This window comes from Loxodonta africana, chromosome 20, assembly GCF_030014295.1.
Source record: "Loxodonta africana isolate mLoxAfr1 chromosome 20, mLoxAfr1.hap2, whole genome shotgun sequence".
In the NCBI taxonomy this organism is placed as follows: domain Eukaryota; kingdom Metazoa; phylum Chordata; class Mammalia; order Proboscidea; family Elephantidae; genus Loxodonta; species Loxodonta africana.
The window spans coordinates 37147481-37291659 of NC_087361.1; the positions used below are offsets into that span (position 1 = coordinate 37147481).

Here is a 144179-nt window from a genome sequence, read left to right on the forward strand (position 1 = left end):
CTGATTCAAATGCCTGGTATTGGTATCTCCCACTAATGATAAACTCTGCATCCCACTACAATGATTACATCTCCCGTGTTCTGCAAGAGTGAAAGAGGGACAGATGTTTGGCCGAGCAGCATGGGAGAAGAGATCTTGAAATCTACTTGCTTCATAGATAGACTTTAAACCAATCCTCCTATTTAGAGTTCACATTCACTTGTACTTTTACATGTAAGTGATCTTCTCTCACATCCCTCTTCAAAGGTTTTTGGAGGGGCTAGGGAGCAAATTGGAGCCCTGGTGGTGCTGTGGTTAGTCATTAGGCTGCTAACCAAAAGGTTGGCAGTTTGAATCTACCAGGTGCTCCTCGAAAACTCTATGGGGCAGTTCTACTCTGTGCTATAGGGTCACTATGAGTTGGAATCGACTCGATGGAAATGGGTTTGGTTGTTGGTTTGGCTTTGTTAAATTTCATTGTCATTCTGTTCCTACTTATTTTATATCTTATAGGAATTCATCCCTTTTCTGAGTTGTGATAGCAAACCAGTTGGCTTTCCAATGTATTTATGGATTTATTTTTTATCATTTTATTTCTTGCATCATTAGACAAGGGATTTGAAATATTAGGAAAGCTAAACTCGAGAGTGTTTGGTAAAGCCATCTTAAATTATTACAGGCACACTTTGTTTATTGTGCTTTGCTTTATTGTGCTTCGTGGATACTGCATTTTTTACAAATTGAAGTTTTGTGGCAATCGTGTGTTGGCAAGTCTATCGGTGCCATTTTCCAACAGCATGTGCTCATTTCGTGTCTCTGTGTCACATTTTGGTAATTCTCCCAATATTTCAAACTTTTTCATTATTATTATATCTGTTATGGTGATCTGCAATCAGTGATCTTTGATGTTACTGTTGTAATTGTTTTGGTGCAGCACAAACTGCACCCTTATAAGATGGCAAACTTAATCAATAAATATTGTGTGTGTTCTGACAGCTCCACCATCCACGCATTCCCCTATCTCTCTCCCTCTCTGCGTAACTTCCAATTCCCTAAGACGTGACAATATTGAAATTAGGCCAATCGATAGCCCTAGAGTGCCCTGCAAGTTTTCAAGCAAAAGAAGTGTCCCAGATCTCTCAATTTAAATCAAGAGTTAGAAATAATGAGGAAGACATGTTGAAAGCTGAGATAGGCTGAAAGCTAGGCCTTTTGTGCCAAACAGTAAGCCAAGTTGTGAATATAAAAAAAAAAAAAATGTAAAGGATAATTTCTTGAAGGAAATTAAAAGTGATACTCCAGTGAACACACAAATGATAAGAAAGCAAAACAGCCTTATTGCTGATATGGAGAAAATTTTAGTGGTCTGATTAGAAGATCAAACCAACCTCAACATTCCCTTAAGACGAGTCCAATCCAGAGCAAGGCCTTAACTCTCTTCAGTACTATGAAGGCTGAGAGAGATGAGGAAGCTGCAGAAGAAAGAAAAGCTTGCAGCTATCAGAGCCTGGTTCATGAGGTTTAAGAAGAGAAGCCACCTCGATAACTTAAAAGTGCAAGGTGAAGCAGCAAGGGCTGATGTAGACACTGCAGGAAGTTATCCAGACGATCAGGCTAAGATAATTGAGGAAGGTGGCTATACTAAACACCAGATTTTCAGTGTAGATGAGACAGACTTACACTGGAAAAAGATGCTGTCTCGGACTTTCATAGCTAGACAGGAGAAGTCAATGCCTGGCTTCAAAGCTTCAAAGAACAGGCTGAATCTCATATTAGGGGCTAATGCAGCTGGTAACTTTAAGGTGAAGCCAATGTTCATCTAATCCATCATCTGAAAATTCTAGAACCCTAAGAATTATGCTAAATCTACTCTGCCTGTGCTCTATAAATGGAACAACAAAGCCTGGATGACAGTACATTTGTTTGCAACATGGCACTGAATATTTGAAGCCCACTGTTGAGACCTACTACTCAGAAAAAAAGATTCCTTTCAAAATATTATTGCTCATTTATCATGAACCTGGTCACCCAAGAGCTTTGATGGAGAAATGCAAGGAAATTAATGTTGTATTCATGCCTGCTAACACAGCACTAATTCTGTAGCCCATGGATCAAGGACTTTCAAGTCTTATTTAAGGAATACATTGTTTAAGACTATAGCTGCCACAGATAGTGATTCCTCTGATGGATCTAGGCAAAGTAAATTGAAAACCTTCTGGAAATAGTTCACCATTCTACATGCTATTAAGAACATTTGGGATTCATGGGAGGAGGTCACAATATTAACATTAACAGGAGTTTGGAAGAAGTTGATTTCAACCCTCATGGATGACTTTGAGAGGTTCAAGGCTTCAGTGGAGGAAGTAACTGCAGATGTGGTGAAAATAGCAAGAGAAATAGAATTAGAAGTAGAGCCTGGAGATGTGACTGAGTTGCTACAATCTCATGATAAAACTTTAAAAAATGAGGAGTTGCTTCTTATGGATGGACAAAGAAAATGGTTTCTTCAGATGGAATCTACTCCTGGTGAAGATGCTGTGAACGTTGTTGAAATGACAACAAAAGATTTAGAATATTTCATAAATTTAGTTGTTAAAGCAGTGGCAAGGTTTGAGAGGATGGGCTCCAATTCTGAAGGAAGTTCTACTGCAGGTAAAAAGCTATCAAAAAGCATTACATGCTATAGAGAAATCTTTCATGAAAGGAAGAGTCAATTGATATGGCGAAGTTCATTATTGTCTTATTTTAAAGAAATTACCACAGCCACCCCAACCTTCCAGCAACCACCAGCCTGATCGGTCAGCATTTGTCAACATTGAGGCAAGACCCTCCACCAGCAAAAGGATTATGAGTCACTGAAGGCTCAGATGATTGACAGCTTTTTTTTTTTAAGCAATTAAGTATTTTTTAATTAAGATATGTACATTGTTTTTTAGACGTAATGCTATTTCACACTTAATAGACTACAGCATAGTGTAAATGTAACTTTTACATGCACTGGGAAACCAAAGAATTTGTGTGACTCACTTTACTGAGTTATTTGCTTTATTGTAGTGGCCTAGAACCAAATCCACAATATCTCCAATGTATGGTTGTGTAGATTTTTAAAGATAATTTTCCATTTTTCTTTCTTATTTTTCAAATCTGCTTTCTTTAAACTTGTAGAAAAATATTCTTGTGAAAAATCTACTGAATATTACAACAAACATGCATAACCAGAAAAACCAAACTGTTGCTGTCAAGTCAATTCCAACTCATAGTGACCTTATAGGAACTGCCCCATAAATTATCTAAGGAGCGCCTGTTAGATTCGAACTGCTGATCTTTTGTTTCTCTGCTTGCTTCTCTCTTTTATATCTCAAAAGAGACAGGCTTAAATTGTAGATTAATCTAGTAGATGGAGCCTACATAACTGCTGCTAATCCCATCTCATTAACATCATAGACATAAGATTTATAGCATATAGGAAAATCACATCGGATGACAAAATGGTGGAAAATCACACAATACTGGGAATCATGACCTAGCCAAGTTGACAGATATTTTGGGAGGACAAAATTCAATCCATGACACCATTATACCCCATACAGATGATTCAGCACAAGCTCTAAATTATGGTGTTTCTGTAAGAATAATATTAATATCTATTTGCATGGTACACAACAATTTTCAGAATACTCAAAACAAACTAGCTCATGTAGCCTCATGGCATCATAATGAATTACTCAAAAGGTAGTCTTAGACTTGTTGCAAAAAATGGAATAACTCATTCAAAAAAGTTGCCCTTTGCTATGTGTGAGACTGGAGATGGAACTGAAACCCAATGCTACTGACTGTTTGTACAGCTTTCTTTTACTGTACTTACTAGATTGGACCTTGAAAGCAGACAACTTCAGATAGATTCTTTCTGTTTTATTCCCTCACGGTCTACCTCAAAGGAATGTATGAGTTAATTATCTTTTAAAAGAGTCCTCTTAGAAAAATTTTCTTACTCACAGGTGAGATCAGGTGAGAACATGTCAGTTCCATCACAGTTGCAGGGAATATTTTGTTTTTTGCTATGTTATTTTTCAATGGCCTTCATATCACATTATAACCACTAATTGCTATGCTTATGTGTAGAGCTTGTTGATTAGAGGGAATCAGTCATCTACAATTTAATGCATTATTACTCTGAATTCTAGAAGTTTCCTGAACTCTGAAGTAACAAAAGCACAAAGCGCATGGCTAGAGAAGTGGAAAGAGGTCAGATATGGAGGGTTGCACTCTTGACATCCTGCCACGTGCATCCCTGACTTTTAAAACACCGTGATCCATTGTACACTTACTTTCAAGAACCTTGTAGGAGGTGGTACTATGGAGATTATAGAGAATACAGGCCCTACCTAGAGATGGGGTTGGCGTAGTGGTTAAGTGCCTGTGGCTGCTAACCAAGAAGTTGGCAGTTCGAAACCACCAGGTGTTCCTTGGAAACTCTATGGGGGAGTTCTACTCTGTCCTATAGGGTTGCTATGCGCTGGAATTGACTCGATGGCAGTGGGCAGTTGGTACCTAGGGATGAGATTGGAAATGCATAGGAGATGGGGGCAGGAGGGAGGTAGAAAAGGAAAGGAGGCAGGTAGGACCAATAATACTTTAAAAGACCTGAGTTTTGTACTCCCACAAACAGCTAGAGAATCCTCCCATTATTAAGAAGGCAAGGTTTTATTGTCCCTTTCTTTCTATTCCACATTCCTCTTTACTCAAGCTCCAGGTTGTTCCTTTGTGTTTTATTTCCCCTAAAGCTTTCCTTGATGCTCCTGTTACATTATTTTCATGTGGATGATATTTCTGCTCTGGTAGGATTTGTTCCAGGCTCTTCAGAAGTTTCTGAATTTAACCTCCATTTATGACCTTAGAAATCTCCAGAGGTGAGCTTAAAAGACAACTAGGCTATGGTTTAAGATGATCAAAACCAAGAGACGGCTGGTCAGGTACTGTGAAATTTTTGATTGGGTTTCTGTGTTTTTATTGTAGTTAACCTTCATCTAAAATTGTTTGGAAATCTTGATTTTATAAAAGAAAACTGCTCTTACATTTTTACAATGCTTTCTAAATTTTATAAACATGAAAGTCTTCTCAATGGAAATACAGTACAGTTTAAAACGTTCAGACTTAATGCCCATATGCTTCAGTCAGATTAATGGGATAATCAGAAAAATAGTCTACACACTAAGAAGGTATCTCACTCTAGAACGGTACCTGAACCTCACGTTATCTAAAGCATAATTTTTGCTGCTTTATTATGGAACATTTTTCCCAATCAACCTTTTTTTGCTCTGAAGGAGCCATTATAATTTTTGAGTAAACAATTGTTTAAACCAAAATGCAATGTTTGTTCTCAAATATGCATTGAGTCTTAAGTGGTTTTTTTTTTTTCAGTTTGATTAAAAGTGAATTTCTTATACTCTGTGCTAGATTAAGAAATGACTGTGTAACTCCTCCCCTCCCCAGCAACTCTTTTTTCTCCCACAATAAGGTGTGTGAAAGCAGTTAATTATTATTTGTAAATAGTGATCATGAAGACCGCAAACCTGAAAAATTCAAACTACTAGTCTTAGTTATCTAGTGCTGCTATAACAAAATAACAAAATACCACAATTGGGCGGCTTTAACAAGCAGAAATTTATTCTCTCATAGTCTAGGAGGCTAGAAATCCCAATTCGGGGCACCAGCTCCCAGGAAAGGCTTTCTTTCTCTGTCAGCTCTGAGGGAAGGTACTTGTCAACAATCTTCCCTTGGTCTGGGAGCTTCTCAGCTCAGGAACCCTGGGTCCAAGGAACACGCTCCACCCCTGGCTCTTCTTTCTTGGTGGAAATGAGGCCCCTCTCCTCTCTACTTACTTCTCTCTTTTATATCTCAAAAGAGATTGGCTCAAGATACAACCTAATCCTGTAGATTGTGTCCTGCCTCATTAACGTAACTGCCTCTAGTCCTGCCTCATTAACACCATAAAAAAAACACCATAGAGGTTAGGATTTACAATACATAGGGTAATCACATCAGATCATAGAAATGGTGGACAGCTACACAATACTGGGAATCATGGCCCAACCAAGTGAACACACATTTTGACAGGACACAGTTCAATCCATAATACAACTCAATCCATTTCCTATTACTTTAAGAACGAGCTTTATTTTGTATCATCTTTAGAGACTACAAAAGATACAAGAACTAAAGAAAAGGTTGTAACACAGAAGAAAACATACTCTGATGGTTAGGAGGGTGGGGAGGGAAGGAGAGGGGAATTCACCAGCTAAGATAGTAGACAATAATTATGTCAGGTGAAGGGAAGGAGGGTAAGGGGTATTCACTAACTAGATAGTTGATAAGAATCATTTTAGGCAAAGGGAAGGACAACACACACCACAGGAGAAGTCAGCAAAACTGGACTAAATCAAAAGCTAAGAATGCAGTTTCTTGATGGTGTCCTTTGCAACACAAAAGATTTAATTTTAATGAAGTCTAATTTATATATATATATTGTCATTTGTACTTTTCTTATCATACCTAAGAAATTATTTCTCAATTCAAAGTCAGGAAGACTTACTCCTATTTTCTGGGAAGAGTGTTATAGTTTTGGGTCTTACATTTTAGCCTATGATCCACTTTGAATTAATTTTTCTATGTGGTGTGTTATAGGGGCCAAATTCATTCTTTGCATATATATACCTAGTTGCCCTAACACCATAGGCTGAAAGTACTATTTTTTGCCCTTCGTAATGCCTTGACACCCTTGTTAAAAAATAATTGGTCATAAATATATGGGTTTATTTCTAGACTCTCACCTCTGTTCCATCAGTCTGTTTACTCTTATGTCAGTATCACACTGTCTTGATTATCATAGTTTTGCAGTAAGTTTTCAAATTGTGAAATGTGAGCCTTCCAAACTTGTTCTTTCTTTTCAAGATTATTTTGGCTATTCTGAGTCCTTTTCATTACCATATTAATTTTAGGATCATCCTGTCAATTTCTGAAAAAAATTGCATAAAGAATTTTGATGCGAACTGCATTGGATCTGTAGACCATTTTAATTGGAGTATTTAATCCATTTACATTTAATTTAATTGTGGCTAAGGTAGGATTTAAATTTCCATATGTTATTATCTTTTATATTCCTTTATTTCTCCACTATTGCCTTCTTTTGTATTATACAGATATTTTCAATTATAATTCCCTTGTTTCATATATATACATGTGCATATATATTAGTTATTTACTTAATGGTTACTATGGGGATTATAATTAGAATCTTAATTTAAAATATTTTAGTTCAGATTAATGTTAATTTAAATAATACACAAAAACTTATTCCAACATATCTCCATTCTCTCCCCACTGCTTTGTGCTATTATTGTCATACAAAGTACATCTTTACACAGTTTTATAATTATTGTTTTAGGTAATTGTCTTTTAAATCAGGTGGGAGAAAAAAAGAGTTAAAGGCAAAAACACATTTAAACTGTTTTTTTTGGGGCTTTTTGTTTGTTTGCTTCTTTTTTTTATTTACCTATGCAGGTACCTTTACTGGAGCTTTCTCCCAGGGTTCAGTTTAGCTCTTTTCTTCCTTATACACAAATTTCTCTTTTGACCTCTACTTTAGATTATGGGGGCCATCGCTAGTGACTTGGAGTTTGGATGAAGAGGATGGTCTTTGGGAAAGAAATGTGATCCTTGACAGATAAACTGTGTCTATAAAGAGACTTTCAATCGAACTTTATGACAAAAAGTTATTTTGGATTTATGAAAGGCAGTGTGCTGGAACATGCATGAAGTCTGAGCAAAATGAAATTAAATCCCAGCTGTACCACTTTATTGGTCTTAACTTTATGACCTTAACCAAATTATCTGAGGTATCTCAGCCTCACTTTCCTTATATGAATGATCATGCCAGTCCTTCAGTATTATTGTGAAGATTCATTGAGATAATGCCCAAACTTGTCACTTAAAAGGAATTCCAGTTCTGCCTCTTACATGCTGTGTGATGAAGGAAGAGTAAACCTCTTAGTATCTCAATTTTCTCATTTATAATATACAAGAGTTGGGTTATATACTGTCCATGCTCCCTTCCAGTTCTAACCAAATGTCCCACCAATATCTCTTTAGTTCATCACTAACCTTCATGTACTTGGTGAACTAGATAGATATTTGTAGTTGGCCTGTGTAAAATAGTTTCCATTAGTAAAAAGCATTCAGAATTCCAAATAATTGATTTATAAATAAACTTTGAAAAATGTGACTGATGAACTAGGTAGTGCTTTTAAACAGGCTTGTCTCAGGGTATGTAAGGGAGAGAGATCACCAAGGCATATTTTAGATCCTTTAGTAGTGAGCTTTGAGGAGAAGCATATCTAGCATGATATCAAGTTTCCAAAGATCAGGTCTGTGTGTTTGGAGGTCCCAGACTGATTGTTGCACCTGAAATATTTGTAAGTGTTTTTGATTGTTTACAACTACTAGTTTCGGGTAGTTAGGGAGACTTTCAAGCAGTAAGCCACACAATGAAGAAAGACAGGCTTGAATTCCAGATAGTATTCAGGGGAGGATTAAAGAGGGAAAGCAAGAGTGAGTCATTGGATGTAAGAGAAGTTGTAAGACCAACAGAGCATGAGACCAGGATTAGACTGGGGACTCAGAGACACAGGAAAAAGGGAAACTGGAGGCCAATTAAGGCTGAGCTCATCTGGAACAGGAAGAACAAAACAGAAATGATACACCTTTTCAGAGATCGATTAATTTTTTTCTGCCAGTACTATCAACTAGTTTTGTTAAATTCATTTATGTATTTTGGTAAATTTTGTGTGGAAAGAAAATGTCTGTCAGAAATTTAATCCCCCATTCAAGGATAAAAATTGAAGACTTGCTCATTTTTTATTACCATATTAATGCTTCAAAAGTTAAGGAAAATTATCTCCGTGATTTAAAAGAAGGTGAAATAACGAGGCAATGAGAATACTGAAAAACAATGCTGTATTCATTGTGATCATACTAAAAACCATTTTCTGCACAATTTCCAACACATAGTGTCTCAACTGTGGCCTTTCAGCCTGAGTTGTGAAAGAATTTCTACTTTGATTCTCTTCACACCACCTCCCCCAATTATGCCCCTAGGTGGTATGTAACATAACTTTATTTTTTAAATCAAAAAAGGTTTATCAATTTTCTTTTGGGGATGTCCCAATTCCACACAACTTCTTGAGATAACGAGGACTGTCCAGAGTGGGCAGGGAATCCCGTGTACATTGTCTGCTTTACTGGAGGCTTCGCAACCTCACTAAGATGTTTGCTCACATACACACTTTGGCAAGAGAAGATGACTGGCAGGCCGTTGGATGCCTCTTGGTCTCAGTGAGCTTGTTGGATGGTCCCATTGATCAAGGGGTGCTTTGTAGGCAGCTAGGCAACACTGCGAGTCTGGAGATCTTCCTCGGGAACCTACAAATGACACTACCATTATGAAAGATTTCTCCAAAGATTGATATTTTCAATTAGCTGAATTATTCTAACAGGGTATAGATCAAGAAGATTTAAAGCAGAGCTAGCTGCTGTGCCAGCCAAGAGGCCTGTTCTGCCAGTTGAAAGGCAAGCACATCCTTCCTTGCCAGCTTGCAATGAGATGGTTCTTGCAGTGACAGCAAATCTACCATGCGTGTTTGATTTAAGGCCTTCTATTACTTTTTTTTTTTTACCATACCTCTGTAATTATCATCAGGCGATGATGAGTCCTGGGGAGAGGCTGAGTCTTAAGTGGGGGGCTCCAGGAGCCTCATCAAAATGCAGTGTGTAAAATGAATCTTTCTTCCTGATGTTTCACCTCTTTTCAACCCATTGGTCTTGGTTTGAGGAAAGTTGTAGCACAATCCTTTGCAAAAATTTGTGATTCATTTTCCCTTTGCTAATCAAAGTGTTTCCTAAGGCTCTGGTGATGTTGAAGACACTTTATAGGAGATATGATTTTTCTCTAAGTTGGCTGCCTTAGCTCTCATATTTTACAGTAAGTCATGGGAAAGATTTATAAAGCCTCCTTTGACTCTTAAGTTCTCTAATTCTGGAACTGCATACTCATAGGATACTAAAATGCAAAGATTATATTACTAGTATTTTTTCTTTTGCTATTACTTAAGATCAATGATATCTAGATTACTGTGGTTCTACTTTTCTAAATAGGGGCACTATGTTATTCAAAAAACACATTTTAGAGGATTTGTAAGGACGAGAAAAGGTACTTTTCCTTGATGTGCCTTAATCTCATCCAGAACATTTGTTAAATATCCAACTCTGCCCAATGCCTTGTATTCCATCTATGGTGAAGCAGCATGGTATTAAAAAAAAAAAAAAAGCCTGAGCTTAATTCCAGGAGATCTCAGTGCAAATATGAACCCCTCTTCCTTGCAGATATTTGTGACTGTGGATAGATCTCTTCACCCCTCCAGGCCTTGAATCTCTCCTACAGTACGATGGCATTGGATTTGATCCTCTTTAGGTCCCCTCCATCTCTGACATCTGTGATTACATGAAGATCGGAGTCCCTCCTCTTGAGAAATTAGCCATCAGCATGTGAGCACTTAATGCACAATTTTGTGGAAATAATTATTTATAATACCCTAGTGACTGTTAGAAGCTTTTTTCTCCAAGGATTTTCCAGACAATGGAAACGTGGGATTGAAGGATATATCAGCATCATTCCCAGATTTATGGATTCAGAGTTAGAACGGGAAGGACTGGTTTTGGTTTGGAGAATATTATAACCACTGGACCATCTTTGTCATATGTCTACTTCACATTGATATTACACGTGGTCCTGACTTCTCAACTAGATGTCAAGTCCTTAAAGATGTAGGACCATATTTCTGGGCTCTAACAGCTAGCCACACAAATCATCACTTAATGTTAAAAAAGATTGATACATGTTTTAAAAAGAACTTATGGAAAAAATATATAGGCTAAAATGGCCTTTTAATCACTGAAAAGTAAACAATTTCCAAAAAAAAAAAAAAACTCAATGAAAAGAAAATGTAAAAATGAATCATATTGTCTACTGTAGTAAACTGAAATCCACTCTAGTATAATTAGTGGCTGTTTGATATTTAATTGATAATCTCATAAATCTTATTGTGTTCTTCTAAGTAGTTGACTCTTCACAAATAGCTTATCTACTATATATGATTTTATACTAAATGTCTCCACAATCAAAAAAAATTTTTTTTCCAATCTATCAATTGAGAACCAGAATATCTTAGCTCAGAAGGTGAATATCTCAATCAAATAACCTTTAGGGAGTCCTTTCTTCCCTGAAATCTACAGCTATTACTTTGTTCTGCTGATTTGACACTACAGATGTAATAGTGTGTTGGTATTACAGTTTTTTGGCATTTGTCTTGCTTCCCCAGCCAGATCGCAAATGTTTAGCGAGAAAAGGCTGTGTATCTTATGTCTCCTTATTCTCATTGTCTATTAGAATACTATTTACCAAGAAAGTACTCAATATTTGCTGAAATCCTACAGGTAAGGCAGTAGATACTGCCCATTGCAAGTTCACTATCAAATCAATGAATATAACTCTACTTAAGTCAACTTCCTAATTCACCAAACAACCTTAATGCAGAAATAGCTATTTTTCTTATACACTAAGCAAGCTATTCTAAATTTTGTTATTCTGTTTCCCTGATATCAAGAAATATATTTAGGCTTTTGAGACACTACCATAGAGTTTAGTGTGGTCTTCTTAACTATATAGGTGTAGAATATTTCAAGATTTTAAACTCCTTTAATTCATCAGGAGCCTCGGAGGCGCAGTAATTAATAACTCGGTTGCTAACCAAAACGTTGGCAGTTCGAATCCACCAGGCACTCCTTGGAAACCCTATGGGGCAGTTCTACTTTGCCCTGTAGGGTCATTATGAGTCAGAATTTACTTGAAGGGAACCCCAAAAACCAAACCCACTGCCATTGAGTCAATTCTAACTCATAGCGACCCTATAGAACAGAGTAGAACTGCCCCATAGAGTTTCCAAGGAACACCTGGTGGATTTGAACTGCCAACCTCTTGGTTAGCAGCCATAGCTCTTCACCACTACACTACCAGGGTTTCCTTGAAGGCAACAGGACCAGTTTATTTGTCCAGAACAACAAATTGTTAGATAGCTGATTTTTAAAGCAACATTGCAATACGCATTAGAATGTGAGGCAGCTTTGTAATTATTAAAAAACAGATAGTAGATGTTTATTTTTTATTTACATGAAGTATGGTATATATCTCAGCAGTGTACTTATAAAAAAAAATATACATAATCCTTAAAAGCACATCCTTCACTTAGGTTTGAGGAATTTTTGTGTTTTGATCAGGGGAAAACCATCCTAGACCTCTTAAAAAAGCATACTAAATAGAACATTTATAAAGATAATATCAAAGGGACACTATTTAGGATAATCTATATAAATCAGGGTCCCTGGAGTTCATTTTAAGATTCAGGCTGAGGAAGCAATTTCTCTAATTAAACTCTCTTGGTGTGAATATGATAGTTCAATACTTCATTAATGTTTAATGAATTGTTATTTCCTACAACTTAGGAGTGTTTGGACAACGGAAACTTTGCTTGGAATATGAGTGTATCTGGCTTTATGGAGAATGCCTGTGTGTGTGTTTTGAAAAAATCTGGACAAATAATTTCTAAGTTTTAGAAAGGGCAGGAAGGATGTTTAGTAAGATTTTTTTATGATAAAAATTTTATAGAGCATGGTAGAACTGCTTCGTCATCCCAAGATTGTCTTAATTCTCAAAGGTACTATTAATGGTAATAATATCGCAAATACCTAACTTGATAGAGGTATCAACTTGCAGAAATCATGCTAGGTGCCCAACTTGTTTAAGCATCACAACGATCCTACAATGCAGGCAATGTTGCCCCTTTTACAAGAGCTTAGATATTTAAGAACATGCAACCAATAAGTCCTGAAACTAAGTCTGCATCCAAATCTCTCTCATTCCAAAGTTTACTCCATTATGTTGATTCCCCTTGTTGAATAAAAGGTAATTTTTCTTTTTACTATCTAAACTGTGGGTAGTTCTTTGCACGTTGGTTCTGTCGCTGCCTCACACAGGTGCTTCCTATAACTGCCAGTCACATGGTGACAATTATGCTTGATTAAGCAGATCCAGTAAGCACTTGATCGACTTTTTCCCATAAATGCTGACATTCTGCAGCCAAGGGGAAAAGAACACTTGCCATTATTTTAAGCACTCTAGCCATCTCTGTTTGTCTCTCCCAATAATATCAACCCATGTATTTCCTAAGAACAAGCTTCCCAGATTCATAGACTCGGCCCTGATTCCAGAGTTTCGATGGAATACTTCCTAGGATGATTTGAATTTTCGAGATCTGTCAAATCCTACAAGCAGACGAGATAGGTGATTATTTGTGATATTTGAGGAGGGGCTCGGCAAAGTATCACTGTTGTTATTGATCATCCTACCATTGGCAATTCATTGCTACAGATTTTTAATTCTTCAAAATTCCTCTAAAAATACATAGGAAAGAGTGCTTTGAAAATTACAAGTTGCATGCTATTATGAGAATATAAACATTCCCATGAGATAATATTGGCTATTGGCTAGAACATTGGTTTATTGACTACAGAAAGGGCGACTTCAGCAATGTTGCCTAAAAGTACCCCAAGGATCATGTGTCTCATAATCATTCAGGGAGCTTGATATCTTGGGCGCTATCCCTTTGCCTTTGCCTTAGAGCCGTGGTAGAGCAGTGATTAAGCATTCACCTGCTAACCAAAAGGTTGGCAATTCAAATCCACCAGCAACTTCTTGGAAACCCTGTGGGGCAGTTTCACTCTGTCCCATAGGGTCACAGTGAGTTGGGTTTTTATTCTTCTCCTTCAGGTTTGCATACTCTTGGACATACGTTATTAGGATAATATAAGTGGCTTAACAAGATAACCTTTCGTTTTGTGTGGCACTCTCATGTAGATCAAGAGTATTCCTTCCACAGATGACTCAGGGATTTAGGCTCTTGCAGTAGTGGGCTCCACATCTCAGAGTTCATTACTTCTAGCCATGCATTAAAAAAAAAAAAAGGAGGCACAAGAAAGAGCAAGAAAAAACTAGCAAGGGGAGGAGGGCATGGATGTCAAAACAGATCTTACGGGCCAGGCCTTACCATTGGCCCAAATTAGTCACGTGGTCCCAAGTAAACATAAGAGTGCTGGGAATATGATCAGGAGGCAAATAAACAGGGTTTGGTGAACACATAGCATTTTCTCTGCTTCACAGGGTGTGTATGTAAGGCTGGCTAGAACAAAGAAATGCAAAATCAAATAAGCATGCCAAACTTTAATCGTAATAGAATTTCAATGGATACCCAACAATGCCTTTATAGTTAACATAAACATAGGCCTCTGCAAAGAATATATGACCATAATGTGGCTTTTCAACAAGTCAGTTTTGTTTTCATACATCTGGGGTATGGTCCTTGGGAAATCGAAATGGTGCTATTGAGAAAAAATAGTAGAAATGAGGGATGGCTCCATGGGTATGCAACCCGTGATGTCACAAATGTGCTGTTTGATGCTTGGCCATTTCCTTCTTGACAGTTTTAATAATTTTGAACAAAGGGCCCCACATTTTCACTTTGTACTGTGCTGTTATTCTAAGCACTCTGATCAGCTCCCATTGTGCAGCTGGTCCTCCCTGCAACTCACGGCTTAGCAGAGACTAAAACTGGGACCTCAATGATAAAGTGACAATACAATCTTTACGATGCAACTAGTGATAATTGACCTTTGAAAGTAGACAAGTCAATAGCAAAGCTCTGTGTATTTGTGTGTGTGTGTGCACGTGCACACATGTGCACCCACACAGGGATTTTTTTTTTCTAGGACACAATTTGTTTTAATTGATATTCATTGGACATCATTCCATTGTTTATTGTTAGCTACTCAAGTGAAGAGTTGGTTGATGTCGGTAGCACAAACATTTGTTTCAGATAAATGGGTGTTTCAGTTGAATAGGTTTTAATTAAGCAACCTTTATCACACAAGTAGTTGTTTTTGAAACCATGAGAAAACTACCCTAATTTTCTCATTCTGTTATACAGAATCTGAAGATGTTGAATCATGGCTACTATAACTTTGAATATGTTTTGGCTCAGAAATTCACAAATATTTGGCAACAAGAATAAGGAAGAAGAAACTTTTCCAAAATCATGTATGAAATTCTTCTCCTACTGCAAATGCCTGAGTCCAGTTAAACTCTTCTGAAGCTCATATATATAGAACTTGCTTGCTGAAACCAGCAAGCAAGATAGCCATAAATCTTGAATTTCCAGAATCTTTTGGTTCTGAAATAATTTATCTTTAAATTCTGCTTCCACACCACTTGCTTTTATTCCTACAACAGCATATCTCATTCCATAGGGACTTATTTATTTACATGTTTGCCAAAGGAGCACAGTGAACTCTTAACTCCCTGAGAGCAGTGTTATTGCCGCTCGACAGGCTTGTCCCAGAGACCAAGAGTTAACAGGCACCTAGCACATGCTCAGTAAATATTTGATGAAGGAAAGATATGATGAAAAAATCACTTTTCTTTCAGGGAGTTGCAAAATGTGCTTTTCCAGATCGTCAAGGAACCTTCTGCTCTCAATAAAGTGAAAATCGGGGGCTTTTATTTTGCAGGAACATTTTAAATTTGCAGTATGCTCTTTAGTCCTTTAACACTCCAGGTCAGGTGATAAAAAGCACAGTCTTACCAAGTAAAAATTTAAAATATCTGAAAAGTGAAATTGGATACTTAACTGCCATATTCATAAACTCGTTGTTTTACTGAAAGAGCTTTCTGTCCTTGTTATGGACTGAATTGCCCCCCTCAAAAATATGTGTTTTAAGTCATAACCTCAATACCTGTGGAAAAGAAGTCCCAGTGGCGCAATGGTTAAATGTTCGGCTGCTAACCGAGAGGTCAGCAGTTGGAACCCACCAGTGCGTCTGCAGGTGAAAATACCTGGTGGTCCGCTCCCATTAAAAGTACAGCCTAGGAAACCCTATAGGACAGTTCTACAGTGTCGTATAAAGTTGTTATGAGTCGGAATTGACTCGATGGCACACAACAAGAACAAGCTACGTTGATGTACTTGTACTTAAAAAAAAAAGCTTACTACTCATAAAATACATTTTTTTTCTATGGTTTACTAGTCATACCCATGAAACTGGGTCACTACTCTCATATGGGAATGGTTTACTTGATGTGTTAGTTTCCTATAGCTGCTGTAACAAATTACCATAAGCTTGGTGGCTTAAAAGAACAGAAATTTATTGTCACAATTCTGGAGGCCAGAAGTCCAAAATCAGTATTACTGGGCCAAAATCAAGGTGTTGGCAGGGCCACGCTTTCTTTGGAAGCTTAGAGGGAGAATCTGTTCCTTGACTCTTCTCGCTTCTGGTGGCTGCCTGCATTCCTTGGTTTATGGCCATATCACTGGAATCATCAAGGTGTCACTGTCATGAATTGAACTGTATCCCTCAAAAATATGTGTCAACCTGGCTAGGCCATGTTTCCTAGTACTGTGTGGTTGCCCTCCGTGTTGTGATCTGATGTGACCATTCTTCATTTTATGTGTTGTAAATCTTGACTTCTGTGTTAATGAGGCAGGATTAGGTTATGTTAATGAGCATTAGTTTATATTTGTTATGCTAATGAGGCAGGATAGGTTGGGATGCATCACCCTTACTTAAGTCTCCATGTTTACTCAGGTCACAGCTCTCATCTAATGTAAGGGGTGTTTCTTTTGGGTGTGACCTGCATCACCTTTTATCTTACAAGAGATAAAAGGAGAGAGAAGCAAGGAGAGAGGGGAGAGCTCAGTACCACCAAGAAAGAAGAGCCAGGAGTGGATCATGTCGGTCTTATTTATCTAGTGTTGCTATAACAGAAATACCTCAAGTGGATGGCTTTAATAAACAGAAATTTATTCTCTCCCAGTCTAGGGGGCTAGAAGCTGAATTCAGGGTACGAGCTGCAGGGGAAGGCTTTCTCTCTCTGTTGGCTCTGGGGAAGATCTTTGTTATCAGTTTTGCCCCTGGGTCTAGGAGTTTCTCAGCTCAGAGACCCTGGGTCCAAAGGACACACTCTGATCCTGGCTTTTCTTTCTTGGTGGTGGTAATGAGGCCCCTCTCCTCTCTACTCACTTCTCTCTTTTATATCTCAAAAGAGATTGACTCAAGATACAACCTAATCCTGTAGATTGTGTCCTGCCTCATTAACACAACTGCCTCTAATCCTACCTCATTAACATCATAGAAATTAGATTTTATAACACATAGGATAATTATATCAGATCACAAAATGAAGGAAAACCACATGATACTAGGAATCATGGCCTTGCCAAATTGACACACAATTTTGGGAACACAATTGAATCCATGATAGTGTCCTTTGGACCCAGGGTCCCAGTGCTGAGAACCTCCTAGACCGAGAGGAAGATTGATGCCAAGAAACATGGAGATCTCCAAAGGATGCTGTGGCCACTGATGTTGAAATGAGACGAGGACCTTCCTCCAAAGCTGACAGAGACAGAAAGCCTTCCCCTAGAGCTGGCACCCTGAATTTGGACTTCTTGCCTCCTAAAACGTGAGGGAAAAAAATTTATATTTGTTAAACCCATCCACTTGTGATATTTTGATTTTAGCAGCACTAAATAGTCATCAGCTTCTACAAATCCCTTGCTGCTCCATCTTCACATTGCCTTCTTCTGTTTGTGTATCAAATCTCCCTCTCCCGCTCTCTCATACGGACACTTGTGGTTGTATTTGGGGCCTATCCAGATAATCCAGGATAATCTCTCCACATCAAGATCATTAATGGTATGTGCAAGGACAGGCTCCAGGGGCTAGGGTTTGATGTTTTGGGAAAAGGAGTGAAGTTATTCTGTCCACACACTGCCCTGCCCACTATTTATCAATGTTACGTTATGGCATTCTGGATGATCTAGGATAGCATACTTTTCTCTACGCTACTGACATAGGAATAAGGCTACTGTGTGATATGTGAGTGTTGGAGAGCTATAAACTAAATAGCACCATAAAGGAAATGTGCCTAAAGAAGCAGGCTTTGGTAAGTAGGGCTCAGAGATGGAGCTCGTAACTTCGCGATAATACTTCCCATAAATTAATGTTAATTGCCTCCCCCAAAGCAAGACCATTTAGAAGCTTATTGCTCCCACCTTAAGAATTTATTTTGGTGTTTCCTTCAGTCCTACCTTCTCACTGGTATTTTACTTTTTACTCAGAGGGGACATAAACATGTCCCTGACAGTCATTTCCAGTATATTTCATCTCTAAGTATAACAAGTGGAGGAAATAAATGACCAAATAGGTCCTGATAAGCTCTGCAGCAATCAAGGACGAAAGGCTCTAGGAAGACATCAGTAGGTGGAGCTTCATTTTGAAATACAGCTTCTAACACATGGAAAGGATAAATGTGTCTGTATTTCCTGGTTATGAACAACTGAACTATCAGTGACCTTGGCACCGACCAGGGAGAGATTTCTGTTATTTCACTTTGCTGACTTAAGATATTCTAACCATGAAGGAAGGTGTTTCATTCCTTCAGTACATTCTTATTGATCTCCTACTATGTGCCAGACATTGTGTACAAAGTCCTGGGAAATATAATTGCTTTCTCTCTCTCTTTCTCTGTAATTTGCAAGTTACCCAAAACTTTGCAAGGTCCTGTGGTTGGCCATTTACAACTGAGCCAAGGTCACGAAAGGAAAGAGTGGCGAGGGGAGAGGGAGAAAAAAAACAGGAATCCTAAGAAGTTACATAAATGTCCTCTAGCATGCTCACTGTTCTTAGGGCTAATGTACTGTAGCAATTCATCAGTCATTCTAATAGTCTTTTAACTTCTGTCAGAAAGCCTACTAAATGCTAACATCTTAAATGTTTAATATTCTAAAACATATTTTCATTAATCATGCAAATTATCTGGGCATCCATATTTTACAATAACTTCTTTTGAGATTAAGAGGCCTAAGGCTTTGTGTATGAGAGAATCACGTTAGTGAGTGATATTGTAGTGCAAATATAGCTTAGAATAAATGAATTTTAGAAATGAAAAGTTGTTAGTACAATTCCAGTGTTCATATGCTATCACATTTATACGAAACAAAAAAAAATTGCTTCTAATGTCAAATATTTCTGATTAGGTAGCAAGCTGCTAAGATTTACATTTGCTTCATACTATTTTTTCTTTTTAATTTTGTTGTTGTTGAGAATATACACAGCAAAACATACACCAATTCAACAGTTTCTACATGTACAATTCAGTGACATTGATTACATTCTTCTAGTTGTGCAACCATTCTCACCCACCCTTTCTGAGTTGCTCCTCCCTCATTAGCATAAACTCACTGCCCCTTAAGATTCCTATATAATCTTTCAACTTGCTGTGTTCACTTTGATCCCATATCGATAGTTCTTAGAAGAATGTAATTCTCAAGACTGGCTTTTTTTTACTAGTTAAGTTAAACTATCATTTGGTTTTAAGATTTCAGGGAATATTTTTGCTTTAAGGTTTAAAGATTACCTCAGTGTAATAGTCTCAGGGGTTCATGATACTTGTGGTTGATACTTCCATGGCTCCAGAAAGTCTGGAGTGCATGAGAATTTGAAACTCTCTTTTGCATTTTCCTCCTTTTGATCAGAATTCTTCTATAGAATATTTGATCATAATATTCAGTAATGATAGCCCGGCATCATCCAGTTCTGGTCTCATGGCAAAGGAGGCAGTTGTTCATAGAGACAGTTAGCCACATATTCCATATCCTCCTTCTATTCCTGACTCTCCTTCTTCCTCTTCCTCCAGACAAATAGAGACCAATTGGCTCGCCTTGAATGACTGCTTGCAAGTTTTTAGGACCCCAGGCACTATGCAGTGAACTAGGAGTAGAACAGAAGCACTAAATACATTATTAGGCCAATTAAGTGGAGCATCCCATGAAACTGTGGCTCTAAACCTCCAAACCAAGGAATCGAATCCCATGAGGTGTCTGGTTGTACATAAGCAACCTTAGCAGCTACTCTTTTTTTGTTGTTGTTGTTATTGTTGTAAATATATCCATTGCACCACTTTTGCCAATGCAACTTTTTACAAGGTGCACAACTTATTGACAGCAATTGCAATAACAGCTGTGCAACCCTACCCTTAATAGATATGAATTGTTGGCAGATGGTATATTGTCCTTGTAGGAATGACCCTACATTTTGTAGCTGAGAGGGCTGTGGGCTTGGTTGTTAGTGAAGGGAAGAACAAGTGTTGCTTGCAGTTACATAGGCCTGAACGACACCATGAATACCTCCATTTATTTGCTGCCAGTCAACCCAACTCCAGGAATTCTAAGCTGCTTGGGAAAAGGAGAAATATGTGGGTAGGCCCCATGAGACAGATAGATAAGGAATTAAGGGGTAGAGGGCTTGAGTTTTGGTGGAGTTAGTAGAAATGCTTTAACCTGAAGCTCCTTGATTGTTGTTAGGGACAGAAGCTGTAGTGAAATAGAAGGAAATGGCCTGAGACCACATGATTGCAGTTATACTGCAGTCACAGAGCAGTGCTTATTGGACTCAAGAGTGTGACTTAAGCAACCGGAAGTCATGAGCCTCAGTGGATTGGTGTACCAGTCCGAGTCCAAACAGGAAACAGAAGCCACAATCAAATTAGTATAATTCAAGAAAGGCTTATTTATAAAAGATTAATTACAAAGGGGTGGGGAGGGTGGCATGTAGGGGAATCGTTAAAGGTTGTGCAGGTACTAAATGTAGGCTTTAAGAGATGATGGGAAGGAGCAGCTTCCGGAATATAAGTGAAAGAGAGTCATGCAGAAACTTGAGAAGAGCAATGACTTTTGATTAAGGGAGATAGCCAGGCCAAGGTGACTACTTGGAGAGAAAAAATAACCTCATTCCCCTCTCTCCTTCCAGCCTCCCAATGGGGCTTCCCATTCACTGAGCCCAAATGGCATCCCGAGAACATCGATCAGGGATGTAGACCATACAGATTAGCTTCCCTCCTGAGCAGAACCAGAATTTCACGTGTAGAGAGTGGATCTGTAGCAAGATATGGAGATATGATACACTGTGGCTCATGATTTTCAGTTGGATGAATCCCATTTCTTTGGCTATGAGACCAAAATTCACAGCAACCCTTGGAATGATTTTGTTATATTTCCTTTACCGTTTCCTGTATTTTCTTCTATGGTATATTTCCTGATGTCGTGTTCATTATCTGCTGCTCCCTCGGTACATATGCATGAACTACCCTTGACCTCAAGTAAACAGACGTTAGAAAAAAAAATCTTCCCTTAAAGTCTTTTTTCAGTATGACACTGTGCCTTTAAATATCTAGAGTCTGCCTGGCTAAAGAAACACTGAAGCCTTCACCTTTTCGCATGGTTTGCTTCCTAATTAGATTTCTCTGGTAAAATATTTAACCATTACTTTCTGAATCATGGATTCTAAGGTGCAATAAAAATCCAAAGAGAAATATAGAGAGACAGATTTTTTCCCAGACCATTTTTACTGGTTGCGTAAATGCGTAAAGGTTTAGTGAATGAATAGTTGCGCAAAACCAACTTTCTTTTGTACACAAATTCATGCAGTCCCTGTACAAGAACGTATCTCCTTGTGTTGAGTTCTCTATTTTTTAATGAATATGCATATTGGGGAAAAACTTCCATCTGCCCTCTTTTAGCTGATTCTATCACATTTTTGAGCTGTGCCTCATTATAGAGCTTCTGAGAAAGATAATCATTTACATTACATATGGGTATAAAGGAGCGAAGGACTTGATGAATTGCAAACAAGTGTAATTTATATGGACAAAGTGTGCCAGAAGTGCTTTTCACCCCATTTTACTCCGCAAATGGAATGATTCCTGCCCATTTACTTGGCCTGGTGCCCAAGAACTCAGAGAGGAAACTATCCCACTAGTCTTATGCATCAGGACTCACCCTTTCCCTATTAGGAAAAGGCACTCTACACTCAGGCCCACCAGGGACCCCAGAAGGTCAAAAGAGATGGCTGAACACCCTAATGTCATTTTTTAGATTCTGCCCTCATGGCTTCTTAATTTATAATAAAATATAGACATAATGAAACTCTGTCATAATTTAAATAGGAGAAGTTTGCAGGAAAGAGAAGGGAAGGGAAAGGGTAATGAAAAGCTCATGTTACATTTATTTGGTAGTGTCTCAGCTTCTCTGAGCGCTTGGGTCTCCCACGGCAGATGATTTGCCTAAATACCCATAGGTTTTGTAAATATGTAAATACCTATATTCAGGTCTCTTTCCTAAGGGCTTCTCTGTTGCCTATGGCATAATCAACTGTGACTCCATGATTTGTAAGAGTCCAAGGCCCAGTAATAACTAAATCTTTTATTCATTCATTAATGTAAGCATTCCTTTACACATTCAGTCATTCATTCTTCAAAAATGATTACCTCTGTAATGTCCAAGGGTGATGTATCAAAGCAAAGTACAAATAGCCTCTTAAACTGGTCATGAGTAAAATATTCTGTGTTGGCAAAATGGTCATTTATTTGAGAAGTTCTCTTATTCTCTCATTGCTTCTGGACCACACAGTTGTCCTTGCCCCCAGTTTGTGTCTTAAGAATTTCAAATCCCTACTTATCCAAGCCTGGATCCAAATAGCATGTGTGCTGCTTCCATTTTATCTTCAGACATCAGTGGATAAAGGGGAATTACTGGATATAATAATGATAGTGATTTCATCCACATACTACGTGTATTGTGCTGTATCTCACTTCATCCACACAGTAATATGAAAGATTAATGCTATTATTATTTACATTTTGTAGATAAAGAAACCTATGCTTGGAGGATAAGTGACTTGCCAAATGTCACACGTTTCTCAAACCAGATGGTTCAACTCCAGAACCCCCAGTCTATGGGTTTAGGTCAATGTTGGGTAGGATCAGATGAACTCAGTGGTAAAATAAGAGGCAGGTACTTCTTTCTTATTTCTATAACCAAAAATTCTAGTCAAATTTAGAAGCTGACCGTCTTTTACCTATATTTAGTCCCTATTCATTTTGCTCTTTACATAATTTTAGCATGACTTCCTACTTTATGAAGGAGCACTTGCTGATTAGTTACACAATTTTTTTTTTGTTGGTGGTGCAGAGATGGATGTGCCTGTGTGTGGGAGGAGTGATGGACTACCTAAAACTTCTTCATAATATTTTTCTCAGAACTTATGCTTGTAACGGAAGTTTCTCAACATGAAATGTCATCAATTTGGCCTCACTCAGGAAGTTGCAAGGCACTTGACTGTAACCTCAGTGAATTTTGGATGTCATCTAAAACCTAAGCATATTTAGCTGGCTGCCATTTCACAGGTTTTAAAAGTTATTTTATTTCTTAACTGACCCCCTTGATAATTTATTGATTTAAAAAAAAATACTTCTGATGAAAGACCTCAGGATGAAGATATAGTCATGTTTATGTCAGCAATTTAGTAAGGGGAAACCATGAATTAAAATGATCTTAGTTTTGTATTTTATCAAAAACAAAAAACTATTATGAGGATTTTATCCATTTATCTGTAATACAATTCCCTTAATCATACATACTGTCCCAACATACTTCAAATTGCAGATTTATAGAATTTCTGGCATCAGAATAACCATTTCACTCCAGAAAGGATTCACGACTGTGTATATACTACTCTGCTGATTTCAGCGGCATTTATGTTCTATGCCTAAATAGTGCTGAGTGAATAAGTAAATGATACGAGGAATTGTAGCTCATTCACACCAGCTTCCAAACTAGAAACGCAGAGGTGGTGTGATCATCCTATAAACATTCAAATGTCAGCCCTCTAGCAGCTCTCGTATTCACTCTTCACAGGCTCAGGGTTATATCTGTCTCCCAGCCAAAGGCAACAGGACATCCAAGTCCCTCATCTTTCTCACAACCTTGCTGAACTATTTCTTGCCATTCCATTCTTTTTTTCTCCAGCTTTTCATGGTAAAGAGAAAAAGCTTGTCTTTTTTCTGCTGATTTTCCCTTCCCCTCAGTTAGGAAAAGATGAGGTTAAAGCCACAGGGATCCAGCTGGTGAGGTCACTTAACACGGTTTATACTTTAGCTAGCTGCACATCCGTCCTTTTCAGTGCCGTGCTCCTGCCGTGGCCTCATCTGCCCTGCAACTTGTACTCATGATGTCTCCACTTCCGTCCCTCCTTCCCTCTTTGCAGGGAATCTCTCTTCTTCTGCTTCAATGCCCTCAAGGTCTCTGCAGCACTTCTTCTTAAAAGCATTTCCCCAAATCCTTGATAGGGTACCAGACCTTCATTTTGAAGGGACTGAGTCTGTGACTGAGTAAGCTTCACAGGTGATTTCTACCATTTTATAATCAAGTCCTTCCTTAGATTCTTCCCAACCTATGGTTTCCTGGAATCCCCTTAAAGAAGCTGTACTCTCTGGACCTCCCTGAGGAAACTAGTTGATTAAAGCTTAAAAATTATAGTCAGTCACTGTGCCATGTCCAAGGAGTTCCTAAAATAATCTGTTTGGAGTGGTAGCCATAGCAGGAGAGGGACAATGACGTGGGCAGCATTTTGGACTTTAGAGATTGAAAAGCCATTTTGCTGTTGGAGAAGGAAGAATAGAGGCAGGCATGCGCTTTATGCATGATGTAGGTTCTGCACATGGAATTACATGTCCTGGGTCTGGAAAAACATACTAGAAATCACCAGTGCAATGCTGACCCCCAGCATTGGAAATAACCCTTTTTATTTCCTGATTTTTCCTAAGGTAATACGTTTTATGTGTTTCAAAAAATTCTAGACAACTTTGGAAGATATTTATTTATAGGTTTGAGTAGACTGATTTAAATATATAGATGGAATCATTGTATACAAATAATCATTATTTTTAATGCACACTAGGAAACATTTCCTAAATGCCCACTGTGTGCCAGGAATTACATTAGGTACTGGGTAAAAAAACAATCTCAGTCACGGGGAGGTCACACTCTGTGGAAGGATAACTGTCATCTAAATAAAGCATAAAATGATAAGTGCTATGACCAACAGAGATGCTTACAAGGTGGTGTGGAAGCACAAAGAAGAGAACACCAAAGAGAATCATGAAAAGCTACACAGTGTAAGCAACTTTTGTGATGAATCTTAAGAGAGAGAGGAGAGGGAGACTGATGTTGTAGGAAACAGTGGGAGTAATTGCAGAAAATAAATAGCATATGAAAAGTTACAAAGTCCATAGTGGCTTCAGGGAATTGCAAGCAGAGTGTTATGACTGGGTTGTAGAGTGAGGGATGGGAGATGAAAGATACGACTCACAGGGTAGATAAAAAATGGTTGTGAAGGACCTTATACACCCTGGAAAAAAGATTAAATATTGCACCAATGACAATAAAGATCCACCAAAATATTTTAAGCAGAGAAGTACGTGATGTATTTGTGGTTTAGAAAGATTTTTCTGGAAGCTCTGTGGAGGATGGGTTAAAAGGTAAGGCACTGGGAGAACAGACGTAAGTTGGAAAGCAATTGCAATAGTCCAAACGTGAGACCATCAGGATCTAAATAAAGCAAGACAGTGACCGTGGGAATGTAGATAAACCAGGACTATGAAAGCTTTTCTAGAAGCAGAATCCATAGGACTTGCTCACTTATTGAATCTTTATGAGTAAGACAGCCGTGAGATAGAGTGAGAAATGATTTCATTCCTTGGGTGACTGGCTAGGTTAAAGAGAAAGGTTGGAAATAAAAAAGAAGAGATGAACTTGGAGAGAAAATCTAGGATTTCAGCATGCTGAGTTATTGCTTCCTGAGGGTATTCAGGAAGGTGGATACCACAGATCTGGGGTTTAGGAGACAGACTGAGGCTAAGACAATCAATGAGGGAATCACTAAAAAAAAATTAAAAACAAACAAACAAACACGAGGACTGAGCATAAAACCTTGTCGGGTACAAGATAGTTTAAAGATTTAATATTAAAGTACATTAAATAACACTAGTCTGGGAAATGTAATATGCACATAAACAAAAAAAAAAAAGAAATGTTGCCATCGATTCGATTCTGATTCATAATGACCCTACAGAACAGAGTAGAACTGCCCCATAAGATTTCTAAGGAGTGGCTGGTGGATTGAACTGCTGACCTTTTGGTTAACAGCCGTAGCTCTTAACCAGGGCTCCGATATGCACATAGACTTTTTAATTATCAAAATTAGGGTATTTCAAAATTAAAAATATTTATGCTTAAAGACAAAACATGTGTACAACTATTAAAATTAGTATTACTAAATCAGATTGACAATATATAGTTATCTGTATTTTATACCAGGGGATAGAGGAAGGAAATCAACCATAATAATTATAGAAACTCTACCGTGGATCAAGATAAAATGTCTCCAATACTAACTCACGCTTCAACAGTAAATAAAAAACGAACGTAGATATTGCTTGGGCAAATTGATTAAACAGAGATGTGCTCTATTTCCATTTATTCAATAAAAAACAGACACAAATTCAAAGCTGGAAGGTGCGATAAAGGTAGGAGGCTCTTTTTTTTTTTTTGCAGATTTTATCGTTTTGCACTTGTAAAATAATGTAAATAAAGCATGTCCCTCCTACAAAAACACTTACACTGTATCTTTTCTAATAAGGCAAGTGAGACATTTACACTAAGCATTTAAAATAATATACATGTTATTTACAATGAGTGGAAATGTGGGCAATATAAACTTTTATGTACAATCCTTCAGACTAAAGCACGTTGAGTTGTATTTACAAATATTCCTGTCTTACTTGATCTTTTAGCTCAAAAAGTTAAAAAGGATCTGTAGGTCTCTAGTGGAGAATGGGTATTCAGTCACTAGGCTCTGTGATTGTAATCTTCTGTACCATGTCAGGCAGATTTTCAGACTCCAGGTCTTCTTTGCCATTATCTGAGTTTTCTGATGAGATATAACAACCAGAGTCCCTTGGGCAGTCATCTAATTGTGACTTATTTAAGGAGATGTTTGGGCTTAAAGGTAAGGACACAGGTTCATTTTCTTGCTCTTGAATAGCTGTAAATGGAAAAGAGGGGAGGAATTAGACAAAGCTAAAACAAGTTTCATTCATGCACCCACTCATCTTCAAACACTATTCTATTTTTACTGTTCCAACCTTGGCTTCATTACAATTGAAACATCTGCAAGTGAAAAATATATTTGTTAGTTAAAAACAGATATTTACTCTCAAATATTCAAGCTACTGTTTATCAGAAGGCAGAGTTTACCCTTATTGCTCACTTACAGTTCCATGGAATTCATGGGAACTGCCTGCACAAGTGAAGGTCAATATGGGTTCTCATTTTGCATTAATAATAAGTTGCCAAAGAAAGCAGATTGTATCCACAGTATGACTGATGCCTTGTCCAAATACTCCTTAAAGTATCATTAGAAAAAGCCATTTGTAGTTTAAATGTACAATCCAAGTCAATACAGTGAGCTTTACGAACAATTCCAGAATATGGTAACATGGTTTAATGAATAAAAGATCACCCTGGGCAACAATGTACAGTAGAACTCCGATTACCTAGAATTTAACTAATGAGAATGTAAGCATCTAGAATTTTCCTATGTTTGCATTGATCAGAAAAAAAGGCATAAGAAATCAGGTTGATTTTAGAGAGTAAAACACCTAAACTTCCATTGAATCTACCTCATAGATATTTAGTTTGTCTTCCACAACTTTGTAGTTCTGAATAACAATTAATTATGTTCTGTGTCATCAAAGAAGTATTCTAGATTCAGCAAGCACTATCTTTTAGAAAAAAAAAAAATTAGAGAAGAAACAAAAGGTATTTCCAAAGAACCTAAAGCAGCCTTATAGTTAAGGCATTGCTCTTTTCAAGAATGTTTTAGCATCATCTTTCTCTGTGTGAATGTGACATTTCTTTCCAGGCCTTCCCTGACACCAATAGGTGGGTGTTTCTCTGCATCATGAACTGAGTTCCTCAAACAGAAGACTCTTAAGTCACCACCTTTCAGCCGTATTAGCTTTTAGCGTACCTTCCTCTTTCCCCTTCTAACCTTTGGACATCCCCACTTTTGACATTTGAAGAGCACCACATGGGAAGAACCCGGCAAGCACATTTCAAGGTGGGGCAAAACCTCTGCCTTCAGAGGCCATACACTGCATGCCATTTGGTGAGAAGAAAATAAATCCCAACTTGGAAGAAGGAATTGTATAATTTTTCTCCAAGTGTTACAATGCCAAGTAACTTATCTTTAAGAAATCCATCCGTTATGTTGCCTGTATGTATCCTGCTTTTTAAATGTGTTCTATAGGCTCCAGATATCTTGCCAACATTAGTTTATGGCCCACTGTGTATCCAATTGTTCTTATCCTACATGACAGGAGAGAATTAAGCTCTGGTACCCTAATTTTTTTTTTTTTTTTACCCTAATGCATCCCTGTATGTAATGACTTGGCGTCTCTTCAATGTAACTGGAATAGCACTAGTTATGTAGCATCCATGGGAGAATTGAGAAAATAGTAACTCAAATCATTTTCTGCATTCTGTTATTTAGATAAGGAATACTGCTTGAAAAAGGCTGGAAGAAAATGATAAAAATTGTTTATTCATCTTCAGAATGAATCAGAATAGTTCTTTTGACCTTTCCTCAAGGCTGATATTTACAATAATGAAACCATATTTATGTCATTCTTCTGAATCATTTCTGCCTTTGCCACAACTTAAATATGAATTCTAATCTCAGACCTAGCGATGTTATAACTAGTACTAGGTAACCAGTAATCAGTTACTGCTGAGTTGACCCTGATTCACGGCGAGCCCATGTGTGTCCAAGGAGAACTACGTTTCATAGGATTTTCAATGGCTGACTTTCAGAAGTAGCTCGCCAAGGTGCTTCTGGATGGCCTCGAAAACTTCAACCTTTTGGTGAGCAGCCAAGTGGGTTAACAGCTTGCACCACCCAAAGAGTTCAGTACTAGGTATAAAGAGCTTTACTTTTAATATGCAACTATTGTGATTGTTATTTTTAAATTTTAGCTATGAAGTGTTTTATGTTTAGCAGTCATAACCATCGTTAGGCTTGGAGAGGTTTACTTAATGAGCTTCTTTCACCTTTTTTTTTTTTTTTAATAATATTTTATTGTGTTTCAGGTGAAAGTCTACACTGTAAATTAGGTTCCCATTTAACACTTTTTATGCAAATTGTTCCATGACATTGGTTACAATTTTTACAATGTGTCAGCATACTCATTTTTTCAATTCTGTTTGTTCTGTTTCCATTGATTTAGCTTCCCTTCCCTTCTCTGCCTTCTCATCTTTGCTTTTGGTAACTGTTGACCATTTGGTCTCAAACAGTTAATTGTTTAAGGAAGCATATTACTCACAGGTGATATTGTTTGTTTTATAAGCCAATCTATTATTTGGTTGAAAGGTGACCTGCAGAAATAGCTTCAGTTCCAAGTTCAAAGGGTATCTTAGGGCGATGGTCTCGGGGGTTCTTCTAGCCTCTGGTCCTTTTTAGGAATTTCAGTTTTGTTCTACATTTTTCTCCCATTCTACCCAGGACTTTCTATTGTGTCCCTGGTCAGAAAGGTCGGTAGTGGTAGCCAGACATCATCTAGTTAGTTCTTCTGGTCTCGGATTAGAAGATGTTGTGGTTCTTGCAGGCTATTTGTTCTGAGAACTAGTTTCTTTTTTGAACCTTTGATTTCCTTCATTCTGTTTTGCTCCATATGAGTAAAGACCAGTAGTTGTATCTTAGCTGGTCACTCACAAGCTTTTAAGACCCCGGGTGCTACCTACCAAACTAGGATGTAGAACATCATTGTTGTGAACTCTGTTATGCCAATTGACTAAGTTGTCGCCTGAGACTAGAGTCCCAAGCTTTTGACCCAGTAAACCAATCCTGTGAGTTGTCTGGCTGTGTCTAGGCAGCCTCTTTAACTGTGCCGCCTATGTGGTTTGTTACATACGTGGATGTATATGCAGCACACACAAACGTGTAGTATACATATGCCTACAGAGACACCTATACATGCACACGCATTTACTCGCATGTGTCTTCCTGTACACATATACGCATCCATATCTACCTATGTAACCACACATACATTTTTTGGTTGCTTTCACTGTTGTTGCAAAATTGTATATGTTATAGCATTTACCGAAATAGTGCCTTTTCCTTGTGTACTTCTTAATGTCTTTATTTACCTTAGTCAAGTTGTGCTGACTTCACCCATATTTGGCATTCCCTTTCCCGTCACCAAAAGTAACAAGTGTCTACTATCTAGAAAGTGATTCCTCCTCCCTCTCCCTCTCATCCTTGGTAACTATGAAAAGTCATTCACTTTTTTTCTGAGCCCTTCTTTTATAAAAAGGCAGCACTGAAATGGGGCCTGATTCTCTGAGGAACTGCTTTCTCCCCTGTCTACTTTTCCATCTTCTTGCCACTGGAATGAAATGAGGAGTATTCTATTGTCTAAGTTACTTGAAAAGGCCAATAATTTAGTCCTTTGGTTCGGTTCTTGCCACATAATCAGTGGTCATCATATTTGGAGCGTGACTTTTAGTTCTACTGCTCATGGGGATAAGTCCATATCTCCTCCAGATTACTTATGGTCCTACCACCTCAACATGGAGTTAAAAGAATTGAGTTACTTCTTTTCAGACTGAATCCTAAACAGAACTAGACATAATACAAACTGCTTGCCTCAAACACCATGTTTAGATCAATTACTAATGGTGGAACTCTCTTCTAAATATAAATTTAGGCTTATAGATCTCTGATATCAAGTTTAGATCTTTTCCCTTCAAAAGATTAGTCAAACTTAGATCTTTTCCTTTCAAAAGATAAGTATGCAGGTTGTTATTTCACCCTCAGAGGCCTCCATACCTTCACCTCGAAGGGTACCAGAGTAAACAATAAATGAAAAACTGACTTTATCAGAGCATATGCCATCTTCTAATAGTACCAATAAAATGTACTTGTTTTTAATTCCACTCAAGAAATGGCATATCGCATTCTCTAAGTTCTAGGAATTGGTGGGTTTTAAATATAGGTTATTTATTGTGGAATCCTTTCCTCTACAATTTTTATGAAAAAGGAAATAGTTTCTCAGTATGAAAGTTATTCAGCACAGTAATTTACAGAAGAGCAGTAATTTGCTAAATGATTTCCTAGTGAAATGGAAACATGACTATGCCTCCCCAAATGCTTCCCACCAGGTTTGTAATAATTTCAGGCAGGTGATCAGCTGGAGCCCCTCAACTGCAACTATAAAAAGAAAAGCAGGTCATTATCTTACGTTATGGAAATGAAAGCTATACAGAATTCAGTTTTGGTATTTGGAGGGTCGAGATTTTCCTCCACCTTGTTTCTTTTCATCCTGACATTAATAACATAGGGATTGTGCTATGGGTGGTTCTTCCAGCAGAGGTGATGAATTCACACTAACGCATCCACATTGTAAGTCATTCATTCCTTTGTTGTGGCCATGAACTAGATTAAAGCTAACTGACCTACCCAATTTCTGGGAACCATGACCTTTATTAGTATTGTACCATGGTCCAATCATCCGAGCTAACCAGGCAAGTAACGCATTGGAATAAGAAACAGTTTCATTCTAAAACTACAGACCTGCCATAAAATATGAGTACATCTTTTTATATCAAAATATTTTTGATAACATGTTAAGTTAAAAAATCAGGATACATAATTTATGTGTTCTTTTATTGTTCTGTGCTATTGAGTCAATTCTGACTCACAGTGACCCCAGGTGACAGGGTAGAACTGCCTCGATAGGGTTTTCTAGGCGGTAATCTTTACAGGAGCAGATGAGCAGGTATTTCTCCTATGGAGCTGCTGGGTGGGTTTGAACTTCCAACCTTTTGGTTGGCAGCTGAGCCCTTAACCATTGTGCAACCAGGGTTCCTATTTTTTTTAAAATTATGTAAAAACATATACATCTATGCAAAAAATTCACAAATTAAAGTATTATAAATTTACGTATATTTTCTATATTTCTCAGATTATATGTGTTATATCATTTTAATGAAAAAAGACAAAAAATAAAATGTTATAATTTTTTCAATAAATTCTCCAAATGACTTACAAATATCCCCAAAGCTGTACAGTTACAAGTCTGATTATTTTGAATAATTATTACGTAATTTGCAAAAAGCTCTCTCTTATTCCTGCCAGCTAACAGCAAGCCTAAGAGGAAGTCTAGATAGCAGCCCGACACAATTCTATTTTGTAATAAAAATCATATATCAAGGAGAAAGTTATTTAGAAAATATTTTATTATGAAGAACTAATGTAACTATTAAATATATTTCCATTTATTTCTCACCCAAATTTTTTTGGAATTGGAATTATATAAAGCCCATCATTCAACATTTTAAGATAGTCATCGATTTAGAAAAGAGTGGCATGGTAATTAAAACAGAAGACAACTAATATAATTATTCATAAAATAATTATATTGGAGTTGTGACATTTAATTAATTAAGTATAGGCAATCTCAATTACACTTAAAGTGAAGACAGCTTTAAGGAAATCAAACTAGATTCTTATTCTGGGAAAAGTTCTCATACTTGAAGGAGAGGCATCTGCCCTACAGTCATAGATTGGAAAGTTAAGTACATCTTAAAAATGAAAAATACTAGTTTCTGCTGAACTTGCCCAGATTTCTTTGTAAAATCTTCCAGATTTTAACTTTCCTGCTTTATTTGACTTAGGTGTGAAGCCTATGAGCCAAGTACAATGAGACAATATAATCTAGAGGACATAGGAAAATGCCTGGCTGAAATAAGTGCTCACAAAATGATTTTTTTTTTTAAATAAAAGAACATAACATTTAAATTAACTAAAGAGAACAGAACTAAAGAAGGCCAGATACCGACAGAGACTGGAGAAACCCTGAGAGTATGGCTCCCGGACATGCTTTCAGTTGAATAATGAAGTCACTTCTGAGGTTCACCAAAGACTGGACAGGTCCATAAAACACAAAGAGACTAAAGGGGCACAACAGCCCAGGGACAAGGACTAGAAGGCAGGAGGGGACAGGACATCTGGTAATAGGGAACCCAAAGTTTAGAAGGGAGAGTGTTGACATGTTGTTGGGTTGTTAACCAGTGTCATACAACAATATGTGTACTAGCTTTTTAATGAGAAACTAGTTTGTTCTGTAAACCTTTATCTAAATTACAATAAATAAAAAAAAAAAAGAAATCCAGGTAAGGAATTTTGTTGACATTCAAATAAAGATACTACTTGGCTCTAAGAACTTTTTTCCTCTAGTCTGGTGTCATCTCCATAGTGAAAAAACCAGGCATACCCATCTTAGAATGTATCAAACCTCATCCTCATGTTGTCACCCTATTTAAATCACTCAGACCCAAGAGTGACCATTATCCAGGTATCTGCGGCTCTAGTTACTCGTCCAGAGGCAGCATTTTTTACGGGAATAAAGTTTACTAGACAGTACAGCATAACTATCAGTTATTTCTGATTTAATCTTCAGCAGGTCTTTTAATTACCTAAATACTTTAATTTTCTATTTAGAGTGGTATTTGGAATTCATTTACTTTGAATACTAACGCGCTGTTTGGAAACACAACAAAACAAAGACAGTAAGTAATTCCTTCATGGAAAAACGGCCAGTTTCTGTTGTTCTTCTGAGGCCATGAGAGAATATGGAGTGGAAATGGCTCTCCCTGTTTTCTCGCCATCTTAAAATCATTTGTATCCTAGTGTATTAGTCTACCCTCTAGTGAGCTGTGCAGTGGGGAGATAGATTCACTTATAGCCATGGCATCCTCCACTGCACTGTGCTGGCTGCAGAGGCATACTCAGTCAAGGTCACAATAAGTCAACACCAATATGAACAACACTACTAGCTACTTGGAAACCCTGGTGGCATAGTGGTTAAGAACTATGGCTGCTAACCAAAAAGTTGGCAGTTCAAATCCACCAGGCGCTCCTTGAAAACCGTATGGGACGGTTCTACTCCATCCTATAGGGTCGCTATGGGTTGGAATCGACTCAACAGCAATAGGTTTGTTTTTTTGGGTTTTATTAGCTACTACTCTGCATAATCCAAACATAAACCCTGGTGGAAGGCTTTGGTTTCAGGAAATATTTACCCTCATTTGAGTTATTGTCATATTTGGCTATTTTGATAATGACCAAATAAGGTTAAAAACTCTCATTATATATTGTTTAATTAGGAGTCTTAGCAAATCAATTTCATGTTTTTTACAGTTAAATTAATTCTGTCTACTTGACATGGTTAAAATGTAATCCAATTTCACTACTTTAAAAATGACTATTACTTGAAAAAAATAAGGATATCCTACATATTATTCGTCTACCATTTACTTTTACCATTTAATATGTTTTGGACAGTTTTCAGATCAGTACTCTTAGAGCTCTACTTCATTCTCTCAAGGTTCTAACATCTTTATTATGTATTAATTTATTTAGAAAATTAATTATATTGATGAAAGTGTACATGGCTTTTAGTTTTTAACTGTTAACTACTAGCCTTTTTATGCATTTGCTTGATAGACTTTCTGGGAAAAATTCCAAGAACTGGAACTTCTGGATATAAAAGTACTGTATACACATTTTAAACTTTGGTAGTTTTTGAGATTATTACTTTCTAAAAATGTTATATTCATATATACTTTTGTACATACCCATACACAGTTAGTATATGTATAAAATAAATATCTTGACAACACATGGCAATGCTCACTGGAATGTTATAAGAATTTGTTTGTGAGAGGTGGGATTGCAGGGACGTTTACTTTTTTTAATCAGAAAAACAAAAAGTGGTTATTCGCAATTTGCAAATCTCCTCATTCTTCACTCAACATTTAGTCATTCTACAAGCATTTGTTAACCATTCACTGGATGCCAAGCAAGGCACCCTGGTGGTGCAGTGTTAAAGTGCTCAGCTGCTAATCGAAAGGTCGGTGGTTTGAACCCACAAGCCATTCTGAGGGACAAAGATGTGGCAGTCTGCTTCTATAAAGGTTTATAGTCTTGGAAACCCTATGGGGTAGTTCTGACCTGTCCTACAGGGTCACTGTGAGTCGGAATTGACTCAGTGGTGATGGGTTTGGTTATTTATTTTGGATGGAAAACACAGGAGTCCCTGGTTGGTGCAAAAGATTAAGCGCTTGACTACTAACCAGAAGGTGGTGACTTGAACCCACCCAGAGGTGCCTCAGAAGAAAGACCTCACGATCTGTTTCTGAAAGGTCACAGCCAAGAAAACCCCATAAAGAGCAGCTCTACTCTACAACACATGATGTCTCTATGAGTTGAAATTGAATCCATGGCAACTGGCTTGGTTTTTTGTTTTGAATGTAAAACACTGGCCTAGGGCCTTTGAAAATGGACAATGGTAATAGAGAACGCAGCCTTGTCTGGCAGGGTGACCATTACAAAGCCATGCCTAGAGCACAATCACAGGGCAACACAAAAACAAGTACAGGAGAGCCCTGTGAATACAGGCATTACAAGGGCCTCAGGTGACTGAGCTGAAAAACCGATGAACTCTCTTCTCTAGTGATTGTGCTCTGGTAGAAGAGTAAAAATGCTTATCTTTCACTTCACTGTGTTTTGTATAATACAGAATATGGCCTCTATCATAAATAAAATCTTAGCGGGTAAAAGCAAAAGGAAATCTGAAGACATTCAATTGCATAAAGTCAAACATTAATGACTAGACATAGACATTAAATACATATTTATAAATACCTAAAAGCAAAATGCAACTGTGCCTTCTCAACTTAGCATGTGCAGACAGCATATCTTTCTTCAAAAGCTGTAAATTTCTTGAGTCTAAATTCAAATTATTTGGCAAGTGGGTTGGAAACCTCAGGTACACATGTCAGGGGCTAGGACACCAGCCTACCCTGGCACGCTGTCAGGCCAACTGCTGGACTGCTGCTTGGCAAAGCTACAGATCTCTCCTACTGGCAGCTCATGTTCCAGGCTCCTGGCTGCGCCCTGCCATTTGTCCTGTACCGTTTTGGGCAGGTAGGCAGTCAGAAAGGCACAACTGGGGATGGTTGAGCAATGAGGAGCCGCTGTGACCACAGCTGGTGCCAACAGCCTGGCACACAACACACCTTTTCCCCTTCCTCTTCATTTGACACTGTAACCAAAGGTTGTGAGTATCTAAAATATACTGTGTACAGACCCTAGTAAAGTTTGCTTATCCTGTTACAGAAGTTTTTTTTTTTTTCCAGTTTAAGTTTTATTTATCCATGTGCTATAGGGAAAATGAAATATTCCCATCATTCCTTTCCCCAAGAACAGTAGTGTACATTCTCATAAACACACTTTTAAGACACATCAAGGGGCTTCTAAATGTGAGAAAAGAGAAACAAGTGCAGAACAAAGAAAAATATTTGCTATAAACAGCAGTTGACTATCTTATTCTGCATTTCTAACTAAGCAAGGCAAAGGGGTTTTGAAGGTTTAGTTTATGGAACAACACGCACACACACACACACATACACACACACATCCCTTATTCTCTCTTTTACTTGCTGGGAACATTTATTCAAAGTAAACAAACCAATTTTAAATTCAGATAATAGAGAAACCCTAACGGTGCACAAAATAAACACATTCTGCTCTTTTGCTCCTTCAAGAGCTGAGGTTCACCCCAATTTTTCTTCTCCCTCTAACCTCATTTAGATTCCCAGTTGAGGGAGTCAGTGACCTAATTTTGCTCAGTTCTAATGCCACATGGGAGCAAATGCAGAATATCTCTGTGCTGGCCTTGCCAGATTGGAGAACCTCCTCCAGAGGTAATCCTGTGATCGGCTCTAACACCACTCGCCAGCCCTTCTATCAGCTTGTTGGAGAGGCATCTTTACCTCCTGTCAAGCAGTGACCTACAAAGTTTAATCCGGTTTACATTTCCAAGGTCAAAGTGAGGCGAATGCTATCTATTTGGGCCTAAGAGAAAAATAAAATTGATTGCTCTAAGTGCTAGATACCTTTTTCCCATCCCATCCCAGGTCCTCTTGATCCCTCTTGATGCGTTAAAAAACTCACACGAGCCTTGTGGTCTTTTCTACATTACGTCAAACTTCTAACTCTTATCCTCAGCACAGGTGCCTGCTCTGCACAATTTTTTGTGTTGAATAATCAGCAAAGCCAAGCTCTCCAAGTTCCCAGCCTAACAGGCAGCAAGGCTCTAAAGCGGGGAAATTCATTGACATTCCTCGAACAACTGACATTATTCAATGATCAAAATAAAATGCGTACACAGAATTATGGCTTCTTTGTATGCCTCATCCCCACCCCACCCCCCAAAAAAGCCCACTATTTTTAACCTATGACTGTGACATGCATTTGTTTTTAATAATGTGTTAGCTTTGTATAAGCATATATTCAAGGTACATGGAGGTTGTGCATTTAATCTTTGGTTGTAGACGATATGATTCACAGAGAAGAGAAGAGATAAAAATAAGCATGCAGCAGTACGGGGCCGAATCATCAGGACTCGCCATCTTATCACCAAATGGCAGTCATTCTTCTTTATTCTCCAGCAAAGCAGTTTCATGTAAGATAAATCGCTTTCAGTCAGAATAGCCTAACACGCAGTGCGCATCTTTTTGATGTGTGTATTCTAATACTACTTTAGACTGTGAGATTAAAATAAGAAAAATCTCAGGAAAGTGTATTGACAACAAACACTGGTCAAATCTGCATCATTTCCATTTTTCATCACCCAGAATCTGGCTCTGTGTGGGTATGTGTGTACACCACTGGCTATTATTAAGCAATCAACTTCTAGTGACCTTCAAGTACAATCTCCTGAAGTTTTATAAGGGGGAATAACATGCAGAGGTTGCGGGTGGGATTGTCCTTTTTTAATATCAACCACTGAAAGTCACTTCATGCTTTTGAGGTATTATGTTTTGTTTCAGAGAAAAGGGCATAGTAGAAAGTGTTTCTAATAGATTTAGGAGACTGGGTTCTAGATATACGACCTTGGGAGAGCCACTAGGATACTCTGGTTTTAGTTCCCCCATGTTGCAAAGGAAGAATTTGGGTCAGATGGTTTATAAAGTCACATCCAGGTCTAATACTATATGATCTACAAAACATTATTATTTTCTTAATAGAAAAAGTAGATAGGTGATGAGGGAGGTGGAATGAAGAGATGATGTGAACACAAGCATTTGGCACTGGACCAGTGGGTCCCTGCTTGCCACTGGTTTGTGGCTGAAAGCCCTGCTTGCAGAGGAGCCTTTCAGGCCTTTTCCACCCTGTTGCAAGGCAGTCACAATAGTCTACACTTCCCAGGGGCTCATACTGCTGCATTCTCACTTCAATATTAACTTCCATTTTCTGAGATGAAAACCGAAGTGCAGCCCTTCAGAAAATTGGCAAAGTGGAGCAAACCTCAATTTTCAAATATGCATTTTTGTTCCCATATTTACTAGTTTTCATATGTAGAAGAAAGAACTAGCAGACTGACTTTGATTCAAACCCCGGCTCTACTACTTATCTAGCTGTTTGACTTCTTTGCAATTTACCTCTGAAATAATTCCTCATCTGTAAAACGGGCAAAATTGGCTTGCTGACTTTGGACATATCATCAAGAAGGACTTATCACTAGAAAAGGACATCATGTTTGGTAAAATAGTTGTTGTTAGGTGCTGTCAAGTGGGCTCTGACTTATAGCGACCCTAGGTGCCACAGAATGGAACACTGTCTGGTCCTGCGCGGTGCTCGCAATTGTTATGCTTGAGCCCATTGTTGCAGCCGCTGTGTCAGTCCGTCTCATTGAGGGTCTTTCTCTTTTCCTCTGACCCTCCACTTTACAGAGCTGTTGTCCTTCTCCAGGGACTGATCCCTGTTTGGTAAAGTAGAGGGTCAGTGAAAAGAAGGGAAACCCTCAAAGATGGATCGGCACTATAGCCACAACAATGGAATCAAACAGAGCAACAATCACGAAGATGGCACAGAACAAGGCAAGGTCCCTTTCAGTTATATATAAGGTGGCCGTGGGTCAGAACCTGCTCGCTGGCAACTAACAACTACTACATGATGTTATAGTAGGAAAGCAATTATTTATAAGTGTTAAAAAAATGTTCCCTCTTCTCTCTCCTTCTACTTCAATCTGAAATTCTTTAGGAGAGTATTGGCAATGACACTGAACATCGTCCACCAAGGAGCTCCAAGAAACCCACAGAATCTATTTTTTGACTAAACAGTATATAGTGAGGAACCATGTCTTGGAGTGACAAGATGTGAAGGATACTGCCTCGTTTACCTGGAAAATATTGCCACATCAATTTACACTGATAACTTTTGTTTTGGATTGTACAGTTGAGCAAATTGTCTGCTTTCTCAAGTTTGACCTTTGTCTGCCTCTGTGATTCCAACTTCCTCTCTTCTTCATCTTCCAGCCTCTACAATGTCAAAGAATTCATTTAAAAACCTAGGCATAAGGGCGAAATCGGTTCTACTGGTGTAAATTTTTCACGCATGTGAAAAATTTATCCTTTGAAAAGGATAAAGTTCTATGTAAATGCAAGATGGCAAGTAAAAAGAAAGTAAGGAGCACCTTTTAAAAAATGGGTATTAATCCCCACTAGATAAAGGCCAGTATAGAATAAATATGTTCTATGCATCTATGCTCACTTTATGGAACTTAAGAGAGAGGGTATGGGGGAGCCCATGAACTGGCAGGCAGGAGTCTTCTTCGCTCCCACCTGGGCTGTGCTTGTGTTAGGAAGTAGAGCACAGTATCACAAAAACTGGATTGAAATCCAAGCTCTAGAGTTCACTAAGCATGAGAGCTTGTACAAGTTACTTATCTTGTAGGTTTTTCATCATAAAAAATGGGACAGCAATATCTATCTCACAGGGCCATGGTGAACAGTGAACAAGGTAATAAATATAAAGTACTTGGTCCAAAGTTTCATCCATAAAATGTGTTTGAAAAAGGTAGTTACTAGTTGTTATTACTACTACTTTTGAAAGAGGTTAGATTATGATGATCTAAATTCTTTTTCAACTTTAAAATTAGTCCATCCTCTTTTACTTTTTTCACATAAAATACTTTTTGCAGAGTTTGGCACCCCTTGAGCTGAGGGTTTTGGGGCCTGACCAGATTCTTTAAGAAGGGTGTTCTGGAAGTGCAATTGTAAAAATAAACACCATCCTGTCTTTACAAACCCAGTTGGCATAGCCAGTATTCTGCCATCAGTGAATCTGCACATATTATTCCATCTTCAGTTCATACTTACAGAGAACCATCTCAGATAATAAAAGTGAGTGCGAATATTTTTGCAAGCTATTCTAACATTTTTTTTTATTCTAACATTTTGAAAGAGTACTATAAACATGTAGAAGATGTGACTGTATGAGAATGAAATGAATTTTCCTGTGTGCAGTGAAGGCTCATTAGCTTAGAGTCATGCTCTGTATTGTTTTAAAGAAGCCATGTATGACATTTCTCACTAATGGCTCATACTGTCACTAAATACTTGTCTTTAACTCCCCCAGCCTTTGGGAATGCAGGCATCTTCTCGCATGTAAATTAATAGCTCTGCAGAGTCAAAATGAAATACCCAGAAAAGTCCTTTGATTTCCTAAGAGCCCAATACAGAGAAAAGGTTCCTCTTCTTAATTATAGATTTGACTAGAGTTAGTGTTTCAAAATTGATATGAAAATGCTTATTTTATGAGAAATAATGCTTTATATAATATTCAGTAAATAAAACTAGGGCCGTGTTTTTAAAGATATTACTATTTACTTCAAACTGTGATTATCACCTAGGGAGACAGGTGGGTACACAGACTTACTTTCTTCATCGAGGAGATTTTCAGCAGCTGATAGTAACCTCATCCTGTCTTCTGGGTTTTCGATTTTTAATTCAATGAGATGACTCTCTTTTATATCCTTTAAGTCTTCTAGAGTCTCATAACCATTGAGCAAGAGTGTTGAGGTATATTCCTATTGATGAAAAAAAAATATGTATAATATAATCTAGTCAGAGTCAAATATTTTAGTTTTCTTTAGATTTAAAGAAAGTGCACAAATGTATATGAAAACAAAAGTGCAGATAGACTTTTGATTAACTTTATTTGTACTGGTTTTTGACACATGAACTCTAAGCCATTTTAAAAAGGGGTATGTTACATGGTCTTTTCCTTTTGAAGGAGAAATATGAAGAAGAAATAATTACCTTTTGTTATACAATGCTAAATGATGGATCAATTAAATGGCTCACCATTCATCCCACTTGGCACGTTTTCACTTCTCAACTAGCTAAATTGACAGAGCTAGTTATTTTTAAGTCTATCAATAAAATGCCTCTAACAATAAAGCATATTATGGCAATATTTCTGAATCTATATCTCATCTTATTAACTTGATTGTAAAAACATCTATTCTCATTAACATTTTGGGGTATGTTTAAAAATGATTTTGAAGCAGATACAATTCTACATGGAAATTATTTTAAGCATTTTGGTCAAAAAAGACCAGGCTTACTGGCCTTATAGAGACTGGGGAAACTCTGAGAGTACGGCCCCCGGGCACCCTTTTAGCTCAGTACTGAATTCACCCCCGAGGTTCACCCATAAGCCGAAGATTAGACAGGCCCATAAAATAAAACAAAAAGAGACTAAGCGGGCACAACAGCCCAGGGACAAGACTAGAAGTCAGGAGGGGACGGGAAAGCTGGTAACAGAGAACCCAAGGTTGAAAAGGGAGAGTGTTGACATGTCATGGGGTTGTGAACCAATGTCAAAAAACAATATGTATACTGTTAAATGAGAAATTAGTCCTGTAAACCTTCACCTAAAGTACAATAAAAAAAAAAATGTAAAAAAAATTCTTAATTAAGCATTTTGGTTGAAAGACATTATATAAACCTAAGTAATCTCAGACTAATTAAAAGCTTTTATTAAGCACAAAAGCACTATAGTTGGGAAAAGTATTGTTTTCTTTTCTGATCATATATATTTTGGTCATCAATATATATTTGTTTAAAAAACATAGGCTTTGGATTTCGAAGTCTGCATGTTATTTTTTTATCCTCTGTTCTCTCTAACAGGATAAAAATGTAAAGTTGAACGCTTTTTCAGCTTCTTCAAAAATTCCTCCCACTTTACTTGATCACAATTTCAATATCCTTATTTTTGTTATTAAAATTGGAGAGGAGGAAGTCTAAAAGTTTTAAGCAATCAGGAAGAACTTATTACCAGACCCTCATTTTTTTTTTTTTTTTCACTAAAAATAACAACACAAAAACAGAAGATGTGGTGATTCTTTTAGAAATAATGTATTCTGAAAGGAACACTGACTTGGAAGAAAGAAAACCAAAATTGCCATCCATAAACATTTTATTGTGGGTTGTTGGGTAAGTCACTTAATTTCCTTCAACCCTGGTTTTATTACAGTTCACAGAATAAGCAGCAGAGGTAGGATTCAAATCTGTACTTCCACCAAGGAATGTCTCATTTCGGGGGCACTAGGGAAACCCTGGTGGCATAGTGGTTAAGTGCTACAGCTCCTAACTTAAAGGTCAGTAGTTCGAGCCCACCAGGCGCTCCTTGGAAACCATATGCGGCAGTTCTACTCTGTCTCATAGGGTTGCTATGAGTTGGAATCAACTTGATGGCAATCAGTATGTACCCGTACGTATGGGTAATAGTAAGACTAGGAGGCTTAGAGAGCGTCTGTAGGCAGAAACATAACTACATAATTTAGAAAAACAAAAAGTTTACTTGGCTTGATGAATTTTGAAAACTATCAAAGCACTTCCGAATTAATTTTAGAAATGAATTGGGATGTAGTAAATTAAGTGAGACTAAGTGTATTGCAGGTATACACCATTTAACAAGGTACGTATTTTCTCAAAAAAAATTACTAATATAGCGAGGAAGAAATATTTACATTATAAACAACACAGTTTTCTTATCACAATAATTTTGGGTCTTACGATCACTATTTTCCAACAATTACTTTTAAAACTATTATATTTAGTTATTTCCTCTCAACTTTTTGATCTCTGCCCTATAGAAAATACAGCTTGTTTTATTTTTTCCTCCTTTCACTTCACTGGACTTCTATCTTTACTCTTCATGCTCTTTTTATCATTCGCATTTACGCATATTCTTTGGGTCTTTTATCCTCCTAGGTATTTTTCATTTTTCACTGCACTTTCTCAACATTAATCTCCACTGTCACTGCTCAGAACCATTAGGGTTTAGTCCAAAGGATGTTATATCAAGACCTGTCCTTGCCTAATAAAGTAATAAAGGAGAAATAAGAACTGTTCTTAGAAAACCCATTTTCCTTTGCTGTAAGCCTTGTATTTTTTCACTCTAAAATAACTCAAATCCAGCGCCGTCGAGTCAATTCCGACTCATAGCAACCCTGTAGGACAGAGTAGAACTGCCCCATAGAGTTTCCAAGGAGCACCTGGCAGATTCGAACTGCCGACTCTGGTTAGCATCCGTAGCACTTAACCACTACGCCACCAGGGTTTCCACTTTTAACTACACTATACAAATACTGAATTAAATGAGAAACACAAACGTTAATTCAAATTACGTACCTGAAGCAATCTGCAGAAATTATGTTTTTTGTTATAAGTTAAAATTTTCATGATTCCATAATAATTGTGAAATTTGAAAAAAAATTGTAAAGCCAATAATAGTGCTACTTGCAGCTTGCCATAGTGACTAGGGCTGAACTACAAACTCCTATTTGATTAAAAAATTGCTCATAGATTCTCTCTCTTCTAAATTATGCCATCCACATGCAACCCAACTGAACAGACCAAACAGACCCTGGGTTTGCTTACCTGAAGGTGAATCCGCTCTAAGAACTCCTGCAGAGTCTTTGTTTTTTCCCTCTTACTCCTTCTGTGTGACTTTATTTTCTTGGGGACAACCTCCTCTTCTGAGATGACATCCACGTAAATAAATTTAAAATTTCCCACCTTGTTGTTCAACATTCCTGTCCACATTCCCATTGGTGTTTTGCAGATAATGTCTATAATGTCTCCTTTCTAAAGGAAAAGAAAGATCCAAATCCGATTTCAGAGAACCCTGGTGCTTTGACAATTGTTAGAATTTCTATGATTCCATTCATAGAAAGGAGCCCTGGTGGCAAAGTAGTTAAGAACGTGGCTGCTAACCAAAAGGCCAGCATTTCAAATCCACCAGCCATTCCTTTGAAACCCTATGAGTTCTACTTTGTCCTATAGGGTTGCTATGAGTTGGGATCGACTTGACAGGAACAGATTTATTCATAGAAAATTGGAATAATGAGGGGATTATACTAAAGAATTTCAGGGTTAAAAAAAATAAAACTAAGAAGAAACACTCTTAAATGGAAATAATTTACTACTAATGATGAAGAATTCAACATGCTTGAAGAAAAGCTCCTAAATATGCTTGATGACACATTTATGTTTGTGTCATCATATCAGCTTTTCAACTTATATTTATTTGTAGAGCACAATGTAATTTACAAAGCACTTTTGCATGTACTAGTTCATTTTATGCTTACGACAAACCTGTGACATTTATGCATATGTATATATATATATAATATATATATATATATGAGGCATCATGATTATTATTTTAAGTATTACAATAAAAGAAACATGAACATTAAATGACATCGCCAAAATTTACAGGAAGTTAATGGCAGAACCAAAGCTCAAGACCAACTCTTCTGAATAGAAACATGATGCTCTTTTCACCCATACTGTCTGAGCAATGGGAACCCTGGTGGCCTAGTGGTTAAGAGCTACGGCTGCTAACCAAAAGGTCTACAGTTCAAATCCACCAGGCTCTCCTTGGAAACTCTATGGGGCAGTTCTACTATGTCCTATAGGGTCGCTATGAGTCAGAATAGACTTGATGGCAATGGGTATGGTTTGGTTTTGTCTAAGCCATATATGTAGCAAAGCTGAAGACATCATTCCTTGAGGGGCTTCCTAATTGGGAAAAGGGAAGAGAGAGGAATCTATCACTCTGCTCATGCTTCTTTTTGATCTGAAAAAAATTAATCTACAATATAAATTAAATCCATCTAAAGTATTTCATTCATATAAAATAATGAAATTGTTCAGAACTCACCAAATGTGTAAGAAAAGCATGCGTGTACCAATTATGTTACATAGTTCTTATTCTAGAGAAGATAACATTTAAGTTGAGCTCTGCAGCCAAGTTTTAGTTGAAGTATGAATGGAGCACATTGGGATGAACAAATGGGATTGGTCTTTTTCTTTATTCATGTCAAGGACCCTAATCGGCTAATAACTGCTAGATATTGGCAAGAGTAGAAAACCACATTGGGGCAGTTCTTTGTAAAGAAAATTGATTTCTAAGCAAATACTCCTTTGAGTCTTATAACTTCCTGCCTCCAGAGATGACATTACAGAGTGTAGTGTTTTTGGCACTGCTAAGGGACTACTCTCAAACAAACAAAGCCATAAGTTTGCTATTAAGAATATATATTTTCCTGCTACTCCATAAATGTGTGTTCTTCAATCTAAAATACAAATTTTATTTGTAATATTAGAATTCAGTACGATTGAAAGATCTGGTCTTTCTGATGTATGATCATCTGCCTTTCTGGCCCTGTGAGCTGTTATTTTGAGTCTTACTGCCTTAAATTATAAGGAGTCAAATCCTATGCTAGATGGCTTCAGCTAGGCAGTGGGGAAAATCCCCTAAAAGATCTACAGGGAGTTTCTAGGCATGGCATCCCTTTGGTGCATTTTTCCTGTTATCTTTTAAGCTCATAAAAAGTACACATTCTAGGAAGGCCCACAGGTGGCCAAGCAAAGACAAAGACCCGGTTTTATTCTGGATAAGACCCTTGATAGAAACAGTAGTTTCAATCCTCAGTGGTAACTGCAGGATTCTTATTGTGTCCTATAATACCAGTAACCATTTGCTGTGGAGTAAATTCCGACTCATGGTAATTTCATGTATATTAGTGTAGAACTGTGCTGGAGCACATCGGGTTTTCAGTGGCTGATTTTTCAGAAGTAGACCACTGGGCCTTTCTTCTGAGGTACTTCTAGGTGGACTGGAACCTCCAACCTTTTGGTAAGAAGCTGAGTACATTAACTGCACCACTGAGAGACTCCTATAAAAAGCTCCACAAAAATCACCTGAGGCAGGACCAATGGTAGTGCACGGTATTGTAGGGAAGGTGGCAGGCTAACCTGTGTCAAATGTGTTTAGTGTGTACTTTTCTACTGCCCTTCCACCTGTGTTGGTTACTAGGCTATGAGAACACTTTCCCTAGGTCTTGAACTTGGACTTCAAATCATTTCATACAAACAAGTAAGGAGCTAAGTGAAGGGAACAAGTTCCTAATTCTCCGAGCTGAGCTTACTCTGATTTGATAGCATATTAGGGATAAATGGAAGAGTTGAGTGCCTTGAGTGTTAGGTAATAAAAACATCCATAACTTATTGTCGTTATTAGTTAACACAGGTTAACTAATTTTACAATTTATGTTCTTTTAAGTGTAGAATATTGTGATATTAAATGGAAAAAATTAACATCTACAATATATTTCTTCTATTGGTACTATTGTTGCCAGACCATCACAATCCTTTCAAGTTGCAACCCCTGAATGAAATTCTTTGATGTGCTGATCCTTTTGCCACTCAGATTGTATAGACAAATGAACATCTTAAGCCTCCTAAAAGGGCCCAAGGAGTCCTGGTGGCACAGTGGTTAAGAGATTGGCTGCTAACAAAAAAAGTCAGCCACAGCCACTCCTTGGAAACTCTATGGGACAGTTCTACTCTGACCTATAGGGTCACTATGACTTGGAATCGACTAGACGGCAATGGGTTTTAAAGGTCCAAAGATAGTGTAATTGCAGTGTATTAAATATAGTGTGTAAAGGTGTGAGAAATAACTAAAACTCTATAGAGATAAAGGAAAGTCTGACGTCCCTTAATGGGTTTCTTTGATTTTACTTTAAAAACTATTAGCATATATCCTCCTGTGCAGAGGAGGTGACAGAGAAGTACAAATATTTCTGAACCTCCTCCGTGACTATCCTCTGCTCAAATGTTTGGCCTACTGAGGACTTAGAAAATTTGGGTGGTACTAAATGGTCCAATGTTTCCAAAAGAAAGGATGACTCAGACTTGAGACCGCATTAAGTAAATTTATTGAAAGAAGCTCACATGAACCACATATGTGCCTGACCATTCCAGCAGACCTTTAGTGGGAATGGTATAGCTACTTCTAAATAGTGCTGGATTATAAGGCAGCATAAACCAAAACCAAAACCAAATCCCTTGCCATTGAGTCAATGCCAACTCATAGTGACTCTATAGGACATAATAGAAATGCCCCATAGGGTTTCTTAGGCTATAATGTTTATGCTAACCAAAATGTTGGCAGTTGGAATCCATCAGCTGCTTCTCAGAAACTTATGGGGCAGTTCCACTCTGTCCTATAGGGTCGCTGTGTGTTGGAATTGACTCAAATGCAATGAGTTTGGTTTTTGGTTTTGGAATCTTTACAGAAGCTGGCTGCTGCATCTTCCTCCCACAGAACAGCTGGTGGGTTCTAACTGATGATCTTTAGGTTTGCAACTGAGAGTTTAACCACTGTTCCCTCAGGGCTTCTTATAAAGCAGGATACCAAACCAAAAACTAAATCCATTGTCATCGAGTTGATTCCAACTCATTGTGACCTTGTAGGAAAGAGTAAAACTGCCCCATAGGGTTGCCAAGGCTGTAACTCTTCATGGAAGCAGACTGCCACATCTTTCTTCCACAGAATGGCTGGTGCATTCAAACTGCCCACCCTTCCATTAGCAGCCAACAGCTTAACCACTGCACCACCAGGGCTTTTCATAAAGCAGCATAAAACCCATTCCCATTGCCATCAAGTGGATTCCAACTCACAGTAACCCTATAGGACAGAATAGAGCTGCCCCATAGGGTTTCCAAGGAGTACCTGGTAGATTCGAACTGTTGATCTTTTGATTAACAGCCATAGCTCTTAACCACTGCGCCACCGGGGTTTCCATAAAGCAGCATACCACAATGTAATTCAAAGATAGGATTTGTAATTACAAATTCATCCCTTAGGAGATGGGGGATGGTGGGCAAGTGGCAAATACTCTGATCGTGTTTTCTTCTCTAGGAAGTGATGCTAACCTCATGCACCCCGTAGGCTTATGGTGCAAGCATTAAGTGAGATAACATAAAGAAACACACTCAGTGCAAAGTGGAGTTTGAATGTGTTGATTGAATCTGAATAGAAGGCAGAGAGCTTTCTCATATGAGAGGATTTCGTAGGCAGAACTCTAAGATGTCCCCCACCCCTCCCAGTTACTTATACTTGATGTGCACACCCTGTGTCATCCCATCCTTTTGAGTGTGGTGGGACTATGAATATGATGGATTTCACACTCATGATTATATGACCCAAGTTAGCTGATTTTCAGTTAATTAAAAGGGAAATTATTTGAGTGGGTTTGACTCAATCGATTGGAGCCCTTAAAAAGAAAAAGATTTGAGGCATCAGTGAGCTGGTCTTTTGCTAGCCTGAAAGAGTTAACTGCCATGTTGTGGAGAGGGTCATGACCTTGGGAACTGAGAGTGGTCCCCAGATGATGTCCAGCAACAGAGCAGGGACCTCAGTCCAACAACCACAAGGAACTGAATTCTGTCAACAAACAGTGAGCTTAGAAGAGGACCCTGAGCCTCATGGGAGTTCACAGCCATGGCTGGCACTTTGATGTCAGCCTGGTGAGACCTTTAGATAGAGAACCCAAATGAGCCATGCTGAGGCTTATGACCTACAGAACAGAGAGGTAATAATAAATTTGGGTTGTTTTAAGCCTCTGAGTTTGTAATAACCAAAAAAAGAAAAAACAAACCCATTGCCTTCGAGTAAAGTCTGACTCACAGCCACCCTACAGGACAGAGTAGAACTGCCCTATAGATTTTTCAAGAAGGGCTTGGTGGATTCAAACTGCCGACCTTTTGGTTAGCAGCTGTAGCACTTAACCACTACACCACTAGGGCAGTATAAAATTAATAGAGGGTAAAAGTAAGAAGAGGGGATTCAGGAGGGAATATCATTAGAAGAAAGATCTCTAGTTACCCCTGGCAACCAACTTAATAAGTGCTGGTTGAGCCCTGCCAACACTGGTTTCCAAAGACTTTGCTCTGCTGGCCTCTTGCCTGATATCTCCATCTTCTTTCTTTCCCTCTCTTTGGCTTCATTATCTGTACTTCAACAAGTACCAGGCACAGGTGGGCACCTCCAACAACCTATGAGACTCTTAGTTTTTGGAAAATTCCTTCCTCCCTAGCTAGGCTCTGAATCTACATTATCTAACAGCAACTAACAATCAAAGCCTGAAAAGAGTGACCCCCCCCCCCCATTTCCCCACCTCCGCTCTTGTCATAGTAAACCAGTTCTCAGTTCTACTGTTGGGAAAAACACACTCACACCTCCAGTTCCCACCGCCTATACTTCCTTAAACAGACCACACAACACAGTATTTGGCAAACCACATGGAAGGCAGATATGGTGGTCACTCACCTTGATTTTGAGGGAGTCGGTATCATAGGGGCTTGGTGTAAAATCTGTGTGCACTCTAGCACGACCACAGAATGGTCCTGTATAGGGAGCTTCATCATCAAGCCGAAAGCTGTCCCGGTTACTTGTACCATCTGAACAACTTGTTACTCCGCCTGATGAAAGCAGAGGTTAAGAGGTCGTCTTACAGAGAGCTCGTAATGCTTTGAACCATCATCTGGACACAAATGAGGAATGAGTATATTGAAGCATTGGATGGCTGCCTTCTCCAGGTTTTCTAATGCTTGATTCTTGTTTCTTGCCACTCTGCATTAGTGACCTCTCTCCTCTGAGCTATTTCTAACCTTTCTCCAGCCAATCTGGGTCCAACCACTAACCCAAATGTCCTCTCACTTCTGTCTCTGTGATTTGATCCAGGAGCGCAGTGTATTGGAACTTGCTAGAGAGGCAGGTGGTATAGGTTTAACCCTGTATAAGCCAGGCAATTAATTTTGGACATATAAACCAAGAAAGTGACTCTGTGTGATATCGATCGCAGAGGGGTCAAGGTGTGAGACTGCAAGGTTCACTATAACATATCACAAAAATATCCGCTAGACTTCCTACGATGTACCAAATGCCATTCCGAGGCAACATCTCTGCATGTAAAAGGTGGCACTTTTGCTCCTGAAGTGTGATGAGACGAGGAGGAAGTGGGCCTGGAAGTCTGTCCCCCTAAGTGGTTCAAACTTGTTCTAAACGGGGCTTTCTAAACTGGTCCAAATCCTTGTTCACTGGTTCTCTTTCTTTCTGATCTTTAGCCAGAAAGAAAGAGAAAAAGAGAGAGAGAGAAAGAAAGAAAGAAAGAAGATGCCAGCCTTTGCTGCCAGCCTAGGGGCAAGAAAGATTCTCAGTGGTGTTAACTTCCAGTTTCTTCACCATTCTCAGTCATCAGCTCACTTCCTCCTTCAGTCCGGCCCTTTGGTGTTCTGTTCATTGTGAGGACAGCTGCATTTCACTACCACACCTTATGTAAATAAGGTAAAGATTTTTCTAGATGCTCCAACTTGTATATGAACTGGTATGAAAGAAAGGGGAGTAATCTAATCACAGAAGTTACTTCATATATGATAAGAGTTAAACACGCTTCCACGGCTTCACATCCTCCCTTCCATGACTAGCTCAGATCCTGGCTTTTCACGGTACATTCTAGTTAATAAAATTCTCCCCACGTTCCAGACCACTGTCTAGAATTTTAAAACTTGCAGCAAGAATGAGTATTAATAAAATCTAAATTTCACACACACACAAATAGATTCCTCAAATGTTTCCGTACTAGTTATTTTCACAAAATAACCATTGTACAGCCGAAAGTGGAATGGGAATAAAATTCACAATATTTGAAACATCTGGCCTTTGTGATCCATCTTCAGTAACGGGAAAGAGTCGATTTAAATGGAAATGGAAAATAAACTTTGCAAAAACATTTAAAAGCCCTGAAAAGATTAGAGGGATATGCAACAGTTTGCACATAAAAAGCCCTAAGGCACCCTGCAGTATCAGTAGTTCTGTCTGAACATTGTAGCAGGATATGTGACTAAATCCTGAGTGCTTTCGCTTCTCAGAAAAATATCAATGTTCATTAAAAAAGCCTTGTTGGACATTTGCTAATGCCTTTTTGTCCCCGAATTGGTTACACTCAACCATTTAGTATTTATATATTGTTTTTACTTACTAATATAGGATCAAGACCTAAAAATTAAGTTAAGAATGGATGTGAATGTCCTGCACTTTTCAGAATGCTTCAGGAAAAAAGGAGAGAAAAAATAAATGAAAGAAAGGAAAGGAAGAAAAAAGAGAGACTGAAGGTGAGAAAGGAAAGGGAGAAAAGGAGAGAGAGAGGGAAGGACTGAGTAAAAGGGAGAATGAGCCAGGAAAAGGAAGAGGTAGAAGGGAGGGAGGAAGAGGAGAGAGAGCAGGAGGGGAAGGAAAAGGGCAGAAGAGACAAGGGAGATGAAGGGAAAAAGAAAAAAAAGGGGTTTCATTTATTTAAATTTAAACAATTAAAAAAAAAATTTGACACAACATACTTCACCTCTCCCCGGCATATATTTTTATTTGGGGGATGCCAATCTGATTACCCAACATAACCTTTTTGGAGCATCTCTCGATAGCCCTGCTGACTCTAGTGTTAAAAGTTTTAAAACAATACATAATTCTGTCTCATGTATTATGTATCCTTCTGGACAATAGCAACTCTATACAGATTCGATACACCCTACATTTTTACCATTTCTCTTATCAAGCACTGGAACCTTGGTTGCTAATTTGATAAACAAGAGCACACAGGAGCAAAGGAGTTGTTTTTAATTAACTTAAACTGGACCTCAGATCTAGAATCTTGTCACTTAGTCTGTAGCCTTACTTGATGAGCTCTGCCCACTGTAGAGACTATCCATGGAGTCACTGGCTTTGAGGGAGACCTTCTCAGTGTGGGTCCCAATTATGGGGTCACTGTTCCGACACGAGTGGGTATCCTCTCCATCTTCCTCATCCTTCGGTAAAACATAAAGTATCACAGGTTAAATGCAGAGAACAGACTTCCATGGAGATGTTCACTATGTGCATTGATTTAACAAACAAGACATATTTCAGCAGTAAAGTAGTTAGGAATATATCAGCACAAAATATGAGCATGATTAATCTTTAGTTGAGTTCCTAGCAAAACATTTTACAGTATACTCGGGAAAATTCTTTAGATAAAACCAGTGTGGAATTCAACTGAAATTATAATGCTTCATTGTTGCAAATTAGGATGAATAGCTTATCAAGACTTCTTAATCAGAGACAGTAGACTTATTGACATCTGTGCTTTATCTGTTATTCAACACAAGTTTATAGAATACCTTCTATGTACCAGGCACTTTTTTGGGCACTACAGATTCTCTCGTGGCACAGTGGTTAAGAGCTCGGCTGCTAACCAAAATGTCGGCAGTTCGAATCCAGCAGCCACTCCTTGGAAGCCTTATGGGTAGGTTATACTCTGTCCTATAGGGTTGCTATGAGCCTGAATCGGCTGGACAGCAATGGGTTTGGTATTTGGGTTTTACAGATGCCGTAGTAAACAAGACGACAGGCTCCCTGCTCTAATGAGGTACAACCTAAAATATTAGGCTATGTGTGTATGTGCGTGTTCATTTTGATACATATGCTATGAAAAATATAAAATTGGTGATGTGACACAAATTGGCTACTAGCATTAGGGTTGGGGAAGGCTGGCTGATTTAGATGGGGTAGCTTCCAAAGATCTCTTAAATAAGGTAATTGTTCTAACTTCTTCACGTGAATAATAAAAAACGTAATTTATGTAAAGATTTGATGGCAGAGTCATCCAAGCAAAAGGAACAGCAAGTAAAGAAGAATTAAATTTAGAATTAGCTTGAGTTGTACGGGCAAAAGCTACAATCCCAATGCCACTGGTGTTGTGTGGGAGAGAAGTGTTAGGATAGGAGTTCAGAAATGTAGATTGGAGCCAGATCACGAAGAGTGTTATAGACCACATGAGGTGGTCACGAACATGTGTCACAGAGATCTTTTGCTGCAGGGACTCTATGTGACTGACAACCACACCAAGTGCCTCTCTAGACTCACCACGGAATTTGCCCTAAGGCCATGCTCCCAGGCAATGACTGATACAGTCAGGATCCATTCAAGCCATTTTGGAAGGACCTGAGACTGGAGTAAATGAGAATTTTGGCTCAAGGGCTTTCCATCAACCCGGCCAAAGCTTTCTCAGAATGGTGTTGCAGCCTGAGACCCTCTTTTCCCAACCCTTCTTCCTTTCCCAACCCTTCTTCCTTTCCCATCTCTTTTCACAGACGTCAGACCTGAATTACAGCCTGAAAGCACTCCCTGTCCGTCTCTCTTCCTCCCTTTTATTTTTCACAGGAATTTTCCTCAATAAATCTTTATCTTGGGGTCTGCTTCTCAGAGGACCAGAACGAATGTATCATAGTAATGGAGTGCATTGTGAAAGCATTGCGAAGTTTTTAACAGGGCAGTGATGTTGTCTGATTTTCACTTTTCTAGGTCTCTCTAACTTCCATGTGGAGAATGGATTTTATGAGACTAAGAGTGGAAGACAGGAAACCAATTAGATTATTATGGCAATCCAGGCAAGAAAGGTTGGTGACTATGTATAAAGCAGGAGCAGTTTAAATGGAGAAGAGGCTTTAGATAAGCTTTGGAGTTAGAACCAATGTGATATGCTGACATGAATTGCCGTGAAAAGTAAGAGAACAAAATCATTTAGAATGGTTCTTAGGGTTTTTTTTCTTGTTTGTTTCAACATGTAGGATTATGATGGTCTTGTTTATTGTACTATATATATATATATATATATGCAGAAATGTAGAGAATCAAGGTTTCAGTTTGCAGTTTGGTATATATAGGTATTCCCTGACTTACAGTGGGGTTCTGTTCTGATGACACCGTCATAAGTCAGTTCTGATATAAGTCAAATATTTCTTTTTTTTTTTAGTTTTCGTTATTATTGCCGTTTATTATCAGTGTCTTTATAAATCCAATCTTTATTTGTCTTTGTGGGTTGGAAACATTATATATAAACTTACAGATATATTTCCACATGCAAAAGAATGAAGTTGGACTCAACACACACCGTATAAAAAAATTAACTCAAATGGACCATACACAAAATTTAAGCTAAAACTATAAAACTCTTAAAAGAAAAAAACATAGGAGTAAATCTGCATAACCTTAGGCTAGGCATTGATTTCTTAGGTAAGACACCAAAAGCACAAGCAACAACAACAAAAATAGATAAATTGGACTGCATCAAAATTTGAACCTTTTGTGCTACAAACGATACCATCAGGAAAGTGAAAAGACAACCCACAAAAATGGAGAAAATATTTGCAAATGATACATCTGATAAGAGACTTGCATTCAGAATACATTAAAAAAAAAAGAAACTCAACAATAAAAAGTTAAATAACTCAATTAAAAATGGGGAAATGATGCAAATAGGTATTTTAAAAAAGATACAAAAATGGTCAATAAACCCATGAAAATATTCTAAACGTCATTAGTCATTAGGGAAATGCAAATAAAAACCACAATGAAATTCCACTTCAGACCCACTAAGGTGGCTAGAATCAAACGACGGACAATAAAAAGTGTTGACAAAGATATGGAGAGATTAGAACCCTCATACATTGCTAGTGTGAATAAGAAGCAATGCATCTTCTTAGAAAAAGTTTGCTAGTTTCTCAAAATATTAAACACAGAGTTTACCATATACCCAAGAGAAATAAAAACCCAGGAAACGTATATCCACACAAAAGCTTGTACACAAATATTTACAAGTAGTGTTGTCCATAAGAGCCAAAAAGTGGAACAAGCCAAATGCCCATAACTGATGAATGGACAAATAAAATGCAATATACCCATTCAATGGAACATTTTTTGGCAATCAAAAGGACTGAAGTTCTGATACATGCTACAACATGTGTGAAATGCTATTCTTCACATACAAACTGCGTGATTATTCTGAGCCTCAGTTTCTTCCATTAAAATGGAAGTTACAATACTTTCTTCCACCGAACTTATTGGCATAATGGATAAGGAACAAAATAAATGCTTAAGTACCTTGTGAAACATTAACTGCTTCTATGTCTAGAAGAAGAACCTATTCAACATTTTAAGAAATTTCTAATAGAAAAATATAAGTGATTAAGAGAACGCACTTACCTTGTCCTCAGAAAGGGCTTTTATGTATTTTTTACCCATTTTTTTCTTCATGGTCCAGGAAATAGCTCTCATTTTTTTACCCAGACTTTTATTTTGTTCTCCATTTTCATGTATGGGTTCACCATCATACACCTAGTTAGAATTGTTTAGAAAAGACAAAATAATAACCAATAAAAAGATTTCATAATAACACTGTTGGAGAAAAGATTTCGAGTTTGTGGACTTTCTATACCTTATGCCAAATGACTGGGACACGGAATGTATTTTCAAAGTGGTCCAGGCCCATTTACCTGTGTTACAAACTCGAACCTAAGTTGCACATCTGCACTATTTTTATAGAATTTTGACTATTTTTAGATCTGTGTAGAAAAATCAGTTCTTTTTTTTGTTGGTCAAAATAAAATTAAATACCAATTAGGTGTGTGAGTGGTTATGTCCATATAACCAAAACCAGGCCAAACCTGTGGCCTTCAAGTTGATTCTTACTCAGAGAGACCCTATAGGGTGGAGTAGAACTGCCCCATAGAGTTTCCAAGGAGCAGCTGGTGGATTCGAACGCCAACCTTTTGGTTAGCAACTGAGCTCTTAAGCACTGTGCCCCCCACCCCCGCCAGGCTCCATATAGTTGGGGTATATTTTATTGCAGACTTTAGAAATGGCCATAGCATCAATCTGTGCTCAATGGGAGTTAAAATATCCTTTTGCTTCTTATAGAAATGGACACGGTCATGGTTATTTTTAAGAAGTTTTGGACTTAATTAAATCCACAGAGAGGCTGCAATTTTTTTTCGCCTTAGCAAATTTCTCACTATCTCAAGCAGTAGTAAATACAAACTTCTTCAAGCCATTAACACAGAAATTTTCATGTAATTCACATACTGAACTCATCAAATTTTTTATTTGGGCTACTTTTGCCTTGTTAAACTGATGATTTCCCATCTAACGTTGGAAAAAACCAAGTGTTCATAGCCCACGTGTCTCTATAACAGAAAAAAGATGATTTGATGCAATTAATCTAATATATATTATAAGGTAATACATATTATGGAATATAAAGCCTATATGAAAATTCTGGTGGTGTACTGGTTAAGTGCTATGGCTGCTAACCAAAAGGTCAGCAATTTGAATCCACCAGGCACTCCTTGGAAACCCTATGGAGCAGTTCTACTCTGTCCTATAGGGTCACTATAAGTTGGAATTGACTTGACGGCAACGGGTTTGGTTTTTGGTTTTTGAAAGCGCATATGAACTAAAATAGTCTCTCCACATCACCCCTAGCTACTTATCAGGCCTCCCTTGCTCACTCTAGCAGTGAGCAAAATGCAGTCCCCAAACCAGCAACATAGGCATCACCTGCGGACAAAAAAAAAAAAAAAGCCCTTTGCCATCAAGTTGATTCTGACCCATAGGGACCTATAGGACAGAGTAGAACTGCCTCCTAGGGTTTCGAAGGCCGTAATCTTTACAGAAGCAGACTGCTGCACCTTTCTTTCAAGGAACAGGTGGTGGGTTTGAACTGCCAACCTTTGGGTTAGCAGCCAAGCTCTTAAAGGCTGCACCAGTCACGGCTCCTTCCACCTAGATTCAATCTGTGTGTTAACAATCTCCAAGTGATCCTGATGGTCGCTAAAAGTTTGAAAAACTCTATGCTATTTTATTGCCACAGTAGTCGTCTTGCTGTTTCTCAATCATATTCCCACCAAGATTTGTATTAGCCTTTGCTGTTGGCTTCCCCTATTGTTGGGTGCCATCAAGTCCATTCTGACTCATAGTGACAACATGTGACAGAGTAGAACTGCCCATAAGGTTTTCTTGGCTGTAGTCTTTACAGAAGCAGATCACCAGGTCTTTTTCCTGCAGAGCTGTTGTGTGGGTTCAAACCACCAACCTTTCAGTTAGCAGCCTAGAGGTTAACCATTGCATCACCAAGGCTGGCTTCCCCTAGATATCCGTAAACACTTTTCTGCTTTCATCTTGTCTCTACTCACGTGTCATGTAATTGGAGAGATCTTTTCTGATTGATCAGCCAATTTTAAACAGTACACACTTACCCATACACTATGTATATTTATCCTGATGTAGTCTTCTTCTAGGCACTTAACATTACTTTAACATTACTCAATAATGTTTTGTTTGTTTGAATATTGTCTACATTTCCCACTATGATGTATGCCCCATGATACTAGAGATTTTGTCTATTCTGTTTATTCAGAGTTTCTAGAATAATTCTGGAGTCCCTGGATGATGCAAACAGTTAAGCACTTGACTACTATTCAAAAGGTTGGAGGTTCAAACCCACCCAGAGATACCTCAGAAGGTACTCCTGGCAATCTGCTTCCGAAGGTCACAGCATTGAAACCCTGTGGAGCAGTTCTAGTCTGCACACATGGGTCACCATGAGTCAGAATTGACTCAGTAACAGCTAACAACCACAGAATACTTCCAGGCACATAAGCAGCCTTCAATATCTTTTGAATGAATTAAACATGTCAAGAAGATTTTTGCAGTGAAAAAAAATTTTTTTTTTTAGGACATGTTTGGGAATATACAACCTTGATATCTCTGATTTTTCAAGAAAAGAACCCTTGGAAGTCATCAAGTCTAGTACTGCCCATCATTTCTGATAGGTGGGCAGCCTATTTTTGTTGTTGTTATTCTGGGAATATAAAAAATGATGGGAAACTTCTTTTTAGTAAAATTGAGTAATAGGAAGGTTTAAACATGTAGTTAACATCATTATTAATCAATATTTTGTTTTGTTTCATATCTTACCCCCAATTACCTATGAGCATTATGAATGGACAGCCAATTTAAGCCCTCATTGTACTTTATTAATTTCTATATTCTAGGTTATGAAGATGAAGATTCTTTGCTTAATTCAAAAGCCCTGAATAAAACAAAACTTGGGAGCACTTAAAAATTTTAGAGTTAACATTTTCCTTTTCTTTCTACTTAAACTTTATCTGTCTTCATTTTAACATTATTTTACTAACTAAAATAAAAAAGAAAGAATGTTATTTTTTGTACTGCCTAACTATTATCTAAGCTTCAAAAAAGCATACCACAGATATTTTTAATCCCAGCATTTTCTACCATTCTTTGCGGAAGCTTCAAAGAAAGTGCCCCAAAATATTTTTTAACTCTAACTGTTTTCTGTCATTGCCACTTGATGATGTCCTCTTTCATAGCCTGACTCACACGTGTGTTTAGATGTGTATTTATGTTTATTTTTGTTACCATATTTCTCCGTCTCTAGTTTCCAGTCTTCATGACAGTTTTTCTTCTGTCAATTCCACAGCACTTCCTGAGTGCTTAATGGAAATGCTGTCGTAAAATAGGTTGTCAATAAATATTTGCTGAATATAGGAATTCTGGATTGCTGAAAAATATGCAACCTATCAGCACTACCAGGTTTGTTCCCAAATTACTAGGATACCATTAATAATCAATGTGCCCCAAAGAGCCTGAGCTACTTTCATAGGCTACTCTAGAATTACAAAATAAGTAACAGTGGAATATGTCTATGAATGGTTAGAGAGAGTTTAAGGCTTATATAGGATGGAAGCTGAATATAAAATTTGATAAGCCTCTCACTATACATACATTGTGTTATGATACATTTTATTGTACACAATTGTATAAATATTAATATAAAATAATATTATATAGCTATATACAAATATGGAGCCCTGGTGGCACAGTGGTTAAGAGCTCAGCTGCTAACCAAAAGACTGGCAATTCCAATCCACCAGCTGCTTCTTGGAAGCCCTATGGGGCAGTGCTGCTCTGTCCTATAGGGTCGCTATTAGCTGGAACTGACTCAACAGCAATGGGTTTGGTTTTTGTTTTTTATATACAAATTTATATATAAACATGTGTATATAAATATATAGGAGCCCTAGTGGCACAGAGGTTAAGCCCTTGGCTGCTAACCAAAGGTCATTGGTTTGAACCCACCAGCCGCTCCTTGGGAGAAAGATGTGACAGTATGCTTCTATAAAGATTGAAAGCCTTAGAAACCTTATGGGGCAATTCTACTCTGTCCTATAGGATCATTTTGAGTCAGAATCGACTTGATGGCAATGGGTTTGGTTTTTTGGTATATAAATATACAGACAGAGAAAACGGATACACACATGTATATGTACTATGATGACATTTATAAGGTAGCATCAGATTACATTTTGTTCCATTTCTTTTGCCTAGAATATATATTGCTAAATTAAAAATATTTTCAAATGCTGTAGACACACAGAAATCCCAAAGGTACTTGGAGAAATTAGATACAACAAAAGGAAAAATTCTTTATGAAAATGCAGATGCCGTAAGTAGAATGAGTAATTAAGAAATGCATAAGATTGAAAACAGGTTGATCTAAATGAATGTATCACCTGTGGAGTTCCTGAATCAGGTTCAATGATAAACATACATTTTCAATTTTCTCAGTACTCCTCCTTCCTCTCTACTATTTTGTTAATCACTTACCACAGGTGGCCCCAGTTTATGAGATAGCGTAACAGAATGGCAGACTTTAGAATCAGACAAAAGGTTGAGTTCTGCCTTGGTGATTAGTTAACAGTGTAATTATGGGGTAATTTTACTAAATGAAGCATATGCAACTCTAAAATGGAAATAATAATAGTACCAAAGTTATAGGTAGGTAAATTGTTCAGCATTGTACCTGCTCATAGAGAGTGCTCAATAAAACGTAGGTATTGTTAGCATTATTGTTAATTATTAAGTAAGCCTAATTTTATGGAGAGATTTTCTTAAGCTACATTTAAAGTGTTCATGGTTTACAAATATGTATGTGTAATGGTCACCAATGAGACATTTCAGTGCACATGTAACAGTGTAATTGAGAGAAGTCATATGTGCTCATGAACAAGTATACGTTTAGTCACTTAATCATTTACTCATTTAAAGTGATTATAGCTTACATAAAATTTGTCATATGTATTGTTTTCTGGTGGAAATGCTTAGAAAGGTTGGAATTGTCTGTGTTACTTTGAATTGTTTTCTTAAGTTCATATTTTCCCTTCCCAAATATCTTCTAGTTTTCTTAGATAGTGTTTTAGTTAGTGCCCAGCATGCTGTTATTGTTAGGTGTTGTCTATTCCATTTTGACCCACATCAACCCATGGTGACACAGTAGCATTGACCCATAGGGTTTTCTTGGCTATAATCTTTACTGAAGCAGATCACCAAGTCTTTCCCTACAGAGCTGCTGGGTGGGTTTGAATTGTCAACCTTTCAGTTAGCAGTTGAGCACTTAACCATTGCACCACCAGGGCTCCTTGTCCAGCATGGTACTAAAAAAAAAAAAAACTATGTACCAAATAATTGTTTGTTCTTTTACCTTAAAAATATATCCAAGGCCCATGATTTGAAAATATGTGGGTTATTCTTACTGTAGTTTGTGAAAGTGATATTATCGTCATAATTTCTTTCATAGAGTGTTTGAAACCGAACCAAGACCAAGCCCATTGCCGGTGAGTTAATTCTGACTCATAGCAACCTTATAGAACAGGTAGAACTGCCCCTGCCCCATAGGGTTTCCAAAGAGCAACTGGTGGATTTGAACTGCTGGCCTCTTGATTAGCAAGCAGCCAAGCACCACCAGGGCTCTGAATAACATCCATAAAAATGAAATCAAATACTAACCTCAGTAGAATCATCTGGTTTTGATGTGAAATTATTCCGAAAACGGTCAAAATTCCCAAAGCTGCTGCTGCGCTATAAAGAAGGAAAGATAAAGGAAAATAAATTTAGAATTTATGGCTTCATTGTTAAAACTGATAATATTCTTGATTGTAATTTAATAAGCACCAGTTTCTTGCAAATATTACCTTAAAAAAGTTTTTCTCTCTGGAACATCCAAAGGCATTTAAAGTGTAACAATTGTTAGCATTTAATCTTTGCAGTCAAGAAAATATCTTCATAGTTTAATGTGAAGTGTTTACCACCTTGGAAAATGTCTGTTAAATAATTTTTAGTTTAGAGTATTATATTTGCTGTTGGGAATGCCAACTGAAAAACCTATAGATTCTAAACAGAGCCTCTTTTTTAAAAAAAAAAAAAAAAAATTGTGCTTTAGGTGAAAGTTTATAGCTCAAGTTAATTTCTCATACAAAAATTTATGTACATATTGTTTTGTGACATCAGACTGAGCCTTTTGGAATAAGCTAACCACTAACTTACTTCCACGAAGGAAGGGCATGTAGTGTTAACCAACTAATCAACCAATTAACCAACCAACAAACCAATACCAAAAACGAAACAAACAAAAACCAAGCATGAGAGTAGTTTACCACTATGCCTCTTAAAGACCAAGTGTATTGAAAAACAAAAATGAACACATAAATTTCCATTGCTAACTCTTGATCACTTGAAACTCTGCTGGATGTCAGAAAGAGATGGTGTACACACTGAGCTACCAAACAATCGAAAGCAGCACTTAGGCGTGCATTGAGGCCTAAGGTTGGGAGTAAAATGGGATCTTTCCACGTTTAACATGGAATTACAATGAGGCCTCTGTATCAGTATCATGCACTGAAGTTGAGAAAAGCTTGATACTTTAAAAGAAGACTGTTCCCTCGGATCCTTTTTACTTGCAAAGCTAAATTTTTATTCTGTTCACCTCACTTTAGTCAGGTAAATGCAAACACATGCTGATATGCCACAAAGTAAGTGATTCTTCTAAACACATTTAAAAAAATCTTTAGAGTCTCTGAGTCAAAAAATTGCTCTTTCCTCAGTGCCTATTTAATTTTCTATATTGTTTGGGATGGTGGATAACTGATATTATGTTCTTTGTGTACACATAAATCCCAAGAATCTGTTCTACCTTAAGAAATGTGTCTCATTCCAAGCTTATCGTATTTAAAAAAATAGGCTGGTGGTACTGAAAAATAACTTGGTGATTTGAAAAATTAAGAGCAGGAGTCAGTAATCTATAAAACCTTGCATTTTTCTTTCAGAAATCACAGCCAATTTTAGTTCATGTCAGCTTCAAAGGCACCCAGTTCTTACAAGCACTCTTATACTCCTGTCTTCCCACCAGCTATCTTTAAAGTTCTTGTTTCCATTTTAAATGAGCTGAAATAAAAAGATCCTGACATGTGACAAGGGGTTAGCTTGATAGACAGTGTGATACAGGATACCGCCCCAAGGATGATGGCTGTGTTAGACACAATTAACGCCTTTTGCGACTTGCTACCCCTGCTGAACAAGCCCTTGAGTTTGGAGGGGAGAAGAAGAGAAGAGCTGAAATTCAGAACCACACTGGAAAATACAGTCTCTTCCTGCAGTGCTGACTTAACTAGAATGACTTTCCAGAGCATTAATCACTTCATCTTGCCTAGGAGGAGTTTCTCCAGGCCACCACGGCTTAGAGATTACAGAAGGGATTTGAGTGTGTTGTTGTTCTGCTTATAAACAATCTGAACAAAGGTAAATCTGCTATCTATATACTCAAAACCTTCCTACAGCCTATGTCGGGGGCAATTTTCTATCGTACACCCACCCTGTCTCCTACCTATTAAATATTAATAAGGGTTAAGGTCTGATTTCCACCACTGGATAATGGGCCACATTGCCCAGGAGGGCAGGAATAGGCTCGCTTCAGCGTTTCTCTCCACACTATCTTCTTCCATTAAGTAATCAATAGCCACCACCTTTTAAAATTAATTCATCCCCCATTATATCAATAACAAAAAGCAGATTTAGGAGCAGTGTTTTAAGAAGGATACGGGACTATTACTTTGGGTTTTGTCAATCATCTCATTACTAATCACTCAACAGCTCTAAACCAGAGGAGCATAATATCAATCCATGCTGAGAGATGCTTTAGAGGCAAAACTAAGTATTTAAAAAGACTTTTTTTTTTTTTTAATTGTGTTGTTCTCTAGTCTAAAAGCGACTTTCTGAGATGCTTTCAAAATGCATAGGTTATGGCTTATGATGAAAAAGGGCTAATGTGTACCATGAGGTCTGAACAATTAACAAATTCATAATTTCTACTCTTGCAAGCTTTCTAATGAAAAGACGAATCATGTGGAAGTACAGCATATCTCCTAGGTCACAGTCCTTAAGAAATGAAAATGTGTTTGAATATCAATAATCTTGCATTGTATGACCGTAATAGATTAAAACCCAAAAACCAAACCCAGTGCTGTGGAATTGACTCCGACTCATAGCGACCCTGTAGGACAGAGTAGAACTGCCCCATATGCTTTCCAAGGCTGTCAATCTTTATGGAAGCAGGCTGCTACATCTTTCTCCCTCGGAGCAACCGGTGGGTTCGAACTGCTGATATTTCAGTTAGCAGCCGAGCACTTAACCACTGTTCCACCAAGGCTGCTTATAGATTAGATTTACCAAATATTAATTCATGACAGAAGCTCCTATCAAGACAAAGCTATTATGTAAACAAATAGCTACCAATGGAAAGAGTAGCTTAAAGAAAAATGTAATTCATTTTTAAGATAATTCTTTATGTCGATGTTAGATCATAGTTTGTCTTTGTTGTTGTCAGGTGCCATCGAGTCAGTTCTGACTCCTAGCCACCCTATGTACAATAGAATGAACACTGCTTGGTCCTGCGCCATCCTCACAATCATTGCTATGCTTGAGCCCATTGTTGTGGCCACTGTCAATCCATCTCAATGAGGATCTTTAGCTATAAAAAAAAAAAAAACTATAGTCTTTCCTTATGCAGTTACAGATGTAAAATGGCACAGTATCTGCAGAGGCAAATTTGATAGTATCTAGCAAAATTATATATGTATATGCTCTTTGACCCAGAAATCACATTTGTAGATATGTATACTAGAGATGGAGCCCTGGTGGCACAGTGGTTAAGCATTCAACTGCTAACCACAAGGTCAGCAGTTCGAATCCACCAGCCATTCCTTGGAAACCCTGTGGGGCAGTTCTACTCTGTCTTATAGGTTTGCTGTAAGTTGGAATCGACTTGACAGCAACGGGTTTTTGTATACTAGAAATATACTTGGATATGAAATGATTTACCAACACACATTCATTGTAGCACCTTTATATTAGCAAAAAAAAAATAAAAAACTGTAAACCTCGATGTTCTTCAAGAGGTGAGTGATTGAAAAAATATGGCAAATACAAACAATAGAAATGTATGCAACTGTAAAAAATTGAAATATAACTCTTTATACTGCTATGGAATGATCTCCAGATTATGTTGTTGGTAACTGACATGGAGTTGGCACTGACTCATGACAACCTTATGTATAACAGAACACAATGTTTCCTAGTCCTGCACTATCTTCAAGACTGCTGGTATATTTGGGTTCTTTTATATGGCTATTCTGTCAATGCATCTCACGGAGGGTTTCTATCATTTTTGTTGGGTCTCTACTTTTCCAAACATGACGTCCTTTTCTAGCTGTTCAGCTCTCCGGATGACATGTCCAAGGTAAGCTAATCTAAGTCTTGCTATCCTGGCTTCTAAGGAATGTTCTGGTTATATTTTTTCTAAGACTTATTTCTTTATTCTTTGGCAGTTCACAATATGTTTGCTATAATGCCACTGGTGTCTCAAATACCAGAAGTTTCACCCATAGTAAACAGGTTTCAGTGGAGCTTTCAGAATAAGGTACAATAGGAAAAGAGGCCTGATGAGCTACTTCCAAAAATTAGCCAATGAAAATCCTTTAAAAATCCTCCAGAATATAATGCAAGTAAAAAAAAAAAAAAAAAAATAGTGGGGAGAAGTGTACACAGTCAGCTGCCAAGTATCTAAGAAGGGTGGGAATATATGTGTGTGTTTTAATTGTTGTTGTTATTGTTAGCTGCCACGGAGTCAGCCTCTGACTCATGGCAACCCCATCCACAACAGAATCAGTTGAGATCCATAGGGTTTTCACGGGCTGATTTTTTGGAAGTAGTTCGCTAAGACTTTCTTCCTAGTCTGTCTTAGTATGGAAGCTCTACTGAAACCTCTTTAGCATCAGAGCAATGTGAAAGCTTTCACTGACAGACGGGTGACAGCCACACTTGAGGTGCATTGGCCAGGAATTGAACCCAGGTCTCCCTCACAGAAGGCGAGAATTCTCCCACTGAACCACCACTGATCCCTCATGTGTTTTAATACAGGCATATATATCTCCTTTCTTCTTAAAGAAATGGGGGGTGGGGGGAAGAGTAAATGGGATAGGAGAAAATATACTCTTGACTGAATATATTTTGTTTTGTAGAGTTGACTTAAGAACCATGTAAAAGTTTCACTTACTGAACAAAATTAAATAAAAAAACTCTAAACATTCAAAAGCAAAATGAACTCAATTCCATATTGAATTGATGGCTTAAGACAGAGGGATTATTTTATGTGATTTTAAAACAGCAATTTGACCGGCTGTCCATAGTGGAGGAGCCCTGGTGGTACAGTGGTTAAAGCATTTCGGCTGCTAATCGAAAGGTCGGTGGTTTGTATCCAACAGCTGCTGCTCAGGAGAAAGTTGTAGCAGTCTACTTTCATAAAGATTTACAGACTTGGAAACCTTACGGGGCAGTTCTATTCTGTCCTATAGGGTCGCTATGAGTAGAAATTGACTCAGCGGCAATAGGTTTTTGGTTTTATACATAGCGGCTATATCCCACGGACAAAAACAATAGCACACTAAATCTTAACCTATTTTCAGTAATCGTATTGTTAATAATATTGGTATATATAAACATATATATTGAAGGACATAAGCAATGGTGGTAATACCATTTTGAACCAAGAGCTTCAGTACATGAGAAAAGTAACCCGGTGCTGGTAGATTTGAACTGCCGACCTTTTGGTTAGCAGCCAAGCTCTTAACCACTGCACCACCAGGGCTCCAAACTCCAAAACTACCAGATTACAGGAAATACAGAGATAGAGGAACATGTTAAATGACAAAAAGGATGCAATCAATCAGAAAATCCCAGGCAACGGGAAACTACAGGACAAATAACCTGGTTTCTTCAACCACTCAATACAAAGGGAAATCATGGACTAAAAGCCTTTAAGAGTTATATCAACCAAATATAATCCATGGAACTTGTTTAGTTACAGATAAAATAAGCCACTGTAACAAAAAATCCAGAAGAAAACTGAAAAAATTTGAAAATGACTGGTTACCCTATGATATTACTATGTATTTTTTGTAATTTAAAATAATTCAGTGACAGACAGCAAGTGTGAAGGCATAAAGATGAAATCTGATTGACCATTACTTAATGATTAGCTGAGTAATGGATATGTAGGTAGATTGTGTTATTCTTAATTTTTACACATACTTGAAATCTTCCATAATAAAATGCTGGGTAAAAAAGAAAAGAAAAGAAATATGCCTATATAATAGCTAAGAATAGTATATACAAAAGTTAACATTCTCATAATTTAGTCAAGGAACCAATTAGTAAAAAATCGTTATCATTGCTTAAGGTCACAGTTGTTCGTAAGTACAGACATGTTTAAGAAGAAAATAATGTTTTGTTTTCTAAATTCATTTTAGTACAACTAGCTTTCTAAAATAAAAATGTGCTCCTTTCTAAGAGTGTCTGCAATTACAGGGTGCAAATTACCTTTTTCCATATAGTCTACTTGGCTTCCATAAAAATAGGGCTAAAAAAAAAAAGGTTTTTTTTTTTTTTTTAAGCAAGTGCCAATTGAGGTATCTGAAGACATTTGTGTATGTGGTTCCTACACAATACAATAAATAATGAAAAGCTACTTAAGAGAATTCATTTTTTAAAATTAGTCACATTTCTTCTATAGTTTTGCATAATAATTCTATAATAATAATTCATAATAATTATTACAAAATATTATTTTATAGTATAAAGCTGGTAAAAAAAAAAAAAAAAAGCTGGTAAGGTTCTTAAAAAACCTTAAGAGAAACCAGATAACTGGGAGCTCCTAAAAATCAAACACCTATGCTCATCTAAAGACTTCACCAAAAGAGTAAAAAGACCACCTACAGACTGGGAAAGAATTTTCAGCTATGACATCTCCGACCAGCGCCTGATCTCTAAAATCTACATGATTCTGTCAAAACTCAACCACAAAAAGACAAACAACCCAATCAAAAAGTGGGCAAAGGATATGAACACACATTTCACTAAAGAAGATATTCAGGCAGCCAACAGATACATGAGAAAATGCTCTCGATCATTAGCCACTAGAGAAATGCAAATTAAAACTACGATGAGATTCCATCTCGCACCAACTAGACTGGCATTAATTCAAAAAACACAAAATAATAAATGTTGGAGAGGCTGCGGAGAGATTGGAACTCTCATACACTGCTGGTGGGATTGTAAAATGGTACAACCACTTTGGAAATCCATCTGGCGTTATCTTAAACAGTTAGAAATAGAACTACCATACAACCCAGAAATCCCACTCCTCGGAATATACCCTAAAGATACAAGAGCCTTCACACAAACAGATATATGCACACCCATGTTTATTGCAGCTCTGTTTATAATAGCAAAAAGCTGGAAGCAACCAAGATGTCCATCAATGGACGAATGGGTAAATAAATTGTGGTATATTCACACAATGGAATACTACGCATCGATAAAGAACAGTGACGAACCTGTGAAACATTTCATAACATGGAGGAATCTGGAAGGCATTATGCTGAGCGAAATTAGTCAGAGGCAAAAGGACAAATACTGTATAAGACCACTATTATAAGATCTTGAGAAATAGAAAAAACGGAGAACACATACTTATGTGGTTACAAAGGGGGGAGGGAGGGAGGGAGAGGGCTTTTTATTGATCAATCTGTAGATAAGAACTGCTTTGGGTGAAGGGAAAGACAACACTCAATACAAGGAAGGTCAGCCTAACTGGACTGGATTAAAAGTAAAGAGGTTTCTGGGATAAAATGAAAGCTTCAAAGGTCAGCGAAGCAGGGGCTGGGGTCTGGGGAACTTGGCTTGAGGGGACTTCTAAGTCAATGGGCAAAACAATTCTATTATGAAAACACTCTGCATCCCACTTTGAATTGTGGCGCCTGGGGTCCTAAATGCCAACAAGCAGCCATCTAAAATACATTAATTGGTCTCAACCCACCTGGAGCAAAGGCAAAGGAAGAACACCAAGGTCACACGACAACTAAAAACCCAAGAGACAGAAAGGGCCACATGAACCAGAGACCTACATTATCCTGAGACCAGAAGAACTAGTTGGTGCCCGGCCACAATCGATGTCTGCCCTGTCAGGGAGCACAACAGACAACTCCTGAGGGAGCAGGAGACCAATGGGATACAGACCCCAGATTCTCATAAAAAGACCATACCTAATGATATGAATGTGACTAGAGGAATCCCAGAGACAATGCTCCCCAGAACTTCTGATGGCACAGGACAGGAACCATCCCCGAAGACAAATCATCAGGCATGAAAAGGACTGGTCAGCGGCGGGGAGAGAGATGCTGATGAAGAGTGAGCTAATTAAATCAGGTGGACACGGGAGAATGTGTTGGCAACTCTTGACTGCAGGGGGGATGGGAAGATAGAGAGAGAGGGAAGATGGCAAAATTGGTACGAAACGAGAGACTGTAAGGGCTGACTCAATGGGGGAGAGGAAGTGGGAGAAGGGAGTAAGATGTATGTAAACCTACATGTGACAGACTGATTGGAATGGTAAATGTTCACTTGAAGCTTAATAAAAATTAAAAAAACAAAAAACAACAACAACAAAAAAACCTTAGACATCCTTTAATCCTTTTCAATACGGAAACTGTTGTAGGAGCCAGAACTAGAAAAAAAGTCTTTTTTTTTTCTAAATTCTTCACCCTGATATGTTTTCCACTACACTATTGTTACAAAGTTTTGATCCTGTCATCTTTGTTCAAAGAAACCTGCTTCCTGAGCAGAATAGGAATCATGGCAAAGCTAGCTTGGTGAAAAGAATGGAACTAAACAGTCTTCCGAAGGCATTTACCACGTGAAGAAGAGTTAGGAGGTCTCTCTTGGAAATGTGAATCAACCTTTTGACAAAACCCAGAAGAACTTCACCTTTATTTTCATTTCCTAACCAGCCACCAATCTTGGGGGTGTTGAAATAAAATATCATCCCCTGCATGACTTAGTATTTGTGTAAGGCACTGGTGGGAAAGTTTCACAATCTGTTTCAAAGAGGACATTTGCAAACGTGAGTCAGATCTCCTCAGAATCTGGAGCTATACCGGCAAATTAAAATTACGTGCACTTGGCCAACGAGTTCTCATATCTTGTAAATAGTGCACATGGAGTGTTGGTTAGCAATACATTCTTGAAAATCAGAATCCTGTTTCTTCAAGGCCTTGTATGCATATTCGATAATAATAAAATGGTGAATCTCCATAAAAGCTTATCAGGCTTTATCCAAAAGCACTCAAGGATTTAATTGTTCTAACTAACTTAGGTGCTGAGATCTTTTGAACAGTGTGAAATAAATTTAACTCACTTAAAAAAATCTGTTAGGATTGCCTCACTGTGAAATAATTACACTGTCATGTGGTGCCAATGGGAGACGGTTGTGCAAGGCGTCAGCAAGCTGAAGGCTAAAAGATAAACAGAACTGTGAAATGTTGCCCTCAACACTAACATCTTAACCTTGGGTAAAGACAACCCAGTGCTCAAACAGACTTCAAAGCTCTAAATATTTTTAATGTACACCTGGACTCTTCGAACAAAGTTAGCCTACTTCCTACTTGATCCCTCTGGTTCAGTAACTTTTCTATCGACTACAACACATTGAAAGGAAGTACAGATTCTGACTCTGCCACGGTGTTTTAAAGTTGTGTCAGAATTTCCATGCTAAAGCTCTACTTTCAGAAGCTGATATGCCACTAGAAATATTTTCGGCAAACTGAAACTGTCTTAAAGAACTTAAAAAAAAAAAAATTTAAATGTTGAATGATCTATGCCCGTAAGAGTGGTTATTCATATCGGAGTATTTAATGTAACAAAACAAGTTTTATAGATAAAAAAATAACCTACTCTTTAAAATTGTCTATTGCAGTTCTGCATGGCTTACAACTGTGTCTTATGTTTACATTGCATCCACATGCTGTAAGTCCTGCTGTACTTTTAGGAAGTGGAGAGAAATCATGATCAAGAGATTAGAGGAGTCCCTGGGCTTAACTAAAGTAAATGATGTTTTTTTACATATTTTAAATATCTTTCTTTTCAGGCAAAAAGCTTAATCTGGCAAAGGTCAGTCACATAGTATCACCAATTCCTACAATAGCCGATAGAATATAAAGAAAACTAAAAACTTTTTTAAAATGTGGCTGTGATGATCAGGCTTTTAAAATTGCTCAGACTCTTGCCTGCCCCTCCACCGCGGCCCTCGTGGTAAGCCTTCTGCTTGGCCCATTCAAAAAAAAACAAAGCAAAACAAAAAACCAGCTGCCATCATGTTGACTCATGGTGACCCCATGTGTTGCAGAGTAGAACTTCCCTCCATAGGGTTTTCATGGCTGTGACCTTCTGGAAGCAGGTCACCAGGTCTTTCTTCCAAGGCATCTCTGGGAGAGCTTGGACAGTCAACCTTTAGGTTAGCCATTTGTGCCAACCAGGACTTCTTGGCCCAGTCACTCCTGCATTATTGCTTTATTTCACACTTCGCACTTTCTATTCTCTTTCTCTCTGTCTCTCTTTCTGTCTCTCTCTCTGTTTCTCCTTCTCTTTCATCTCTATCTCTGCAAAACCCCTAAACAAATACAGCAAACAAATACAGCAAATAGTTCCTCTTAACCCTCCTGGAATTCTTTCATCGCACCACCTCTTCCTTGAAACCTTCAAGAATTTCTGCAGGGTGTGCACTTTTGTAGTTGCTTTCTGCTTGCCTTTAGGCTGGGAGGCAGGCATGCCAACAAAAGGCTCTCTCTGTTTCTATCCTGGGTATCTGTTTGTCCCTGCCTCCTGAACCCTGCAACTCTTCTCACCTGCACTGTTGCAAACCTGTATTTGCTCACGGTTCTCTTTACGGCATTTGGACACACAAGGAAATATGCAAGCACCACACACACACACACACACACACACACACACATTCAGCCTTCATATCTGCTCGGTTCTTTCTGTAAACCTTTGCTGTAGGAACCTTCTTTTTTTTTCTCGTGACTGCTACTCAAATGTGTGCTTGTAACCCCATGCCTGGACCAGTGCAACAACCGTCAGCTTCTTTGTCCCCAGTCTCCTGCCTCTGCAATTATCTAACATAACACTACTAAATTAATTCTCCTAATGTACCAGTAATCATCTCATTCTTCTCAAAATGTAAAGCTTTATTCACATTGCTATGATGGACACTGAGAGCTTTCTACATGCGAAGGTCTATGCCAAGCTTTTTATTTATAATCGTTTGATTAAATCAACACTATTCTTCTCCAATCTAGGCATTGATTCCTCTAGTTTACAGATGTGGAAAACCAAGGCTTAGAGAGTTTAAATACGTTTCCATAGTCAACAAAATAAAGCCCAAACTCAGCATGCTGCACAAGCCTAGTCAACCTGACTAAGCAGAACTTCTGACACTGACTCTCGGCTCCAGTCCAGATCATCTTCTTGATGGCCACTGTGGACACATTCCTTTAGGTCTCTAAGCTCTCACTCATGATGTTCTACTTTCAAGGAATGGTCCTCATTTTTTCTTCTGTCTACCTAGACAAAGCCTTTAAGGGCAGGGTTAAATCCCACCTCATCTATGAGACCACTTGCCAACGTCTCACCATTTCAACTCAACATTGATTGCCTCTGCCCTCAAATGCTGTAGTATCTGTGGAGAAAAACCCTAGAGTTGTTAGGCTTGAACAAACCATTGCAGATGACAACTCCCTCATTCCTCTTCATGTTAAATGTCAAAAATCATACATTTTGCAGTTATCTGAAAGCAAATTATACTAACTTAATACCAATGAAAACTATTTCCTGATGTTTAATTAAAAACTGTCTGGTTTTATATTACGTAACTGAACATAAATTTACTAAGTAGCTTCTATGGCTAAATTTTATAGTTGGAGTAAGGGCTATTTGGATAAATAAGACAGGAATCTATCCTAGAGGAATGTACACTTTATTTGAGCCATCAATCAAACAACCTTAATTGGTGTAAACTAAATGGAGACATGTTAAAAATTAAGAGAATATAAATATAGACACAGTTCCTAAATGCAGATTATATTTATACACAAAATAAGTTAAGTTATTAATGTGTATTAGATGTCATCTTGTCAATTTATATTCATTCATTTTCAAATACTTATATGTACTATTTACAATATCAAAGGCATTTTGTATAGGTATACATGTCAGGATTGTATAGGGCATCAGGATTGGAGGAAGACTCTTACACAACTTTGCTTGCTGAAAGAGAAGAGACTTGAAGCACCTACTGATGAAGATCAAAGACTACATTGCAACATAAAATAAAATAAAAAAATCCTCACAACTGGACTAAAAAACAACATCATGATAAACAGACAAAAGATTGACTTTGTCAAGGATTTCATTTTACTTGGATCCACAATCTACGTGTAGGGAAGCAGAAGTCAAGAAATCAAATGACACATGGCATTGGGCAAATGTTCTGCAAAAGACCCCTTTAAAGTGTTGAAAAGCAGAGATGCCACTTTGAGGACTGAGGTGTGCCTGACTTAAGCCATGGTATTTTCAATCACCTCATATGCATTTGAAAGTTGGACAATGAATAAGCAAGACCGAAAAAGAATTGACACTTTCGAATTATGGTGTAAGCAAAGAATATCGACTATACCATGGACTGCCAGAAGAATGAACAAATCTGTCTTGGAAGAAGTACAGTCAGAATGCTCTTTAGAAGCTAGGATGGTGATACTTCATCTCACACACTTTGGACATGTTATCAGGAGGGATTAGTCCCTGGAGAAGGACATCATGTTTGGTAAAGGGTCAGTGAGAAAGATGAAAACCCTCAGCAAGATAGATGCGCTCAAGCATAGTAGCAGTTGTGAGGGTGGTGCAGGACCGGACGATGTTTCATTCTGTTGTACACAGGGTCACTGTGAGTTGAAACTGATTTAATGGCACCTAACAACCACAAAAGCTATGTTACAGAAGGTAGTGTGTTTTCTTGGAAATGTGGCAGGGGGACGAATTATAGGTAACGTGTCGCATGCATTTCACATTCCTATTCTGAAATAATTTCCTTGAGCAAATTCCTCTTTATTAATTTTGTTTTCCAGATACCTTGATAGGAGTCCCTGGGGCACAAACCATTAAGCCCTTGACTAGTCACCAAAAGGTTGGTGGTTCTAACCCACTTCAGAAGAGAGGAGTAAAGATTTGCATCCAAAAGGTCACAGCGTTAAAATCCCATAGAGTGCAATTCTACTCTGCACACAAGTCCACCATGAGTCAGAGCCAACTTGACAGCAACTAACAACAACAGACCCTTTGATACAGGGAAGGTGGTATCAAGGATGGGTGATTCATATTTCTAGTTACAAAAAATATATGTCTTCCTCTCATAAATTTAGAAATTAGCTTTCTATTGTGTGCATATGCAGTTTTTAAAATTTTTTTAACTAAATATTAAGTAACGTTTTAACTGTGGACACATCAATATCAATTAATTTAATCCAATACCTAAACTGCAAAAACAAATATATAATTCTCCATAGAACATAGGGTTGGCCTCCTGAGCAAAATATGGCTGATAAAAAGAAGGTAATGTTGAAGATCATGGTAAAATAAGGCAACTATTATTTAGAAGAAGAATAACTTTGAAGTAACGATTTCAACAGAGCTTACTACATCTGAAATATCAACTTTATCTTGTTTTTCTTAACAAGTTCCTTATTCTTCTATTTGTTCTACCTATAATAAAATTATATCATATCTATTCTATTTAGTATCATTGATCTTAAAGACTTAATAGTAAAATAAGAGAAATTACGCCTATTCAATTTTATCATCCAAAAAAAAAAAAAGTGGAAAAAAAGCAAGAGTAACTTGATATCATCAGTTAAATTAAGCTAAAAAATCTCAGGATCTTAGATTTAAGCCTTTTTTTTTTCAATAATCAGAGACATAAAACTCTTGAAAATTTTTCCTTAGGTAACACATTATGGAAGACTGTAAAGTATGTTGAAGACCATTAAGATTCTTTTTTTTTTTTTTTTATCATACTTAATAGTTGAATCTGTTGACTTAAACCTTAAAAAAAAAAAAAAAAGTTTTCTGAAAATTTCCCTAACAAGTTTTCCAGTCAAATGTTTCTACCACTAAATCCAGTTACTCCAGTTTTAAAAATAAAATAATCACAAAGGAGGCAAACATTCTTTGTACCCATTGCTTTGAAAACATGGTTAAATAAAGGTGAGTAAATTAGGTTGGGAAGATAGAACTTATTTAATATACTTTCCCATCAAATTCTCTGGAATTAAAACTCCTTGTTACCTCCATTAGCAGTAAATGTCCCCCGCATTCACTTGGCCTCTGGGTGCATAATTACCTTTCTAAAGGTCTCCCCAAGGAATAGTTTAGTCATGCAGCGATCTCTTTGAACACAAGTGATGACAAACACTAAGCTAATTCTCAAAAAGTTTTTTTTTTTTTAAGTCATTTTTACTACTTTTAAATGAGTGTGTTTGATGCATGATTTTGGTCCCCCTGATTAATGGTCACTGCCAGCCCAGCTTCTGGAGTTGTAATGTTTCCGTGAGCTTCCCTCCAGCAGAGCTCAACCATTAATCCAGTGGCATATGTCAGCTCAGCAGAGCAAGGTCACTCTTCTGCTTCAAGGGGAACCTTTTTAGAAATAATAAAACTGACAGAAAGTTCTTTTTTGCATGCTTTATGCCACCTGAGGTTGAGTGCTGCAGTTAATATCATAAAGCTTATAAACATTCCCATCTCAGGCAGCACCCGCTGCCAATGGGCTTAAGAATTTAAACGTTTTTTTCTTAGTAAGAACAGACATGTTTATGTGGGGCAAATATATGGTATGTAATCCCAAACAAGGAAAGAATGGGTGGAAAAAAATCGTAGTATGCCCGTGCTAGGATGTTGGAAGATTTGTGAGTATTATAACTTTCTCATTGTCAATTACATTTATTTTCCTTTCAGCAATTTTGGATTTGGCTTATGAATATTTAAATCTATTGAAGGGTTAATAACGGTGTTGAAATATAATAGTAATGATCGAATTGAATACAATTATGATAATTCCTTAACCTACAATATAATGACAACACCGTAGAAAGAACGTTCATCTTTGAAGGGGTTGTACTTTTCAAAATACAAACATTTGTTTTATTAGTAATGACTGCTTTAAAATTAATAAATAATTATAGTGAGATATTCATAATCTTCAAGTAATTTGAAATTTTTAGATGGCCTAACTTAAGTGAATCAAACAAAAGAAATGATGGCTATATAATAATGATGGTACAAAGAAAGATGTGTATAAGGATTTCAAATTTTGTATATTTGATTCCATATTTTATTCTTTTTACCTAATTTAAAAACAAATCAAAGTTGTATAGCTGTGACCATAAAAAATATTCAGAAAGTAAACTCAAAATTTCAATGTGCTGTTTGTTTCCAAACATCCAGACTAATGCCATATCACTATGTATTGTAAAATAGAATTTGCTATAAGGTAAATCTGCTTTGAATATTATTCCAGGATTTAAATTACTGAAATTACTAAGAGAAGAAACCTTGTGATTTAGTTGCCTTCATTTTATGTGTTTGAAGAAAAGGTATCTGGAAGTGAGGCCAGGTGGTAACTCAGGCCAGTCCTTCAAGAAACCCAATATCTTGGTCAGGAAACAATCACAGGGAACTTACTCATTTACCAAACTAATAAGATACCAAAAATGGCAATATCAGCTATTGATTTGCTATGAGATAGTCAGCTGTCAAGAAGAATGAATATTCCTGTTGCCTGACCAAAGAATTGTCTCACCTGGAAGAAATGCTACCAAACCAAACCGTTGCCATTGAGTCAATTCTGACACATGGTGATCCCATAGGTGTCAAAGTAGAACTGTGTCCCATAGGGTTTTCAATCGTTGATGTTTCAGAAATAGACCACCAGACGTTTCTTCCGAGGCACCTCTGGGTGGTCTCAAACCTCCATCCTTTCAGTTAGCAGAGAGCATGTTAGCCTTTTGCACTAGCCAGGTACCAAATCACAGCCAAAAGTTTGATTCATGTAGTATAGTAACAGTAAAGTGAATTGGTGGTGTTAAGGGCTAGAGACATGAAGTTATTATGATAGCCTGAAGTACACATCTCACCTATGTGAACAAGTCTGCTGTGCCAAATGAAATATTTACTTCAGCTGATTTGAATGCTTCTTTAGACACAGTGGAAAATTTCTAGTCCTTCCACCTCTTTCTAAACTCCCTGGGAAGCAATAATCTTTTGCTAAAATTTTTTTTTTTCTTCAGACAGATTACAGCACAATGTTTGATTATTGTTTTATTTCATTACTTTGTGATACTACCCTGAAGTGGGTTACTACTTTAGATGTCTAACACTTTCCATTAGTCATTCAACACTCATCACACATACGTTGAGAAATCACTACCATGTTCTACACTGTAATAGATTTCGGTTCTAGTCAAAGTCTAATAAAAAGCACATGGAGTCTGATAGTTAGACACACTTGATTCAATCTCCCTCACTCACCAAAAAAAAAGAAAAGAAAAAAAACTCCAGAAATACAAATATAAATAAGATGCCCTCCACCCTGTTTTTGATGATAAATTGAGTAGGAAGGACATATTGAAATAAATAGTAGAAGTGTGGAACAAGTACCACAAAAAGAGAAAGGAGGGAGAGATTAATAAGTGAACACTTCCTGTGTGCTAGACATTTACATAGGGGAATTAACTTAATTCTCACATCAACCCTATGAGATATGCTTTAACACATTGCCTTTTTCAAGTAAGCATACTGAGGCTCAAAAGAGGCTTAATGAAATGTTCGAAGTCCCTGGTTAGGGGATACAAAAAAGGGAGCTCAAACCCAGGTCTATATGACTCTAGTCCATGTTTCCTACTCTCCCAAACTACCCCCAACAACTGCCTTGGGTAACTGGTGAAGGCTTTCTTGAGAGGGTGACAATTCAGCTAGGTATCAAATTATGGCTATGAGTTTATTAGTTGGAAAAAGTGGGCAAAGGCATTCTGGGCTAAGGGAATCACAGACAGAAAATTATGAGAGTGGTCAGGGTATCAGAAACATGGTGCCTCAGTAGAGCAACTAAATCAGAATATCTGAAGGTAGGGCTCCTACTTAGGTATTTTTGTAATTTTATTTTTGGTTTTGGATCCCACATGGATTTAATATCTAGCCAGAAAGCCACAGGTCAAGGGAGAGAACAAATATTTTACTTCCGTCATTTCTCAAGTGATTTCTAATAGAAGCCTAGTGGGACATAACAAAAGTAAGTGTGGAGGAAGGAAAAATATCAAGGAGGAAGACTAGAGAGTTTAGGTAAAAGGAAGGTGCTATAGAGAAAAGCCCAGGTTATGTAATGTGGAAAAGCCCAGGTTAAATACGTGGCTGGCTGCATGAGAGCACTGGTCAACTAGAAGTGAAGAGAGGGATCTAGGGTAGTTAGAAGGAAGAAAATAGCTGAAAAGCCTCACTTCCATTTAGTAGGACCTCATGGACTAGGCGAAAATTTCTAAACCTCTTCACTTAAGAGGATGGAGGAGACTTAGTCAGCTGTGGTGACAAATAGCTCTCTCTGTACATACAAGAACCATTTCATCTACCACCAGAGACAGCTTAAAAACCTCTTGTATTCTTATTAATCAATTCTTAATGGAGAACATTTTGTTCTCTACTGAGAAGCTAATTATGAATATCTCGTTTCTAAAAGTTCACCTAAAGTCTTAACACTAGAAAGGAAGAGAAATGGGTCAGTTTGGTAATGCTAAATTTGGAAACTTAGATACATAGAGTATAGATTTGATTCCATTATGAAAAAAAACAGAATCTGCAGGGATAATGAAGCCATTTATCTCCAAACCAAACGAAGGAAAGTTTAAAGATAAGTGTTTTATTAAACTGATATTTAACAAATTTAGTGCATTGAGAGTCAAGGTAGTTGCTTTATTCTCTTTCTGTAGGATATAATGACTTGGAATCGACTCAATGGCACTGGGTTTGGTTTGGTTGGTTTTTTGTAGGATATAATAACTAAATTTCCAAATAAAGGGGAAGTCAGTCTTCTATCATTTCTCTTAGCCATTTTGCCTCCTGAACTTTCTGTATATTGCTTAGGCACTGTGTTTTGTTCAAGTATAGTTAATCTATTTGGCCCCAAACCTTTTCTACTTGATCACTACAAAATTTGACTAAAAACTTGTGTTACATAAAATAGGAAGGCTAAAATGAATTAATGCTTTGTTTGGAGGAAAGTTTTCAAAGATAAAAATTACTTAGCATTTTAAATTAATTAAACATGGATAACCTGAGCAAGTTATTAGTTCTTCTCTTCTGATATGAGATGCTCTAGAAATTAAAAAGGAAACCCTGGTGGCATAGTGGTTAAGAGCTATGGCTGCTAACAAAAAGGTCGGCAGTCCGAATCCACCAGGAGCTCCTTGGAAACCCTATGAGACAGTTCTACTCTGTTCTTCAGGGTCGCTATGAGTTGGAATTGACTCAGTGGCAAGAGATTTGGTTTGTTTTGGTTAGAAATTAAAAGTAAATCCAATAGGAAATCATATTTTGAAGGAAGAAAAGAAAGTAGCATACCAATTTTGAGGTGAATTTCTAGTAGTAAGGATTGGAGTGACGTGGTGGCTGTGAGCAGTGGAATGGGGCCATTTCTCTGTAATGTAGGTCTCAGCTAAAAGCAAGAATGGAGCTAGGCAGTGGCAAACTTTCTGTTGGACATATTCAGAGTGTGTGAAATAAATTTCCCATACATATTCAAATGAATACAAGATGTAAAAATAGGTCTAAAATTCAAAGTCTGGTCATCTACCCTTGTCCTCCCACTATCCTTGTCCAAGCTACCATCATCTCTTGCCTAGTTTTTTCAGTGGCTTCCTGATCGGTTTTCCTACTTCTTCCCTCGCCCATTTTGTGTTTGAAACATAAAAGCCAGACTAAAGCCAGATCTTGTCACACCTCAGAATCCCTCAATACTAACTAAAATCCTTAAAATGACTTAGAAGGCCCTCCATGATCTGGTTACTCCTGGTTACTCTTTTTCCCCTTCTATTCTGTTCCATTATTTCTCAAACACACCAGAGGCACTCCCACCTCAAGGCTTTTTGCACTAGTATTCCCTCTGCCTGGAATGCTATTTCCTCAGCCAATTCCTTCGCCAACTCCTTCATTTTCTTTGCATTCTTTCTCAAATGTCCCATTTTGCCAAGGCTTTCATGGTCTCTCATACTTTAAATCTCCTTGCATCTTTTGTTCTTTTTTTTTCTCTCAGCACTTATCACTACCTAGTATATTATACTATATATAAAAAAAAAAATACTTAATATATTTTTCTTGTTTATTGTCTGTCATGTCCAGTATGTGTAAATCCTATAAAGGGCAGGGTTTTTTATGGAGCCCTGGTGGTGCAGTGGTTAAAGCACTTGGCTGCTAACCAAAAGGTTGGTGGTTCAAATCCACCAGCTGCTCTGTGGCAAAAAGATGTGGCAGTCTGCATAAAAATTTCCAGGCTTGGAAACCCTATGGGGCAGTTTTACTCTGCCCTACAGGGTTGCTATGAGTCAGCATCGACTAGAGGCCTACGGGTTTGGTTTTGGCGCCCTGGTGGCAAAGTGGTTAAGAGCTTGGCTGCTACCTAAAAGGCTGGCAGTTTGAATCTACCAGCCACTCCTTGGAAACCCTATGGGGCAATTCTGCTCTGTCCTATAGGGTCACTATTGGTCGGAATTGACTGAATGGCAACAGATCTGTTTTTTTTAAAAATACCATGTTACCTTCAGCATATGGAACAATGCCTTGTCCAGAGAAAGTACTCAATAAATACTGTTGAACCGAAGGATGAATGAATAAACCTCTAAATCTTTGGAAAATATCAGTAGAAAACAAATAGGACAGAAATACTAAGTAAATAAATGAAGATAACCTCTGGGTAGTGTTTTGTTTGTTTTTTTGGTGATAACCAAAATTTAAGATAAACGCTTATTTATACTCAACATTTTTTTTAAACAAAATCTTGGGAAATAGTGAATCCAAAATATTATCTGCATTGCATATCCCATATTCAGGATAATGTTATTTGAAGAGCCAAACCAAATGAATTCATCTACATTAAAGGCTGAAAATTACACCCCAGATAAAGAAGCAAAAAGGAATAGTGGAGGAGAAACCTACAGGTTTAGAAGCAGAAAATTTTTCCATAGGATTCCAAGTCATTCTCTAATATCTACGATACCTTGGGCAAAGTATTTCACCTCTATGTGACTATTTTCTTCCCTGTAAATTGGAAAATAAATAAATAATGCCTATGTCCTAAGGGTCTTGGGAAGATTAAATAATGGACATGAGCACCTTGTTCAAGTACCTGGCCCAGAGTAAGCACCAGAGCATGTGAACTTCTCTTCCCTGTTATCACACCCGGTTAGATAAGAGTTAAAATGTATCTCAACAGCCTCGTTCGAAAAAGCAAGGAAGAATACTCTTTAATGCCACAACTATGTGTCATCCTTGTCTAGGAGCATAAATTTGCACAGCGGGTAGTGCAGGAAAACAGCGCATCATCAACTCATCACCTCTCATCATTGCTAGGATCAAATGCAAATGGGAAACAATGCCACTTCAGTCATTGCTGGTGAAAATTAGCATCTGTGACACTAATGGTGTCTCATTTAGTATGCACTTTAGATTAAAAAGAATGGTTTGGGAAAAAGAAAAAAAAAAGCTATTTCCAGAACTGCCATTACTTCAACATTTCCCTTTAAAATAACAGCGGGATTTGAATCTCCTTTATTTAAAGAAAAACCTCAGTTAAAATTTATTAACACAGATCATTAATCCTAGCCCAGTAAAGGCCAAGTTCTAATTACAGTAACCAAGTTTCATTTGTGGGGTGCATTTTTTTTTTCCTATTTTCCAAGTTTCTACCCTATCTCCTAAACTGGAGCATAGGCCTCATATTGCATAGTGATGGTCCTCTCCAAGGATTCGTGTACAACGTTTGCTGTATTGGGGCTCTTCTTAAAACAAAACTCAGAAACGAATTCCAGTTGTATGTACACACACACACACACACACAAACTCTTACACAGTAACAGGCTTGCTAACAAGAGTAATGAAATTATATAACGTTAGGGAATATTTATACTGGAATCAGACTGCACAAAATAGGTTCAAGAAAGTTCACCCACTTTACAAATACTTATTAAGAGCCTATTGTTGTTGTGGAAACCCTGGTGGTGTAGTGGATAAGTGCTATGCCTGCTAAACAAAAGGTCGGCAGTTCGAATCCACCAGGTGTTCCTTGGAAACTCTGTGGGGCAGTTCTACTCTGTCCTATGGGGTTGCTATGAGTCGGAATCGACTTGACTATGATGGGTTTGGTTTTGTGGTGCATTGTTGTTGTTAGTTGCCCTCGAGTTGATTCTGACTCGTGGAGACCGCATGTGTACAAAGTACAACTGCTCCATAGGATTTTCAAGGCTGTGACCTTTCAGAAGCAGGTTGCCAGGCCTTTCTTCCAAGGTGCGTGTGTGTGTGTGTTTGAACCGCCAACCTTTCTGCTAGTAGTGTATCACTTAACTGTTTGTGCCACCCTGCTGCCTACTACATTGAATGTATTATAACAGGTGCGAGAGGGAGGTATGTGGTTATATTTACCTCAATATTAGGACATGGTTTTTTTTGACAGTTTAAACGTTGGAATGTTAAGAAAGTTTTGTTTTGTTTTGTTCCTGTTTTACAATGTTAAGTGTTGAAGCTATGTGAACACCTGGAAGAATTTTGTAGATGGGATTTCTGCATTTAGTAAGAGATAGGGAAAGAGGAACTCTAAATTCCTTTCCAACTTACGGAAGCTATAATCTTCTTGCTCTTAAAGTTATAGTCTCCCTGGTAGCCGTAAAATTTAGCTGTGACTTAAGATGCAAATAGAAATAATATCTCACAGTCCGATTGCTTATAATGGCAGCGGGATAGTTAAGAACACGGGTAGCAGAAGCTGACATGTGTATTTCACATCACAAACTTTTATTATTCCTCTATGACTTTGCTCAAGTTAATTAATCTTCTGTATAGCTTTCTCATCTGTAAAGGAGGCTAAACAAAAATGCTTCTTTCACAGAGATTTTACAAATATTTGTTAATATACAAAAAGCTCTTAACACAGCAACTGGTTTGTAATAAATATAGAAATAATAAATATAGAAGTAACAATAGATAAATATATAAATGTAGAAGTAACTATAGATAAATATATAAATAGAAAATAATAGGAAACAAACAAACTGAAGTGAAATTTTTTAGGAAAAAGTTCTTGTGTTCTATAATTGAAGCATTTATCAAGTACAATAACATCATATTTTATCAAATCTGACTGGGATATACTTAACAGCTTTTAAATCATTATTAGTGATAGGCACTAGTGATAAGAAAACAAAATTCTAGAAGGAAAGTACAGTACCTTATATGTATATTAAATAAGACTATTTTTGATGTATATATCTGAATGTAGAAGAATCCACCCATTAAACCCATTGCTGTCAAGTGGACTCCAACTCATCGAGGCCCTACAGGACAGAGCAGAACTGCTTCATAGAGTTTCCAAGGAGCACCTGGTAGATTCAAACTGCTGACCTTTTGGTTAGCAGCCATAGCACTTAACCAATACACCACCTACTTAAGTAGTATTCATTAAGTTTCTTTCTCAATTTAGAACTCACCTATACACCACAGAGGATTCTGAGACATTTAATTTGCTAGAGTTTATTAACATTACAGTAAATTTAGTGGGTTCCTTCTATAATTACTCTTCAGGACTTTTTCAGTTTCCCTGATGGAGTATCTCTGGTCCCACCCTCTCAAGCTCTCCTATGAATTGCTTATAATAAATTTGAATACTATTGACCTCATTTTCAAGCTATTAGAAAGAGTTCATATCCAAAATAGATGAACAGAGAAATAAAGGGTAAAAAAAGAGGATACATTAATGATAAAATTACAGATGGTACTTTAACGTGTGTTGGATTGATATACATGCTTATTGGTAAGCATGGTGAAGGTAAGGAAACAATAAATAATTTTGGATATGGGACTCTTACATAATCTACGACTACATTTTCTACCTACCAATGTTTTCAACTTTTTTATAGCTGCATGACCCCTTTGAAAATATTAATGACAATGTCTTTCTCCACTGATTTCCTTTTCAAATTACCAGTCTCATGCTTTCCATTCAGGGTAACATTAGGTATAATATGTATTCAGCACTTGGATCAAGTACTAAGATGCCTGAAATATACCCTATGGGAGTTAAAATGGGCTAGGGTTAAAAAAAAAAAAAAAAAAAAAATTTTTTTTTTTTTTTTTTAGGGTTAAATACTATTTCCCTCATTTTCAGTGTTGTCACTCTTTAGCTCCTTTAGCATTTGCAATCAGAAACAAGGAAATTCCTCTCAGAATTTTTGGAAGAGTGCACAGTTCTGGATCAAGAGATGTGAGCTGTCATGTCGTTAATCAGTGCAGACAATGAATCCCTGTACTTCAGACCTATTCTTAGTGGTTCTAGTCTACCGTTCTAGACAGAGACCTGAGGTTTCTTTGCAGCAGAAGAAGGGACTCACACTCCTCATTCTACTAGTGGTTTATTTGTAGGAACATCACTATAACGTCTGTCTTTGCCATCCCTTTTGGGTTCCACTTTTTTTTGCCATAAAATATGCAAAGTCTTTTGTGATTTTTTTCTGCATTAGAAAATGCTCAGTCAATTGGAGTTGTTTCTAAAGATGTTATTATGCTAACTGGAGAAATATCACTATCATATTAAAAGGAAACGATCCAATCCATCTGAATAGAAAACAGCTGCCCTTGCACGCATACATGTACCAAAAAACCCAAACCCATTGCCATTGAGTAGATTCCGACTCATAGTGACCCCACAGGATAGGGTAGAACTGCCCATAGGGTTTCCCCGGTGGGTTTGAACTGCTGACCTTTTGGTTAGCAGCCATAGCTCTTAACCACTATGCCACCAGGGTTTCCTATACAGGTACATATCTCTTTAAATTTGTATAGAATGAAACCATCCACCTAAAGAAAGGGAAGTTGGGAATTCATTCACAACAAAAATTGATATATTTCCAATGTGATTATTTTCTGTGTCTACATCCCAGGTGTGTATTTTATCAAATATATTTTTGATTTTATGCATAATATGGAGTCAATAAGATGAACAATATCTCCTTTATTTTACAGCAGTTTCCACTATTAAGCCAAACGATGGCAGCCTAACATATCATTTTCAAAACAGTTCAATGACGTAAGTATAATAGTAACTCACTACATAATGCAGTCTCTATGAGACATTTTCACATTTATATTTTAAATAGTTCAGGAAATCAGTTACTTCAATTGACTTCTGTCGTTTCAATAAATATTTGTTGCATTTAATCAAGTAAATTTTATGCAAAATTAATCTTAGCTAGAAATGTAAGTGATGTAGAAATTTTTAAATATTTTTTGAAAACTGTTATCTTCTGTTATCATTATACTAAGGAAAGGATAGAAATCATGATATTGGTGTTGGTATGCTATCAAGCTATGTTTTAACTAAAGATGCTTATGTAACTTTTATAAGATTTTTGTATCAGAAATAATTAATAAAGGAGATCATTTATTCTTAATTTACTTCAAAGAAGTCACAAAGTAACTTAATCCAAATATTTGCAAAATATTGACCACTGTTCAATACCACATGAATTCAAAAGTTCACAATTAATTCCCTACTCTTTCTCTCCAAACAGGTGCCAAGCAAATGAAGACCATTAATAGAGACTAGATTGATCTTTTAAAAAGACATCTGGACTCAGCTCTTGCTTATCTATTCATAAATAGATGGCAAATGTGATTTATCTAAGAAACTAAAAAATGGACAATTATTGGAGAAATTTTCTTATCCCAGTATTTCACAAATTGTTTCTTTTATGTCATTAATAAATCTAGCATAGAGTTTTCCATGGCCGAATCTACACCTTGTTATCCCATGTTCTACTTTTTCTTAAAGTGACAATTGTTGAGGCAAAGAATACGATAACGTTCCAAATAGAACCAATTCAACAAATGCATTATGAATTTATGGGACTTTGATGCTTCCCAAAGCACAACTCAACCTTCTCTCTAGTAATATCGTTAGTTCAAGAGCAAGAGTAAGAAAAATACACCTCTCAAACAAGTGATCATACTTTAACTTTCAAAAACGAAAATGTCCCTATTTTAAACAAATACCTCCATTTTATAATGTTCTTATAATGAATGCATTATTTGAGGATAAAATGCATTCAATAGACTTTTAAATAGACATTGACAACCTCACGGTCATTACAAATGTGCAAGGAGATTTAATAATATCAACTTCTCAAAAGAGACCACCAAACTGATTCCCACGAAGCTGATGCTCTGAACTCAAACCTCAGTCACAGATGTAAATAATGACAACATCTATCTTTGCCATTCCTGTGGATTCTGCTTTTTTATTTTTGCCATAAATATAAATAACTGGTATGTAATACCAGTTTTTTCTTGCAGTATACAACAAAATACACACACACACACATACATATATACATACACACATACATATATACTTTTATGTGTATGTATGTATACGCTCACATGCACATACACACAGCTGTTCTATTAAATGGCTTTGTTTTGTTTGACTATGCATAAAATTTCCTTACCTTTGGTTTTTGATGTTTCTCCTTCTCTGAAACGTTGGATGGTTTTCTCTTCAACATTTTGAATTTTGGCTATTTCCAGAGCGAGTGCACTTTCTGTTGTTACAGAAACAACTGAAAACGGTCAACAGTGTGCTCTCTGTGATATACAGCATCAGATAAGTTTCAGCCCAGTGAGCTGCCACTTCCTCTTTGGTAAGGATATGACTTCAACATCTAGAGTTTTTTGTTTTTTCTTACCGTAACTATTTGGTAACTCTTTATTGCCCTGCCACTGCTGTACTGTGTGAGGTGGGTTCTCAAATTGCACTCTTCAACATGTCTGTTGTTATCAAAGGGTCATAACAGTTTAAAAAAAAAAAATTCACTCTTTTAGTTTATATAAAAATAAAAATCAAACCATTTTATGGGTGGAGGGAAGTGAAAACCAAAGCAAAAAATATTAAGAGAATACTCAGAATAATCGATTTTGAGTAACGTCTAAATAACTTAAAAGACGAAATAAACTGGACTTTCAGCAATACTACCAGGCAAAGAATAATGAGTATACTATAGACTGCCAGAAGAATGAATAAATCTGTCTTGGAAGAAGTACAGCCAGAGTACTCCTTAGAAGCGAGGATGGCGAGACCTCGTCTCATGTACTTTGGATGTGTCATTAGGAGAGACCAGTCCCTGGAGAAGGACATCGTGCTTTGTAAAGTACAGGGTCAGCAGAAAAGAGGAAGACCCTCAGCCTAATGCACTGATACAGTGGCTGTAACAATGGGCTCAAACAGAGCAACGATTGTGAGGACCTGACAACATTTTGTTCTGTTACACATGGCGTCTCTATGAGTCAGAACTGACTCGCCTGGCAACAACAACAACAATACCAGTCAACACCAGTCACTATCGAGTTGATTCTGACTCATGGAGGTCCCATTATTTCAGAGTAGAACTGTCCTCCATAGCATTTTCATGGCTATGAGCTTTCAGAAGTAGATCACCAAGCCTTCCTTCTGAGGTGCCTCTGGGTGGGTTCAAACCACTAACCTTTAGATTGTAGCCCAGCGTTTAAACATTTGTGCCTTCCAGGGATTCCTAAACATTACCCATCCTATTTAAAGCATGTATTTATATACTTTCAAAATAAAGCATGAATGAAATTCATCCTGAATAAATATCAGACAGTTACTTCCAAAGTAAATGCACCTGTATATTAAGCAACTTTTTGAATACATGATTGCATTTTACAACCCTAAATACTAAGGACACCAACCAAACAGAATCCTCAATTAACCAGATATCTTCCTGTTGCAAACTAAGATGCCATATACTAATATCTTTCACTCCAATGATGATCCAATGGATCAGTGTGGTACCTTCAAAGGAAGCATCTACAGTGTCTATTTAGAAGGACTATGAGTCAGAATCGACTCGGTGGCACCGGGTTTGGTTTTTGGAAAGACATTTACTGTGGCTTTAGAAGACTTCCCTTATCAGACTAAAGATTTAAAAATTGTTATCATAATGTCAAAATGCAAAATACCCAGAAAGTAAAGACAATAAGATTGAACTTTCCAGTTATATGGGGATTTACCAAAAGGAGACTCTCAGAACATCTGAAACTCTCTTGTTCCACTAAAATAGGCTTGTTAAAGTAGTAAGCCTGGATTTGTTTATAAAATCCCTGGGTTGAAAAGCAGTGGTGCCATATTCCTAGTAGGCAGCTTTTATAGGTGACAAATCAGCAGACTATTTCTCAGTCATTCCTCCCATCTCTAAGCCCCTCCTCCCTGATGGCCAGTTCCAGTGTTAAACTTTCACTAATTTATTTAACAAATATTATTGAGCATCTGTTTTGTTCTAGGCACTCAGAAATTTGTCAATGCATCAAGCATTTTGAAGAGTTAAAAAATGTATAATAGAATTGAAGGAATACACTTGTGAAGGTATGAGTAGTGTCTTTTCCTTACCAAATCTTAAAAGCAGTATTACATTTTCAAAACTCATTGGACTTGTACTTTCAAAATACTGATACAGATGATAACACTAGAAAACTGAGGACTCTGAGGTTGGGTAATTCCCTTGAAGCATGGCTTCTTTAAAACATTCTGTTTAGGGTTTGCCAGAAAAGTGGCTGAAGCAAAAATTTTGTTTCATTTCTCCCAAAGTTGAAAGTCATGAAAGTCTGTATTTCTTAACCATATCATATACTCCCTCGGAGCCCTCATTTCTTTATCTGTGAATAGAAATTTAATTCAGTTGAGGAGTTCAATTAATATGGGAATAATAATACTTGCCCTTACTATACCATATTGGTTTGGGTGGGGTAGAAGGGAGATAAAAAAGGAAATTCATGAAAAGATCTACTTATTACGGTATTATACAACTTATCATCTAAGTAGTGTTTTATGTCAAAAAGATGTTTGTAAATTCTAAAAAACCATGAGATTTAACAAGTTCTGTTTGGATAGTATTTGCTCTATTTTATGTTTTACAATTATAACTAAACAATAGGGCCTATTTATCTTCATGGTGACTGTAGGCTAGATGTGGTTTTAAAAAGTGTTATCATACTAAAGCAGTTTGGATAAAAAATCAGCTTATGGCTTCTAAGCATTCTGTCATCATTCATACTATAAGAAATACTCAGAATGTAAATAAAACTATAATCTTTTCCTTCAAAATTAAAGATGGGAGAAGCAGTTTTCTAATCTGCCCTTATACTCAAGAAAAATAATTTCTGAAAATTAAAAGACAGCTATGACATCTGATGCTCTATTACAATCTAAACATGTGAAGCTCCTTGATCCTCAGAAATCATCAGGTGACCATGTGGTGAATCCTATTATCAATCATCTACTACTTTTGGAATTCTGGGGACACAGAAGAATTTAATGAGTGACCCAGAATGAGACATAAAGTTCAAAAGTCAAAAGTAGACAAAACAGGGACCGGGTGCAGGATGAGTATGGAGCACACTGATCATGATTAAACCACTAGGGACACATGTTGCTCAAGACATGTTTTGAAACAGGGAAATTGCAAAAGAACTAAGTCTCGGTGCTGTGTTTCTGCACATTACCTTGATAGTATTATAACACAGGGTGAAACAAGGTTGAGAAGTTGTGGCATATATATGGGTTACTCTTTCTGCATCATAGATAGTGAGTCAAAATTTTAAAGAGATTATAATCAAATGGCAGATATTGAGGTGTAATTTATGGGAAAGTAAGATGAACCATAAAAGGGTCGTTTAACACAGCAATCTCAGAAATGTTTCGTCCAAGACTAAATGATGGGAGTCAAAAAAGTATAGCTCATGGGATCTGATAACTTTGATTCTGAGATCTTGATTGACTGATGACCTCCACTGACATTTCTCTGCATCCTAACATCAAGCTGACTCACACTTGGAAAAGGTTGAATGTCAAGAATAAAATCAGATAGTAATGTTTGGATCATCTGTAGTCTACAATTTATTTTAAGACATCTATCTTTGTTCAATGGACAAATGAATTTTAAATCCAATCTTTTAGAATGGGAGTAGGATACCCTCACTGTCCTACTCTTTGTGCCTGCTCTAACATGTGGACTTAGTCACAGTAAATCTTATGTTCCTGTGTATTGCTGGGGCAACAATGACCAAGAACTCTTTTAGTAACTATGATCTAAAATACTCCTAATTATATCTCAAATGAATTGCTGGAGGAGGGCAACACAGAGATATCTTTCAAGAAATAAGGGAAATTAAGAGTATATCAGAGTCTAACTCAGAAATTAGTATTTATTGTAAAACAAATGGGCTCAAACATAGCAACGATTGTGAGGATGGGGCAGGATCAGGCATTTCATTCTAGTGTACATAGGGTCACTATGAGTCAGAGCTAACTTGACAGCACCTACTACTACTACTGATAAAATAATCATCTTATATAAAAAGAATGGATAGCATTCCATACAGATCTGCAAAATTTTAGTTGCCCATGATAAAGAAAAGAAGGAGTCCATCATAAAGTCAACTGAACCTTGGTAGTTCTCTTCCTCTCCTGCAGAGCAGGCATCTCTCTACAGCATGGAGAAGGGAGATTTTTAGAAATAACTCCAACGGAGCTGTTGTGTTCCTGCCTGCTTATGGCTTGGTGAAAGAGGAGATCCTACATTCTCCGTCCAAATCCTAACTCTACACAGGATTTCTGTAGCAAATACTCACTGGGGTCTCCAGCAGCTCTGTTTAGTGTGATACTCATGAATCCAGGTGATGGTTTAAAATTCATATGGAAGCATAGGGAGAGTTGGTCATTGTACCCTCCTCTAGCTATCTTGTACATTCTTACCATATGATGGCAAAAACACCTTATCGTTTCGATTGGGGGTTATAGAGGAAGGTGGGATAGATATTCCCTCAGGCCTGTGGTAGAGTTAAGGGGGTGAGGCGGGGGGAGGCTTCTCTGTGGACCTTTACACTTCCTAACTCTCTGAAGTCGTTAACCCATCCCATCTCTGGAGTCCATACTTAACTAGTCTTTTTGTGTAAGGGACACACTCCCCTTTATAAGTCCTTCAAGTCCCTTCAAATGTTTTACAAATTAAATAGTCTTTTTTAAAAAAAAGTTACCTTCAAGTCGATTTCAACTCACAGCCGCCCTAGAGGACAGAGTGGAACTGCCCCATAGAGTTTCCAAGGAGGAGCTGGTGGATTTGAATTGCTGACATTTCCGCTAGCAGCTGAGCTCTTAACCATTGAGCCATCAGGGCTCCTAAATAGCCTTAGACAGTGGCTTTTTTGCTTTACCCAGTGCACTGCTCTAGGGGAGAGATGATCTCAAGTTTTTAGGAGAAGAACGGAGGAAGAAGAAATCTGACCCTACCATCAGGGAACAGAAAGAAGATGGGAGCTGTTGAGGTTTGTTTTTCCCAGCAAGGCCTGAAATTAAGCATATATATCACGATGATTCATTTCTTCCAAACCTATATCAAGCCTACATGAGAAATTAATATTTCTTTGATAAATTTCTCCTTGAGATATGGAATATTCTATAAGTTTCATTATAGAATTCTCATATATTCGGTAACAAGGAAGAAAGTGATGCCCAAACACTTCTACTAAATGTTTAGGAAGGTGGAGGAAGGATCTTAACTCACTTTGCCCATCATAGAAAAAGGAAAGTAACAGTGGTAAATAATTGTTAGAATCGTTTTAAGCTGTTGCACTCAAGAAAGAAAGAACCTCACTAAACTTTGAGCATCTTAATTCTCTTGATAAAATAATCTGTCTTGTAGAGATGGATGCATCAGGCAATTTTAGCTGGATTTTAGTAAACAAAAGATTTGTCTAACTATTTTCTTTTGATGCTAAGCCCTATAAATCAACCTTCTAATGGTTTGTCTCCTTGTGCTCTGTCTATTGAAGGAGAATGAATTCTTCATATGGACACCAGGTACTTAGAACCTGGCAACTTCTATTTCTCATTATAAATTAATAAATTTCCATGATGGTTAAATAGATTATACTCGCAAAGATAGATATACTCTTGGTGTGCTGAAAACCTCATGCTTCTGAGCCAGAGAGTTGCTGGTCAGGCCTAGAAACTTTGGGAAGCCTCTTGGAAGGAAGTCTGGCCCCTGCAACATTATTTCTTTTTCTGAATTTCTGAAGAAATAATAATGCAGCCCATTATTTCATTAAGTTACTTGTGGAAGAAATAGAGAATTGGGATTAATAGAAAGGAATCATCTAAGAAGAATATTGAACCTAAAGAATCATACAGAAAAAAAAATACCTTGAAAGAGAAAAAAAAAAAAAAACTTTAGATCACATCTATGCAGTATAAGATGTTTGAAGATACGATACTATGAAGATACTGAGTACAACAAAAAATAAAGAGTACCAGTTCAAAAGTTACTGGAGAAATTAGGAGAGCTGATAAACTTCAGAATAATGCAAATTACCCAGAATACTTGAAAAAATTGTAAATATTTATTTTCTAAGTGGTTGCCATAGCAATTAAAGATGAAACACAATTTTGTCCATTCGTGATTATAAGACAATATTCGTGGAGTAATCTTATCATTTTCTAGGGTAATAATATTAACAATAATTATTATTATTATTGAGTACTTATTATATGCTGGGCATTGCATTGTGTGCTTTATATAATACATTCTTCATGTAATCCGTATAATCTCTCAATAAGCTAGTACTGTTGTTTTCATCAACTTCCAGGTGAGGAAACCAAAGTTTTGAGAAGTTAGGTAATGTGCCCAGGTAGCACAGCTAGAAAGGCATAGAGTCAAGGCTAAATCCACAGTTTCAGCTTGTAGCCTTCACTCTGTATCATAGCTATGCCATGGCATATCAAAGCGGGGCATAGAATGGGAGTGAATTATTTGGCTGTTGGTGTTATGGAGTATAAGTAGGGCACGCTAAGCTTCTGGTTGCTGACTGGAAAAAGAATTTGTCTGATTATTAGGTGTGTATTAAAATTGAAACCAACAGGTCTGCAATCATTCAGAAACGTCGTCTATATGACTCACCACTTCAAGGGCAAACCTGCTTACACTTTGTTTCCCTTTGTCTCCAACCCAAGCACCTTTTTGTAATTGTTTTTGCCCCTCAATGCTACCTTTGATAATCATTTTCTCTAATCTCACCCTTATTAAAAATAGGTGGAGGTAATAAGGAAAGGAGCACAAATTAGACTTGCTTCATATTTTATGAAATTCCCTAGGTTGGAATCTCCCCAGGGGTAGCTTTTGATTAAGCAGTAAACTGGTATTATCTATGAAGTCACTACCATAAACACATTACAATTTCTCTTTGATCTGGAGCTGTATAGCTACGCAATTTCTGGGTCTAAGAAGTTCTTATTATATTTTCTGTTTTCTACTTCATTGACTTTTTATTTTACTTTCTGAGAAAATTCAGTTACTTTTTCTACTAATTATTCTATGGAATATTTTAACTGTAATATTTCCGATTTACAAAAAAGCTCTTTCTGGTTGTTCCTTTTTTATAACATTCTGTTCTTAATTCTTGGAAAGGCAGTAAAATGTAATGGTTAAGAGGGTAGACTTTAACCAGATACCTGGATTCAAATCCTGGCTCTACCATTTACCAGAGCAATCTTGGCAAGTTACTTAGCCTTTCTATAATATGGACATAAATGTAGTGCCCACCTCAATGGATTGCTCTGAGGATTAAATGAGGCACTACTACAAAATTATTAGCATAAAAGTGCTCAGCACGTACTAAACACTAGATAAGGACTAAATAACAATGAATATGTTCTCTTATCTCTATATCATTTTTAGAATTTTCCTTCTGTTTCCTTCATTGTCTTTGTTTCTGACTTCTTTCTTCTGCTTTCTTTGATCTCTGTCTTTTATCTTGTAGGCTTTCTTCAAATGTGTAGTGACTTTGTTGTTGATTCACCACTAAGCATAGTATAAAAAACCTGACTAGAAGCTTTGTACAGGTGGGTTGGTGGGGGGCAGGTAGTGCTTGTCAGGTGACCAGGCTGTATGGAAGTCATTTTAATTGGAAGACCCCAAATGGCAGCTTCTGAAGTTCTTTTCTCTCAGGCCATCAGGTTCTGCAGGAAATAATCCTCTCATCCTCTGCTGGGATGGGGGATGGGAGTGGGAGTGGAAATGCTGAGGCTCCCGGGAGCTTTGCTGAGCAGACTGACTCACTTCATTGCAGCATCCTTTTCTCCTGGTTGTGAGATTGCCATGTGCTCCAATCCTCCACTTGCTTTCCAATGTCCAATCTTCTTCCCAATCTCTTTGTGTCTGTGGGTTCGTGTCTTTTCATAAATGTATGTGGGTAATACACTATATTTAAGCATAGTCCAGTTTTGCCAACTACATTTTTGCACATTTCTGTAACCTCTGACTCTCTACTTTAAGCATGCCCTTTAAAATATTTGTATCATTTTGTCTCATTTCATTTGTTAAGGTCCCAATTACACGGAACATGTAGCTAATTACATAAAAATTATCACTATCAGCCTTATCTTACACTTTTTAAGATTGACTAAGAACACATCTTCCAGCATGTCATAGTAGGAAGGAGGTCAGACACAAACATGAAGCTTTTCCATGGAAGTCCATTCTTACATTTAAGTAAAGTAATTGTCATCTCTCCACATTTTCAGGTATTTGTCACAAACATAGAAATATGGGGTAATGTGGAAGAGATTACCTTCTTTATTCTTTATAGATGTTGTTGTTGTTGTCGTTAGGTGCTGTCAGGTCAATTCCCACTCATAACAGAAGGATAACACTGCCCGGTCCTGGGCCATCCTCCCAATCGTTGTTATGCTTGAGAACAACCATTGTTGCAGCCACTGTGTCAATCCATCTCGTTAAGGGTCTTCCTCTTTCACTGACCCTCTACTTTAGCAAGCATGATGCCCTTCTTCAGGGACTGATCCCTCCTAATAACATGTCCAAAGTATATGAGATGACATCTTGCCATCGTCGTTTCTAAGGAGCATTCTGGCTGTACTTCTTCCAAGACAGGTTTGTTTGTTCTTTTGGCAGTCAATGATATATTCAACATTCTTCACCAACACCATGATTCAGAAGCATTGATTCTTCTTTGGTCTTTCTTATTCATTGTCCAGCATTCACATGCGTACGAAGAGATTGGAAACACCATGGCTTGGGTCAGGCTCACCTTAGTCCTTAAAGTTACATGTTCACTTTTTAACACTTTGCAGAGGTCCTTTGCAGCAGTTGTTCCTAATGCCATGGGTCATTTGATTTCCTGACTGCTGCTTCCATGAGCGTTGATTGTGGATCCAAGTAAAACGAAATCCTTGACAACTTCAATATTTTCACCATTTATCATGATGTTGCTTATTGGTATAATTGTGAGGATTTTTACTTTCTTTATGTTGAGGTATAATCCCGACTGAAGGGTATAGCCTCTGATCTTCATTAGCAAGTGCTTCAAGTCCTGTTCACTTTCAGCAAGCAAGGTCGTGTCATCTGCATAACGCAGGTTGTTAATGAGTCTTCCTCCAATTCTGATTCTTCTTCATATAGTCCAGCTTCTTGGATTATTTGCTCAGCACACAGATTGAATAAGTATGGTGAAGGGATACAACACTGACACACACCTTTCCTGACTTTAAACCAAGCAGAATCCCCTTGTTCTGTTCAAATGACTGCCACTTGGTCTATGTATGGTTTCCTCATGAACATAATTAAAACAACAATCTAAAAGTCCCATTTTAATTTAAATCTTCAAAATAATTTTAAGCTAAGAATATAATTCAGCACCACCTAGATCATACTTGGTTCAGATGAGTGGAAATCCTGACCACACTATTACAATACTTATAGAATTGATTGAACTAAATATAGCATAACTTTTTTTAAATTACCTCTCGACTGAACATAGTACACCTCACATGTACTATTAAAATCCCCTGCTTATTTCATGTTTCTTTTCCCAGAAGCACAAGAGGAAGACTGACTGTGTTGATCAATAGACCATGATTTCCTGTCTTTACCTACGGAAAAAATGTAATTAATAAAATGCTGCTGAAGAGATATATATAGGACCCCTTTCCTCAGAAAAGCTATTTTGAAGCAGGAAGAACTTGACCTTTTCTATTTTCTTTCTATTGTCACTTATGAGAAAAATGTATAGCAGATTCAAGAATAGCTAGTTTACTTTTCAGACCTGAACATTTTGAAACTATGCTAAAGCTGAAAAGCTATAGGAGATCATAATCCTATAAGCCTATTTGTTTAAATCATCAAAACCCTAGCATGCTCTTCGTCCCCTTAACTCTGACTACAATATAATTAGAAAACAAAAAACTTTAATTGTACCTCAGATTAACTACAAATTAAATTATTAGAATATGATTATGATGGATTTTTTAATGTAAAAATACCTACCACAACAAAATAAAATTTTGTACATTTAAAACATTACACACACACACACCACTAGGATAAGCTTCATTTTAATAGAATTACATCTTTTTCTTTTAACATGAGGGTAATAGAAAAACACCTTAGGAGACCAGGTGTTGTAAATAGTTACACATTTCCTCCCTGCCTCAGCACACATAGAATGAGGTTTCCACATAAAGCATGAAGCCACAGTGAGGCCCAGCTCCTCTATAACCCTCCTGCACTCTAATTTTAAAGCACTGGATGTGTCATTTGTGAGAAGGAAAAAAAAAAAAAAATCAAGTGATCATTTACAGGATTTCATAAATATATTACCTGCAACTCAATTCTGTTATCTCTTCTAAGAAAAAATTTTCCGTAACATTTACAGCTATACTTTTGAGAAATTGAAAAAAAAAAAAGGCTTGTTTTCATCGCTCACCAAAAAGTATGATAAACCAAATAGCTAAGTTAGCATCTCTGCTCAGCAGCCCAAGAAAATATGTGATTAATGTAAACCAATATCTGGTTGAGAGAAGTCAGATTCACGGTTTTATTTTCAAGGACACAGAATTCTAATCACTTGAAGTGGTCCCTAGAAACAGTTATAGCCTCTCTCTGATGACTTTTCTTTTGCTGATAAAGCTTGCCTGGGGAGGCCGGTTTTCCTCATGGAATCCATCCGCTGCAATCTTGTGATGCATGAGTGAGTGGGGACTTTGGAGAACTGACTTAGGTTTGAATTCAGACAAGCTGTATAAACTTGAATTCGACATTTGAGTTCTCCAAGTCTCAATTTCTTCATTGGTAAAAGAGGAAATAATATTTTCCTCAGGACAAATAATATTTTCTATATGGTTAGGAAACCCTAGTGGTGCAGTGGTTAAAAGCTGCAGCTGCTAACCAAAAGATTGGAAGTTTGAATCCACCAGCCACTCCTGGGAAGCCCTATGGACTAGCTCTACTCTGTCTTATAGGGTCACTATGAGTCAAAATCAACCGAAGGCAAAGTGTTTTGTTTTTATATAGATAGATAGATAGATAGATAGATAGATAGATAGATAGATAGATAGATAGATAGATAGATAGATAGATAGATAGATAGATGTGTATATATATATAAATGCCCTGGTGGCATAGTAGTTAAAGAGATCTGCTGTTAACTGGAAGGTGGTAGTTCCAAACCACCAATGGGAGAAAGATGGGGTAGTCGGCTTCCGTAGAGATTTACAGCCTGGGAAAGCCTATGGGGTTAATATGAGTTGAAATCAAAGTCACAGTGATGTGTTTGGTTTAGGTTTATACATATATATATATATATATATATATATATACACACACATATATGTTTATATGTATATATATATTTCTGACACAGATTAGTTCTTGACTATTGCTAGTTCTAGCTTCTCTGCTTCAAAAAAAAAAAAAAAAAGAATAACATTTCTAGGGACTCAAGCCCCACTCTCATTCTAGGATTTGGTCACAGTGTGACTCAGCTTCCAGGTAGCATGACTAACTTCTGACTTCCAAAACCCATACGTATGTCCTTGCTACTTTAACCTTCTGTTCAACGAGGTCATGTGCAATAACCATATTTGAATACGTGTTTATCCTCAACTACCAGCAAGGGGAAATTTCTACAGGGGAACTTGGTTCTGCTTTCACTTACATTTGGGGATAAGCATTTAACTCTGGGTTTGTAATTGCACTTCAACTCCACATTCTTTCCCATGTCCAGAAAGAACATGCACACCTCTGGTCTTTGCTTTCTTGTGCCATTCTCCTTCTTTCTTCTTCCACTCCACTCATGTTGGGCTTCTCCCTGAATTTAGACAGAGTTGAAAGCTTTCGTTCAAGCTCTTCCTTCTTCTTGAAGTGCTCTTCCCTTCATTTTTCATATAGCCTGTTCTTTCTCATCCTTAAAACTTTAGCCTCATGTAACCTCTGCAGAGGGCTTTCTCCAACTAAATACAAATAGGTGCTTGATAGTTTTTACTCTTTTGGTTTTGGTTGCTTAGAAGGCAGGCCCACTGCTAGCACTTAGCCTAGTGCTTGGCAGAGAAAGGGTGTTTATTCAACTACGTTCAATGTATTCAACTTTGTTGAACAGCTGAATAAATTCAAATCTGTAGGTATATGTGCACACTTTTGGCCATCTCCTTGTGTCAGGATTAAACCCTCAGAATTTGTCCTCTGTAAAACTAAAGAGAATTATAGAAGGCAGAATAAATAGACAATATAGTAAAAAATATTGGAAACATTTTGAAACACACAGACTCTAAACCACTTCATAAAAAACACACACACACACGCTTTCTTCTTTATGGAAAAATCTATTAGGATCTATTAAGATCTGTCAAAATACCTTCCTAATGATAATAATGATCTGTTATTGATTTAGATGACATTTTCCCCCAAGTCTTCAAAGCCTTTTAACATAAATTATTTTACCCTAACTGCTTTCCTGTGAAATACTTGTCCTGATTTTATGCATATGGGAAACCAGCTGAATTTCCTCGTCTACCAACTCAGCTCTTCATTCCAGGGCTCCTAATTCTGAGCCAGTGAACTTTTCTGCAAAGCGTCCATTGAAATCAAATATCTTCTTAGTATTGACAGAAATCATAATGGTCATGTCTCCACTATAATTCTGGACCTAATAATTCTGAATATTAGGGCTTGCCTTGAACTTATCAACTCATCATCAGGGAGTAGAGCTTAAGAAAACTAATGGTTCTCCCTTGAAGGAGAAAAGAAACTTTCTTTACAGGGTGAAAAATACTTAGGGGAAAAATGTGTTTTTGTTTTGTTTTTTTCCTGGTTCGTGGTGCAATTAGTATGTCACGTGGTTCATATAAAACCAACTTCTTTATTTCAGCCAGCAAAGGTCATATCTTCTGCTGGTAATGAGTAGGTACATAGAGTTCACTTATTAGTATTACATTGAGAAGGCACCAATTTGGAAACAGAAGTCTCTTGCTGATTTTTGAGCCAGAGTAGCTCTGACCCACCAGCTTGGAAAACCCCTAACACACTTAAGGGCCTTTCCTAAGACTACCTAATTTCTGGCACTGGTGAGGGCTTCTTAGCAAAATCACTCTTTATGCAGATTTAGAGAAGACTGACTAAGATTCCAATCTTCCATTGGCATGTAAGACATGACTTCTGGACTCCTCTCATTAGTCTTATTGTGTTCCCAGGTGTGGAGGAGGGTCCCTGTCATATTTGTTTAATAAATATTTACTGAATACCTACTATAGGCCTGGCATTTTGCCAGGTGTACAAAGATAAAATTGTATGGAACTGCCTTCCTGTTTGCTGTTTACAGGGAAAATGGAAAGACCAATGGACAATGAGAGTCCAATGCAATGTGCTCTATATCAGCCCAAGGTACAATGAGCATTGAACACATAGAGGGCAAATCTCTAATTCATCTGCAGAAGTAAGGAAAAATTTCATTAAAGAGCCCATGCTTAAGGCAATACTGAGCCAAATAGGAATTTTCCAGGCAGACAAGTGAAAAGGAGAGGAGGGTACATTCTAACAATGGAAAGACTATAAGATAAGATCAATGGCAGGAGAGCATTTGGGGTGGTCTAGGAATAAGGAATACTTCCCTATAATAAATGTGTACAGTAAACATGGAGAAAGGCAGGCAATGGGACTGGCAGGTAGCTTAAAATGAGATTATGAAGAGTTGGGAGGCCACGCTAAATAGTATTTCCTGTATTTCCTCCTCACAAGTGAAACAAACATAAAGGGTGGAGAAAAGACCACCCATCCTTCTACATCTCTCGATTTGGTCTGTCATTATACCAGATCCCTGCCATCTGCATAATGTTACCCAATGAAGGATGGGGGCATGCTTTGAAATTTAGTGCTGCCAGATCACCTTATTTAGTAATGGGGGCATCACAATGAAAAACGATAGTACTAATACTGTGGTATGGATACATAAAATGATTTTGATATTGATTGAAAAAACAATAATTCGGTTGAAAATCTCATAACCATGAAATGAATAAAATTGATTTTCCAGGAGCAAGCCACTTGAGTTCCCAGAATTGTTTTCCTTGATCTTTATTCTAATTTGAGAAACCGATTTATGTCCATATCTTGAAATGTCTATTCCTATGCAAGTAAAACACTTGTTAAGAAACATAATGTAACTAAGATCAATACTAAGGATACTGGAGTACAACGGGTGTTTTTCTTAGGTGTATTTCCTAGAAAGGTCATGAACTATGAGTAGAATTGGTAGCTTTGATGCAAGCCAATGACTTCTTTTTTAATTTGGGTAGGTAACATTCAAACCTATGGCACTCCTGAGGCTATATACTCTCTAGCTGTCTTGAATCTTGAAGAGTTTAAATGGGTCCTATAATAAATTCAAAAGACTTAAGCATGGATTCAGTATTACAAGCAACATAAATGCACACACACACTTTACAAGTGATATATCTTTACTGGAGTGAGAGAATCCACCAGAGAGCAAGAAGACACTGTGAAAGCATTCCTACTCACATTCTGCAATTTCATCCCAATCTCCTGAGACACAACATGTTGCTCTTGCGTACATGAGTGAATAGTTCAATGACTATAAAATGTTGCAGGATATCTTTGATTTCATTTACTGAAGGCTATAACCGAAGATGTTACACAAAAATATTGATTGTATGACATAATACTAAAAATTTAAAGTGTATGTTTTGATAGTATTATACTGAAAGGGCAATTTAACATGACTTCCTTTTGTTTTAAGCATGAAATTCACAGTTTAGTAAACTTATGAATCAATGATTTTCTTAAGATTCTTTCTAAATATACATGAAAAACGTTTGTGTACACAATTTAGTATTTAGATGTCTTTGGCACTGATCAATACAAATGTGAAATTCATTTGGGAAACTTAAGGCTCAGAAACATTAAGAGGCCTGATTTAAAGTAACAGAGATAGCCAAAGAACACTGGATCTAAGACCTGAGTTCCTGTATTTGTAGTGCAGTGGACATTATATTATTGTCAAGTAACCTTCGTCCCCAATGACCTAAGCCATGGATAGAAAAACAAAACAGAGTTCTGTTCCTAGTGAGTCCTACAAAATAACATTTTAGAGAGGTTGGAGGCCTTAGTCAGTGTTGTGTGATGATTTCTTACTCTACAATTTATAATTTCTCCAAGGAAAGAACAGATATAAAACACTTGGGCAGAGCTTGGACATGTGGGAGTCCCTGGACAGTACAAATGGTTAAAGTGTTTGGCTGCCAACCAAAAGGTGGGAAGTGTGAGTCCACCCAGAGGCCCCATGGAGGAACAGCGTGGCAACCTCCATACAAAAAAATCACTGTTGAAAACCCTGTGGAGCACGGTTCTACTCAAACTCACATGGGGTCGCCGTGAGTTAGATTGACTCCACGGCAACTAGTTTTTGGCTTGGTGAATATATGTATTGATAAAGGGGTGCCCTATCTCTCTGTAATTAACATTTGTGTCAGTATCAGTAGTGGGAAACAAAAACCAGAACAAACCCAGTGCTGTGGAGTCGATTCCGACTCATAGCAACCCTGTAGAATTACCTAAGTAGGAAAGGACTGATCGGAAGTGAAAGGAACTCTAGAACTATTATTTGTTCCCTTTCTCTCAACTCTGATATAGGCACGATCAAGAATAGTAGGAAAAGTGAACCAAAGACATCCTACATTTATTGATCAGGTGGCTGACTTCGGTATTACAACCACGGGCATCCATTCATTTTTTTTTTTTTTTTTCATTCTTGCAAACACGACTTTTAAGGGCTTACTCTGTGCCTGGCATTGGTGAATACCTCTAATTTTTCAAACGTCTGATTTGTATTCACTATCTGAACTTTAGAAGGGAAAAGATATCTGGTACTGAGCTCAGGGAACTGATTTCAAATTTACCATTAGGAAAGTACAGATAATCTAAGAGAGGCTCTAAAAAAGAAATTAAGACACCTCCAAAATACTGATTTAAAAGAAGAGTTTTATGGAACACAGCTGGAATGTGGCATAAAAGTTAAAAAGCCACCATTTGCTATGTATACATACTCAGCTGATTTTGTTATTGATGTATACAATGAAAAAAGGAGAAGAGAGATTTCCTGGAAGAAGAAAATTTGTAACCATTTATTGATAATACCCTGCCATAAATCATTATGAACCACTTAATCCTGTTGTTAATTCTATAAAGTGCTATCTCCTATTTTATAAAGAGGAAATGGGGGCACAAAACAGTTAAGTCGCCTAAAGACAAAAAACTAGTAGGTATTATGATTTGAACCCAGGCCTGTCTGACTCCATTATACCACATAGCCAAAGCTTCTCTGCAGAATAAAAATCACTAGCAAATTAAGGAAGAAAGTTTGCAAGCCACAAGCAATCCCATCCATTTCTTTAGCAGTCAGCTGTACATATCAACTTTGGTTTTATAATTAAAAGGCGGTGCCATCTTCTTACCTTCTCCTCCGCCCCTTCAGGTTTACTTCTTTTTCCCACTTTCTACTTTGTAATTCTTCCCCCACGGCCTTGCTACACTCTGACCTTCTACTAAAATGGCAAAAAAAAAAAAAATTTCAGGAGGAGCCTGAGAAGGAAATTTTGAAAGCAGTTCTCAACCCAGGATGGGAAACTGTAGGGTGTCCATACTTACAAAACAGTGTTCAGGCTTTGAAGGCATGGAAAAGCCATTGGAAAAGTAATTGAAGTTGAGCAGAGGTGAGGGAGGAAAAGCAGAAGGGACAAATCATGAAATATGTGAAGCCAAGAAGAGAAGATAACACATTTTGACTTGTGTATCTCATATGTTGTGTATGCTTGTTAGGTGTTGTTGAGTCGATTTTCAAATCATAGTGACACCATATGACAGAATAAGACTGCCCCATAGGGTTTTCTAGGCTGTAATCTTTATAGGGAAGCCCTGGTGGTATGATGGTTAACGGCTACGGCTGCTAACCAAAAGACTGGGAGTTGGAATCTACCAGCTGCTCCTTGGAAACTCTATGGAACAGTTCTACTCTGCCTTATAGGGTCACTAGAAGTCGGTATCCACTCGACAGCAACGGGTTTTTTTTTTTTTTTTGAATCTTTATGGGAGCTGATCCCCAGGTCTTTCTCTTTCAGAGTCGCTGGGTGGGTTCCAACTGCCAACCTTTCGGTTAGTAGCCGAGTGCTTAATCATTGTGCCACCAGTGCCCTGTGTCTCATATAGCAGGACGCAAAGGTACATAGAAAATATCTTGGAATACTCATCCCTTATTGATAACATAGCACTGTTTTTCAAGAACTTTACATGAGCCATACTAAGAAGTTTAGAGATGGTTTTAAGGTTCCAAACAAGTCAATGAGCTCAACAGGATATGTTTACATCTGAATCCTAATTGCCACACTGGTTTGAGTTACAGTTTTCTAAAACGTGAACCTGTTTCCTTGTAACAATGGTGCTCAGTCATCTTCTATATGGCAAGAGTAGAGATAAACCCCTTCACATAAAATGTCTCTTAACATCTTAACGATAAGTCTGGGAGAAAAGCTACACAGAAGTAACAGAATTTTTTTCTACCACTACACAGAAGTAACTGGGGATCAGAGAGTGGTATGGCCAGCTAAAGGAACAAGTTTGCTATGGATTCTCAATTTAAATGCGGGGTTTCTTCCTTGACTCTACTGATCTTTCCCTTTTAAATAGCACCATCGAGTTGTTTACCATGCTGTAAAAACTTCTAAACATATTGGCGTGTACAATGCCAGCCAGACTAAAAATGCAAAAATGCTCTGCAGAGTTGTTGCTGTGTGTCATCGAGTCAATTCTGATTCATTGTGACCCTATAGGACAGAGTAGAATTGCCCCATAGGGTTTCCTAGGCTGAAATCTTTACAGGAGCAAATCTCCAGGACTTGTCTCCCTTGGAGCCGCTGATAAGTTTGAACCACCGACTTTCAGTTAGCAGCCCAGCCCTTATCCATTGTGCCACTAGGGCTCCTTATGCTGTGCAGATACTAGAGGTTTAATAAATATTTGATCATTGATATGCTTAATTTCAAGAGCAAACCCATATAGTGCATCTCCTTGCCAGTGGAGTGAGAGTGGGGTATATGTCTTGACAACTAAAAGAACAGGCACATATCATAGTTAACTCATTTCCAAATCCATATAAGCACTGACTTTCTAATTAGCTCTGATTTTGTTACTGGTGAGGACATAATCTTACTTTTCTAATAATTTGCCAAGATACAAAGGCCAAGCCATTGCTCTGGTTGACAACTTTTTGGCAGTAGCATTTGTACTGTGATTCCTTTGGTTCAATTTAAATTCAGCGTTTTAGGAAACAGTGACTCTTCTCTACTTTCATCTGAACTGAATTAATATGCAGTAAATACAGCCATCAATTTTACTAATTGTGGTAAACAAAGATATCCAAGTGTTGCAAGACTATCAGGAAAAGCACATTACAGAAGCTAAGTGCTCGATTTCACTTAGCCTTCTAATGTAAGCATTTCAAAATCATCAGTTTTGTTACCGTTGAACACCAGTGATTCTGTGTTTCCCACTACCTATTCTGACATTTAAGGGAACTTGTTTTAAAAAATACATACCAAAACAACAACAACAACAACCAAACCTATTGCTGTCGAGTTGATTCCAACTCATACTGACCCTATAGAACAGAGTAGAACTGCCCAATTGGGTTTCCAAGGAGTGGCTGGTGGATTTGAACTGTCAACCTTTTGGTTAGCAGCTGAGTTCTTAAGCACTACACCACCAGGGCTCCTAAAAAATACATATTGAGTTATATATGGTTAACATCACATAATGCCACTTAAAAATTACTGGTTTAGAATAAAGGCAGAGGGAGGCTGGCCATAGTAAATCAAATAAAACCCTTTCACATATTTCTTTTTGAGTTATGTTTGTGTCATCTGATGCAAACAGTGATACACACACATACCACTTCAGGATCTCCTTCATAGTCACCAGCGTGGTGTAAACATTTTAGGATTTAGAGACTACAACCAAATAATATTGGAAATTTTCACTAAAGTAAACCACCGAATTGGCAAAAACAGGCATTTTCTTTGATCCTCTGACAAAGGGGATGACTTTTACTCCTTAGTGATTGGTTGGGCAGAATGTATTCGGAATCTTAGGTCCTACAGAAGTGGAGTTGATAGAGGATTCCATGGTTACCAGGACCATAGGGTTTAGCAATTCATTTAAGCATCCATACCCGGGTGGGGTTAGCATATGAGGAAGCGAAAAACGACAGCAGAGAAAATTAAAGAAGTGCCCATAAATTGGAAGAAGTTGCACAAATGAGTCAGGAGAATGGTTTTTAATCAAGCTTTGATGTTAAGTGGAAGACCACAACATGACCCACATAAGAAAATCAGATTCCATTTGCCCAACTACTAAATAATGATTACGTAACAATCGTAATAGCTTTTTATATTCCAAATCACTTTGTAAAATCCAAAATATATGTCATAAGTGGCCTGGTGGTTTGCTAGAACCTTTCTTTGGGGATTTTTCGTCTCCATGACTTATCAAAAGCCCCAAACACCCTCTGATGGAATTTTTAACCAAGTCAGTTTGGAAAGCACAAAACTACCTCTGGGGATTTATCCACTGTACCCATTAGGGGCTCTGTACACTTTTCCAGATGGTCATACAGGTCTTGAGTACTCAGAGTTCCCAAAGGCCTCCCAGTGCATTCTTAGAATCCTTTTCTTTTACCATGCTCTTGGCCTGAGGTCCCTCAGGTGATATGACTTCTTACTAAGGTGGTATTACCTCTTATGGGAAGACCTGGACTGAAATCCCAGCTCAGCCTCTGAACAGTGACTGACGTTGGGCATCTTCCTCAATCCTCAGAGTTGCCTTGTTTGGGAAACTGGATGATCTACTTTAGAGTATTGCTGTGACTAGGAGATTTAATAACTTGTGAAAGTGATACATATGAGAGGTCCTCAGAAAGATTTCCTGGATATGTAAAAAGGACACTGAAAATTCAGGGAATTTTGAATTGTTTTCTTCTACTTTAGTATTCAGAAGTGACTCTAAAAATTTAATGAGCATAAACGTATCTCCTAAAGAGCTTGTCAAAGAGTGTCCATCCTAGAAACTCTGGCTCGGTGAGTCTCAAGCGGGCAGGCATTATAGTCTGGAGTGGACAAGACCATTACTAACAAACACCTTAGGTGTTTCTGATGTAGCAGAACCACACATTGAGAAGTGCAGTGTTAGAGTACGATGAGTGAGCCAAAACGTGAAACAGGGATTGTTCTATCTAGAATCATTAGGTGTGCAGTGAAGTTCTTTCAATTTCATTTTTCTCCCCCAAGCTTTCAGGCTTCCAAAGACCTCTGGTTCTCATCTAGAATAAGCTGTCTAAGCATCCCCCAACCACCTCCATAAATGAAACCATGATAGCCTTGTAACCCTTGGATATCCTTATCTACCACATTTAGTAACCTTTCATATCCAAATAGCACCAATCTCTAGTAAGCATGTAATGGCAAGCTGTTAAGGTAGAAAGAACACTACCCATTGCTTCTTGACTAATTATTTTTTAATTCAATAATGATAGGTGTTCCCTATCTTTTCTCTTAAAATCCAAGGTACTGACTGAGTTTTGGGAATATTTTGGTGTGAATCAAGTACTATCGTCCACTTCTGTCCTTCCCCTAGATGATGACTAACAATTACTAACATAATCCACAATTACTATTCATTCCTTTACAAAATTGATTCATGAATATTTATCCCTGTGTTAATTACCTAGTGCTGCTATAACAGAAATACCACAAGTGGATCGCTTTAACAAAGAGAAATTTAATCTCTCACAGTCTAGGAGGCTAGAAGTCCGAATTCAAGGTGCCAGCTCCAGCGGAAGGCTTTCTCTGTCAGCTCTCGGGAAAGGTCCTTTTCATCAATCTTTCCCTGGTCGAAGAGCTTTTCAGTGCAGGAACCCCAGGCCCAAAGGAAGAGCACTTCTGGTTCTTCTTGGTTGTTGGTAATGAGATCCACCTGTCTCTCTGCTTGATTTTTCTTTTATATTTCAAAAGAGATTGATTCAGACACAACCTAATCTTGTAGATTGAATCCTGCCTTATTAACATAACTGCTGCTAATCCCACCTCATTAACAGCATAGAAGTAGGATTTACAACACATAGAAACATCGCAGCAGATGAAGAAATGGTGGACAATCACACAATACTAGGAATCATGAACTAGCCAAGTTGGTACACATTTTCTGGGGGGACACAATTCAATCCATAACCCCCTATAAGCAGTCATGTTGTCCTCTAGTTGAACCCATTTACTTTACAATTAAGAAAACCATAATTGATATCACCCAGCTTGTCCTCCACCCCAGAACCTTCAAAAATAAGGATGTTTCCCATCAGAGGAAAGCCTGGTTGAGAGTCAAGTGTACATTCAGGAAGATCTCCCCACTGGACTAACTTTGCTGTCCAATGTTAAAAAGGAATTCCAAGCCTTAAATCATAGTAAAAATTCCTTCATTTAAATAGAATGTGGGGCATTTGGGTTAACTTTCTTCAGAGTATCTTACTCATGGTATAAGAAAGCAGATTCATAGTGTCATTACATAAATGTCCTCCAACAGAATGAAATTACACAGAACTCTTTTTACTGCATGCTTTGGAAATCCAGCATTAAAACAGTTAACGTTCTTTGAGAAGAAATTCACTACCACATTCCATAGTAAGATTTTCAGTAATCTGATGCTTTGAGTTATTTTTCTGTTTCCTTTCACATGTACAGAAAGTTTGGAGCTGATGATATTTCTGAATCCTAATCCGTATCTGGTGTTTCAATAGATTTTTTTTGCACTCTTCAGAATTTGGTTTGTTAAGCCAGGCCCGTATAGCTGGCAAACTTCCCAAGACCTTTGGCCTCCAGTTTTCCTCTTCAATCCTATAAAGCTATGAAAGATATTGATTCTGCAAATGGGAAAAATTAACTTATCAAAAAGTAGCACACAGAAAATGGGAACCAGCCAAAGAAACCCAAAGAATATTATTTTAACTGGAAGTTGAACCATTAACTGCTACAGCTACTGTATTCCTGTTATGGCTTTTTGTGATATATTTATCACTGTGTGGGAGCACTTTAATCTACTCCATACAGAGAGCAGTAGGAGCTCTCAGTGGCCTCAAAATATGATGGCCCTTGCCACAAACAACTGATCTAAATTTCTTGCAGGTGGCAGGTTTTTTCTAAAAGGAAATAGCCCTTCTCTAAAAGTCAAATTTGTTCTTAAAGATGTGGTGTCTTTAACCACTTCTTTTTCCAGTTTTTCAGTTGACATCTTGTCATGGCTTATGGTGGGTTGCATCAATCATTTTGGGTTCTTACTGAAAATATTTTGTGGTGATGACTACCACATGCAACAAACTAAGTGCCCTTTGCAGGTGACTGTGCAGGTACCTCTGATTTCTTGCCAAATCATTTAGATTGCCGCAAATCCATTAAATCTCTCCACAGGGAGGAGAAAATTCCCGCATCCTAGAGAGGGAATTTATGAGTTCATTTCAATCACCAGAGATGAAAGCCACCCTTAATATTCATTAGAGATTTTACAGTGGCAATATGCATTATCTATTCTTGTGCCCCTCTGAAAGGCCAATATCCCTTGAGACCTGTCATGGCTCCAAGCAGCTCTTTGTAGAAACAATGGCATAGGTCCAAGTGGAATCAGGGAAGGAAAATGGATGACATTTCCTTATCCATTGGTAATGATTCCATTAAGCCAGTGTGGTGCCTATGAGCTTCTTAACCTTAAAAATTAGAAGACAGATTTGGAATGTGCAGTCGTATCATTGTTCCACTACTTTGATGTCATCTGTGGCTATACAACCTAAAGAAAACGGATGCTTTTGGTTTGCATCACAAAACATGATTTTTAAAACTGTCATTTCTTTAATTTGGAGAAAGGTATATGATGGAGACACAAGTTTATGAGCCTGAGGGTTTTTCATTAATCTGTTATTCTTTTGACCACGACAGTTCAAGTCACCATCATCTTATATCTGTTTTTCCCTCCTGACCATTCTCAGGAGGAGCCAGTCCTTGGAGAAGGACATAGTGCTTGGTAAAGTAGATGGTCAGCAAAAAAAGAGGACAACCCTCCCCGAAATGGATTGCCACAGTGACCTCAATAATGGGCTCAAACATAGCAACAATTGTGAGGATGGCATAGGACCAGGCAGTGTTTCGTTCTGCTGTACATAGGGTTGCTATGAGTCAGAACTGACTTGATGGCACCTAACAACAGCAATCCATTCTCTTCACTGTATGCAGATTTATGTTTTCAAAATATAAATATAAGCATGTCACCTCATACCCTCAACAAACAAGAAACAAACAAAAAATCAAGTCCTTGGCTCAAAAACCTTCTTATATAGCTTCCTGTTGCTTTTAGGGGATGAAGGACGAAACAGCATAATTTTTAAGGCCATATGTAGTATGGCTTCTTCCTCAGACTTATCTCGTACCTTACCTCCTTGCTTCCTCTCTTTCAGCTCTTCTGGTTATTCTTTTGTTCCCCCTATTTTTGGCTAGTTAACTCCTACCCCTTATTCAGATTTAAGTTCTATCATCACTATCCCTGAAAGCATTTCCTGACTCCTTGACTAGGTCAAATCTACCTATTATAGCATTCATAGAACCATTTAGCCCTCATAGCTCTCATCACAACTGCCATTTCAAATTTATCTATGTGATTATTTCTGTATTTAGCTCTCATTAAGGGGCCCTGGTGACATAGTGGTTAAGAGCTCGGCTGCTAACCAAAAGGTAGGCAGTTCAAATCCCCCAGCCATTCCTTGAAAACCCTATGAGGCAGTTCTACTCTGTCCCATAGGGTCAGTGTCTCTCATTAGTCTACAAGGTTCACAATGTTGCTTTTATCCAATATTTTATTCTTCATACCTGGCACAATGTAAATACTCCAAAACAAGTCACTGCGTGAATGAATAAATGAGTTCTTGATTTTAATCCACCTTGTGCCCTGGCCACACTTTTTTCTGTGAGTGATACATGGGCCTCAGTTTTCGTTGGACTTGAGATGAGCTGCCATAAGGTCATATTTCTAAGCCAATTATTAACCAGTGTGGTTGTATTTAATAGCTTGGAACTAGGAGATGCATAAAGATCTTACACTGAATATTCATAAGGGCTTTTAGAATGAATTCAACCACTTGCTTTACAACTTTACAGGAAGAGAGGAAACATGATTTTTTTTTTGCTTCATCTTTCATTCTCTTCTGAAAAAGGTGGTTATGCCTGAGAGTTGTATTATGACTGTGAAATAAAATATCATGAAATTTATATACAATATGAGAATGATAAAATATATGAGAGGACTGTAAAATAGACACAATCATTTTACATATGTAAGACACTATAAATATGGTGAGAATTTGTGAGGTCAAAAAAGGACACTGGTGACCCTGGTACATCCACCCCGATCCCCACCTGCTTTCTGTCTGCATGCTTCAGAGATCATGGGCATGAGGTCAGTAGAGCACCTGAAAACCAGGGAAGTGAAAAGCAAGAGCCAACCTGCCCTCACTGTGTATTTGAACTATGCAATTATGACTTTCTATCTCCAGGAAGAAAACTGGGCAGATTCTATTAAATAATCTCAAACGTTAGTGAAAACCTGTAATGTACACTCAGTGTAACATTATTTCATGTGACACAGAATTGATAAGAACTGTTAATGGTGAGTCCCTTCATTAAGGACATATCTTGGTCATCTATGTGTTCCCCTGCCCAAGACAATGCCTGACATACTGTGGACACCATGCTGCTGTTCACTGAAGGAAGGATACATAATTATAACATAATTATAAATTGTAGTTAAATAATGATAATTACCACTAAAATAGTAGCTCTTCTTCATCAAGTTCCTGCTGGGTGTCAGGTACAGTTAAATAATTTAGATATACTATCTAATCCAATCATTAGAAGAATTCCACAAAGAAATCTTCATTATGTCCATTTAATAGATAAGAAAACTGAAGCTCTGAGAGATCGAGTAAGTTGTCATTAGTCACAAAGACATTAAGTGGAGAGGTTATAATTTAAGGGCAAGTTTAATTGACTGTAATATCCATGGAATTTCCATCACATACTGCTCCTCTTTACTGCTGTCTTTATTTCTCTACCTGCTGCAAACGTTAAAGATCATTTAGTAACAGGAAATGCCTGGACTAAGAATTAGGAGATTTATGCTTAGTACTAGCTTTGCCATCACTTGCCCTATAGGATCTCTGATAATTCACTTAATACCCATGTACCTCAGTTTTTCTATCTGTACAATGGCCATAGTGTCTTGTCTGATTCACAGGGCAAGTATAAAATAAAACACAAGAAAAGTTACCTTGGATCTTGGAGGCAGGGAGTGTACTTACTAAACCACTAAATGCCCACCTTTAATTTGCACATTTGCAAGCATCATTTCATTTTACCCGGCAACTTAGGAACTAATGTCTCCATTTTAAAGATGAGAAAAGTGAAGATAAGTTACTAGCCTGACCTCAAAATCACAAAGTGGTAATCTTAAAAAAAAAGAACTTAACTGATTTGAACTTAAATCCAACTCTATCACCTACTATTACTTTGCATATGTTATTTGACCTCTTTGATCCTCATATTTTTATCATTAAAGTGGGGGTAATAATACCATCTGAATGAATCATGATGCAATTAAAAATGTTGTTGTTAGGTGCTGTCAGGTCAATTCTGACTCATAGTGACCCTGTGTACAATAGAATGAAACACTGCCCAGTCCTGCAGCATCCTCACAATTGCTGTTACGCTTGAGCCCATTATTGCAGCCACTGTGTCAGTCCATCTTGTTGAGGATCTTTCTCTATTTTGCTGACTCTCTGCTTTACCAATCATGATGTCCTTCTCCAGGGACTGGTCTTTCCTGATAACATGGTCAAAGTACATGAAATGAAGTTTCACCATCCTTGTTTCTAAGGAGCATTTTGACTGTACTTCTTCAAGACAGGTTGGTTTGTTCTTCTGGCAGCCCATGGTATTTTCAATATCCTTCGCCAACACCATAATTCAAAGGCATCAATTCATCTTCAGTATTCCCTGTTCATTGTCCAGCTTTTGCGTGCATACCAGGTAATCTAAAATGCCATGGCTTGGGTCAGGTGCACCTTAGTCCTCAAAGTGACATTTTTGCTTTTTAACACTTTCAGGAGGCCTTTTGGAGCAGATATGCCCAATTCAATGCATGGTTTGACTTCTTGACTGTTGCTTTCACGGGCATTGATTTTGGATCTAAGTAAAATGAAATCCCTGACAACTTCTGGATTAAAAATAGTGTATATAAAAACACCTGAAATATAGTCAAGTGCTAAGTCAATGAAAGCTATGATTATCATTACAGTAATGTGTCCTGTGATCAATCGAACAAGATCCCCAAGGAATGAAATACTCAAGGTGGCACCTAATACGTATGTGTATATGTAAGCTTGAGTGTGTGTGTATGTTTGTGTGTGTGCATGTGAGTGTGTGTATGTGTTTCAGTATTTCTGTGTATGCGTGGGTGGTGTTGGCAAAAGAGGGCGTCTCACTCCAAGCCAGCAGCCTTTACACTGCACAGCCTCTGCTATTCTGCCAGACCTACAATCTTACATAAACTTCGCTCATTTTTCAAAGCAGAATTTAGTAAACTGAAGTGGCATTTAAAATGATTTAAAAATAATAGCTCTTTTTAGGTGGCAGGCACATTCTTCACTAATGGAAATGTAAACACTTTGGTTCATGAAGTTTCATGACCAGGAGAAAGTGGACAGGTGCCAATCTCTGCTCACACGCATGGTTTCTGATTCTGTCTTATATTATCTGAATTAGGGCTGATGCATCCAGAGAACACGAGGGAGGGAGGAAGTAGCTGGGACAGAGGAAGTACATTTGGTGAAGGAAAAAAAATTACCCTAAAAATAACTTGTGGAAAGAAAGAAATGCCAGCAAGAAGGTCAAAGCTGGTCATCTGTTGAGGAAGAAAAGAGTTGCTTTGAAAAAAACAGAAAGAAAACTTTTAAGAGCTAATTTGTTTTTGCACATAGATTTTATCTGCCTCAGTGTAACCTCATAATCCAAAATATAGAAGGCAAAATGAGCTTTAACAATCATTGATAGTGCTCCTCAATTTTAAGATGAGGAGGCAGAAGCCCGTGGAGATTAAGTAACGTGACCCAAAGAGATCCTAGGAAGTGATGGAGGAGAGCTCACTCTCGGCTCTCCAGGTTCTGACCTATGCTCCTTTGAATATATAAAACAGCTTCTGACACACTATGCTACATACTGAAAATATGACTTTGTCTTTAGCTTGCTTAGCAGTGTTTGATTTATGAGCTTGTTTCTCTGCCAGAAAAGAAAAGCTACTGATACTTGGAGGCTCATTCTATGAAAAGTTCTTACATTCAGGCCTCTCTCTACCTAAAGATTAATGGCCAGCTTTTGCTTTTTGCTTCAGTCTATTGAACTATGGAAGAGAGTTAGGCTTTATGTAAAGAGAAGCTTTACGTCTTCCAATGATCAATGGGTGCTATTGGACCACCTTCGTATCGATGTCCATTGAGTTTCTCCTTCCATTTGAAAATCCAGTGTAACAAATTTCAGCTTATCTTGCTGAAGTCAAAACACATTAATAATAGATTATCATGAGCCCTATCTCACTGTCATGTGACCTGTTCTAAATTATAATTAGTTTATGACAGCTTTAGAAAGATTTTGTTGAGAGGAGGCACTGATTCCAGTTTCTCCATAGTTTGATGAACCTGAATAAATAAGCACAGTGTAAACAAGCACAAAGAGGAAAGGGGGGCAAAATTCTTAAAATTTACAAAAGAGAAGGGTTCATGACTGCTTTGATAGTTCTAGAACTAGGTGACAGGTTTTCTTGTGCTCACTGGTATGCATGAGGCTTGTGTAATCGAGGATAGCCAAGTATCAACCCAAATAGACTGGTTTGTATTCTACATTACCGTGCCTTGAAAATCTAATTTAATGAGCTCTCTATTTATCCTGGACTTCTAGAACAATACCTTGCACTCGCAGAGCAATCACATTTCTCATTTTATCTTTATTTTTATTACAAAAGATTTTGTTAGAAAAGACATTTAAGCATTTTATTACGCTTACAATTTACTTTCCACAAACAAACTAAACCTAAAGAATTTCCATAAACCTGACATCTTACACTTTTATAATAGCTTATATTTTAAGTGTTTCTTCTATAAGCTCTTTTTTAGGAAAGTGTGTTTGCACATCTGACCAGACCTTTTCTAGGCTTATTTATACACAAGTACTTCAACATCTTTGCCATTCTGGTGAATTTCTATACCAAAGATGATTTTTTCTTCCTTTTTTACCTTTTTCTTTTAACAAGACCCCTAACACTGATTATAAATGTAAAATGGTAGATTTTCCATCCCTTCCTACACACCCTGTAAGCACTCACATTCATAGATTAAGTGGTTTAGTAGGCACTTAACAGGCATTAGCTAAATGAGTGAATGAATTAATTAATAAACTATTGAAACACCTCTTGTTTTTCACATTCTTCTTTTGGATTAATGCTGATTCTCCTTCCAGCAAACATTATATTGGTTATAATCAAAGATTGGTCATTTAAAATATTCATAATTAATGATTTGTTCATGTTTAAGGCCCTTAAAATTAATTTTAGAATTTTGATTCTCAACTCAATTAATTTCTGTACAGAAGGTAGTAAGTATAGACATCTTCTGGTGTTTTTGTATCATATTCTCTTATTTTTTCCTTTTGAAATTTTTGGTCCAGTTTATCATTTACTCGCCCTTCCTTTTCACAAGTTGTCCTTATCCATTCATTGACACTTGTTTTCTTTCCATCCCACCATAATTCCAACGTGAGCAGCTGGACTTTAAAGCTGTTCCAACAAATGGTTTCTGCTGTCTTAGAGTTGAGACACAGAACATTAAACTAGGATACATTGATGTTTCATAGCCTGTCTTACCCCTGGGTCAATGCCTGAGCTTTTTTTCTTTATATTTCTTATTTTAATTCACTGGATCAGAAAAAAAAAAAAAAACCAATGGTACCACACAGGTTTTTGGCTGGAATCTTATATCACTAATGTAAATGTACAAAGAAAATAATTAAAGTTGTAAAATTAGTTTTGCCTTTTTTTCTGAAACATGTGCCTGCTTATTCTCTTTTTACCCATTCTCTTCATCCTAATCCCATTTCACACCTTTTTTTTTCTCTTCAAAGTGTACACCATCAATTCTTACTCACCCATCTACACTTTCAAACTTCAATCAAAAAAAAAAAAAAACCAAACCCATTGCCAGTGAGTCGATTCGGACTCATAGTGACCCTATCAATAGTGTCCATCAAGTAAGTAGATAAGAAAGGAAGGCACAAATAAGCAAATAGTATGCACAAATACATGAAGATGAGGGGAAACAAACAAACAAACAAAAAAACATTGTGTTTGGCAAGAGTATTCATTTTACCCGTAGCAAAGAGCATATGAAAGATACTTGGAAAATCTAGTTAGAAGGCAGACTAGGTGAATGAGTTTGGAATTGACCCTGTAGGTACTGGGAATACATTTAAAGGTTTGTGAGGGAAGAAATGACTTTATTAGATTTGAGCTTCAGGATCACCAAGCAGGTGATATTAATCAGGCAGATTAGTCAGGTAAATTCATCTGGAGGAGGCGTGTCATGTAGATGTAAGGGCTCAGTATAGGATCAGAGAGGCTGGAAGATATTGACAAGAGAGAGAACAGAGAGACAAAGCAGACCAAAGGCACAGATAACATCTTGCTTCTGTCACCTCTCTCCCACAGATCACTGGGATTGGGGAGAGGGTCAGTCCTGTGTTACTCAAGAGCACTTTCCCATGCCAATAATTATGTCTGATGCACCCCATTTCTGACATAGTAATTGTAAAATCACTCGTTTCTTTATTTCTTGGTTGGTGTTACCACACATCCTGTTCCTCTCACTGAAACAGTTCTGTAAAACAGATTTTCCACTATCTACACTTTCCCTTTTGGCAAAGTTTCAACTGGTTCATGCAAAACTCCAATGAGGCCTTCAATTCCCACTCTTCTCATGCTCTTCTTGTGCTCTCAAAGATATTTTAGCTTTAAGTAAAACCTTGGTTATTTTCTCACCCAGAGATTCTCTATAGAATCTTTACTCATTTGTTTTTAATTTTTATTATGTGATTCCATCGCTCACTATTACTGTTTTTCCATCTATACTGTGTTTTAATTTTTCTATACTTATTTTTGTTCTTTTGGGCCTTTGACATTACTTCTTCATTCTTTCCTTCTTTTCTTTCCTTGACACTGACAATTTTTAAACCTATCACACTTTTTTATAAAGCAGATTTCAAAATATTGTAGACATTAGAGGAAGGGAATTGATATTCAATCCCCCTTTTCATGTACAGATTGCTTTTATTTCGTAATATTGTAGAAATACTTTGTTTATCCTTCCCATTAATCTGAAAAATTCTCCCAGGTTTTGAAAAACATGTTTTCTATTATCATAATATTGTATTAGGGGAAGGCCTCATTTCCTTTGCAACACACAACCTTAATTCTTTCTTGCCCTTATTCTCTGTTAAGCCTATGGATCTCTTTCTTCTTTTTGTTAAGACATTTCAAGCTCTTAGCATGCGGAGCTTCATAAGTACCCTTCAATCTCTCTTCTTGTATATTGATTCTAAACACTTGGCTTCAAATATTATTTTTGGTTATCCCCACTATTACCTTTCTTAAGATGCATATGAAATTCCCTGTCAACATCACTCGTCATTGATATTAGAAAAGACCTGCATACTTGAGTAATTTCTCCTTTTACATTTCTCTTGTGGAGTATACACATTCATAAACTTGATCTTTTACCTTCTCGATTTGCATCAATTCCATAATCACTTATTTTTCTTTACTCTCCAAGTCCCACAGACCTCACAGAAAACTAAACTGAATGTTAAGCATTTGTATGTGTCTTAATCTTCTCCTGTTGACTTTTACGAAGAGTCCTTCACAAGTAATACATGCCCCTCTCTGACTCAGTTTGTTTACGGTATCTTCACTGAACAAAATGTTGCTTCTCTTTTGAGCCTAACACAAGTTTCTGCATTATTTGTTTTTGGTATAAATATTACCGACTGAGTTTTAACACTTGTTTAATCTCCCAAGTGGTCCTAGATGTTGGTAACCTGGTTTTAGAAATTGGTGTTTGCAGTATGTGCAGAGTTACTCATTGGGAAGTATGTGAGTAGAAACTGAAACCATTGTACAGAATAGGAATTAGGAAGCTAAGGAGGATAAAGAGCTTATTCAAGCTCACTTCACTGGTAATGTCAAAGCTGGGTGGAAACCAGGTTTGTCAGAAACAAACCTTGAGAGTGGGAGACTAGAGTGGGCTCAGCAGGGAGTCATATGTGGGTGTATAAGGACTTTCCGGAAGACAAGTCAGTTTCAGGTCACCTCAAAACTCTGATCTGATAAAAAGGGATTAGAAGACAGACCACGCTAGGATCTCCTATCCCTGAAATTTCTGAAGTCAAGGAGAAACTAGTGTCCTTCTGCAACTGGATTTATTTCTCATGTAATGGGGTATTTAGGCCCAGCTCTACCACGTCTGGATTAAAAAAAAAAAAAAAAAATCTGGCTCATTTTTGCTCTTTAAAACTGTAAAAGTGTCACCTCTGACTACTGTCATTGATAGTAACACTCATTTCTGAAGCACCTCTTTTCCCTCTGCACAATCTTCCTTCTAGAACTTCTATGGAATGAAAGTTAAAGTATAACCGAAATCATAACTCTGCAATTACTACAGAAAAAAAATACCAGCCATGCTAAAATGAAATGGGATATTTTTCACTTGGCATTATTATAGAATATATGTGTAGAATATAAAAATAATAAATTCAGCTTCTTTCGCTCTAATGTTTCAAATCCCTGAGTATAAGTGGTCTCATTAAGTTTACCAAACCAATTTAACTCCAACACGTCCCTGAACCTTTTTTCCAAATCCACTGAGGTTTTTCTGTCACAAATGCTGAACATTATCATTTGAAATTTTGAGCAATCTGCAGATACGAGTTTGACCTTCTACAGATAAAACTCGCTTACTTAATCATCTAGTTATGTACTATAATAGGCAACTACCTAAGTAAAAAAAAAAAAAAGTATAAATACTATTATGGATTTATCTAAATCAATACACATATCTACAAACACTCACAAGAACATAAATAACTGGGCTTTTGTATAACTGGATTCATTAGAATAAGGAAAGATTTGGCTATGAGAACAGTTAGAAAAAAGAAGAAATGGTTTATCTGGATCTCTGCAAACAAAGGCCATTGGTTTCTAAAAGTCCATTCACGTAGTCAGCAGATGATATTCAAATATTTATGGAGTAGTCATTATATTCTAGGAACTGTGAAGAACACAAGGGTAAATTACTTATAGAAAGCAAACAAATACCCAAATGATTTCAGTATGGGTTGGAGAATGGTGAGTTCCATGAAGATAGAGACAGTGTACATATGGCTTAGCTGTATGTTCAGTGCCTAATATTGAGACTGGATACCAATATGTGTTTGATGAATGCATAATGAAAGAATAATTCCTTTAAATGATCTAGAAATTCAAAGAAAGGAGGGAATACTTTTGCCTGGCCTATCCAGGAAGGTTTTTTAGAGGACCAAGTGTTTGATCTGAGTCTTAAGGGATAAAGTATTGGTTCTAAAGGAGACAATAATGTGCCAGGCAGAGGTCATTGCATAAATATAATGATACAGTGGCAGGAAGGTACAAGGCAGTCTTTAGGAATAGCAGATCATTCACCTTGGCAGTTCAGCCGAGGGAATCTATAAGAATTAGCAAACGGTTAAGTTGAAGCCAGACTGCTAAAATCCAGAAATGCCGAATTAAGCAGTCCAAATTTTATTCAGAAAAGAACCCTAAAAGATATTTGTGTTTAGACCCTTAATACACCAGCTTTGTCACTTGCCAAGGAGTCATTATCCTAAGTTCTGCTTCTGAAGCTGTAAGGGGGAGTCTTCAGAATCAGGTTCTGATAACACTGCCAGGTCCTGTCTAAAAACTGACCCAAAAGGAAGGCTGAAAACTCTAGCATTCCCAGCAAAGAAGATGAAGACTGACGGAAGGGGTAAGACATGCCTAAAAATGGTCAGTGTTGGACAATCCCACCAGTTCTAAGTCAGCTATCAGACAGCTCTAATATTTAACACAGACTACTTTAGTTCTGGTCTTTGAAGAACTAACTTAATACACAGATCTTGAAAGATGACAAGGACTCCAAGACAGAATAGACTTCTTCAGAGGTCTCTATAGTCACCCTCCAGTGAGAGACAGTTTCTTAGAGCAAAATGGCATAGAGTGTAGGTTCCTAGGTACACAGAGTCATTGCATTCAGTCATTGTAAATACAAATGGCCATGAACTGTAGGGAAATAAAGGTACAATATATGCCTACAATCAAGTAGGGAAGAAAAACAAACAAAAAACACTTATTAAATCCTAGAAGGTTGGCGTTAATTTAATTTTAACTTACAACTTACCTTCTGAGTTTAATATTATTATTTCCATTTTACAGTTGAGAAAATTATGATTGAAATGTTTAAATAACTTACTCAAGCTAATACAGTATCAGAGCTGGGTTCCAAACCCAGGTTTGTCCAGATTCTATTCTTTCTGTCCCACCATATAGCCTTAGGGTCCAGTTTAGGATACAGAAAACACTATAATGTTATGACCTGAAAGCAGAATCTCTAGTGTATAACTGGCTAGGTTCTAGATCTTGGTTCTACCTCTTGTTAGCTGTGTGTCTTTGCACCAATTACAAACATTTTTGTGACTCAGTTTTCTCAGTTGTAAAAAAACAGAGAGAATTAACATTAGAATAACAACCCTCATTGGATTCCATTTCTGGAATTTAAATTCCATTTAAACCGGAGATTTAAATGAGATAATACATGCAAAGAACTTAGGAAAATGGCAAATCCAGAGAAAATGCTCATTAAAATTAACTACTATTAGTGTTGAAACTTTATTACAAAAGTAATAATTTAAACAATTCAGTGAATATTATTTTCTGGATTTGAATAAACATTCCAGTGTATTCCTTCTATTAAAAAAAAATCCCTGGAAATTATTATGCAAGGATTTATTCTCCACAAAGAAATATATGCAACATTGACGTGGACAAAAGTCACAAAAGCGACATTATTTTTGGAAAGACAACTTTAGCTCTGGTTACTTTCCTGACATTGATAAATTTGACTGATAAGCACTTTTGCTATCTGTTTCTTTCCTCAGTACAAGCACTCAGATAAGATGATACATTTCCGTAGTTTAAAAACTTACCCACGGATGTGGGAGATCCATATCTGTGCGAGGAGACTTGAGAAATGGGTGGTGAGTACAGCGAGGGCAGTTGACCCAGGGTCCAACTTGGGAAATTTGGAAATCAAGGCATGTCCAAAGCGGGTTTTCTGGAAAAGACTTCCAGCTGTTCCACATCTGACCTTCATCTTCATAATGAGATAGCATATCTTCCACCTCAGATCTATTTGAATTGCTGCATCTACCCAGTGATGCAGAAATGGAATCCAATCTAATCTCCATCTCTTCCTCCTTCTTTGGGCTAACTGTACTAACCTTCTTTTCTTGGGATTTGGCCAATTTCATACAGGAAATCAATGTGTCATCTTCATCTCCTAAATGATAAAAATAAATAAGTTTAAAAATTAAATCTAATAACCATATACATGTGGAAATTATGAATAGTGTACTTCCCTTTATATGATAGAAATGAGTAAAGACTGCAGATAAATCAATTTCACACACACTAAAAATTGTGATAGCATTTCTCTGAAGAGTAAGCTATTTTGTTTTGTTCAATGGTTTTGTAAATATCAGATTTACCTCAAAGTTTTAAAAAACGAATCTATCGTTTAAAGTCACTTGAACTCAGAATGGCACATGAAATAATGGACATTACCTGTAAGTATTGTGTTCTACTGAAAAACCATTTGTGTGAGACCAAAGGTCAACATTTACACTAAAGCAAAGATGAGGCAATAAAGGGACAGGGAAACAAGAGTACTGCAAATGGATCAACCAGAATGCAGTTAAAGAAAATGCTGACATGTTGTAAAAAATGTAACTAATGTCACTGAATAATCTGTATAGAAATTGTCAAGTGGGAATCTAATTTACTGCGTAAACTTTCATCAAAAACACAATAAAAGCTGGCTCCATTACTTACCTGTCTTTGGCAGTTGCTTAAATTTTCTGTGCCTCAATTCCCATCCACCCCCAAAATTGTGTATCTATAAAGTAAATATGGCAAAGTCTTAACAATTGTTGAATCTGGGTAGTGGTTTATGAGTGTTCATTGAAACATGCTGTTGACTTTTCTGTACTTTTGAGAATATTCATAATAAATTAGGGGGAAAAACACAATAAAATATTATTAAATTAAAAAAAAAAAATCAGGTGAACTATAACGAAAAAAGCCACATGCAAAACGTGCGCTAAAAGATACTTGGAGAAAAGTCACAAACTAAAAAAATTTTTTTTTCCATGTCTTGTAAGCATAATGGGAAACCCTGGTGGCATAGTGGTTAAGTGCTATGGTTGCGAACCAAAGGGTTGGCAGTTTGAATGCGCCAGGCGCTCCTTGGAAACTCTATGGGGCAGTTCTACTCTGTCCTATAGGGTAGCTATGAGTCGGAATTGACTCAATGGCACTGGGTTTTGGGTAAGCATAATACGGTGTGCTCCTTTTCTGAAATATTTAAAACTTTTATGTACAAGGGAACATCAAAAAGACACTAATGAAATCTTTTGCCTAACTTAAACAAATGAAATCCCAGTAGGTATGAACTGAAATCCTGCTGTCATCCTAAACGTTTTTAAATTTCATGTCAATCTCTAAGAAGATTTATGTGCATCACGTGACTTGAAGGCAACAAGTTTTTGTTTTTTAATGTCTCAAAAAAAGAAAATAAGAGCAAGAATGAGAAAACATAAGAAAAAAGGGATATTTTAATACTGTGAAGTTGATGAGTGAGTGAGATCTATGTTAAATACTACGGTGAAGGGTTTGGTGAAATTTCTAGTAATACACAAAACCATCACAGGAAATAGAAATATATACTACCCTGATGCCTCAGTGGTTAAGCATTTGGCTGCTGACCAAAAGGTCAGGAGTTTGAATCCACTAGCCACTCCTTAGAAATCTTATGGGGTAGTTCTACTCTCTCCTATAGGGTAGCTATGAGTCAAAACCAACTTGACAACAATGGGTTTAGTTCAGTTTTTATAGTAAATTGCATTATATTCTTGAATATTTTTAGTTTCAAATGTTTAATGGTATAAACAACAAAAAAACTGCGATTAATAGGATATTATTGAAAAAAATGCAATCAAAGATGCTTGTCATGACATGCCAATTTGTCGTACTCACATTAAAATGCAAAAATACAATTTTTTTCTGAATAAGGAATGGAAACAGTGGGCATTGCTGACCCCTATTCTCTCTCTAAGACAATGCTCCACTAATATCCATAAGGTTTTCACTGGCTGTTTTCAGAAGGAGATCACCAGGTTCTTCTATGCAGTCTGTCTTAGTCTGGAAGCTCTGCTGAAACCTATCCACCATGGGTGACCCTGCTGGTATTTGAAATACAGTGGCATAGCTTCCAGCATCGTACCAACATATAAGTCGTCACAGTACAAACAAACTGACAGATGAGTGGTGGAAATACTGAAGTTGTCAAGGATTTCATTTTACTTGGATTCACAATCAATGCCCATGGAAGCTGCAGTCAAGAAATCAATGTATTGCATTGGGCAAATCTGCTGCAAAAGAACTCTTTAAAGTATTTAAAAGCAAAGATGTCACCTTGAGGACTAAGGGTCGCCTGACCCAAGCCATGGTATTTTCAATAGCCTCATATGCATGGAAAGCTGGACAACGAAGCATTGATGCCTTTGAATTATAGTGCTGACAAAGAATATTGAACATACCATGGACTGCCAAAAGAACGAACACACCTGTCTTGGAAGAAGCACAGCCAGAATGCTCCTTAGAAATGAGAATGGTGAGACTTCTTGTCATGTACTTTGGATGTGTTATCAGGACCAGTCCCTGGAAAAGGACATCATGCTTGGTAAAGTAGAGGGTCAGCAAAAAGGAGGAAGACACTCAATGAGATGGATTGGCACAGTGGCTGCAACAAGTGGCTCAAATATAGGAACAATTGTGAGGGTGGCACAGGGCCGCCTAGTGTTTTGTTCCATTGTACATAGGGTCGCTAGGAGCCAGAAGTGACTAGATGGCACCTCACACCAAAAACAAATCCTCTCCCTGAGATTCACCCCATAACTCTCTCTTATTCATGCTTAATGATTATTTTAAGACAACACCAGAATGCCCTTCATCAGTATATGCTTCCCCAATTGTAGCTCAAAGAATTTTTAGTAGTGTGTTTGAGTTTTACTTACGGAGATTTGTCAATGTAAGTTTCACCTCATCCCGACTCTGCACGCTGGCCTTCTTGGTCCAAACCAACTTCTGTAGTCGGTTTAATGTCCCCATTGATCCCGCTGGGTCACCACCTGATTTTATGGCCTAACATAAACACAATGCTAGATAAAGACAAATTATTTTTCACAAAAGATTAAATACAAAATACATTGAGTTCGTAAATGTGGGAAAATTAATAATGTGACCTTAAAACCTAAAGTCTGAGACAATTTAAGCAATAGCTTAATAGCACAACACATTTTGGGTTCAAAATGTTACAACTGGCCAGTCATACTAAAGCAGGGTAGTTTTTACCAATTTTTTGGCCCTAAAAGTGCAGCAAAATGGATTGAATGTAGAACTGTCTATAAATGATTCGCTCCTGCCCAATATGAAAGAGTGAAAGGAGCAAGGTCTTCAAAGCGTAGCATGGAATGGGACAAGAGGTTCAAAGTTGCTACTGGCAGGTCTCAGAATAGGCTGATGGTGTGCAAAAGATGGTCTGCCTGCTAATATCGGAAAAAAGAAAAAGTCAGATTTTCATCTTCTTTTTGGAAATTTCTGTTAAAGCAGTATTTTATTTAAAATATGAATCTGTTTTCAAATATATGCTGTTGTTTAAATAGCCTCCTGCTTTCTAGAAGATACACACTGAACAGAGCAAAAAACTGCTGGGATGTCACTGTCATTGGTTTATTATGACAAAATATTGAGAAAATAATTAACATTGCGTTAGTGGCTCTTAAGTTTCTTTGAAAGAAATAGAATTATTTCCCAATAGCTTAACGTTGGTGGATTTGTATTTATACACAGCTTCTACTTGTTATTTTGAGTATAATTTTATTCTTAAGGATTTCAAAATATTTTGGAAATTAATATATTATGTGCTAAATATTCTGCTAATTGGGAAAATAGTCTTATTCTGTTGTATTAAATAGACACAAGATAATATATACAGGAATAGTTTTTCATTCAGAAAGCCCTGGACTCAGGTATATTTCTGTCTTTGATCTGTCTCATTCTTTCTGTTGAACAGCTGACAAATGATATCTAAATAGATGATGCAATTTTCAAAAGGCAAATGATTTGCTTTCTCATTAATGTTTGAATAGGAGATATTTATAAAATGTCCGCACATCCTTTGAGAGAGACTATAGGCTTGAAGAAACCCTTGGAAGTAAAGGATCTCCAGTGAACAAACAACTGCAACCTTTGTGTTCCTCTCTTATTTTCGGTCTTTACCAATGACTTTGAGCAACCAATATAAAGTGGATGTTCTGTTTCCGCATAATAGCACCTAAGTAGGAAACGTGACATTTTGTCATAGGAAACCACACCTGTTTGCATTAAATAAATTCAAAAATACCGAAATCATTTTAATCTTTCTGAGAGGATTGTGAAGAGATATTCTTAGATACACATCGTCCCTGTCTTTCCAGAGGTCATGCTCCGTTCAACACAATTTCTCTTTATTTTTGCATTATTTTCTCCAATATTCCTTTCCAGTGCTTTCTGAGTTACTTGGTTTTACAGACCCCATACAACTCAGGGAACGCCATTTTTTAATCTTTAGCCCTTTCCAGAAATACTAAGCTGACACTGCACAACCACTGAGTGTGATTTTTTTTTTTTTTCCTCTGATGCACTCCTTTCCTTGTGGCAAACTCCTCCTGTTACAAACAAAGCTTAATTGCGCCATTGAAATACTGGCAATGAAAAAATAGCCTTTTCTCTCCTTTCTTTGTGAAAAGGACTTTCACTTGATTTGGGCAGAGCTGTTATATGCCAGGATAACTGAACTTTATATTAATGATGTGTTCCCAGGAGGGATGGGAGCCTTTGGAAGGCGTCTAAATTCACATGAGTGGGATCTCATGGCCCAGAGGTGTTAAAACAAACTGACCACTCATTATTTTGCTCACACTCTATTATAATCTTTTTAAAGCACAATAATGTTAATTCTCGTATCTTTGTTCACTCACTCATGTTTGAGTTAGTAGAGATCAGTCCACTGAATTTGGTTCTTTTTTTAATCCCAGGTGCCTAGGAAAGTACATGCCTTGATAAATGTTTGTGTAAAGTAAATACACTCCTAGTTTCATACGTATGCTTTATCTACCCAATGGAAAAGAGTAAATTTTTGATAATAGACTGGCCACTTTCTAACAACAAACTACTTCTTATACACTTCCTCGTGCTGTTAGGTAGTATATCCTTGAGAACAAAAATGAGAGTTAATATTGTTATAGGAGATATAGAATCATCAAGACTATCTGTAAAAAAGAAATCTGGAACATTTTCAAAATAATAAACTTAGTCACCTGGCAATCCCTAATCAGTTACCTGGATATTTGCAATGAATTTGATTAAAATTTGTAATTTTAATTTTCTAAACATTTTCTAAGAAAACTGACTCAGCTTAAAACTACCATTCCATAAATCAACAAACAATTTTGAACACCTAGTTTTTTTACTACGTGCCAAATACTAACCCCTCTGCTGGGGATATGGCATTGAGCAAGCAAGATGAGGGCCTGCTTTCACAGATACTACATTCTAGAGGGGCTTGGCATACCATAAACATATAAACAAGTACATAAACAGGAAAACATAAGATAAGAAGAGCTATACCAAGAACTAACAAGGTATCTTGGTGGAGAGAAGAAGGAGTTAAGTAATTTAGGCTGGGTGACCAGTAGGGGTTTCACTGAGGACACTGGAACTGAGGCCTGAATGACAAGAAGGAACCAGATGTGAAGATTTGGACATTGATTTGGATTCAGCAGATGGTCAGGAAGGACATTTGGACTGAGACTTGAGTTACAGAAAAGGGCCAGCCAGGCAAATATCAGAGGGAAGAGAATTCCTGGAAGAGGATAAGACAGAAGGAAAGAATGCTGTAAGACGTGGCCAGAGACCTAGCAGGGGACCTTCAAGGAGGCTTTTGTATAGCAGGTTGAAGAATATGTATTTTATTCTAATCAGGGAAGTGGCAAACCTGGTTTACATTTTTTATTCATCTCTTCTCTCACTTAAATTTCAAAATTGTTCCTTCTTAATGGGCTCTTCCCAATAGCGTTCGAACATGCTCTGGTCTCATCCATCTTTAATTCACCATCTTTTATTTACCACTATTTGTACACTTTTTTCCAGGTATGGTTTTCAAAAAATGTATCTGTGTGCTTCCCCCAACTCATCTCATCTACTCATCAATAAGTTCTTGTCTCCACCACTCTATTTAAACTGCTTTTGTGGTCCACTAGACTATCCTCAAATTCCACTCCTTGACATTTAGTAATGTTGGCCATGTTTACCTTCTGGAAACATTTTTTCTTGGCTTCTATGAAACTTCATTCCTCTGGTTTTCTGTCTGCCTTTTTTGTTGTTCTTTCTCTAACTTCTGGACTGATTCTTTTCCCTCTCAAAATTAAAGTTGAAGTTCTTTTAGGACTAGGTCCTGGACTGTCTTCTCGTCTCATCTTCATTCTCTTTTCATGTATATACACATACAAAGACATGCACACACAAACACATGTCACCATGGCTTTTAATAGCACTTACACACTGTGGAGCCCTCGTGGCACAGTGGTTAAGAGCTTGGTTGCTAACCAAAAGGTTGGCAGTTCAAACCCACCAGCCACTCCTTGGAAACTGTATGGGGCAGTTCTACTCTGTCCTATAGGGTCACCATGAGTCAGAATCAACTCAAAGGCAACAGGTTTGGTTTGGTTTGGTTTGGTTTATACACTGATCACTCCAATTTATTTGTTCAGGCTTCTCTTCAGAGCTTCAGACTCACACATCCAACTACCTATTTACAATAATGTATAATCACTTGAAAACAAACATGGTCAAGACTGACCTCTGGAGCTTTTTTCCAAACTCAGTGAATATCATCTTTATCCACAAATCAAATTATCTCCTTTGTCACTTCTCTCTCCATTGCTGCTTTGGTCTATTCTACTTCCATAATGTAGACTGAATTGGTTTCTTTTTTGCCATCTTTATTGTTACCATTCTAGTTTCAGGCACAATCATCTCTCATTGAAACTATTACAAGTCTCTGACTGATGTTCTTTTCATTTTGCCCTTGTATCGTTCATTGGCAACACAGAGTTAGCGTCCTCTTTGAAAGGTGTAAATCTGATTACATTGCTATCTTCCTTAAATTATTTCAAAACTTTCCAATGCTCGTTAAATAAAATCCAAAATATTAACATGATTTCTATACTTCTTCAGGCTCCCCTTGGGTTTAGAAGATTCAGGCTGTCAGTTTCCCAGTCTCCAGGTCTCCTTTCTTTCTCAGGATTTGTGTGTATGCTACTCCCTCTGCCTGGAATGCAGTCTGCCTTTGCCTGACCTGGCTAACTCATCCCTGGAACTGTGGCTACATGTGATTTTCTCACAGAGGTTTTTCCTGACGCCCATGTCCAAATTAGGTCCCCATTCTTTTTCATTTTTTTTTTTGGAGCTCACTAGAATTTCAAGTTTATATTTTTGTGTCATCATTAGTTAAATGTCTGTCTTCCCCTATAGACTCTAAATTGAAGGGAGCCAGAGACCACGCTTTCCATATAGGTACTATGCCATATCCTCAGTACTATAACAGTGTACATAGAAGGTACTCAACAGGTATTAGTTGAAATAATAATATGAAATGAATGACTAAATGAAGACTAGATTTGGTCAAACTGTCTTTGAAATGTAATGGTGAACAAAATAGCACCAGGAAATATAGAAATAAAAGGGAGAGATAAGAAATTTATTGTATTCAGTTTACTCACTGTTTTTGTCCATCAAAATAGGCAATGTATATAAATATAAATGTAAATATATCTCATATGTATATATTATATCTTTAAGGTATATATACTTGAATGCCGGAATTGACTCGACTGCAATGGGTTTGGTTTTTGGGTTAAACCTACAAATATAAATATCTTTTAATCCATTTTGCTCACACTTCCTTAAATAATATAAAACTTTTGTTTGAAGTGTTGGATTACATACACCCCACTTTCTAACATTTTGCTTGAATATTAGGCTTATACAATAATTCTTACAAAATAACATCAATGAAAAATTGAGCTAGATTAGTCCTACATCATATTTTATAAGCTAGGATGGAACTTATTGGACATCTAGTTGACCTGCCTATTTAAAAAATGAGAAAACCTAGAGAAGCTAAGTGCCTTATACAAGGAAAGATAATTTATTAATAACAGAACTGGGATGAGAATCAAGTCTTCTGACTTTTAATTCCAAGTTCTTTCTTAGAAGATTTTTAGAAGCCAACATAATTACTAGTTATCTCGTATTGACAGCTAAATTAAGACCATCCAAATTCAGGGTTTTGAATTGTGAGTTAAATATGGTTCTTCATTTTACAGAGGATAATCATCAGTAGACACTCTCAAACTTATAGGCCTATCCGCTTTAAAAAGAGTTTTATATATGTCTGTGTATGTGTGTATATATACGTATGTACATATGTACGTATGTACATATATACACATATACGTATATACATATATACATATATACATATATGTGTGTGTGTATATATACGTGTATGTGTTTGTATAAATAAATATAAATAGGTGGATGGATGGATGGATAGATGGACAGATAGATCATTCAATTGATCCATGGGTGGCACGAATGATTAATCCCCCAACTACTAAAGTTTGGTAGTTTGAACACACTAGAGGTGCCTCAGAAGACAGGCCTGGCAACCTGCTTCCAAAAGATTACAGCCTTGAAAACCCTAAGAAGCACTTCTACTCTGCATGCATGAGATCGCCATGAAATTGCATTGACTCAATGGCAGCGAACAACAAAATAATGATAAATATATCTCGCTAGAAGAGAATTTAAAGCTCCCTGGTTTTATCCCCTCCTTTTACAGAAGAGAAACTAAGGTTTATAGAGACTAACTAACCCCCGGTCATCCAGCTCTGTGAATCATGTTCCCTTTATCCCACTAATAAAAAGGAAGCTGGAAAGTAACGTGATGGATCTTGAATGAAGTAAATTTTTTTTCCTTTGTTCTTTTTTCTGATCTTAACTTCTTATTTAGAAAAGTTTCCACTCTAGGGAAAAAAAAAAAATCCAGATCACCTGATGTCTATTTTACATAATTTTTTGAACAGGAGAAATGGAAATATTTTGGGATTTTTCATTAATATTTTAGTTTATTTTTAAGTATAACTATAATGAAAATCCTGAAGTGAAACTTGAGGTAGTTTCATGTGTTTTGCATTGTCAATTGTCTCTGAACCTCCTAGTCTTATGACCCTTTGCTTAGTTACTAAAGATTTACCAATCCTTAAGGCATTAGAAGTGTTACTTTTTATATTCAAGATATAATTTTAAGAGAAAAATAAGGATGTAAATTTGTGTGAAAGTATCAATATTACCATAAATAGCTTTTGTCCTTTATATACTCTGCATTTTCCACGTTTTCTACAAAGAAGATAAATTACTTCTACAGTTGGGAGAAAAAAGCAGTTAAAAAATGTGTTTAGAATTCAGGTTTTGAAAATAAAATCTTTTTTCTGCCAAGGAAGACAGAAGCACTCAGTTTTCCTATCATGCATTTGTTTTTAGCCATGTGAAAAGAAAGGTAGGTCAGACTGGAATTAAAAGGAGAAAGTTATTTACATGGTTAAAACAATGATGAATAATAAGCTTTAAATGATAAGACTATTATAACACCAAAGCTGTATCTCCACTCTCTTCCACACAGTAGTGAGTAGCCTCCATTCATGACTTAAAACATGAATCCAAAAATGTAATTTGTCAGCTTACAAGGATCAGTTAATATTTAGTAACTCGATCCACAATAAAAAAAGAGAGGATTATGAACTAGAATCAATCAACGCAAATACATGAAAACAAACAGGGCTTTTTTTGTTTTGTTTTGTTTTGTTTGAACTACTAGCTAAAATAATGATTTGGAAAGACTGTTTATGCAAACAAAATATTGATTGAAGAAATTATTCTAGTTAGTGGAAAAATTGCCAGGGTGGTGTTAGATATTCATATGTAATAATAAGTCCAAAATTCTAAAGATTTTTTTCAGTAAGGTAATATAAACTATATTAAATTAGTCTGAACCAGCCCTTAAAATAGCCATCGTAACAGTAAAAAAAAAAAAGTGGACTTGGAATAAGGGATATCATTGCTAACGTCAGATGGATCTTGGCTGAAAGCAGATAATACCAGAAAGATATTTACCTGTGTTCTATCAACTACACAAAGGCATTCCAATGTGTGGATCATAACAAATTATGGATGACATTACAAGGTTAGAAATTCCAGAACATTTAATTGTGTTCAGTCTATACATGGATCAAGAGGCAGTCATTCGAATAGAACAAGGGGTAGTGGTTTAAAATTGGTGTGGCAGAGTTGTGTTCTTTCACCTTATTCATTCGACTCGGAACACTTACTTATGAAGGCCAAAGACTACAGCCTAAACATGAAAAAAACAAAAATTCTCACAACAAAATGCATAAACAATATCATGATAAATGGAGAAAAAAATGAAGTTGTGAACAATTTCATTTTAATTAGATCAACAGTCTACATCCATGGAGCCAGAAGTCAAGAAATCAAATGACATATCGTGTAAATCTGCTGCAAAAGACCTCTTTAAAATGTTAAAAAGCAAAGATGCCACTTTGATAACTAAGATGCACTTGACTCAAGCCATGGTACTTTCAGTCACCTCATGAGCATGGGAAATCTGGACAGCTAAAAATGAAAACCAAAAAGGATTGACGCATTTGAGTTGTGGTGCTGGTGATGAATATTGAATATACTATGGAATGCTAGAAGAACAAACAAATCTGTCTTGAAGGAAGAACAGCCAGGATGCTCCTTAGAAGCAAAGATGGTGAGACTGTGTCTCAATTACTTTGGTCATGTAATCAGAAGGGACCAATCCCTGGAAAAGATTGTCATGCTTGGTAAAGTAGAGGGTCAGTAAAAAAAAGAGGGAGACCCACAATAAGATGGATTGACACAGTGGCTGAAACAATGGGGCTTAAACGTAGCAATGATTGTGAGGATGGAGCAGAACCAGACATTTCCTTCTGTTACACACAAGGCCATCATGAGTGGGAGCTAACTGGATGGCACTTAACAACAGCAACAGTAAAAAAAAAAGTCATTGAGTGAATAAGTCATTAATGAACTAATGAAATCAAATATATTCTCTGAGCAGGCTTATAACACATTTATTTATTTATTCATTAATATGCTTTTAAAACCCAAACCAAACTCATTGCCATTGTGTCGATTCCGATTCACACCGACCCTGTGAACTGAACAACTGAGCAAAGTAGAACTGCTCCATAGGGTTTCTAGGCTGGTGGATTCGTACTGCCGACCTTTTGGTTAGCAGCCAAGCTCTTAACCACACCTAATCTGTGGCAGATGCAAAGTAGCATGAGATGTTTTCTAAGCCTTGTGATGCTGTTGCTGTTACCTGCCATTGAGTTGGCCCCCAACTAGTGGCTACCCATGTACAATGTAATAAAAAGCTGCCAATCCTCCGCCATCGCCATGGTTGGTTGGGGATCAAATGGTTGTAATTCATAGGGCTTCTTTTTTTTTTTTTTAATTTTCAACCATTGTTGTTGTTTTTAGGTGCAGTTGAGTTGGTTCTGAATCATGGCGACCCTATGCACAAATGAAACACTGCCGGGTCCTGCGCCATCCTTACAATTGTTGTTATGCTTGAGTTCCTTGTTGTAGCCACTGTGTCAATCTACCTCGTTGAGGGTCTTCCTCTTTTCCGCTGACCCTGTACTTTGCCAAGCATGATGTCCTTATCCAGGGATTGATCCCTCCTGACAACATGTCCAATGTATGTAAGACACAGTCTCACCATCCCTGCCTGTAAGGAGCATTCTGGTTGTGCTTCTTCCAAGACAGATTTGTTTGTTCTTTTGGCAGTCCATGGTATATTCAATATTCTTCACCAACAACACAATTCAAAAGCATCAATTTTTCTTTGGCCTTCCTTATTCATTGCCCAGCTTTCCCATGCATATGATACGATCAAAAACACCATGGCTTGGGTCAGGCACACCTTAGTCTTCAAGGTGACATCTTTGCTTTTCAACACTTTAAAGAGGTCCTTTGCAGCAGATTTACCCAATGCAATGTGTCTTTTGATTTCTTGACTGCTGCTTCCATGGATCCAAGCAAAATGAAATCCTTGACAACTTCAATCTTTTCTCCATTTATCATGATATTGCTTATTGGTCCAGTTGTGAGGATTTTTGTTTTCTTTATGTTGAGGTTCAATCCATACTGATGGCTATGGTCTCTGGTCTTCATTAGTAAGTGCTTCAACTCCTTTTCACTTTCAGCAAGCAAGGTTGTATCATCTGCATAATGCAGGTTGTTAATGAGTCTTCCTCCAATCCTGATGCCCCATTCTTCTTCATGTAGTTCAGCTTCTCGGCTTATTTGGTCAGCATACAGACTGAATAGGTATGGTGAAAGGATACAACCATGACTCTCACCTTTCCTGACTTTAAACTAATCAGTATTCCCTTGTTCTGTCCAAAGAACTGCCTCTAGATCCATGTACAAGTTCCTCATGAGCACAATTAAGCGTCCTGGAATTCCCATTCTTCAGAATGTTATCCATAACTTGTTATGATCCATGCAGTCAAATGCCTTTGCATAGTCGATAAAACACAGTTGGTATTCTCTGCTTTCAGCCAGGATTCATCTGATAACAGCAATGATATCTCTGGTTCCACGTCCTCTTCTGAAACCAGCCTGAATTTCTACAGTTCCCTGTTGACATACTGCTGCAGACATTTTTGAATGCTCTTCAGCAGAATTTTGCTTGTGTGTGATATTAATGATAATGTATCTGCATTTGGTTGGATGACCTTTCTTGGGAATAGGTATAAACATGGATCTCTTCCAGTCAGTTGGCCAGGAAGCTGTCTTCCATATTTATTGTCACAGATGAGTGAGCACCTCCAGTGCTGCATCCATTTGTTGAAACATCTCAGTTGATATTCTGTCAATTCCTGGAGTCTCGTTTTTCACCAAGGCCTTCAGAGCAGCTTGGAGTTCTTCCTTTAGCACCATCGGTTCCTGATCATATGCTGCCTCTTCAAGTGTTTGAACACAGACTAATTCTTTCTGGCATGATGACTCTCTGTATTCCTTCCATCTTCTTTTGATGTTTCCTGTGTCATTTAATATTTTCCCGATAGAATCCTTCACTATTGCAAATTGAGGCTTGAATATTTTCCTCAGTTCTTTCAGCTTGAGAAACACCAAGTGTGTTCTTCCCTTTTGGTTTTCTGTCTCCAGTTCTTTGCATATGTTGTTAAAATACTTTACTTTGTCTTCTCAAGTCACCCTTTGAAATCTTCTGTTCAGGTCTTTTACTTCATCATTTCTTCCTTTCGCTTTAGCTGCTCAATGTTCATGAGCAAGTTTTAGAGTCTACTCTGACATCCATCTTGGCCTTTTCTTTCTTTCCTGTCTTTTCAATGACCTCTTGCTTTCTTCATGTATGTTGTCCTTGATGTCATTCCACAACTCGTCTGGTCTTCGGTCACTAGTGTTCAATGCATCAGATCTAATCTTCAGATGGTCTCTAAACTAGGTGGGATATACTCAAGGTCATATTTTGGCTCTCATGGACTTGCTCTGATTTTCTTCAGTTTCAGCTTGAACTTACATATGAGCAATTGATGGTCTGTTCCACAGTCGGCCCCTGGCCTTGTTCTGATGGATGATAATGAGCTTTTCCATCGTCTCTTTCCACAGATGTAGTCAATTTGATTTCTGTGTGTTCCACCTGGCGAGGTCCATGTGTATAAAAAAAAAAATGTGTATAGTCGCCTTTTTATGTTGGTGAAAGAAGGTATTTGCAATGAAGATTCGTTGGTCTTGTAAGATTCTATCATTTGATCTCCAGCGTTGTTTCTATAACCAAGGCCATATTTTCTAACTACTTATCCTTCTTTGTTTCCAAGTTTTACATTCCAATCACCAGTAATTTTCAATGCATCCTGATTGAATTTTCAATCAATTTCAGACTGCAGCAGCTGATAGAAATCTTCAATTTCTTCATTTTTGGCCTTAGTGCTTGGTACATAAATTTGAATAATAGTTGTATTAACTGGTCTTCTTTGTAGGCATATGGATATTATCCTATCACTGACAACATTGTACTTCAGAAAAGATCTTGAAATATTCTTTTTGATGATGAATGCAACACCGTTCCTCTTCAAGGTATCATTCCCAGCATAGAAGACTATGTATTTGTCTGATTCAAAATGGCCAATACCAGTCCATTTCAGCTCACTAATGCTTATGTTTATGTGTTCCATTTCATTTTTGACGATTTTCAATTTTCCTAGATTGATACTTCGTACATTCCAGGGGATGTTTGCAGCTGTTTCTTCTCATTTTGAGTCGTGCCACAACAGCAAATGAAGGTCCCCAAAGCTTTACTCCATCCACATCGTTAAGGTCGACTCTACTTTGAGGAGGCAGCTCTTCCCCAGTCATCTTTTGAGTGCCTTCCACCCTGGGGGGCTCATCTTCCAGCACTATATCAAACAATGTTCTGCTGCTATTCATAAGGTTTTCACTGGCTAATGCTTTTCAGAAGTAGCCTGCCGGGTCTTTCTTCCTAGTCTGCCTTAGTCTGGAGGCTCAGCTGAAACCTGTCCTCCATGGGTGACCCTGCTGGTATCTGAATACCGGTGGCATAGCTTCCAACATCACAGCAACATGCAAGCCCCCATGACAAACTGACAGACATTCTTTATTTGGGAATTTTTTATGGCATATATAAACAAATTGATCTGTACAACCCTATGTCAATATTAGGATCAAAGCCAAAACCTACTGCCATCCAGTCAATTCTGATAGCGACCCCATAGGATTTTTGAGTCTGTAAATCTCTAAGGAAGCCCACTGCCACATCTTTCTACTGTGGAGCCACCGGTGGTTTCCAACTGTGGACCTTTCAGTTAGCAGTCTATTGCTTTAAGCACTGAACCACCGAGGCTCCATCAATAATATGATCAAATACCAATAATTTTACCAGTGTTGAATAAGAAAATTAATAACAGACATCTTAGTTTGATTTGAAGGCTTTTCTTATCCACAAAACCACATACCAACATTAGAAAAACTGACCCCAACTGCAAAAGCCTGCCAGAAACTGCTCTATAGCAATGTAAATTTGTCTTATCCTGCGAGAAAAGTCAACAAAGCATTATCTCTTAATTTCCATCTCATCAAAAGTCTGTTGGTCTCAGGTGGATGGAGAGCCCACTTACTAGTAGCCAGTCCAGAAGTAACCTGATATCAGCTGATCTCAGTAAAGAGGGGAAGGCAGGGTTCCGTCAATCCCGTTAAGATGAGCCAATGGTGGGTCTTCTCTATTTCTCCCTCCTCTTCTCCCTATAAGGCCCATTGTACCCAGCTTCTTGGAGCCTTTGGCTATTTCTGGAATCCAAATGGCCTCCCCATATGCATATGAAACAACTGCTCAGAATAAGCCTTATGTTCAAATTGCAGTATCCTTATGAGGTGCCACCCAGTGGATTCTGACCCAGCAACCACATGTGACAGAGAACTACCCTGGAGGGTTTTTGTGGGTGTAATCCTTATGGGAACAGATGGCCAGGTCTTTCTTAGGAGAAGCTACTGGGTAGGTTCCTACTGTTGACTATTAGGTTAGCAGCTGAGCGTTTAACCTTTGCACCACCAGGCCTCCTTATCTAACACTTGTTATTTTAAAATTCTTCACATGTGCAATTTAGTGACATTAATTGTATTCATCATGTTGTGAAACCATCACTATTATTGTTTCCAACTTTTCCATCACGTTTAACAGAAACTCAGTGTTTCCCAAGCAGTGAGTTTCCTTATCCCCCTCCCTCCCACCTACCCCTGCTAACCACTAATAGCCTTAGGTTTGTGTATATTTTCCTGTTCTAGATATTTCATATAGGGTTTTCATTGGGTGATATTTGGAAGCATTATCAGGCCTTTCTTCCTCGCCTTTTTTCTTTTGTCTTAATCTTAATCTGGAAGCTCTGCTGAAGCCTGTTCAGCAACATATCCTGGTGATATCCATCGCTCAATATGAGAAATTAGAAAAATATTTGTCTGCTTCTGTGCCTGTCACTTCCACTAGACAGTGAGCTCCTTGGGGCTCCATAGATGTTTTACACATCTCAATGCATGGCCAATAAAAAAAAAAATAAACATATGTTTACTGGTCAATAGAATTATGCTCAGTAAATATATATCAAGCTGAACAACTGAGCAAAAATACACCTGGAGAAAAAACTTAATGTGTGCCATATTGGAAGTACAATAAAACGCTATGGTTATTCATGGAACAGAAACGTTGCATCAGGTGGGATGGAGAATGGAAGGCTCCTTGTAGTTGGCTAGAGGATTAGCAGGCATTCGGATAGCTAAGCTGTGTAAGTAATTCAGCATGTCTAACAAAGTACTTTATGTAACAGTCTTATCCAACTAGGTAATCACAAATCACCCACCCAGCTCCTAATGTAGGCTTCTAGCCCTTCTCCTTCCTCAACCACTTTTTGGGGTGCCAGTTCTGGTCTTGAAATAACTATGCTGTACTTGGTTTGAAGTAAGTAAAGGGGTTCCTTAGAAGCCATATGTTCTATTTTCCATGGTAAAAGGAAGTTGCAACTTCATGGCCATTTCTCCACACTTCTGTGTGAGAAGCCAGTTGACTCTTTGCTCCTTGACCCATGGTTTGCTGTCAGTCTTTTAATATGTAGATGCTACCAAGCCAGCTGGAAGCTGCAGAGATTACACAGGTCAGAGACGCAAATAGGTGTTGAGCTGGTGTCAGGGGAGAGGCTTCAGAAGCAACATCTCTGTTACTGCTCTGAAATTCTGAAAGAGTTTCTAGAACAGTTCATGATAGCATTTCTCTTTCTGTGTGCCCATTCTAGCTGACCTAAATAAATAAATATTAAAATATGGAGGATAGAAAATGGAAGGGCTATCATATAAATTAATTGTTATTAAACACCTATTAAATTCCCAGCAATACAAGAAGCTGTGGATATAGGAAACTACATGGAAAATTTTTGTATCTAAGAGCTGCAATTTAATATGCACAAGATATAATCAAGAAATGTCAGGAAGACCTGGTCTGGAGATAAGTGACTGTTCTGCTTTGTGACTAGTCTTGTGAATTTGACGAAGGCCCTTCAATTCTCTGCACTTGAGCCACTTATCTGTAAAATGAGGGAGTTAGATCACAGAAATTCATTGTTCCTTAAGTAAGTTTAGGGGCATTAAACTAGATAAGTTTCTCCTATTGTTACTTTACATAAACTCTTGGACCTCATAAGAGTATCAAGGAAAAAGTGGCAATGAGATACTGTTACACAGATTATTAGAGCTTGAAGAAATCTTTGTAGTCATCTAGTCCAACACCTTACTTAAAAATGAGGAAGCTGAGGTGCAGAAATGTGAATTTAGTGGCCTAAGTGCACGGTCAGTGGTAGCTCCAGGTCTCTTGACCTAGTTTTTTTTAACTTCGTTTCTACTCCTAATCCTTTGAATGTACACCTCTATTTCTGCCTGCGATTTGTTTGCCTGTTTTTCCGCCACAGATCTTTGATATTTAAGAAGCTATTAAAAACTCAAAAGGCAGGAAAAATAGCAAGGAAGAGTACAGTAATTTTTTCAGGGAACAACAGTAAATTCAAAACAATAGCTTTCTATCATCTCTTCCTACTTAGCAAAGACACTCTTCTTTAGGCAAAGCCTTATAGTTGAGAAGAGAACCCTTATAGAAATCTAGATGTTAATAAGCAGCCCTGGTGGCGCAGTGATTAAACACTCAGCTGTTAAGGAAAAGGTCAGCGATTGGAACCTGCCAGCTACTCAAAGGGAGAAAAACCTGGTAATCTGCTCCCATATAGATTATAGCCTAGGAAACCCTATGGGGCAGTTCTACTCTGTCACATAGGGTCACTATGAGTCGACATGGACTACAAAGCATACAACAACAATAAGATGTTAATAACCTGTTAATTATTTTTAGGAAAGAGGACTATGAATGGAGATATATTGTAGCTATAGACAGTCCCCAGGTTAAAACCAAACCAAACCCACTGGGTCGAGTCGATTCCGACTCATAGCGACCTTATAGGACAGAGTAGAACTGCCCGTAGAGTTTCCAAGGAGAGCCTGGTGGATTCTAACTGCTGACCTTTTGGTTAGCAGCTGTAGCACTTAACCACTACGCCACCAGGGTTTCCTAGTCCCCAGGTTACCAAGGCCCAATTTACAGACAACTGGTACTTGCCCTTTAATGTTATGTAAATTTGTGTTCACTTTGAAATGATTGAACCAACCTCTACTCTCAACAAATTCATCACAATTACCTTCACTTGCCGTATGTGTGGCTTTTATTTTATTTTTTGTACTTAAGATGAAAATTTACAGAAAAAAGTTGTTGTTATTAGGTGCCATTGAGTCAGTTTCAACTCATAGCCACCCTACGTACAATAGAACAAAACACTGTCTGGGTCTATGCTTTCTTCACAACCGTTGTTATGCTTAAACCCATTGTTACAGCTACTGTGTCAATCCATCTTATTGAGGGTCTTCCTTTTTCTTGCTGGTCTTCTACTTTACCAAGCATAACGTCCTTCTGCAGGGACTGATCCCTCCTGACAACATGTCCAAAGTATGTACGTAGTCTTGCCATCCTTGCATCTAAGGAGCATTCTGGTTGTACTTCATCCAAAACAGATTTGTTCATTCTTTTGGCAGTCCATGGTATATTCAATGTTCTTCTCCAACGCCACAATTCAAAGGTGTCAATTCTTCTTCGGTCTTCCTTATTCACTGTCCAGCTTTCACATGCATATGAGGTGATCGAAAACACCATGGCTTGGGTCGGCCTCACTTTAGTCTTCAAGGTGATATCTCTGATTTTTGACACTTTAAAGAAGTCTTTTGCAGCAGATTTGCCCAATGCAATGGACCTTTTGATTTCTTGACTGCTGCTTCCATGGGTGTTGATTGTGGATCCAAGTAAAATGAAATCTTTGAAAACTTCAATATTTTCCCCATTTATCATAATGTTATTTATTGGTCCAGTTGTGAGGATTTTTGTTTTCTTCTTTTTTTTCATGTTGGGGTGTAATCCATACTGAAGGCTATGGTCTTTGATCTTCATCAGTAAATGCTTCAGGTCCTCTTCATTTTCAGCAAGCAAGGCTGTGTCATCTGCATAACGCTGGTTGTTAATGAGTCTTCCTCCAATCATGATGCCCATTCTTCTTCATATAGTCCAGCTTCTCGGATTAGTTGCTCAGCATATGGATCGAATAGGTATGGTAAAAGGATACAACCCTGACTCAACAACTTTCCTGACTTTAAACCATGCAGTATGCCCTTGTTCTGTTCAAACAATTGCCTCTTGATCTACGTTTAGGTTCCTCCTGAGCACAAATAAGTGTTCTGGAATTCCCATTCCTCGCAATATTATCTATAATTCGTTATGATCCACTTCGCATAGTCAATAAAACACAGGTAAACATGTTTCTGGTATTCTCTACTTTCAGCCAGGATCCATCTGACATCACCAATGATATCCCTGGTTCCACATCCTCTTCTAAATACAGCTTGAATTTTTGGTAGTTCCCTGTTCATGTACTGATACAGCTGCTTTTGAATGATCTTCCACAAAATTTTACTTGTGTGTGATATTAATGATATTGTTCGATAATTTCTGCATTAGATGGGATCACCTTTCTTGGGAATATGCATAAACATAGATCTCTTCCAGTAGGTTGGCCAAATAGCTGTCTTTCAAATTTCTTAGCATAGACAAGCGAGTACTTCCAGCGCTGCATTCACTTGTTGAAACATCTCAATTGGTATGTCGTCAATTCCTGAAGCCTTTTTTTTTTTTTTGCCAATGCCTTCAATGCAGCTTAGACTTCTTCCTTCAGTACCATTGTTTCCTGCTTATATGGTACCTGCTGAAATGGTTGAACTTTGACCAATTCTTTTTGGTATAGTGACTCTGTGTATTCCTTATGTCTTCTTTCGGTGCTTCCTGCGTAGTTTAATATTTTCCCCACAGGGTCCTTCATTATTGCAACTCAAGACTGAATTTTTTCTTCAGCTTTTTCAGCTTGAGAAACCCAGAGTGTGTTCTTCCCTTTGGTTTTCCAGCTCCAGGTCTTTGCACATGTCATTATAGTACTTTACTTTGTCTTCTTGAGCCACGCTTTGAAACCTTCTGTTCAGTTCTTTTACTTCATCATTTCTTCCTTTTGCTTAGCTACTCAACATTCAAAAGCAAGTTTCAGAGTCTCTTCTGGCATCTATTTTGGTCTTTTCTTTCTCTCCTGTCTTTTCAATGACCTCTTGCTTTCTTTATGTATGATGCCTTTGATGTCATTCCACAACTTGTCTGGTCTTTGGTCATTAGTGTTCAAAGTGTCAAATCTATTCCTGAGATGGTCTCTAAATTCAGGTGGGATATACTCAAGGTCATACTTTGGCTCTGTGGACTTGTTATAATTTTCTTCAGTTTCAACTTGAACTTGGATATGAGCAATTGATGATCAGATCCACAGTCAGCCCCTGACCTTGTTCTGACTGACGATATTGAAGTTTTCCATCATCTCTTTCCACAGATGTAGTCAATTTGATTCCTGTGTGTTCCATCTGGTGAAGTCCACGCACATAGTCGCCATTTATGTTGGTGAAAAAAGATATTTGCAATGAATAAGTAGTTAGTCTTACAAAATTCTATCATGTGATTTCTGGCATTGTTTCTATCACCACAGCCATATTTTCCAATTACTGATTATTCTTCTTTGTTTTCAACTTTCGCATTCTAATCTCCAGTAATTTTCAGTGTATCCTGATTGCATGTTCCATCAATTCAGACTGCAGAAGTTGATAAAAACCTTCAATTTCTTCATCTTTGGCCTTAGTGGTGGGTAGGTAAATTTGAATAATAGTTGTATTAACTGGTCTTCTTTGTAGGCGTATGGATATTATTCTATCACTGACAGTGTTGTACTTCAGGATAGATCCCAAAATGTTCTTTTCGACGATAAATGCAATGCTATTCCTCTGCAAGTTGTCATTCCCAGCATAATAGACCACATGATTAGCTGATTCAAAATGGCCGATACCAGTCCATTTCAGCTCACTAATGTCTAGGATATCAATGTTTCTGCATTCCATTTCATTTTTGAAGATTTCCAATTTTCCTAGATTCATACTTCATACATTCCACATTCTGATTATTAATGGATGTTTGCAGCTGTTTTTTTCTCATTTTGAGTTGTGTCACCTCAGCAGATGAAGGTCCTGAAAGCTTGACTCCATCCATGTGATTGAGGTTGACTCTACTTTGAGGGGGCAACTCTTCCCCCGTCATCTTTTGAGTGCCTTCCAACCTGAGGGGCTCTTCTTCTGGCACTATATCAAACAATGTTCTGCTGCTATTCATAAGGTTTTCACTGGCTAAATTTTTGCAGAAGTAGACTGCTGGGTCCTTCTTCCTAGTTTGTCTTAGTCTAGAAGCTCAGCTGTAACCTGGTCTGCCACGGATGACCCTGCTGGTATTCGAATACCAGCGGCATAGCTTCCAGCATCACAGCAACACGAAAACCCCACAGTATGATAAACTGATGGACACGTGGGAGCAGAACAAACAAGCTTCTCATTAAACAGTATACATACTGTTTTATGATACTAGTTAACAATCCCATGACATTTCAATGCTCTGCCCTTGTGAACCTTGGGTTCCCTATCACCAGCTTCCCTGTCCCCTCATTCCTTCTAGTCCTTGCCCCTGGGCTGGTGTGCCCCCTTAGTCTTATTTTGTTGTATGGGCCTTTCTAATCTTTGGCTGAATGGTGGACCTCAGGAGCTAAAATGATGTCTAGGGGCCATACTCTCAGGGTTTCTTCAGTCACTGTCAGGCCAGTAAGTCTGGTCTTTTTTTTTTTTTAGCTAGAATTTTGCTCTGTGTTTTTCTCCAGCTCTGTCCAGGACCCTTTATTGTGATCCCTGTCAGAGCAGTCAGTGGTGGTAGCTGGGCACCATCTAGTTGTACTAGACTCAGACTGGCAGAAGCTGTGGTAGTTGTGGTCCATTACTCCTTTGGACTAATCTTTTCCTTGTGTCTTTAGTTTTCTTAATTCTCCCTTGCTCCAAAAGGGGTGAGACCAGTAGAGTATCTTAGATGGCTGCTTATAGACTTTTAAGACCCCAGGCGCTACTCACCAAAGGAGAATGTAGAACGTTTTCTTTGTAAACTATGTTATGCCAGTTGAGCTAGATGTTCCCTGAGACCACTGTCCCCACTGCCCCCATCCCAGCAATTTGGCCCCTCAGGGAGTTTGGATGTGTCCATGGAGTCTTCATGACCTTGCCTCGTTGCATGTGCAGGTTTTAAATGATTAAAAAGGCTTGAACCTTTTCTTGCACTGAAGATCAGAAACCAATCCACTGCTGTCAAGTTGACTGTGTAGTGTTTCCAAGGCTGTAAATCTTACAGAAGCAGGCTACCACATCTTTCTCCTGTGGAGTAGCTGGTGGGTTCAAACCACTGACCTTTACTAGCAGTCATTTTAACCACTACACTCCAGGGCTTCCTTGCACTAAACCAAAAAAAAAAAAAAAAGTCTCCGTCAAGTCGATTCCGACTCTTAGTGACCCTATAGGACAGTGTAGAACTGCTCCATAGGGTTTCCAAGGAGTGGCTGATGGATTCAGACTGCCAGGCCTTTGGTTACCAGCCAAGTTCTTAACCACTAAACCACCAGGGCTCCCCCTTGCACTAAAGTAAGGCTGAATAAGAGCTATATGCACCTGTTCTGACTTACCTACAATTATTTTTATTTTGTTTTAAGTGAAAGTTTACAATTCAAGCCAGCTTCTCACACAAAAGATTATACACACATTGTTATGTGACCCTAGTTGCTCTCCCTATAATGTGACAGCACACCCTTCTCCTACACCCTGTATTTCCCGAGTCCATTCAACGAGCTCCTGTCCCCCTCTGCCTTCTCATCTCATCTCCAGACAGGAGCTGCCCACTTAGTCTCATGTGTCTGCTTGAGCTAAGAAGCACAATCCTCACCAGTATTATTTTATGTCCTGTCTAACCTTTGTCTGAAGAGTTGGCTTGGGGAATGGTTTTGGTTTTGGGCTAACAGAGAGTCCGGGGGCCGTGTCCTC

General features: G+C 37.5%; 1 protein-coding gene across 1 annotated transcript; it reads right to left on the reverse strand.

The window, feature by feature from the left end:
- Positions 1–26530: 26530 nt before the first annotated feature.
- Positions 26531–86512, reverse strand: SAMSN1 (SAM domain, SH3 domain and nuclear localization signals 1). The gene is made up of 8 exons (XM_010590359.3): positions 86355–86512; positions 61108–61179; positions 55444–55575; positions 52100–52229; positions 49699–49850; positions 43953–44159; positions 40942–41092; positions 26531–27138 (listed from the first exon to the last, which is right to left on the reverse strand). The coding sequence occupies exons 1-8, from the start codon at positions 86409–86411 to the stop codon at positions 26936–26938; spliced, it is 1104 nt and encodes a 367-aa protein (XP_010588661.1). The 5' UTR covers positions 86412–86512; the 3' UTR covers positions 26531–26935.
- Between the last annotated feature and the right edge of the window lie 57667 nt (positions 86513–144179).

What these genes read in the sequence shown, in the direction of transcription:
- SAMSN1 (XM_010590359.3), bottom strand. Translation starts at nt 86,411, where the DNA reads ATGTTGAAGAGAAAACCATCCAACGTTTCAGAGAAGGAGAAACATCAA. An exon ending in AGAAACATCAAAAACCAAAG is followed by an intron (nt 61,180 to 86,354) that starts GTAAGGAAATTT and finishes CCTTCTTTATAG; the next exon opens with CGCAGCAGCAGCTTTGGGAA. An exon ending in CAGTGGGCAGAGCTCATCAA is followed by an intron (nt 49,851 to 52,099) that starts GTAAGGCTACAG and finishes TGCTTTCATCAG; the next exon opens with GCGGAGTAACAAGTTGTTCA.